At 35.9% G+C, this 135,005-nt stretch overlaps 1 protein-coding gene and 1 long non-coding RNA gene across 4 annotated transcripts; both read left to right on the top strand.

The window, feature by feature from the left end:
* Nucleotides 1-14,410: 14,410 nt before the first annotated feature.
* On the top strand, nucleotides 14,411-134,519 carry LOC129239621 (serine-rich adhesin for platelets-like). Of its 3 annotated transcripts, XM_054875272.1 has the most exons (10): nucleotides 14,411-14,765; nucleotides 15,679-16,078; nucleotides 31,489-31,548; nucleotides 111,686-111,955; nucleotides 125,512-125,777; nucleotides 125,882-125,985; nucleotides 126,117-126,531; nucleotides 126,595-127,055; nucleotides 127,139-127,261; nucleotides 130,405-134,519. In XM_054875272.1, the coding sequence occupies exons 1-10, from the start codon at nucleotides 14,594-14,596 to the stop codon at nucleotides 130,483-130,485; spliced, it is 2,352 nt and encodes a 783-aa protein (XP_054731247.1). In that variant the 5' UTR covers nucleotides 14,411-14,593; the 3' UTR covers nucleotides 130,486-134,519. The 3 variants fall into 3 exon arrangements, with proteins under 3 accessions (XP_054731247.1, XP_054731246.1, XP_054731245.1); XM_054875271.1 differs by lacking the exons at nucleotides 14,411-14,765; nucleotides 15,679-16,078; nucleotides 31,489-31,548 and adding an exon at nucleotides 43,860-45,903 and having other exon boundaries at nucleotides 127,142-127,261; XM_054875270.1 differs by lacking the exons at nucleotides 14,411-14,765; nucleotides 15,679-16,078; nucleotides 31,489-31,548 and adding an exon at nucleotides 43,860-45,903.
* On the top strand, nucleotides 102,189-102,722 carry LOC129239630 (uncharacterized). The gene is made up of 2 exons (XR_008581872.1): nucleotides 102,189-102,373; nucleotides 102,473-102,722. It is a non-coding gene; the product is annotated as an uncharacterized LOC129239630 (long non-coding RNA).
* Nucleotides 134,520-135,005: the final 486 nt, after the last annotated feature.

Genomic DNA, 135,005 nt, shown 5'->3' with positions numbered 1-135,005 from the left:
ACACTAACAATTCTGGGTATATCTACTCCTGAGGTGATTTTCCGCCAGATCATATAGCAGGCTGATGCTAAAATTATAAGGACAATTCCGTCCGTTGCCCAAGAGAGGTGAAAATTCCAGGAAAGCTTCTTAAGTCGATTTATGTTGTCCAGACTAAGTCCATGAATGTAGGATAAGCTAACCTTTAAGCCATCATTTGTGACATTTGACAAAACAGATGGTAGTACTTGTGAAGTTCTAGCAATCGTGCTCGAAAATGTTTGATTGCCCACATGCACCGTCTCGTTATTAATGCGAATGAGGAAGGTGCCGTTTAGCGTTGCCGTTTGGTTTTTGCCCCACACTATTCCTTGAAAATTAGTCAAGAATATTGTATTTTCCTCGAGGAGTTCTATAGTAGTGCCCTTATCGGGCTCGAACTGGCAACGGGCATTGCCTCCTTTGATCAACCTTGGCAAACAACTATTCTCTGGTAGTTTTTCTATTGAACTTCTGTCACAGATGGTGGAATTGTTAATGGAGAAACAGTTTGTCGTCACGCCATAAGTTTCATCTCGGTTGATAAGGACTTTTCTGTACTCAATAACTACGCGCCTGCCATCCAATGCTGTAGGTCTAGCTAACAGAAGCCGGTATTGTTCAGGTTTGACTTTTGGCACCGAAAGTACATAGAGAAGAAGGGTGCCGTTGGAGTAAAAGGATGGGCTTGCGTATTCTGCGGCTTCAACCAGGTTCTGATATGGTAAGGCATTCTCTTCGAAAAGTATTCTTTCTATTTCCTCTCTATCCAATAGGTTTGTATCAACAATTCCGGATTTCGCCATCTGAGCTGCACGTACGATTTCTGATACTTGCTCCTTTAGAAGTAGAACCTTATTGAATATAATTGCGCCCCAACCTTCTGCATTAATATTTCTGCCAAGGGCGTTCGTGTATTCTACCATGTCGTTTGCCATCTGGATTACTTCTTGCGTCGCATTAAATAACTTTTTGTTTATGACGTATTGGTTATTGTCATTCGTCATCAATTCGTTTTGGTTTTTAACGATATAATCCCAATCTGCGGCATCAGGGGATCCCGCAATCCATTTCCATGCGGATCCAATCCAATTGATGGATCGTGTTTTTCTAGTTTTTTCACCTGTCAATTCAATGAGGCGCAGACGTGTTTGGTTTAATTGGAAGTCGATGAGTGATTTGGTTGCTTCTTTTCCGATCCTCTTCTTGGACAGACTTGTTAATTCTGCCAACACGGTGTCGAAGTATTTTAGGTCAATAGCGTGGATTAATTTAAAATGGCCGCTGATGACATAGCCGCTACCGTGCTCCACCGTAACAATTGGGGATTCATATTGAAAAATGCTGAATCCGATTGAGGCGGGGATTAGCATTAACCTATCTTGCAATGAAATTTCAAGTTTAAAGATATTCTTATAATAATTTGTTCTAAAACTATTGTAGTGCATTAAACTTCTAGGCAATTTTAATATGTTCTATTTTTCTTTTAGATTTTAGTTTTACTTTCAAATTAACATTAACCTATCTTGCAATGAAATTTAAAGTTTAAAGATATTCTTAATAACTTCTTCTAAAACTATTGTAGTGTTTTAAACTTCTAAGCAATTTTAAAATGTTCTATTTTTCTTTTAAATTTTAGTTTTACTTTAAAATTTTGTGTATTAATTCTTATTTTAATATTCCAGAGAAAAAAAATTTTTTTAATTATAATTTTTTCTTCTTTAAAGTGCCATTCTTTTTCTTAAATGCTGTCTATAAATTTCATCATTCCCATGAGGAGTCGAACCCCGATATTCAAGAAATATGCACCAATTTTATGGGTTGAGAAAGTTATTTGTATTGCATTTATTTTTTACTTCAACGTGGCAAAAAATATTTGTAAATTTTTTTTTTTTTTTTTTTTTTTTTTTTTTTTTTTTTTTTTTAGAGTGCCATTCTTTTTCTTAAAGGCTTTCTATTCATTTCATCATTCCCATGAGGAGTCGAACCCCGATATTCAAAGAATATCCACCAATTTTATGGATTGGAAGAGAGCTGTTTTTCTTTGTACTGTGCCTCCCCCCGTAAAAAGAATGAAAAATTCTTATCCTTTGGTCTTTAATTGGCATTTGTGAATCTTTCGCCCCTCGCTTGTTTGTATAGTAACTCTATTATCCTTACTCACGGTTGCTTTTTTATACAAGCGTTTTTGTTTCCCTTTTATCTGTTTATCCCTTATGTACACCTTATCCCCTACTCCATATTTCTTGGGTGGTTTCCTGTTTCTGTTCAGTCTGAGATTTCGCTGCTCTTGGTTTTTCTTAATTTGTGCTCGTATCTCTCTGTGAATCCTTTTCCTAAAGTCAGTAAAGCCCTGATAATTAATTCTAGCAGACCGATTGAAGAATATGTCACTAGGTTTTCGCTTAGTGACAGAATGAATTGTGGTGTTATACCGATCTACTGCAATATACAGCAATTCCTTTGGGTTAACATTTTTTAATTCCCGTCGCAGACAGCGGTATATTTCGAGGATCGTTGAGTGCAGCTTTTCTACTTGCCCGTTTACTTCACTTCTCTGAATAGGCGTCTGGTAAACGGTTATACCTAGCCCCTTGATATAATTGGTCACCACCGGACTCATGAATCCTCTTTCATTGTCGGTTACCACCATCCTTGGAGCTGTGAAGTAATGAAGTAATTTCGCAAATTTGGTACGAAGAGTGATAGCCGAACGGTCCTTGATATGGAAAAACTTAGCGAATTTACTGAATTTGTCTATGCATGAAAGGAATTTCTCGCCCTGTAACTCAAAGATATCTACGTGAATTATTTCGCAAGGAAATTTCGGCACTGGAGTCTCTTTTAACGGTGGGACTGGTGGATGCCTGTCGTATTTATTTAATGAGCAGATTTGACACCTAGTAACGTGTGCTCGTAGTAAGCTCGCCATTTTTGGGAAGTAATAATTTTCCAGGATTTGTTCCCTCATTTCCTTGGCATTCCATTTCCTCGGGCGGTTCATATAATTGGCCTGTCGTGTCTGAACCGTGCCATCCACTTCCATTTTAACTACCGGATTTTCTGAGTTATTGACTCCGCCAGCTCTCCATTGCATGTTATTATTATTCACCTGGAAATGACCCGAGCCAAATGGTTTGTTTGCCCAATTGTTATAAAAACGTGTCCTGGGTGGAATTGGGGGTCGCTGATTTGAAGCGGACATGGTATTCCTTGGAACCACTACCTTATTAAAGGTGTTAGCGTGGATAAGGGTATTCCTCATTGTCAAATTTTGTATATCGAGGCAGGCTGAGTATGCCTCTGGCAACGATCGCGGCTTTTGTATAATTAGCATCTTCGAGAGTTCAGGATTCAGGCCACGAATAAATACGTCCAACGCCCGATTCCTATAAGTTCCTATTAGGACATTTACTGTTTCCTCAGAGTACTCGTCCGTTTTAATTTTATTGACTATGAGTGTCAACTGATGGTTAACAGTTGCATAAAACTCGTCAAGTTTCGAACCCTTTTGCGTCAATTGGTTTAATTGATGTTCGAGGGTTCGGATATCCCTCTTGTCAGCGTAATGAAGTGACAGCACTCTTTTTACCTCCAACCAATCGTTATTGAAAATATTGTGTGACACCAGGGCGGCATCGGCCCTACCCCTAATTTTTTGCCTTATATGCTGCACTATTGACCTATACAATGGTTTTCCTTTAATTGTCTCATAATCTCTAAGAATTGACTCTACATTGTTGAGCCAGGAAATGTATTGTGAGGGGTTCCCCTCAAAAACTTGAATTTCCTTTACACAATCGGGGAGTCTGCCTATTTCTCTAAGCTCTTCCTCCGTCATCGGAGCCCTAGCAATAACCGTGGGCCTTACTTCTTCGGCAGGACTCAATTGGGTAAAGTCAAATATCTTCTCTGCCAGTTTTTGCTCTATGAGCGAGATCGACCGCCCCAATTCGCCATTTGAGCCCTCCAATGCTCCTAATCGATTATGGAAATTTTTTAATAGGACTATGAATAAGTTCGTGCGGTTTTACAACAGATGGCGTAACTTGATTATTATTCCATCGATCCACATTTCCAAACATTCATTGGAGAGCTACTGTCGTAAGGCACAAACGTCAGTATAAGTTTTTTATTTGAAGCGTAAACAACAATATTTTTACCACACTTGAAAATGTCGAATTTCGTGCCAAATAATGTGTTTTTGCGGGGAATTCTTCTTCATTATTTTAATATGAAGAAAAAAGCAGCCGAAAGTCATCGTATCTTGGTGGAAGTTTATGGTGAGCATGCTCTAGCTGAGCGAACGTGCCAGAAGTGGTTTGCACGCTTTAAAAGTGGTGATTTTGGCTTGGAAGACGAAGAACGCGAGGGTGCGCCGCCAAAGTTCATGGATACCGAATTGGAGGAATTGCTCGATCAAGATCCGGCTCAAACGCAAGAAGAGGTTGCAAAAACTTTGGGAGTTGATCAATCAACCATTTCCAAACGTTTAAAAGCCATGGGAATGATCCGAAAGGTAGGCCATTGGGTGCCGTATGAATTGCAGCCAAGAGACGTTGAACGCCGTTTTATGGCATGCGAACAACTGCTTCAACGGCACAAAAGAAAGGGTTTTTTGCATCGAATTGTGACTGGCGATGAAAAGTGGGTCCATTACGACAATCCAAAACGTCGGGCAACGTATGGATACCCTGGCCATGCTTCAACATCAACGTCGGCGCAGAATATTCATGGCCTGAAGGTTATGCTGTGTATCTGGTGGGACCAGCTGGGTGTTGTGTATTATGAGCTACTGAAACCGAATGAAACGATTACGGGGGATGTCTACCGACGACAATTGATGCGTTTGAGCCGAGCACTGCGAGAAAAACGGCCGCAATACGCCGATAGACACGACAAAGTTATTTTGCAACATGACAATGCTCGGCCACATGTTGCACAAGTGGTCAAAACATACTTAGAAACGCTCAAATGGGATGTCCTACCCCACCCGCCGTATAGTCCAGACCTTGCGCCATCCGATTACTATCTCTTCCGATCGATGCAACATGGCCTGGCTGACCAGCACTTCCGTAATTACGATGAAGTCAAAAAATGGATCGATTCGTGGATTGCGGCAAAACCGACCGAATTTTTCACAAAGGGAATCCGTGAATTGCCAGAAAGATGGGAAAAAGTAGTAGCAAGCGATGGACAATACTTTGAATATTAAATTTGTAACCATTTTACGTCAATAAAGTTTCAAATTTCGAAAAAAAACCGCACGAACTTATTCATAGTCCTATTAGTTGATCGAGGATAGCGTTAACCGCCCCATTTAATTCAGTAATTGACTTCTTCAGGTCCTCCATTTTTTAATTCTTTACCTAAACCTTAAGGCACAGTACAATAGAAAAAAGAATGAATAAATTTGAGTGTTACCTTGTTTTTCTTTTTTATTTTTTTCTGTTTTATCGGCACGGCACGGCACGGACTTGTTTTTTGCTTAATATCGACTTTGCTTCCTTACAGGATTTTTTCCATTCGGATCCTTTCGGTTCTTTCCTCCGTTTTGGTTTTCCCTTTGTTTTTTGTTTTTTTAGGAAAGCAATGTTTTTGTTTTTTTGTTTTTTGTTTTTAGGAAAGCAATGTCTTATGTTTTTTTTTTTTTTTTTTTTTTTTTTTTTTTTTTTTTTTTATTATTAGGTCACGGAAGGGCTATGTTATCCTCTTTAGTCACCCGCAATCAGATTGCGGACAACTAAGGCACAGCTTGCTTCACCCAGCTTGGCCCCATTGCAATCTCCAATGTGGAAGGTGTAGCATGACTACTATTGCGGGCACACAAGACTGTAACCGATCGACATTATAGTCGCAGGAGTGCGTCCTAGTAGGCGTAGGCATACGGCCTCCTGTGGCAATTCTAATGTCACCGAGTGCAGACGAAAAATCGCTGTGGTGCAGTAACAAGTAATACTTTATTTATTTTCTTTTATCCTCGTGAGTAAATTGCCAGGAGGGTCCCCCCGTAGGTGGTGAATCGCTGAGCAATATACTCCGAGTTTTACATTTATTTATCGCAGTAGTGCAGTTATAAGTAATATTTTCTTTTATTTAATTCACAAATTTTAGCAGTTTCCTTTCATCCTCGTAAGTAAATTGCCAGGAGGGTCCCCCCGTAGGTGGTGAATCGCTGAGCAATATACTTCGAGTTTTATATTTATTTTATAATTATATTATTTTTTTTATTCGAAAGAGAAAGAAACCTACTTTCACCAAGCATTCACCCTTCACTGCACCTCACAAAATTATCGTCGCACTCCGCTCCATTTTGCCGGATATTCCCTTATTAAACAGGGATATCCTTTGTGAAGCCCGCATTGCGGCTGTTATTTTGCACAAGTGCGGCTTCACATTGCGGAAGGGCATTTTCAAGTCTTCGTGATTTTTCGTTTTGCGCCGTGAATCGTCGAGAGTTTTTTTATTTAACACTTAATTTGATTTAATTTGAATTCATTTCAAATTCAGTTTTAATTTCCATTTAGTTATCTTCTATTATTGTTTAATTTTCACTCGAGTTGTTTGCTTTTATTTTTACCATAGTTTTAATTTTAGTTATATTTACTTTATTTGTTTAATTCTATTCAATTCTAATTTTAAATTTATATTTACTTTTTATTTCATATCATTATATTTTATTTTAGTTTATTTTACTTTAATTTCATTTTTTCATTTATTTTAAATTTAATTTCATTTGAACTTAATTTATTTTGTGCTAATTTACATTAAAAAATTTATTTTAGCTAGGATCCCAATTTTAGTTTCCTGACTAATTTCAATTTGGTTTTAATTATAATTTGATTTATTTTATTTTATAAGATTTAATTTTATTTTCCATTCATTTTATTTTATTTCATCACATTTTTTTTATAACACGGCGCACTCACTTTTTCACTTTCACTTTTTGCCACTTCCTTTACACCACAAGGATTCCTTTGCGGAGATCCTTGTTAGGTACCCCATCTTTTTGAAAAAAAGAGGGGTCCCTGCTTGGGCGCCAGTTAAGGTGCTCCCTTCAGGGAGCACCAAAAAATTAAAGTTGGGGGCCAACCACTTGGCCCCTTTTCCATACTTACTCCTGTTTTGCAGCAAGTGAAAATACGTTGCGGTTTTCTTCAGTCCAGAACTAAGAGTGTCTTGATCTTGATTATATACTAACGCTGCTGCGCATGTGTCATCTGATACGCATTGCTAGCGTATTGCAGTCAGGTAGCTGCCTTAACTTGTATGATATATGGATTTGTTTCATTAATTATTTATAAACATTTTCTGAGTTTTACAATATTCTCTGGTTTTACGAAAGCATTGATTGCCGACTATTTATTAATTCTCTCTAGACGGAGCTTGTCATATGTGGGCGTCATTCTAGCTAACTTTGATTTTTTTCTGAATAGATGGGTTTTTAGTACACTCAGCGAGCGTGGGGGATGTCACTGACACTTCTGAATTATGCCCATGGGTAGATCAAAGATATTCGAGGGAGTTTCTAAGGCTAACAAAAACGCAATTTTTGACAGTGACAATGTTTCAAAAACAGGCATATGCTTACATTAGGTTAAAAATTGTACGTGCCACATAAGCAACGAAACCATTGATCTTTTACAATTGGCCACCGAGATCTTGTGATTTAACACCTTGTGACTTTTTTCTTTGGGGCGACGTGAAAGAGAAAGTCTACGCCAACAGCCCAGGGTCGTTTCAAGACCTCAAAGATGGAATTCGTGAGACTATCGAGGGCATAGGGCAGCCACTTTGTAATTCGGTTATGGAAAATTTTATGAAAAGGATATGGTCCTGTAAGCGTGGTCGTGGTGGTTATTTGCCTGATGTTATTTTCCACCACATAAAGCAAAAGGTCAAACAAATAAAAGAAAAGCTTCGACAACTTCATTGGTTAGTCTGCTCTAAATTCAGACTCTCTATACAGAACAAGCTGTTAGTGTACAAAACTATGATTGAACCAATCTGGCTATATGGATTACAGGTGTGGGGAACGGCTAAAAAAATTCATATAGAAAAAATCCAACGACAGCAATCTAAGATTCTTCGAATTTTGACCATGTCTGACAGGTACACGAAAAATGATGACATCCACAGGACTTTTAATATAGCAAAAGTAGACGAAGAAATCAAAAAGATAACAACAAGGCACTTTGAAAAAATACACACACACAGTAATGCAGAAATCAACAAACTTCTTGAAAGGGAAAGAAACGGAAAAAGGCGTTTAAAGAGAACCCGACCAAGCGACCTTATCATATAAATGCTAAAAAACCATAAATATGTAAAAAAAAATTATTTAAAATAGTTAAAATAGTTGTAAAATGTAATCATGTAAAGTGAAACTTGTATTGTATTATTGTATATTATTTAATTGTATATTATTTCGTTTATTTTAATTTTATCGCTTTTGACACTGGCCATTAAGCGATGTATATAAATCCTGACCAAATTGTTAAACAACATACTTAATGTCAATGAACAGATGTATAAAATAAATGGTGGAAAAAAAAGTTTCCACTATAAATGGCAAAGGGGGAGGCCTTTATAATGAAATAAACATCCGATCATTTATATTAAAATATAGCATTTTTCTTTGAATATCAAAATAACACCTCTTATTAGATAACCCTATACTACATTTGCCAGTCGCAACATGTAAATTTGGCCATGTCTCACCCACAACTAAAGTAGCTGCACATATACTACTGTGGACAAAAAGTAAGGTAAATTTGGTTGTAAAATGAAAAATCTTTATTTATTCTTGTAAATCAATTTCATCCCCTTCAAAATAATACCCTCTCGATGAAATACACTTATGCCAACGATTTTTTCAATTCCCGAAACATGCCAAATAGTCAATTTCCGGTATAGCCATCAGCACCTTCTTCGATTCAGCTTTTATCTCCTCAATCGACTCGAAAGTCTCACAAGTCACACGCAGCCAAATCAGGCGAATACGGTGGCTGCGGAACGATATGCGTGGAATTTTTGGCGAAATGGTCACGAAGAACGAGTGCAGTGTGAGACGGTACATTATCGTGATGCAAAAACCAAGAGTTGTTGACCCATAATTCTGGTCTTTTTATACGAATTGCTTCACGTAAACGACGCATAACGCTCAAATAATATTCCGTATTAACAGTTTGGCCAGGTGGAAGGAATTCATAGTGCACCACATCACGAAAATCGAAAAAAAACTGTCATCATGACCTTTATTTTTGAACAACTTTGACGTGCTCTTTTCGGTCTGGCCTCGCCTTTAGCACGATATTCGCTTGATTGGTCGGTTGTTTCAGGGTCGTAAGGATAAATCCAAGTCTCATCTCCCGTAATGATGCATTTGAGCTTGTCCTGATAGTCTGAAAGCATTGTTTCACACACATCAACGCGACGACTTTTTTCCAAGAAATTGAGAGTTTTCGGTACCAAACGAGATTTGACTTTTCGTAGGCCCAAATGGTCTTTCAAAATGGTTTTCACAGACCCTTCTGATATTCCGATCATATCAGTAAGGTCTTTAACAGTCAACCGACGATTTTTGAGCACTAACTTTTTCACTTTATTGACGTGTTGGTCATCTGTTGACGTCGATGGTCGTCCAGAGCGCTCCAAGTCACGTTCTTGACCCTCGTTGAAGTCATTGTACCATTTATAAACATTTTTCTGCCACATGGTCGAATCACCAAATGCCTTCTGCAACATGCTAAACGTTTCCCCAGCCGAAATTTCATTCCGCAAACAAAATTTGATGGCACTTCTCTGCTCAATCAAATCAGACATTGTAAAAATCGAAAAATGCACTCTTGGTAAACACAAGCTTTTGGTAAACACAAGCGTAAATAAAGGGGTTTCCAATCGGCACGGGTCGATTTTGGCGCCCTGTGGCAGCCATTTTGTTTTGGTGACATCTGTCAAATCTTTTGTTTATTATTCAGTTGTTTATGCCAAATCATCATGGCAAGTTACACGATTGAACAGCACGTTCAAATGATAAAACGTTATTATCAAAATGAGTGTTCATTAATGCAAACGTTGCGCGCATTGCGCCCATTTTTCGGTAGACGTGGTGACCCTTCCAATTTCTTATGGCCCATATTGAACCATATGGACCTAGACGACATGTGGTTCCAGCAGGACGGCGCTACGTGCCACACAGCAAACGCCATTTTATTCCATTTCAACATCTACCCGCCCTTATTGAACAACCCTTTATATTACTGATAATGACATTCACATGAAAGTTGGCCCAGGTATTATTAACAGTGCTGCCAACTCATGAAAAAATAACTAGAGCGAAATTTTAATCCCGCGAAGTTTGACAAATAAATTAACCTTACTTTTTGCCCACGGCAGTATTTGTAGTAGTTTACTTAAAGCTGTTTGGCACCACTTTTAGGAGGCAATATTTCTTCAACTGACTACTTTAGTGCGTACACAGTGTCCCGCCGAATTATTGGAAGCACTGTAAAAGGTTTCGTGTTACTTTATTAAGCTGTTCAAAACCATTTTTAATGGTTTAATATGCCATATTATATCTTATAAAAAAGTCTGTTCCTCTACTATTTACTTATGTATACAATTTTCGAACCTTTCAAAAGCGTTTCTTTTATGTGAAAATGATCATTTTTAATCAAATAAAATTTTTTTATGACCATTTGGTAATTCTTTTTTTTTGGCAAGGTTTTGCTCTGCAATTTGTTTACTGTTTGGTGTTTGCTTTGAAATGTTTTCATTTCACATTTTGTGGCATGTGTTCGTGGCTAACAGATGTAGTTTTCTTTAAAGTAAACAAGTCCAATGCATTAAATTTGATAGAACACCTATAACGCCCTGTTATAATATGCTTGTAAATACTAGCACGGGTCTCCATACACATGTGTGCGCATATACATACATACAGTGTCAGAGAAAATATATGGACAGGTGCATATTACTCACACTATCATCTCTTGCATTGACAAACATTATTCTGATTACATTTTTTATTGGATTAAGGTCTGGTCGCCATACCCCTCTGTCATACTTAACTGTGCCATGACAATACAGAGGATCTAAGCGCTTATTTCGTGTTGGGTAAACTTTTTCCATACCGTCCGAAAAATTCAAATTAAATGTGGACGAAACTGCTACCCAGTGTTTCGCTAACCTATTTGAGGTCCCTGGAGCAAATTGGAAACATTTTAATTGGTGGTTTCCGAAAAATAAATAAATGGGTTTTTAGTTCCTCTATAACTTCTTAGTCCACCTACATACGCTCTTCGGCTTATTTTTAAGATTAAGGGTTTAACTATGCTTGCTGCTGATTTATCTCAATGCTTCTTTAATTCTATAAGTATCCATGAGTCTTCTTGTCGTGTTGTAGCTTTAGCATGTCTTCCATCTCCATCTCCATTTACCCTGAACTTTTCAATGACTTACTAAGATAAGTATTTCTTGTAATCATTAATAAATATATTTTTTCAATTGAACTAAACGTTCTCTTATAGCCCTAACCACTTTTACGCTTGATTTTTAAGGAAGTATTATATTAAAAAAATGCAGATGCGTCACATCTTTTAAACTCATTTGAGCTTCATCAAATAAAATCTTATTCAGAATGCTTAAACTATGCCTGAAACCAAAGCGCAATTATTAAAGGTTGTGGCACTACACCAACAACAATGTTGTGTACGTTTGATTGTCAAAGCAAAGTATTGGCAAAGTAGAAAACAAAAAACGAATTCACTTAGTTTCATTCTGGCCTGACAGCCACAGCCAACGAAAGAAAAAGAACAAATCAGCTGATTTACCAACACCACCTTTAATAGATTCGCCTTGCCTGAGACGCACAATCGTGTACAAATAACGGTAGTTTCGTCGCTTCCTATGATAAATTGAGACAAGTCCATATGTTCTGTTTTGGACATTTCTGTCTGTTTGTTTCAAATTTGAAAAAAAAAAATCGATAGTAAATAATTGAAATCTTATTCGATTATGACGAATAATTATTAAACTTACTCTCAAGGGCTTTGTTTAATTTAATTTGCAAATTTTTTCAATTATATGGTAATAAATATATATTAAGACTTAGTTCAACATGTTTTGTCCTACACTGTATGTATTTACGTAGATATGCACATATTTGAAGACAACGGAAAAGGGAGAAATCGTATAAAATAATCGCACAATAGAAAATGCGTCCACTTCCCCACTTTAGCGATTACGAAAATTTCGTGTTGTTAGACGGCTGGTGGTTACAGGTTAAATGAACGAGCTTCGGCAGCCAAAATTCCGTTTATTGTATGTTCTACACATTAGACAAAGCTAGATTAGTTGGACATTTAGATTATAATGCGACAGACAGTGAGAATACGGTGTACATTGAGGCGGGCGATTAGTTTAAAGGCCACCAACGGAAGAGCGCGTGCAAACCGCTTGTCAAACGTGGACGTATCGGATATTACATAGATTTGAGTGGAGAAATCAGTGACATGTTGAATATTCTCGTTGCAGGAAAAGATTAAAAATAGTTTAAGCCAAAAAACAAAAACATTTGGTTTGTGAAAATATAGTTACAAATTTATTTCAACTAAATTTAGGGCGATCAAATTAAGTTATCTAATAAATTAATCAACGAGATTTGTAGAGAAATTATTGAAAAGAAAACAACCGAAAAAGATAACAACAAAGTGCCAGCCCTCTACAAGCGCCATTCTTGCTGTGTGCCCAACCCCCCTTGCTTTTTAATTAAATAAAAATCCCCAAATACGTGTGTGGGTGTGCGTGTGACACTGTTGCCCTTGCAGGAAAAACCTGAACTAGCAACACAAATTCACGCTAGTCAGCTCTCAGCGAATGTGAAGGAGTCAGCTGATTTGCTTACGTAATTATCATATAATAAGTGACTCAGTATCGGTTTGTTTACAAAAGAGGTCGGTAAAAACTGAGATTGTGTTGGTGACATACGAAAAACCAACGCAGCCAAGTTACTTCGTTGCCGTCTGTATAACGACAATGGCATCGAATATAGCCTAGAAAACCCATTTTGGAAATAGAAGGCCCAGCAGCGTATGTTGGTTGTTTGCTTGCTATTGCATTGAATTATAGCCCAGTTCGCCCAATATGACTAGCTAAATCTTTCCTGTGTGCAGTACTGTGACAATCGAGTAAGCACTTTTGCCTATAAGAGCAGCCCGTCTAACCTTTTTTTATTTTTTGTCGGGACAGACTAGCAAGTACAGCACTCAAACACAATGAAATCCATTGTAATGCACTCGGATTCCCTTTTTAATTTTCTTTAAATCTACTCGACCTCCGAAGAAATCGGAGTAGATCTTGTGGTGCCAAGGAGCCAAGGTGGTCGCTTCTTAACACATCAGTGCTAAAGACCTCAAGCCTGATTCAAACGAAGGCGGGGTACTGTCTGAGATGCCCACCTTTTCCATGTGCTTTGCCCATAGAAAGTGGCCCGTCATCAGTCCAACCAGCCTCCTACAGCCCCCTCTGTTTAGTGACAGGAGGAACTGCGACAGTCGCTCGGACATGACAGGTAACATCAGCTTTGTCCATCCAAAAAAGCCTAACCATCTAACCTAATACAATTGAATTTATTTGCTGGGTGAAATAAGTCTTATTTATTATTATTTTATTAGGAAGTTAGACAATTTACTATTTTTCAGACATCCTCGCGATAATCAATGTAGCCATACTTTTGAACAGTCGGTTTTCCCTGCATGGTCACTTCACCCTCATACCACACACACACCTGCTTATATACACATATCGGATAGTTATTGCCATGCCACTATTCCAATTGCGCCATTGAAGGCGAAAGTGGGAGCGTCTCTCAACATGCGGTCACTGTGTGACATCTGTTACTGCATAGGGCCACCAGGGTATCAGCCATAACTAACAACATTATCATTTACTCATTAACATTTAATGGCAGAACGAACATCAATAAACAAAAACACAAAATACCAACAAAATCCGTTGTAAACGTCAAACAGATTGTGAGTGTCGCCACTTACGGACGTTTTCTCATTACAAAACCGCAAAAAGCTGACAATAAAAGTGCTAGAAATTGAACACAAAACAAGCGCATAAATATAATAGCAATAAAACACAACAACACCTGGTAAGAATGGGGGGCGGCAGAGGGATAACTTGAGAAAGCAGATATGCATCGCAGAATAAATGCAAGCCATTTGACCTCGCAGTTCTTCCGCTACACAAATGCCGGCGTTTTGTTTGGTTTTTCCGTTCTTTGTTTTGTTTGTGATTTGCTTTGCAACAAATAAATGTGAAGCCCTCAATAAGACGTCGCCCTCAACAGCAAGTTATTTGCTAATTTTTAATGTCAATTTCAGTGGCAGTGTAACCGTCCACTCGACGGTTTGCGTTCAAAAAAGTGTTGAAAACCTGCAAATTGTAGTGATTTCATTGTGAAATAATATTTTTTCAGTAATAACTATAATAAGCAGATAAAAAAAAATTCTAAAGTGCCTTACAATTTTGGAAAAATCGTATACATTTTTTGAAAGGTAAAACTATGTCACATAAAAATATGCAATATCTCTCCGTCAATACGGAGGATTATTTGCGGCCACTGCATCGGGATCATTGCCGCATTAGTCGTTCAATTTCGCCTGGTCTGGAAGCAATGGACTCGTTGGATGAGTGCGAAAGTAATCATAATTTAAGGAAAACAGCGAGCACTAAATGTGAGTAGTGAAAAAGGGTAGTTGTGCAGAGTGCATCTATGTGGCAATGAAAGTCAAAAGACATATGGATTGAGGTTACGATGAAGAGATGAAGAAGATAGAGAGTTGCCCAATTCAATAGAGTATTTGTTGCTGTTATTGTTGATAATGCATGTTAGATTTTATAAAGTGTGGCATGTGAGTAGACTGGTGTCTCCACCGCAAGCTGAGAAGCCCGCCAGGCGAGAATAGTCGATCAAAATCGATTATTCGCGCAGAAAAAATCCTCGAGACCTTATGACATCTGATTTAAATGCACCATTAGATATGCCAGCTGTAGATCAGCATAGTGTTTATAAAGCTTCATGTGCCACCATGGCATCTAATGTCACATGCGTCCAAAAGTAATCTTGGTCTTAACCAAAAATCGCACTCAAATAAGTTTACTTTGCTTCCATCTTCAGGTTTCACAGTCCTCGTTGGTCCGTCATGATTCTTGTGAAACACAGACAAGCTGTGATCCGCTTTGAATGAAAGGATTATAAATCACCACTTAAGAATAACTTAACCTAAGCTAAACTTAAACCCTTCAGCTTTACTGCTGCACCCTGTCTCGCGATATCCTTGTCTTGCGAGTAGTACTTGTAGATAGTAGTATGTCTTCTTAAACAGCTTGAAACGGTGGTTTTAAACAAAGTCAGAATATCTCATTGGGGGACCATTGTGAGAAACCGTCTTTCAAATTGGGTGTTTTTTTACGCAGAAAATGGTAGATACTTAACCCTGTGAACCCAATCGGGAGCACGTCGATAATATTAACGTACATCTGACGAAGTTTACGCATATCGAATTATGATTAAAGAACTTTATTTCATCCATTCAACCTATCTTTTTCCGTCACTTACTTTTTGCCCTTCTCTTTTCTATGCCACAGCATTGCTACTGGGCCACAAATTCACTTCAAGTGATTCGAATCTCAGCACTACCGGCAGCACGACGAGTAGTCGCAAAGCATTTTACAAGTCTACAGAAAATCTCTGTTTTGGAAGGCCCAAGAAGCGTTTGCATCGACAGGAACAAGTGAGTGAAGTATATCGGCCGCGGTCGCGTTGTAATACCGATCCAGTTAATGTGAAGCAAATAACGGTGCCTATCTTAACCACACCGTCAGCATCGAATTCTGTGTGCAGTTCCTTGGCGTCCTCTATCGCTCCGACTCCATTACTCGGACGAAAGCATCATCAACGTCGATCGAGCGCATTGAGTTCCTTGATTGAACAGGCGTTGAAAGTGACGACGGCATCGGTGGGTTTAAAAGCGAAAGCGGATGAAAGGTAAGTGCGGTGCGGGGACTTGGTTGATGTTTATCACCCAAGGCTTAGTGGTAATGAGAATCTTGACATAGTGCACCATGTCCAACTCTGTACAACATTTATCAGGCTTTACAAATTTATCTTTATCAAGTGACAGAAAAAGTTATAGGGCACTTTAAAGTTACAAATAGTTCATCGGCTTGGCTAATAAAGCTCACCTTAACAGTTAGATGTGGAATTATTTCATAAGTAGTCACATAAATTCAAATACGGATTGTGTCTTCTATGATTTTCAGCTTAAATCGGGGCTTTACCCGGCAATTTATTATTCATATCTGAGTTTGTCTCACTTAGGCTTACATCATTTCATGCGACCTTCAGTTCCTTACTCGTGCTGCCGCCTTAGCTCTGCCACATACCTAGATAAAAATAGCACACAGATTTACAAAATCGTCGTGCTCACCTCACATGACGCAGTCACCATATTCACTTCCTCTTTAATTGATCTGAGAGTCGTTCGCTACCACATTGCGACATGGGATGTCACATCTCATCGTAACCAGTTAGGTGTAATACGTCACTCGTACTACGGCTTGCTACTTTTTATTGTTCGATTCCAGTGATGGCATCAGAATAGGCGCGTCTCTAGTTAATCACGTCATTACCACGCGATCCCTCCGCTAATACTTATGCCATGCGAGTGGCCATATCACTTGATACATTACCGTAGTCACATTTACTTTCAGCTCAAGATGTTCGCTAAATTTAGCCATGACATTCGTGTTTCATATGTGAATATTGTGTTGACCATTCGCCTTACTGGAGAAATATTAATGACGGAATTTCCCATTGTTTCGTGAAACGAATTTCTACAAATTGTGCTTGGATTTTCGTTTATACCCTGCAGGGAAACCCACTGATTCCCAGCTGGTTCTTTCCAAAATAAATGTGAATGACGACTGGTAAACGGATGAATCAAAGGTTGAGAATATGAAAATCGACACTGTTAATTTCGGGATAAGCTTCAAGAAATCGGTACCAGTATTCAATTTTAGAGAAATGTTTGAGAGAAAAATGTGATATCTTCAAAGGTAAAAGACATTATGTTAGGCAGCGCGGAAGCTCCGTGAGCTCTGCAGTCTCTGATAAGTAGGAGTATCGAAGTTCCATAATAAATATCTGACGATTTAGGTTAACAAGAACCAAGACATGAGCACAGCCTAAAATTTTATTTCATGCTGCAGAAATTTTTTCGGGCGCACTAAAAGGCATACATACGGACTAGATACCAAAAGATGAGGCACAGCAGATAACTCGAGGACGCAGGTTCTTGTGAAATGTGGCGTTAAGGTATTATTTGTGATGCAAAACGTTTTTGTAGGTTCCTAGAGCTTATGAAAGGAAAATTATTCACATTCTTGTCATCGCCGTTGGACAGTATACTTGGAACAAATGCTGGTCAAACGGTTGATCCTACTAACGAGAGGAGTATGAAACAAGCTCTTCATTTTAAGTAAACAACTCTCACTCGATACTACAGGACTTTCTGATAATGCATCATGTATTCATCTGATAATGCATCATGTATTCTTAAAAAACAATCATTTGCTTAAAAATTACATTTTACATTGATTTAAGCTTTGCGTTTCGACTTCTTGGTCTTTTGTGTCAAAAACAAAAAAAAATATATTTACATATTGTATAAGTACGAACTGTTTTTAAGGTTACCAAAAAAACAAAAAGTGCGTGTAGCGTAGTACACTTAACAGAAGCGAAACTTTAAAGGCAGACAAAGAAAGAGGGAGAGACCCGAGAGAGAATAAGAGAAAGAGAGTGAGAGAGAGAGAAATAATATACAATAGGTATATCTAAATAAATTCACAACATTTGCAGAGAATAAAAATAGACAAAATTTACAAAAAACGGAGAAGGGTCGACCGGTGTAGGTAAACGCCGGACACAAACCGTGGCAACAACGCGTACTACGCCGAGCGTTTATCACCCGCACAAACGCAGCGATTCCAGGACCGCGGCAACGACACAAATTACCGAAAGGCAATACCAATAAATTCGACGCCGGAATGGATAACACTTTATAGTACGCACAAGTAGTAGCCAGGAAACGGAAATAAGCACCAAAAAGTGGGCACAAAAAAAAACACCAAACCAATTGGAACCAAAAAACGCCCCAAACAGTAGGCACCAAGGAAATATAACGCCAAAAAGAAGGCACCAAAAATATATTTCCTACAAGTTTGCACCAACAAACAAGCGCCAAAAACTAGGCAGTGTTATTTCTCACTAGAAATTAGCAACCACAAAAAAAAACTCAAGAAAAATAGCCTAAATATCCTCTCCTTTTCCTCTACGTTATATCTTTTTTCTCTCTCGCAGAACGAAAACGCCCAAAACGTTGCATGACCTTAAAATTTTACTCTCCATTCTCCCTCGTCCATCGACGCCTAAGAAGTTTCACTTCAAAAATAATAATATAATTAAAAAAAAAAATTAGTTCTGTGTACTTTTGATAAAACAACTTATCTGGCTTTTCAGGTTTTACTTTCAAATCAATGAATCCTGCTGTTAGAGTGGACAATTTTGCACTTTAACTTAAATTTGATTAAAATGGCTTCTTCAACTTAAGTGTTTTTGCAAAAGACCACAGAATGTTTTAAGAAATCTATAAATGGCAAACATTTTTCCAAATAGCAAAAATTCTTCGAATGGCAAAACTGTAGTCAGTACCAGTTCGCCAGTTGCTCATACATGACGAAGTGCGCCCAATTGCGAATTAGAAACTAGTTCACAAGTTGAAATTTCTCTGCAGGTTACTGCAACTATGTAAATATGTGCACAAAAGTTGCTGAGACATACACAGCCATGATGTCAGAGTTCGATGCCAATTAATCGTTGCCAAAGTAAGCAGGCTAAAAAAGCACTTGCGAAAGAAATGTAAAAGATTTAGAAAATATATTTGTGGGTGGGAGATTAATTTCTATCATACTTAAATGCAGATCGATTTATTGTATTTTTCATAAAATAGGAAAATAACACACACTGAGTAAAGACTTGCAAAAAAGTTAAAAAAGTATTGGTAGCGACTTTGAAAGAATCCGCGATTTAAATTTTATTATATTAGATTTAATTTAATTTATTTTCGGAAATGGAGAAGTGACTATTTAAATATTCTCAAAAGTTTTTGGCAGCGTTTTAAACATTCAATTCACCTTATTTATTTGGCACTCAAAGAAATGAGAAGTGGGTGCTAGGCCAATAAAAACATTTTTGACATAAGAACACTTTTCATGTTAAGTTTTTGTTGCGCAAACTACGTATATACATAGTAAAGTTAGTTGTGGCAGCTACTGCAAGTCACGCCATGCCGCCACATTCCTAACCTACCATATCACAGAAGAAAAGGCTAAGCAATGTAAACAACATCGTTGCCAAAATCATAGCCACAAAAAAAGCAAAAAATGAAACATAAAGGCAATTAATTGAAAGAAATCGCGCAACACAATAGAAAAATCGAAGAATCAATATTTCATAGAAGTATGGGTGGCATCCGGTAAATTAGAGGCTCTCAAAATTGTTTGTGTGTAGTGAAACATTTGCCGGTCTCCGCTGGCTCCTTTTGGGTTTAACGAATATTATTTGATCTTCCATAACTAGACTACTTCAGTTAAAGCCACATATCTCCGTAAGTTTTTCTCAGATTTCCATGAAATTTTGGCCCAGCATTTGTGAAGTGTTATGCTTTAGAAGAAAGTAAAATACCAAAATTCTAAAAAGTTTTTAGCTCTCATGGGCTTTTAATATCTGCATGGTTGCAAGTAATATGTACTACCAGCTAAAGCTGTAGATGATTCCAAGATAATGAAATTATAAGTCAAAGTGGAGTTTACTTCCATAAATGAAAGTGGTTGAGTCTTAAGACTCCGCTGCTCTGTGGTTGTAAGAGCGCACAATTTTAAGGTCAAAGGGTTTTATCTCATGGTTTGCTACATCCTAGACCGTTATATAAAACTCGGTCATTTTAATAATGAAGACCCAGCTACCGTGGGGTCGTCTTTTGTCCCTTTAAGATTGAGAGATGAAGAAAATTCTTCATCTGCGTATCTATCCTGTTCGAAGTTACGTTACTTATTTATCTCTAATGTAAACAGCTGCCTCGGAAAATGGTCTTTTTTTTGAGTTCACTTCTTTCAGGGACCACCATCTTCTATTAAGTTACCAGTAAGTACTTTGGCATCCTTTCCTAGATAAACCGCAGCAGTCGTTTTGAAGTCAGCGATACTAATATTATTTCCATATGTCAGTAAATAGATTGTACTTTCATCGTCGTAGGGTTCCAATGGCATGGGAAGTACTATGATTCTTCGTCATCGAATGCGATGAGCGGCTCAGAGCTCAATTTTATTGCAAGTCGATGGCAAAAACGCGAGTCAGGACGTAGGTCGCTCATCACATGTTGGGTTCGAGGTTCGTTTTTAATTCGGGAATTCAGAGTATTTAGAGTTGTTTCGACAGCTCAATGCTGTGTTTACACAACAGCGTCATCCGACGTGACTCTGACGTGTAGGTGAATAAGAATATACTGCTGAAACAATTTTTTTAAGTTTGTATGCGAAATTAGTATCCAATTTTGGATTTTGTACATTGTTATAGCAAGCTTTGAATGTATATTTATCAGATTTTTAATATACTAAATATGTATTTATAAATAGATGTCGGTAAATATATTTGATTTCATTAAACTCTTCAACATTCCTGAGCCACTAATTCAATTGATCGCAAATGGCAAGGCCACTGAACTGCTTGAAAAAAGTTGGACTCCACATCCATTCGAGGCCGGCACATGCCACTAATTGTTTTTAAATTCCAAAAGCAAAATGCAAAACAAAGGTGGAAAATTAAATTTAGTCCGTTTGTCTGAGTATTCGATTCTCCTTTGAACGATTGGTTATGCTTGAAAATTGACGCATACAACGGTACTTGCATATGTATGTACATACATGTGTTTGTCAACTGCAAAGAAATGCCAGCTTCCTGCTTATGACAAATATTAAATAATGGTTACATGATAATAACTCTGCTGTTAACATAAGACAAAAATGATGTCCAAACGGTTCAAGGTAGAGGTATAAACGGTAATTACAGCTGACCGTGGTTGGCATAACAGATTCTCAATAGTCGCACCAAAGTTAAATCAAAATTAACACAAGAAGAACAACACTCATGGAAAGGCATAATGCAAAAGGAAAGCCCACACTGGAAACAACAACAATTCAACAACTAGCGTATCATGCCAACTTTGAGGCAATTGCTGCCCAACCAATACACGCCGCACGTTTTGGTCATTTCTAAAAAGTAATAAATAAATATTATCTGAATATTTGCGTTTGTTATGTATTGAATTTTTGCAAAAAGTACACAACTACAATTTCGAAAATATGCTGGACATGCGCTGTCGGCATACCTTTTGAAAATCGTTCAACATTGACAACAAAGAAACCGCTGTTCTCTAGCAAAAAGCCGGCTGCTGAGAGTGCGACGGCGAGGGCGAGAGAACGCGTACAAAGCTGCCGCATGCTCTGCCTTTTGGCGTTGGGCGTGTTGACGTGTGCGCACGCAAGAGAGCGCGCGAATAATGCAAACAGGACTCACGTGATGCGCACAATTCGTGACGGAAGCTAAAAGCGCGCTTAGGCGATGTGGTAAAGCTGACGGCGACAGAAACTACAGCAGCGAAGGCGACCGCATACACTTCGGCAAGGCCGATGAATTTGACAAAGTTCGGTGTACAAGGAAAGTGAAAAAAGTGCTGCGGCAGATACAGTTGCAGAGGCAGTGGTAACTGACGCACACACACAAATGCATGAATACACGAATGCCCTATGTTTCGTTAATGTGTACATATGCATTTGTTTTCGTTTTCGCACATCTGGACACGGAGTCAAGCGTTTGCTGGCTGTACGCCTCATCACTGTCCGGGTGGGTGGCACTATGGCGACCCCAAATGTGACGATGCCATCATTTAACTGTTGTTGTTGTGACTGCGGTCGATGGCGTTGGCTTCGTGTGCGCATACGATGTGCTTGCCGCCAAGACAGAGGCTGACAAAGGCTTGTAATAGCGCCGAAGGCGTACGCAAGGCATTTTTGACGTTGCCGATGTCTACGAATGTTGTTTGTTGTCGTCGTCTATGGGTGGCTTTTGGCTTTGCGAGATGTCATAATCAGTTGCGGAAATTCAGTGTAGAGAGCATACGCCTGCAGAAACGGTTGCACAGAGTACGCGAGCGCTAGTTGAAAAGTTTCCAAAAACACCAAAATGTTATGAGTATCTGTGTCTATACTGTGTTAGAAGAAAAATAAGTTATTGAAAGTTCTGCACTGTCAAAAACAAAAACAAAAACATCAAAATTGTATACAATTGCAGATTTATGTGAAAAGTACGAAAATCAATTGAAAAGTTGCACTTCGCGCAGCGAACAACGTCCAAAAAGTCTTCCTGCACCCAGTGTATTTAATATTTACGCCGAAAAAATCGAAAATTCTTAAGGTAAAGTGACTTAAATAAGAAGCACACACAAAACAAGCTAATAAATCACTTAACATTTGTGTAATTTCTTCACCATCAAGATACGCGCACACGAAATTCATAAAAAGTGTAAAGCGTTTTGGGAAAATTGCATCAATCTCAGACGCCATGTAAAGCAATTGAATAAATCGCAAAAGCACAAATCACATTTATGCAATACGAAAATAAGGTGAGTGATAATGCAACGAAAAGCAATAGCGGGTTGTTGTTGGCCACGGAGGTGTAGGCGATTGTGGTGGTGGTGTTGAGCCGCACAAGTCGCTGTTTGTTGTCTGGGGGAAGTGGGATATGGTGGATAGGAAGTGCAGGTAGTAGGGAATGTTTCTATCCCGAGATAACTTGATATGAACTCCGAAATGATGTATACAAATTTTCTAGTTCAAATGTTTGGAAGGAAATCATATTCAAAAAGGTGGACATTAATGCAAGTTTCAGAGTGTTACATTTTTGACGTGGAAAAAATAGCGTACGGAGATTCAACTAGCGATTAGAATTTCATTTAATTGAACTAGAAATAAGTACAGTAGTCTCTTCTGTCAATTCCAGCACAATTATTAGCCCCTTTTCATGAGTTTTGGCACTTATACCACCAACAGCAACTTCCATTTCATGTTTCAAATCTTGAATTTTCTCTGTATGACTGGCGGAACATTTATTCTTACTGGAGACCCACTAAAATTATTCTTGTAGAGTCAAATCGCAGATTCTAGATGTCTAATTGTCTCCACCATTTAGTCTAATTATTCGAGTTTCCATGAAGATTGAATGCTTTTAAATTTTTCAGCTTTCAAGCAATAAGCGACCAATTAAAAAAAAAAAACTGTTCATAAAATAAATTTCTGATCCATTCGGATGTCACTTTAACGCTCAAAATAAAAAAATGGTTACTTTAAATTCTGGAACTAGTTATCGACGCTGTCAAACATCTGCAGAATTTACTTGCTATTTGTTGTCTTCGAAGGGCCGGTTTTGTGTGCAATCACTTTAGATTACGGTTAGAAGACTCAACCTCAAATGCTGCGCTATGCTAACAGACGCATTTTAAATCTAATAAACCATAAAACTGTACTTGAACTCAGTTTTAGTATTTGTAACCCAAGCGAAATTTAGAAATAGAAAAATTTTCCAATCTACGAGCTAGATACTGCTTTAAGAATTATTTGTTATGTTGTTTTGAATTTAATAAATAATATTGAAAACCGTTAACTTTAATTTTCGGTAATTTGTTTTTTTTTATTATCGTAATAAAGTATTTTAAAATGTGTCTATTTTTTTTTGCAAAAACTAAAACAATTATTGAAGTTTTACCGAATTCAATAAAGTTATATTCAGTTACATGTATAAGCGGAACCCCGAAGTTCCGGGACTAGGTTAAAAAATGCCGAAGTCCTCACATAAACAATCAGCGCCATTGTTGTTATCCCTTGTTAGTAGGGTAGGTTGGTTATCTGTTTCGCGTGTGCTGCACGAGTGGTTGGCAACCCCACGCAGTCACACGCACACGAAACTGCTGACTGCACAAAACGGAAGGTAGGTAAACAAGCGGAGATGAAATTTTTTGCAAGCAGTGAGGGAAGCGCAAATCGTTTGGGAAGCGTAGACTTTGAAGGTTGTGTAATTTGAAAAATGCAGTAGCTGCGCAGTGGAAAAAATACGCAATTGCAGCAAAAAAGTAGAAATTTATAGAAATAGAAAGTGCTAGCAAGGGTTGGTAGAGCAAACGAAAGCAAAATAGCCAAATGGAAAAACAAATAAAAACAAAATGCGTAACGAGAAGTATCCAGAAAGTATATATGCATACAGTTGTTCGTAATTTTGCATTGATTTTGAGGGGGCGTGCTTACACACACATGCACATAAATATATGTATGCATAATACACATTCTGTCGAAAAGATCGCCCTCAATAGGAGCGATAGTTAAGTTTACAAATAGTAATTAAATACTAATCAAATAAAAAGGTAGCGGAGATAGTTGAATAAAATGCAAAATATTTGTTATTCATTCAATTAAATATTAATAAAAAAAAATTAAATGGAAATTAAATTTATTGCATACCCAATCCAATCATCAAAAGAATTTTCAATCACATTTGCCGAAATCGACTTTAGTTCTCGCCGCAAATGCGCTCTCTTTCTTTAAATGAAAACGGGTGCTGAGGTAATTTGAATTTTCGGAAAGTCAGAAAAGTCGATCCAAGCCATGTTGTTGTTATTGTAGTAGCATAAACATTCCCCATACATGTTTGCGGAATGCTGCTGGGGTGACCGTGCTTGGCCGGATATAAATCCGTTGCATCGCTTACGTAGAACCGACTGCGTGGGAACGATCTATATCATATCATATCAAGTTATGGGCGATCTAAATAAGTCGAGTTTTTGACCAATGGTGACGAACAATACACACAGTTTAAAGCCGGCGCATGATTGTAATTTTTTCAACACATTTTCTTTCTCAAACACAGCATAAGGGCCAGATAATATATTTGATTTACTGTCTGACCTTTTGTTTAGCGCTCGACAGTGAACTTTTTAAATCTTCAATTCACAGTACTATTTTGGCCGAATGCATAAGCGAACATATACACATACGAGCATATATAAAATAAAAATAAATAATTGGCGCGTACACTTCTGTTAGGTGTTTGGCCGAGCTTCTCCTCCTATTTGTGGTGTTCGTCTTGATGTTGTTCCACAAATGGAGGGACCTACAGTTTCAAGCCGACTCCGAACGGCAGATATTTTTATGAGGAGCTTCTTCATGGCAGAAATACACTCGGAGGTTTGCCATTGCCTGCCGAGTGGCGACCGCTATTAGAAAAATGTTTTTATTAATTTTGCTTTCACCGAGATTCGAACCAACGACCTCTCTGAATTCCGAATGGTAATCACGCACCAACCCATTCGGCTACGGCGGCCGCCTACGAGCATATATACATATATAAATTATGTACATATATATTTGAAAAAAAAAAAAATCACATTTATACATTTATATACGTACGTATTTGATTTGTATTGAACACTTTGCATTTTTTGTTATGTTCAATTGGATAAAAGCCGCAAAACTTTTCCTACGGATTTCCGCTTATTCGTGTTACATGCCACAACTTCCTTCCAAAATGAAAGTAGGATACTTAAGGTCCTGTCGTTTACCATAGTCGTATTTTTAGCCCTTCTTCGCACATACGAGTATTATCACGCACCGTGTGGTCACTTCAGTAATTAAGCGGCGGATATTGCCACACCATATCCTCATCCTGTACATTAATTACACTCGTACTCGCTTTATATGAACGCTATTGGTTTACTCTTTGTTTTTTTTATTTTTTACTTTCGCGTGTTTCGACTTTATTTGGCATTCTTCGTTGAACAAAAAACGTAGATGTAAATATACCAGTGAAATATATACCAGCCTTAAGGCGTCAGTGGAACTTAAAACATTGTTAAAATAAAATGTTGGTACAAAAAATTCCTTTTCTAATGGGACGATACAGAATACTCCTTTTACTACTGTGATCAAATTATTATCTAAACTTTCCGGGTATATCGTATGAGAAAAATATTTGTATACCGGCGCCCACTTGTCCACAAAAATGCTATGATTTGGTTAACACAACGGTTGTATGTAACAGCATAAAGGAAACATATACTCGTACTATATATAACAAAATGCTCGGAATGATGAGAGAAGTCGATATGCCATCCATGTCCGCCTATCCATTCGTCGCACAATAGCTCGAGCAAAAATTAATATATTTCTATGAAACTTGGTACACATATTATATTAATATTTATCCTAGGTAGGTGGGTATTGAAAATAGGCGGCATCACTCAATAATCCCGCCACCTTCCATATGACAGACATTTTTAGAAAAGGCAAAGAATGTAATAAAGGGTTTTCCAATAACAGGTGTTATTTTGAATAGCCCGCTATTTCGGTAGATGTCCCTTTAGATGTCATTTTTTTCTACTTGACAAGTAGAAGCTACGCCATTCATAAAAATGGAACGATTCACGCTTAAACAACGCATTGAAATTATTAAAGTTCATTATAAAAATGGTGAAACGGTTCGTAAAACTAGAACATTTTTGGGTCATCCTGAAGCAACTTGTCGGACCGCAATACAGAAATTGGTGAAAAAATTCGAGCTGTTGGGACAAGTTAGTGATGAGCAGAATAAAACCCGTGCACGTCGCTCAAGAACAGCCGAAAATATTGCTGTTGTAGCCGAAAGTGTTGAAGAAAACCCAGGTTTGTCCATTCCTCGTCGTTCTTTGGAATTAGGCATTCCACAAACGTCATTACAGCCTATTTTGCATAAAGATTTGAGTCTTAAGGCTTATAAAGTCCAGTTAACGCAAGAACTCCAGCCGGCCGATCATCAACAACGTCGTGTCTTTGCTGATTGGGTCGTTGAAATGCATGAAAATGATCCGGAATTCCATCGAAAAATCCTCTTGAGTGATGAGGCCCATTTCCACCTCGGTGGCTTCGTAAACAAGCAAAATTGTCAGATCTGGGACTCAGAAAATCCATTATTATTGTTGAAAAGCCTCTATATCCTCAACGTGTGACTGTTTGGTGGGGTTTATGGTCCTGCGGAGTCATTGGATCTTACTTTTTCGAAAATGAAGCTGGAGCAACAGTTACGGTGAATGGATTGCGCTATCGAGATGGTATTGATCTGGACAACGTTTATTTTCAACAAGACGGTGCTACGGCCACACAAGCAACGAAACCATTGATATTTTACGAGAATAACACGTCTTATTGGAAAACCCTTTAACTCCGCTAGGTTAGGTTAGGTAATGCTGGCTGATCTGTAAAAAGATCTCCCTTAGACCTCTAAGGTCCATTGTGTTACCAGTGCAATGTATCTGGAGTCGCAGATATCATTTTATATAATTCATAATGCGCATCTTCGCAAGTTTTAACAAGCCGTTCAACCTTTTGGCAGCGGTATGAAAAATCTGTTGATCCTAGGCACACTGGTCGAGTAATACAAAGAGCAGGGCAATGGTAAAGTTCCAAAGTACCCTTACCATTTGCTTCATTGCAAATGTTACACGCATCGCTTTGGACTGATCTTCCGGTAAAAATGAAGCAATATTACCCAAATATAACTAAAAAATAAAAAAGACGCAAATCAAATTTTGAAAAAATGGCCGGTGTCAGGCCCACGTATGGTCTTTTAAGGGGTTACACGGATTTCGTTGGTTCAAAAAATCGATTTATTGTTTTTTTGCTTATTAATTTCTACAACTTCTCAGGAATATTATCCAAAATTTTAAAGTCGATCCGAATAATAAATTCGGAGATACAGCCCTTGGAATGTGTGCGCTCCAAGCCACTTTTATTGTTACTCAAAACTTTAAACTCGTTTTTTTCGGAACCGTGTTTTCAGAGTCGGTTGTCAAATGTTCTCGAAAACTACTTAACCGATTTTGATGAAATTTTACACAGGTGTCCGAAATACAATTTACTCGTGCTTGACCGAAGAATTTTGTTTTTTTTTTCAATTACAACTATTTAAAAAAAAACAAAATGTCAAGCAAATCTGACCGAAATTTTAATTTTTTTGCAAAAATGTCTGCCAAAATTTATGGTCATAACTAAAGCACTTATTTTTGTTTTTTTTTCATTTTTGATGAGCCTGTCAGGAGTTATGCTGACAACGCGGACGCACCTTTTTTTCGAGGGGTCACCGAAAATGACGTCACAATGGAGGAGTTTAAATTTTGTTTTTTTGAAAATTTCAGAAATTATTCTTTAAATATGTATCTATAAGAGAAAAAAAAGTTTGAATAAAATAAATAATTTTTTACATAGAAAAAAAATATTGAAATTGGCCTTTTTTACCCGACGAAACCCATGTAACCCCTTAATGTGTACGTTTCGATGAGGACATAATTAAGCTCGCCCCAACACATATAGTGCAATATTGTTCCCCACCTCATTTAGATTCGAAACACCATACCATGCTGCGGCCAGGAGAAGTATCCGCGCTTTCTCCACGTCTCCAATAAAGGTAATTTTTGCCGAAGCAGGACTGCCAGCTATTTCGCAAAGAACAATGAGCAACTCAATGATGCTAATCCCAAAAATACTTCACTGCAGAAACAAGTTGCTATTTTCATACGTTGAATCAGAATGGCTTCAAAAAGACAAGTCCAAGTCACCATCAGCAATATCGCGCATTTTAAACTTAGTCAAGAACCTCGACATTGTTTCTGTACCAACGCTCTCAGCAATCGAAACGCATCCGCAGTGGTTGGATCGTAGATCTAGCTTCATCACCACTTTATTAAAATATCCAAAATCCTCTACTAGCCCCAACAAATACAAACAACTCTATAACAAATTTGTTGAACCTCTTAGAGTTACTGGGAGTTTATTTTTACAGACGGATCGAAGTCTGACACCAGCACTACGTTTGCAGTGACAAACGAGCTTGGTGGTTTGATTTCGGCCGCTGCAATGCCAACATATTGCTCGATATTTACAGCTGAAGCAGCTGCAATATTTGAAGCGGTACGGTTTGCCTCCAGTAGTGGAAATAAATATCTGATATGTAGTGATAGCAAATCCACATTCGAAGCCCTTGCTAACCACATCAACAACACCCCACTAATTGAAAAGATTCGCAAAATACTTCTAAAGCATAAGGATACCATAAAAATTATGTGGATACCAGGTCACGCCGGTATTCGCGGGAACGAGAAAGCTGACGAACTTGCCAAAGAAGCTTCCAGACAACCGTTACATCTATCCGAACACTTCATCGATAAAGACATTAAGAAGCTCGTAAAAAAATATATTCAGAAATGTTTCGCTAGCGATTGGTGTAGCTATCATCACTGCTACAAAAATTACAACCCTAATGGGGAAACTCCGATATATCCATCTAATGTATCATGCGGCAAACTCAAAATATTTGTTCGCCTTAAAATTGGACACACACTCACCACACATGCACACCTTTTAAAAGGCTCCACAAAACAAACCTGCTCCTTTTGCGGCTCTACCGACAACACCGTTCTTCACCTTCTGGACGAATGTGCTGGACTCAAACAAATAAGAACCTCCATTTTTAACAATACCAAACCATCATCCTACCTAAAGCTTCGCGATATCGATAGTATTAACATCATTTATAAATTGATTTATCTTTGTAAGATACCTACTTAACCATTATTTTTTCTTGTATATATCATATTACTTTTAATATATGTATGTAAACAATCCTTGTTGGACATGGTACAAATGTTCGTTAATGAATATACGGGCGTACATCTATGCGCTTAATCGTACATACGATGAGCGTATATATGTTACACACACATGTTAGTACGAATGAACATGAGTACCATCAGTCACGCATTTGCCAATAACTTTAAATATTTTTAAATCCTATTAGACTATTTTTTTCCTTTTAGCAATAAGCCGAAGGCCCTGGTAGTCAGCGCTGTAATATTATAAGTGTAATAATTATTAATTAGTTGTTACTCTTTCTAAATAAATAAATAAATAAATAAATAAATAAATTTTTTGGGATCGCATCAAAACCACGCCCACTTTTTACATAATATGTTAACAACATACAATATTTTCATCCGCCAGTCGGATGTTGCACGCTATTGTCTATTAGTTTGTTTGATTTCAAAAATGAACACCCAGCATCCAGCCCAAATTAAATTTTTATTAATTATGCAATTTTGCTAAGGAAGTTCCTAAAACCCATAATTCAATTTGGTATTTCAATAATACAGTTAATTTTACATACAGAATACCATTTCGATCAACACCTATTCCTCGAAAATGGAGAAAAGGCAACTGGAGCTATTTTATGTCGCCTGGTCCTTAGATGAGGAAGTTGCACCATATGTCGCATGATTAAAGCGCCTTTCAAGCGCAACTCTTTGTTATGATGGGTCATATTATTTAAACTACTTAAGTTAATACAGTTCGGACGACAAATATTTGTATCTAAGTTCAAGCCAAAAAGGCTCCAAAGAGGAGAAATCACGAAATGTGAGAAAATTTTGTGTTTCGCTCATGTCACTAGAGTGTCTCAAGATCTCACTTCTCTACCGAGTGGGTCAAAATTACAACATTTAATGCAACTCTGAGCAGATTTATGCGATAATTCATAAAATTATGAATTAGAAAAGCATAAACAAACTCCAGGTTTTTCGAGCCTGTGTCATTTCACTAAAATATTACTATTCTCATCGGGCTTATGAAACAGCTGATAAATCGCGTCTGAGCTCTGCTTGGTAGTGCGCATAACTAACAACTATGCGGAGATCTTGATTTTGTTGCATTGTGTGAAAATATATACATTTTTTAGAACCTAAGCGCTGCCAAAATAAACAATAATTTACACCAAAGCAAAATATTTAACAATTTTATACATCTTTCTCGTTTTAACTCCCACAATGCACGAGTATAGCAAATGACTTATCTAAATCTGGTGTTATTTTCAAACCAAATTGTTCCATATCAAAAACATGTTTTGCTTAGAAATTTCGGTCTGCCAAGTGTTGTTCTATGTCTATTTGAGAAAGTAATCATTTAGTCGTTAACATATCTGCACACATGGCCAAATACAGCCTTCGCCCAATGTATTAGACGCCCCAAATAAATACAAGCCATTTGAAATGTGTGTACTAAGCGAAGTGTTAATGATGAGGTGCCGAATACTTATGGCCAATACTGTATATCTACTATGCATAACTTTATCAATCAATCACAAAATTCGATTTCATTTTGTTTGCTTGAATAATTAATTAGCTTTAAATATTTAAATTTCCTTTCCTCTTGCAGATTAACTCAACAAGCTACAAAGTCAGCAAATGATGATAATGTCAAACGCAGGCTTTCAAGGTAAGTGTGTATGCAAATCGATATCTAACACAAGAACTTCACACAGATTTATGCGTATTATACTTTTTGTGAGCACAAGAGAAAAATACAGTTTTTATGTCACGAAATTCGGGAAATAAAGGGGCTTTCAAAGGACACGCCCAGATGTTGTTTTAAAATAAATAAAAAAAATTTAGACTCTTTCAGGTTTCTCTCTTTTATTCAAAATTCTTCTCTTAGCAATTATATGTATATGTCAACAGACAAAATCCGCGAAACAGTCGCTTCATGAATGGGCCTAGTTGTTGAGAACGTTGAGGTACCGATGCTGAAGGCTGTTCAGCAACGCTTAGCGCAGCAGCAGCAAAATTTTCAAAAGATCGTTCAGCTTTTGGTCTGTCTGTCCTTTTTTTATACTCAACAGAACTAGTTTCTTTTCACCGAAAAAATCACGAAGTTTGCGATTTGCTTTTCTTGAGTGTTTGGCCGAGCTCCTCCTCCTATTTGTGGCGTGCGTCTTGATGTTGTTTCACAAATGGAGAGACCTACTGTGTTAAGCCGACTCCGAACGGCAGATATTTTTTATGAGGAGCTTTTCCATAGCAGAAATACACTCGTAGGTTTGCCATTGTCTGCCGAGGGGCAACCGCTATTAGACATTTTTTTCTTCATTTTGGTGTTTCACCGAGATTCGAACCTACATTCTCTCTGGATTCCGAATGGTAGTAATAATACAATAATTTTAACGCTTTTTTTTCTCGTGTAAAAGTGGGCATTAAAAAAGATGCCGGAAAAGGAATTATTCACTCTGACGTCAGTGATGTTTAGAATAAATACGAAAAGCTACTGCTGCAGGATAAATTCATATTTCATGTAGTTGGCAGCGGTAGTCAGTCAGATGACGCCATGAAATCCATACGCAGACAATAACTTCCAAATGTCAATGAAAAATATGGAATTCTCTAATTTCTATACTTTGTCCGTTTCTTAATGTTTTAAGCGATCAGTGTAGGAACACTGTTACTTCATGTGTACTAAGTACCTTTCCTTGTACTTAGCTCGATACTCATTAATTCAATCAGCAGCAGCCCTATTCTTTGTATTTATTTTTGGCTCCATTGTCATAGGCTTGTCACTGAAGCGTCACAATGAAATTTAAAAAATACGTGCACACATACTTATACATTTGTCTGTGTGTAAGTAGCTATTTAAATATAATATTTGTTAAGCAAACGACTGCTTGGGCTATTCAAAACGCACGTCTAGACTAACTCAGCGCTTACCGCTAGCCATAAATAAACCGAAATAGAAAAAACTGCGGGGGAAAATTAATTTGGCTAAAAAAACAACGGAAAGCAAATTTTTGGTATGAAAAAGCACGTAAGAGTAAAGGTGCGGTGAATGCGAATATTTCAATGAGCGCTCAGCAGCAAAAATATATCTTTACATTTTTTAATTAAACACCTACATACACTTACACATCTTTGTTTTCTCACAGTCGTGGCGCTAGCACGCGCAACGTCATGACTTATGACGTATGTTGCCGTCAAAGTTGGTGCGCGTCAAAGCTTAAAGGGTAATCATAATGTCGGTTCGCTGCTTTTAAGTGAATAAATTCGCTACCACAAAAAATAAAAAAATGGAAAAACAGAGAAACTCAATTTTGTGATTAAATCTCATATTTTCATTATCAATATGTTTACAAAGAGGTTTGTGTATGCATATGCATGCATACTTAATATATATGCTTTATCTTATTTTCTAGTAATACTGTCAATTCAAAGTTGATATTTATTTATACGTTTGACATTTTGCGACAATCAGCCCTTTACCATCAGCCAATGAAAGCACGACATTTTGAAGGCCATGTGAATGAAGTGTGTTGTTTTTGACTGCTGCTGTTGCTGCTGCTGGTCCTCCCTACGCGCCGACAATTATCATTGCTCACTTCATGTTGCGTTGTAATGTTCGAAGCTGCCACTCGGCTTAATCAAGCTACGCACAACTCTCACCTCTGTACACAAACATTCGTACATACATCGACACGCATATTTTAGTAGATGACTAATATTTTTATTACGTTTACTACTTTAGTCGAGGTGTAACATTTTTTGGTTTTGTTACTTATTTGCCGCGGAGTAGTTGTTATGTTGCTTGTAAATAGTTGTGAAGGCATTTAATTTGCTGTCTGTGCTGCTCATATTATTATTCACAGCGATATATAAAAATTTACTTTTTCATAGGTTATTGTTCAGAAATGCGTTTATTGAACGCCCATGTGTATATGCATATGTATGTGTGTAAAATAAAAAGCAACGGGAGGTGTAAATTTTGCAAGGGGAAATAAAAAATGGTGTCGGAAGGGGAAGAAGAGATTCGTTTATAACAAAAAATACTATATTTCAGTTCTTGCTATTGACCTTTAAGATATCGTCAGTCAATAGGGATGAAAACATCAGTTATGCAAAAAACTCGGCATCATGCCTTGCTCAAGCTATTTAATAAGCAAGAAAAATACACAGCTCTTTTTGAAACACATGAGGCGGTTGAGGCGACGTTCTCAGATCTTGTTGTAAATTTCAAAAAAAATGTGCAGGAAGAGTCGAGTTTGAGAAAAATTGAGGTAATGATTAGAGTATCAAATACGACCGTTTGGAATATCCTCCATGACCACCTTCGTATAATTACGGTCAGCGGAAAATGGGTACCAATAATGATCACACCAGTTCAGAAGTAGCAGAAATTGCAAAGCAAGAATTGTAGGATGAATGGACGAGTTTATGGAAAGATACAAAAAAGAAGCAAAACTCCAGAAGAAACAGAATTTTGTAGCGAGAATTTTTAAATTTATGACCGTATTGTTACGAAGGACGAAACTTGGACTCATCACTAAGAACCTGTGTCAAGGTGGGAGTCTAGAAGAATACACACCGCCTGGGAAGGTCCAGATATCAGCATCCGCTCGAAAGATGATCAACTTTTATCAAAACGGTTACTTAGGCTACAGCTGTCAATAATTACTAGCATAAATATTGCATGAAAATCCGGCAATTCAATGCTTGACAGGTGGAAAGTGCTAAGATGATTTAGGTTGTTTTCTTAGAAATCCACAAATACGTAAAACGTGTATGTATGTGTATTGCAAATACAGAATTTTTCGCGCGCCGCATCTTAGCCTTCTCAGTTTTTCAACTATCAGTTCTCACGCAGACATTTTCTCGTCCACTTCGTATAACGGAATATTTTTATAAACATAATATTGAAAAAAAAACAACTAAAAAACACGCAGGCACAGAAAAAAAAAGCAAAGAATTTTACGAAAATTCTGAAAAAGTGTTAAAATACCTATAATAAAGCTATGTGAGTTTTTTTTCGAAATTGTGTGGGTATAATTTATTTAAAAAAAATTAAATTAAATTAAAAATAAATAAAACATTAAGCATTAAGAAAACAACGTTAAAAAAATTTAAATTTCCAACCTAGTCTCCTGTAAATTGACCATCCGCTGCCTCTCTAAACACTGGCATGAATAGCTCTCTTCTCACCTACACTCACACCAGAGCAACAAGTTAACGGCCAAAGGAAATATTCTCCAAGAAAAAAAATTAAATCAATCAACAATCAAAGCGAAACCAAAAACAATTTAATGGCTAAAAGTACATACATTCATAAAATTTTCATGCCATTAAAAATATAAAATTTTCATAGAAAATTGACACACATCAGCTTTTCATAATAAAAATAGATTAGTCATCAATCTAAGTTTCCTCGTTATAGCAGTTTGGGCAACAAATTTTCTTTTCATCTACACCACCAATGATGAATTAACAGCAAAGACAACAACAACTTATTAATTTATTAAGCAATAATACGTGTAAAACTTATCAAAAACTAGAAGAAGAGTAATTGCAAGCGACAAAAAACTAGTAAAGCATAAAATAAGTGAAACGAAAACAAAAAACATCGACAACGGCATTAAGGCGACAATGACGTACAGACATGCTCTGTAAATGCGCACAGTGCGTCGGTGGTGACGAAAAAGTTGGAACATTGTTTTTTTGTTTATTCGAAATAAATTTTAATTTAATATAGAGCTGAACTACAGAGTACTGAAAACACTAGCATGAAAAAATCGGACATTTTTTTATATATTCAACAAAAAAATATGATTTTGCATACATAAAGAGTCACTGAGTAGCGAGATTTTTAGCGTGAAAACCCTTGGTCAAGTGTTACAGTGCACAGTGGGTTGGTGATGATAAAAATGTAAATGATGTAAAAATGTGTTTTTGTATTAATTTTTATGCACGAAAAAAAAATGTGTGCAGAAATTACTTTTGAAAATAATTTTTGTGATGGGGCATTACTGGCAAACAGATGCAACAGAAAATACAAATATAAAAATTGAAAAAGGAATTTGCAAGAAAAATTAAGAGTCGAGTATGAAGTTGACATGTTGAGGAAACGTTATCTATTTCTTAAATTATGTTAAATTAAGTATAGACTAACTGGGCTTTAATCCATGAATATTGTTTGTGAACATTTTTCTGTTGGTGTTTAGACCGTTGCTTTTTAAGCACGTCCAATCTTATTCTTGTTGGTTCTGTCACTCTCTTGCTTTTGCATTTGGCTCGAACCTACATCGAAAGTGGCGTTAAATTCCCCAACTTCAAACACCTTTTGTCTTCAGCACAAAAATTATCTACCTCAAGGCATCGAGATCTATCACTGTAATTATTTCCAGATGATAAACTTTTAACAAAAGAACAACAACTTTCGGCGGCATGAAAAAATAATGAAGCAAAATTTGCGCAAACATTTTTTAGTGCAAAATTTCAATTTCAATACAATAAAAACTAAGTTGGTGTTTTGTAAATAAAGAGCGCAATTTATGGAAGCAAAATAAATAATGTTGACTGATGTCAAACATAAATTTGTAGAAATAAAAATTAATGTAATTATTGCTATTCAAAGTAAAAACAAAAAAAAAAACGTTTTGTGTAGCTATGTAGCCTATTTATCTATTTATCAGTCACATATTTTTTAAATTAAATTAGTAGGAATAAAAGTTTATTTAAAATATCAATTTATTAATTCCACTTTACTTCTTATTAATTAAAATAAAGTAATTGTTTGTCTCATGACAATTGTACTTATACTACCATATTTTGAACACTGTATTTGCTTCTTTCACGCCCACTGTCACAACATTTTAGCGTTACATTTCTCTGTTCGGTGAGCATCAAGCGCCGTACGCAGACGACATTTTTTATTATTTTTAGAATTTGGACATGATTTTCTTTGCTACTTTGGCATTACAGCAGCAACAAGAATAACAGCAACAATAACAATTCAATAGTGTGGATTTTAAAATTTTTGTGTTAGAAAACGGGATTATTCAACTTAGTGAGAATTCTTGGGCAATGCGTTTGAAACAGAAAAAAAAATTTTATGGCGAGCAATCGTCTCGAAAATTGTGAGAAGAAAATGAGATATGGACTAAGGCTGCCAAAAATATTTTACTTGTGTAGAAAAGCGCAAATGTAATGACGTGGAAAGTTTATTTACGAAGTGTTACGAAATACGTTTTTATTTAAGTCAAACATTTTTCAAATACTTTATAAAATCTTTATATGCCCACAAGTTTGCACACACACACACATACATTTCCATTAAATTTGTAACTACTTTCTAATTTAATTTCATTGCGCGCATTATTAGAGACAAACTAATTTGTAAATATTTGTGAAATGTTTTTCACTAAAAACGCAATTTATAGCATGGCGAATCGCAATATTCAGTGGATAAATTGGCTGCCAAATAATAAATATGTAAATACACACATCAAAATTTATTTGTTAACAACAATCAAAAATTTTGAATTTGCGAAGCGAAGAATTCCAATTCTCAAAATATGTTTCTCAATATACGAGGGGGGGCTGGGAAGTAATTGATCTTGTCAGTAAAATGCAGCACCAGTACAAGCTATTTGCTTTCTAATTCAATTTATCAGCCCGACGTATGTAATTCTCAACTGTCTAATGGAAGCACACGCCGTTTGAACATTCTAATCAATCTCTCGTGAATAGCAAGTGAAGTTTCGCGCTTAAGTCAACACACTCTCAACAAATCGCATGACAACTGAACCGACAACCCACTGAACTCAAATTTCCGATTAATAAATGGTAGTGATCGCAAAATGCGCTATCGTTTCATTATTCTGCTCTAATATATATTTACAATTCTAGAATGATTCACCAGGAGTGTGCAAATTAACTTTATACTCAGCTCAGCTATGAGCTCTATCTGGATGGCCGCATATGGAGGTCGCAATCTGGAAGTTGACCATTGATTTTATTTACTATTCAAGTGGTAAACTAATTGCTTCTCATAAGCAGGAGTCCACTTGAGCCATCAAATTCAGTTCAATTCTTTTTAGAATTCTACGAAAAGTAATATTTTTATCAGTACGTTGACACACTCAAATGCCCAGGGGATCAAGTCAATGCGTTGATCAGCGCCTCGAAATACAAAAATTTTCAATACCAATTAGTAGTGCGAACTCAGCACAATAACTACCTTGGTACGACTTGGTTAGAGACTCATCTAGGACTCAATAAAACTCCACATCCAGCTGACATATGAGAATACGAAACTCTACCCACATGTGGGTATTAGACCCCAACGACCACGAACTCCCTAAAGGGCCATTCCAGTGAACAGAGTTCTCCGAGTTCTCAGAATAATTTTTCAGTCTGATCTCTTAGTTGAAATTCCTATTAATTGAGCTTCTTTGCTGTAGCGAAGGTCACACTATTCGCATCAGATAACCTCTCAGAGCAGCTAATCTCTATACCATCGAGATTCCCAATGTAGAAGTTTATCGTTCGTTCACATAGATGCGGCAAATTACCTGTATGGAATTAAAGGAGGATTGTATTCAAAAATCAATGGAGTTTTTCTCAAGTAAATTATATTTTCTACCTACGCCATTTACTTTTCAACCCACCCTCGTAAACATTTGTTTCAAATACAAATTTAGATTGACTGTCAGCGCCTAATTCGCTTTGATGACTTATCAATAAAACTATTTAAAGCCAATTATCACCTACACACCCACACATACACATTTTCCGTTTCTCTGTGACAAAGTAACTGTAAGCCTTAAAATAAACGAACGCTCTCTACTCTGATAACTAAACATTGCATAGTGATAATTGATTGTATTATATTGAAATTTTACCCTCGCTAATAATCACTAAGCATTTGCGTCAACATTTGTTATAATATCATGTGATAATTATTTTTTACAAATATAAATATATCTGATTACTTAGATTAATGCCATTTCCGTTGATGGTTTTTTGATACTCCAAAAATCCGAAGCTCTTTTTGTGACGTACAAGTGAAGTAAAGTGATGAGTTTTGCATAAAGATATAATGAGGCTCAGATAACACCTCGTTGTCCGTCGAGTAATAGCTTTCACTCGCAGCAGTTTTTTTTTCATTTTGTGGATGGAGTCGGTCAACTGAGCATTTTAGTTTGGAAGATATGGATTTTTTTCCTAATGGCGGTCGATCCTAGGCAGGCAATGGCAACGGCAGAAATGCACTCGGAGAATTTCTGCCATAAAAAACTCCTCATAAAAAATATCTGCCGTTCGGAGTCGGCTTAAAACTGTAGACCCCTGCTTATGTGGAACAAAATCAAGACACACACCAAAAATGGGATGAGGAGCTCAGCCAAACAGAGTGTACGCGCCAATTATCTATTTATTCAATTTAGATATAACAAGCCTTGCAGTAAATAGTACGATCGATATTCCTGAATAGTGAATTTCTGCTATGGTAGTGCCTTTCTGTTGCGCGTCGAGAGTTGACTACTGCCTATGGCAACATTGGTAGTATTTATTCGAAAGGCATCCAACGTTGAGGTAACATCATCCCCTACTTATTTTAGGAAATAAAATAAAAATAAGTGAAAATATAATCCTCCCATGTCCGGATATCATTCATGGATCAGAGGTCATCTGATAATTTTTAGAGACAAGCAGAAAAATCGATCATAGTCAAGCAACATTAAAATCCTTGAGAGGTATCATAGCTTTTCTTATCCAATGCAAATTAAATATTCAGCTGTTGTTTCTAAGGAGAAAACGAAAAGGTCGAACATAGTAAAACCAAAAAAAAAAAAAATTACTTAACTCATAACTTTTGTCCTACACTGTACGTATATTATTTTTCCTTGTGAAGACCTGTTCAAATTAAGGTAAACGAAACAGTTAAAATTAAAAAAAAAAATAGTAAAAATTCAGTGGTATTATAACTTTTGTCCTCCATTGTACGAATATTATTCTTGTTTCTGAAGGGATGATGATTTAAGGGAAAGGAAAAATACTAATTATAAAAGGATTCAGTGGTATCATAACTTTTGCCGTCCACTGTACGAATATTATTCTTGTTTCTGAAGGCCTGACGATTTTAAGCAAAATAGAAAAGTTACTTATACAAAAAACAAAAAAATTCACTACTGTAAGTATATTTTATTCTTGCGTGTTAAGGGCTGATAATGTGAATGGGAAAGGAGAAAAGTCGTACATAGTAAAAGTAAAAAATACATCAGTGGTAGCACAACATTTGTTGTCCACCGTACGTATGTTCATATGTATATAATTCACTCGATCATGATAAAACCAACCGAAACAAACTTCAGTGGTACCATAAATTTTGCTACGTTTATTAATTTTGATTTTGCCTCGTACCAACTATTTGTGTATTCACACGCAGGTTGTTTGTATTTTGACTGGCGTTGAACACGTGCGCCAGTTTTATCGAACACTCGATTTTTTACCTAATCATCTCATCAAATACAAATGGAAAATAATTACTTAACATATGATAATATCGCCTTTTTGTAAGTTCATCAAACATAAAAGCCTGTGAGGATGAATAATGGATGGCACGGGCGTTCGTTGGGGAGATTGCGTAATTGTTTGCAAACTCTTTCGTAGTTAAAGTAATCGGTCTTTAAAGTTCGGAAAAAAAGGCAAACACGTAAAATTAAGTCGCTCAAGCTTCCCTTACCCTTACCTCCCCAAAGAGCATAGATATTTCTGCTTTAAGAGGTTTCTAATTTAATTTTCAATTACGGCAACTTAGCTACAGTAGAATTTTATTTTCATATTTATATTGAAACGTTTTGGGGAAATATCAAAATGATATTTCATTGACCATTGACCATTTTCAAGGGGTCTATTTTTATTTGTGGCAATAAAGCACCTTTAAACACACCATTGGCCAGTGAGTCACCAATAAATGAACCATAAGAATTAGCAGCTGATAAGCGGAAGAGAAATTGTCGAGTTTTCGTATCGACGACGTCAATCAAATATTCGAAGCAACAAGATTAAACGCAGTGCGAAGCACATTTAAAAATCACCATTAATTAAAGCGATTAACCTTTGAAAGCAACGCTAATAAATTCCCTTAATTATTTTATGGGAGTATAAAAATGTATATTACACTCATTTTTCGAAGGCCTGTAGGCCAACTGACTCTCTACGTTAGTGCTGACTCCCTTGTCGCTAGATTACAAACATAGTTTAGTTGTCGAATGAGATTCGTACAGAAATTGAGTTCGAGTAAAATATCAATTCATCTTATTAATGCGTCAACCTATTTATGAATCAGTGTTTTTTTTAGTAATCGGCAAATATCGTTTTATTGGGTATTTTCTAGTGAGTCTCCTTCAGTTAGTCAGTTATTAAAATCTTAACTTTGTCAAAATTTATGGCTTTCAAAACTTCAGTGGATTAATTAATTATTTACCAAATATATATTTATAAAAAAAACAGCTAACACATCGTCCTTCATATTGCATTTAGTTTCATTTATAGAAAAAATTTCTCTTATGTACATATGTGGGGGAATAGGCGTTCACGGCATGAAACGCTCACTTTACCCTCCGATCCGAAAAAATTTGACGCGGAACAACATCGATACGGGCTCTTGTTTATATGAAATTCTACGCAACTGAGATCTAAACCTTCCTCTGAAAAACGTTTATTATCGCTGCCATCTGACCCGAAACACTGTAACGAAGGTGACAGCCTTAATGGAATATTCCCTACTCTGGTAGGATCCTGATTTAGTCTTCAACATTTTCAGTTTTATTAATTCTTCTCTAGTACTTTTTTTACTTTTTCATCTTATCTGTTTTTGAGATGTTCCTAGCGCTTATTTTTATATTGTTGGCATGAATGGGATCTAGATGCCCTTTTTTACCCTCTTCACATCTCTTACCCTCAATACCCAATATCTAAATAATGTCCTTTATAGCCGCATTTCTAACAATGAGGGGATTAAACTATGAGCTTCTTAAGAAATATTAATGTATGTCGCCTCAGTCAAGATCTAATATTACATTCATAAAAGGGGAATGGGCGTTTTATACTCCTTCAGATATGTTTGGCACTTTGCCTCATTTATCTCAGTAGACGTACCCATCCGATGCATGTGCCAAAGCAGTCAGTCTTCAGTACTTACTCCGCTCTGAGTATAATTACTAATTTATCAGTCCCTTGCACATACATAAACAATTTTCGAACGAACGCTTACACATTTCGAGGTTTTCCCCTGGTGTTTTAGTTTTTATTGCTTTCAAGGCCCGTAAAAATATATCACAAATATTTATTAATACACAATATACGAGTATGTGCTCCTATGCATATAGATATAAGTATATACCTCCATATATCTTATGTAAAAACTCGAAAATGTCTAGAATTCTTAAAATAATAAAAAAACAGGCATATATCTTTACGTTTCACAAGATATAAGATATAGAGAGAAAGCGATAACAGCTGATAATGAGAAGTAAAATGTGTGAAAAACAACAACAGCAATGCTTATCGTAGAACGCTATATTATTTGTTTTTGCTTACTGCTATTTTTTGCAAGCTCACCTTTTTAATGAACACATTTTGCATGACTGATTCACAACTACAACAAAACTGTACAATTTCTATATACTCTGTACGGGGAAAAATAGCAGTAAAATATGATTTGTATGACCATTTTGAATGAGCACATTTCCCAAAATATTGGGATGCCCGAGAGGAGAGAGAGAAAATTATGTTACCATAGGGAGAATAATGCTCTTCGCATTAATAGTAGGACTCCTTGAAGGCTAATATATTAAAAGTGGTAACAGTAGACCGGATGATTTGTTTTGTAAGCATAAAACAAAAAATTGTGAATGCCTAGTAAATTATTATTATTATTTTTTTTTATTAGCATTTACGTGTAAGCGAAGTTTTTACACAATATCTAAATAAGATTTTCTTAAAACGTTAAGTTCAAACTAAATTTTTTTTTAATTTCTTATTTATTTAATTTTTGCAATCAAATCTTCATATACAAGGTATTTAAATAAAAAAAAATATGTTCGACCCCGGTTTGGCTTGAAAATTGTAGAGTTACTTTGGTGGTGAAATTCACTCAAACCACTTCACTTTTTAAATGACCTTTAATGACCACTAAAATAATACATTTGATAGATAAAAAAAACTTAGTATAAAAAATTTGCTTCAAATTATTAACCTGATAGTGAGTGAAAGCGAGCTGGCAATTTTTTTTTTATAAAATTGAAATTGAATGCTTTGTCAAAAAAAAAAAAAATAATAATAATAACAAGGTACAATAGTAAAAATTCAAAATTTTATTGTACTTATACAATATAAAAGTTTTATAAGGAGTTGACAACTATTTTTATGAACACAGCTGTACATCTAGAAATGGATACACACAATAAGCTTTATTTAATAATAGTAAATCCCTATGTAATCGATGACCTCCCGTTCTGCAATTTGTATGAATTAAAATAATAATCGAGAGGAAAAAAGCTCTATAATTTTATAGCTTGATATCGCTAATAATTATAGAGACTAAGCGCGCTTTTGCATTACTTTTATTCAGCTTGGCTATTTATATTTCAAAGAAACTAAATCATACGCCCTGGCGTCCAAAATTTATGAATCGTCAACGTTTGTTTGCTATCCCGTCGCAGACAATAGGGATTATTTTAAACACTTGCCATACCTTAACCGTCTCGGTTTGGTTAACTGCAAACCACCCGCCGCACCACTACTAACTAACGCTCACCGATGTAGTCAACAGAGACACAACAACAGAGCACAGCGTCGCAACGTCGCGCAAACGCGCCAAACACCGGCATGTGGCGCGCCCGTCACTCGAACCTTTGTGTTAGCTGTGTTTGGGCTTCAGTTCGAATTCGGCGCATGATAGCGACGGTACAGCGAAAAATACTACTGCGAGTCGTAGTAATGGCATATGAAGTTAGGGGCATGACGATTTTACACGCTTGTGCAGTTTTTATAATAGTGCAAAAGTGTTGTTGTAGGGCTGGAAAGGTAGTGTTTTTCTCCAATAGAATGGTAAAAAATGCCAATCATTGCAACTTGCAATGAACTTTGAAACGTGTTTGAAAAAGTGCATACAAATGGTTTGTTCGAGCACTAGCCCAGTATGTTTTGTGAATTTGCCGCTAGCTCTGTGAAATATGACATCACTAAGCCGCCAAAGAGTGTAAAGAAAGTTTGTGATGGTTCAAAAGTCAATAAAAATACGTAGTTCGGTTTTGTTTACTGTAGCGTTGCGGTTGTTGTGTTTGGGTGTGGGCACACGTTATAACCTGTTTCAAATACTGTTAGCAGTCAGCTGACAAAGTGTCAACAATAACAAAGCGAAATACTGAGAAACAAATCAACAACCAAAACGAACTAACTGAAGAAAAGTCGTTATTAACTTGAAATTTCTAAAATAAGTGTGTCTCCAACAATTACAACAGTAATTTTACATTTGCCCATATACAATTAACGCACATATGGACTATAACCATAAAGCAGCGCCAGATGGCAGTTGACATATTGAGCGCGCTGCGGCGGACGTGTATAAATTGAGCAGCGCGCGCATTAGTCAACCTCCAGCGTCAAAGAAACGTCGTGAAAGCGTCAATGATCGAACGACTGATCGCTTACCCGTGCGCGAGTGAGTGAGCGCGTGTGTGATTGTGTAATTCAGGCAGCGCGTACATAAAAGCAAGCAAGCGCTATTTGCTGTAGAATTGGCGCGACTGATCGATCGACCGTGCGGTTGACGCGTGCACGACATACTTAATTAGCCCATAACGCCCCTAAAAAAAATAAAAATTGTGATAAAAAACCAACTTGATAAAAAATAATGTGTACGTAAATAAGATTATAAATACATAAACGTATAAATATTTGCAAACAAAAGGCCATAACAATAAACAACACAATACAGCACAACATTTGGCAGCCAATCAGCTATGACGCATGACAGTTTGCAAGCTCAGGCAACAGCTTTGAATTCCCGTACGCCAGTGAATTACGAAAACTCCACACTAACTATGGCTTCCACTACACCTGCAACGTCGCTTGGCGTAGCTGCGCTGCCGCGTAAGAATTCCGATTCGCATATCGCGCGTCTAAAAGCACAAAAAAATCAGTCAAATCTTTTTCTAATCAAATCGTACAGTTTTATTGACAAATCTTTGAAAAACCATGCGCTGCCACAAAAGTCAAAGAGTACATTAGATAATCTATCTAGTTTACGCCAAACTGGCGCGTTGCTACTCGATGACACACATACCGGTAAGGCGTTCGAAAATGCCAAAGCAGCGAATAATAAGAAAAAAACGAAATCAAAACAATCGAACGATTCAGTGGCGGACTTACGTCCTTTACTGCGCCATCCTTCTGTGATAGCTGAGGGAGTAGTGAGCGAAACGCCCGTTCGCCCCAAATCGTTGCCCATTCCAGCAGCAGCCCACAGCCATACGCAGCCAGACAGTGTGGCGCCACCGCTGCGGCACAACAAATCAGACAAATGCGTACCAAACGTTTTTAAGCGCGAATCGTTTTTACGTCATAGCCTGCAATCGATACGCCGTAGTTTTCGCGCGCACACAAAGTTTACCGGTTTCGGGCATCATGCCACAAATTCTAACGCATCTACAACTTCCACAACGTCCGCATGTTCGAAGGCGTCTAAAACATCTTCAGCCGCATCATCATCGTCGAAATTTTCTGCGTCTTCCTCCACTACCTCGTCAACGTCGGCGACTTCTGCTGATGCGGCCGATGTTTTAAGGCACTCCAACTGCAATGGCGAAATATGCAGCAAACGTGGAAAGGTGGGCATTACTATTAGGTTGAATGGTAAGGCCGCCAATCGGACGGAGGAAGAAGATGAATTCGGCGACTGTACGAGTGAGGATTTTGGTGCCAAACGCAGATTACATTTAGCGGACGACGGTGTGGCTTGCTGTCAAAGGTAAGCTCACTGATGATATGAGGAATTAAATGCAGCATAGAAGTGTGTGAAAAGCTGTGCTTGTGTGTGAAAAGCTGCTATAGACAAGGCCAAGTGGTTTGGCATTCGGCAAGGTTGTATGAATGGGTAAAGCTTGAACTTAAATGGCATTGATATGTTTTTACAATGTGTGGTTGCAGTTAATGAGTATTTGTGTGATTTTGTTCGAATCAAGAGTTAAAAGGTTTTAAGTGGGCTTTTGCTCGACCATCCGTTATAGTATTCAGGGATTGATGCTCCTGAATAAGTACTTTTGTGTAGCGTGTGCTTGGAATACAAAGATACTACATTAAGAAATTGATGTGACCAGTGTAATTCACTTCTACTGACAATCTTTATCGTACCGAGGTATCTTCGAATTGCCTAAGATGCGTTGTGTAGCAACGTCTTCTTGACTTATTCTCTTCAGAAGATTTGTGTTTTAACCTGCATTACATCAAGGATGCTAGATTACCAGGTTTACCTTCGGCTATGGTGAAAAAAGAAATTGAGGGAGTAATTCTGAGAGAATTCTGCCGCTCATTTCAGACGTATTCACACACTCGTCCAATCAGTCGTTAAGCGACACCAATTCTCAGATCTTTCGTAAACAAACCGCTGTCATGACCTCAGTTATGTCAGCCAATCAGCTAATTCTTTCTAATTCGCTGAGAGCCGGTTAACGGTCGGGTATTCGCCACACCTTCGCTACGTAGAACCGGCTTTCATGGGAATGCATCATATATGTAAGTGTATTTTTACTTACCGGTTCCGAAGCCGCACTGAGCACGGCCAGTCCACAGAGAGAAAACTTCTTTCCAAAGACCTTGAAAACATTAAATATTCATGCGATGCATGCAACATCGTTGTCCCTTGTTTGCTCAAGAAAAAAGTAAAGCGTAACCAAACACTTCATGTCCACTTTTACTTTAGCGATACATTCAACCACTGCGACAGATATTGTGAACTATTCACCTTTAACAAGTATGTAAGCTTCTTCAAACCCCAACGGAGAGCGCACATACATTTATACATATGTATCCTGTAAAACCAAGTTGCAGTAAGCAGCTTTTCAAATAGAACGCCCACATTGGCATTTAAAGCAAAATATAAAACTTTTGGCTTCGAGGGAAAAAATACAAAGTATTCAGCTGCCTGCTGCTGGCCAATGGCCAATTCCGAGTGAATCGTGCGCGCCGGAAACAGGATGTGCAGGTTGGCAAACCGAAAACCAAAACGAATGTGAAAAGTTGCTGCATAACAAATTCTACTCTTAGATGCAAACGGCAGTGAAGGCAGACATTTGTCTGGCCGCCAACTATGCGATATGCGAGTATGGTACGTGTGTTGAACAAGATGGCGGAATGCAAACAAATCGCCAACTTCTCGCAGGAAGTTGCAACTTGTATGTTAAACTCCTTGTGGACTGACTGCAGTGCTAATGGCGGCTTGCTTGACTGCGTGCTGCAGATAATTTTTTTCTTTTTATTTTTTCATTTTGTATATAAAATATTTCTTTTTATTGCTCGGGTAATTACTTCAAAGGAAATAAGTTCACATTCTAATAATAGTTGAGATCTGTTTAATTTTGTAAGGTTAGAATAGATTAAGGCAGGCCTAGGTTAGACTTCGTGCGATGCCACATGCAACTAGTCAACCACCATTTGAGCAGTCATCAGATCTTCAATGTTGGCCTTTTCTCGTACATATCATCGCATGATAATGTCGGCTGTTAGTAGCTCCAAAGGCATTGATAAATGTTGCGGTTTGCTCATATCGCAGGTACAAATTTCTATATTTTTTTCTATTTCGTAGCTGCTTATTTACAAAAGTATTCCCCTTAGAAATAGTCTCCTCTATTCTCTTTCCACAAAAAAGCTATCTTCTACTCAGCATCTTCTCCTGTTTCACCATTGCTGTTTAGCTTTTGAGGGGAATTTGGCTGTTATGTCACTCAGGAGATTCTGCACGATCATTTGTATTGTATTCAAACACTCGTCTAAGCAGTCGTTGTTCAGATGGCAACGAATTGTTGTCATTGGTTGTTTTTTTTTCGTATATCACTAACGCAATCTCAGTTTTTTCATAAACAGCCCATCAGCTGATTCTCTCCAATTCGCTCAGAGCCGAATAACGGGCCGCTACGTAGCACACCTCTAAATATGTTTTCCCCATAATGTTTCATTGTGTCGAATTTTGCTGCTCCTTATTTGGGAAATTTAATGTAGAAAGTGAGAGACGCCTCTTCCGCACAAATTCAAGTCAAACGAAAGTAACCCTTAATGTAAGTTCGTTGTTGTTGTTGCTGTAGCAGCATAATCTTTCTCCATACATGCGCGGGGAATGCTGCTAGAGTGACAGTGCCTGACCGAATATAAGTCCGGGTCGCTCCGGCGACGTTGAAGCGACTGTCGTGAGAACGAATAAAAGTTCGTCTGCCGTTTCAGTGACCGGGGTGATCCTATGCTATGGTAGGTTGCAAGTCAATTTTTTATTTCAATGCTATTTATTTTTAACTATTTTTTATTTAAATTTAAAACTGTTTGTACAAATTTCAAATTTTATACCAAATAATAAATTTTTTGATTGATTCATTTACTCTGCTTCTTTGACATTAATTATTTTGTATTGGAATTCTTTAAACATTTTCCAAACGAATTGCCAATTTCTTTCGAAGCACGTAAACATTTCTAACAAATGCGCCGCACGTTTCACGTTCACTTCGTCAATAGCTCAATAAACTTTTCTCTCGCCAATGGCACAAAACAAATATGCAAAAGAAAATACACGAAAGTGTGATACCCTGAAGAAATTTGCATTTCATTTTCAAACTGTATTTCTATACTTTTTATCTTAAGATTTATTTTAGTCATTGGCACGCTACGAGCAACGAATGAATTATAATTATTAAACAGTTCGGTTACAAGATGCTCCACTCGGAGGAGCTACTGCCTCGAGGTTAACTTTACTCGCAAATGAAATTCGCTCACTTATTTTGTAGTTTGCATAAATCAGTTTGAATAATAAATAAATAAACAGAATTCGCACAGAAAGCAAACCACTCTCGACTGCCACTTGCAGGGAAAAAAACTCAAAATGTCATGATTTCATTAGTTTTGTAAAATATCGGTTTATTTACCATGCGCTTGTAGTGCTGCTGCTGTCGGCTAATAGTGAGTGCAGATGCAGCAATTTTTCTGCGCACTTAAATTGTCAAATGTCAAATGCGTGTGAGAATCGCAAATTTACAGTTAAATTGAGCACTTGCATGTACAGTGAAAATTACCGATGCTATCTGGGTCATGTGACAATTACATGCATATTTTGCTATTTGATATTTGAGTTTGAAATGTTGTTGAAGCATGAATTATAATTTGCGGCAATTAGAGCATTGAGAAGGGGTGTGAAATAAAATGAAGAATAATGAGTTTAATTATGATATTTTTCTTTTTTGTGGCCAAGAATAGCGATTATCACTTTTTAGACATTTTTCATGCGACGTAATCTTGTGGTTTTTTCATAGGTTAGGTTAGGTCAGGATATGTCATATGGTTGCCATGCAAGGGCCCACTTGGACAAAAAATCCAAATTCCGCCCAGAAGAAGAATTAAGCTTTTCATCCTGGTACGGCTGGAAAAGTGGCACAGATATTCAGCTCAGCCTAGTACCAACTGAGGTTTATTGAATGAACTGGATCTGGATGAAGTATTATGAAGAAGGGAAAGCAAATAGAGATTGAAGTGATAACCTCTATCCATCCTTCAGTTAAACACTAAATAAATGGTGTAAGTGCCAATTAAAATAATAAATAATTGGCGCGTACACTTCTGTTAGGTGTTTGGCCGAGCTCCTCCTCCTATTTGTGGTGTGCGTCTTGATGATGTTCCACAAATGGAGGGACCTACAGTTTCTAGCCGACTCCGAACGCCAGATATTTTTATGAGGAGCTTTTTCATGGCAGAAATACACTCGGAGGTTTGCCATTGCCTGCCGAGGGGCGACCGCTATTAGAAAAATGTTTTTATTAATTTTGCCTTCACCGAGATTCGAACCAAAATTTGACGTAAGCGCCAATTAGGTATTAGATATACCATAAGTATATCCATCCTTCTATCTATGTACAATATATGTCTAATTAAATGTGTTGGAATTGTCCGTACAGTTTCTCCTCATAACAGATGCTTTCGCAATACTAAGATAAAACTTTCTTTTTTCCCCCTTTTTTAACAATTATTTGTCCAATACCTATTTCTCAATAGAAAAATATCTAAAATCCCATTTTTCTTTGAAAGGGTATTTCCAGCGTAAGTATTGAACAAAAACCAATGAATACTTCGTAATTATGTTTTTCTTTATTATTCAAAAATAGTTTGCATGAGTAAGTGCATGAGTATTCACACAATAAAAGCTTTTTAACAAAAACTAAAGAAAAAAACCAAAAAGTGGAGTTTAAATTGTTCTTTAATTTATTTCTTATTTAATTACATTTTGCTATCAAAATTTTCTGATTCCGTTTGGCTTGGGAGTTGAAGACCTAATGCGCGCGAAATTTGATTTTTAATAAATCTATCACATCGCATTGCACAAGCCTAATCTAACTTAAGCACGTGAGCGGAACTAAATCTGTCACTCCTGCATTAGGACTAGAAGTTATCGATTGTCGCCGATGCCTTTGGCACACTGCACACATTTGTCATCTCTCACTCGCCATTTTTATTTTCGTATATTGTACTTATACAATTTTCGATCACAACTCATCTTTTTGGGTAATTTGGGTGAATTTATTATTCTTTAACCCTTAAATGCATTGCGTTGCCGTTTGGCAACATAGCATTAAACGTTCTATAATTTCGCATATACTACAGATAACGGTTTAATTCGTGATGTAGACTTTTGGCTACATACTGTTCAAACGAAATCGTAAGTTGACTCGTGTGTTTTCATTGATCGTGCTTTTTTTGGCGCAATTTTTTGACATGAGTATACACATTGTCCATAAGTAGTGAAGTGTGAACTTTGAAAAGCGTTGTAAAATAATAAATAAAGCATCAATTGTTATTTAAAATTATTGTTTATACATAAAAAGGTATGTATTTGCAGCAATTGTATATATAAAACTAATTTTGATTGTTATCAAATTACCATTTGGCTACATGTTGCCATTTGGCTACATTGTGCATATAATCATAGTTTGTTCAACTGGTGTGACCACTATTAATTCTCTTGTTCAGTTGTTTCTAAAATGAATAAACCATTCAAATCAGTGGAGGAGCTTACGAAATATTTGCTGGAATATAATAGCGACGAAAGTGAAGATGAGAATGGCTTTGATAACGATATAGAGGACCCAGACTTTGCTCCGACTGATCTGGCACATTCTGATGATGATACAGAAATAGATGCAATCACGCAGCTTCCTTTAGCTCCGAGTCCGTCATTGGAATGTAATTCTGCAGCCCCTTCAACCGAAGATTTTGGACAACGCACCAAAAAAAACATCATTTGGAAAAAAAATCTACAATTAAATGAAGATCAACTCCAATTTCATGGTAACGATGAAATATACGGTGAATTATTAAGTTTAGAGACTCCATACCAGGTTTTTTGTTACTTTTGTACTGATGAACTTATTATGAACACTGCGGAGCAGACAAATTTGTACAGTGTACAAAAGAATCCAAAGAAACATAACAAATATGCTCCGTCCGATATAAAAAAGTACATTGCCATTGTAGTGTACATGTCTGTTGTACATGCGCCGAGTATTAGATCTTATTGGAGTGATAAACTGGGCATTTCTTTTGTAAAAGACATAATGCCAGTCAACGCCTTTGAAAAATTGCGGGCAAGAAGGGCATGATCGGTTATACAAAGGCCTCTAATCAATCATCTTCTTTCCAAATTTAGAAGCATACCATTGGAAAAGCAAATGGCCATCGACGAACAAATGTGCTCAACAAAAGTGAAACACTTCATGAAGCAATATATACCAATGAAACCCCATAAATGGGGTTTCAAATTGTTTGTTTTGGCAGGAATTTCTGGATTTACCTACAATTTTGAAATATACTCTGGTGCTGAAAACAATATGCCCAGACCGCATGACGAACCAGATCTTGGGGCAACATCAAACATTGTTTTGCGTTTGTCGCGTATTATTCCAAGGCAACAAAAATATCGCATATATCATGATAATTTTTATACAGCCATTCCACTGATGGTGTATTTAGCCAAAAAAGGTATTTTCTCGCTTGGAACTGTTCGTAGAAACAGAATTCCAAATTGTAAATTACCAACAGAAGCCGCAATGAAAAAAGAAGAACGCGGAAAAAGCCATGAATATATGACGACTATATATGGAGTCGATATAACTTCAGTTGTTTGGAAGGATAATAAATATGTTAACCTAATATCTTCTTTTGCAGGAACATCTCATGAAATATTAGTAAAACGATTTGATCGGAAAGCTGGCAAAGTAGTTGATGTAAAATGCCCCAATATTATTCACGAATATAATCGTCATATGGGAGGCGTGGACCTCTTAGATAGTTTAATGGGTCGGTATAAAATTGCAATTAAAAGTAGAAAGTGGTACTTGCGAATATTTTATCACTTGATTGACATGACAATGGTCAATGCATGGTTGACCTACAAACGCGTACTGAAGCAGAAGAACAAAACGGAATCTGATCTTTTAAACCAAGCTGATTTTCGTCTTGAAGTAGGTCGTTGTCTCAGGCAAGTGAAAGTGGGAACAAAACGTGGCAGACCAAGTAGCATAGAACCAGCAATTCAAATGAAGAAGAAAAGAGGTCCTGCTCAACATGTTCCTCCCAAGGATATTCGCAGAGATGAAACTGGACACTGGCCCGAGCACACGGAAACTAAAATGCGCTGTAAATATCCTGAATGTAAGGGCTTCAGTCGCGTTAAATGTGAAAAATGTAGCATTCCTCTGTGTTTTAACAACAAAAATAATTGTTTTAAACTTTTTCATATAATTTCAATTTCAATTTCGGACGTTGCTTTTGAACGGACGTGATTTTAACAGCTCTCGAGTATAGCCTATCAAAGTGATAAAACCAAACTCAACAATTTCCAAATTGCGATATAGACGCTTACACGCTGAATATACATTAGCTTATTCGACATTCTACATACTTAAGTAAAAGTGCAAAACAAAAAATAATTTTAATAATAAACAAAAACAGAACAAACTTGAGATGCCTGTGGGGCATTCTCCACCGCAAGAGCGACAAAATTCGTCAAAACTTGCGCCAAAAACAAACTTCAGCGAACCTCGCGATAACGCAGCGAACACATGTGTACATATAAAACAACTTTTAACTCGTACAACAACGCCAAATGTACTCTCACCAAGCGAACCAACTTCATGGAGTGAACAAAACAAAACCCCAACAAGCACGACCTACCAAACAAACTACAAAGACTCAACAACTACATCAGTGGTAGGGGAGGGGGCCCAGTTATGACGCAGGCCCAGTTGTGACGCAGCTAAATATTTTTGACATGCGGTATGAAAATGACAGTTTGAGCCCTGCCAATCATGTTCGTTTGACGTTCAGCAGTTTTTGTGCAGACACCAACGTTAGTAGTCGCATTGTGTATACACGCACCAAACATCGTGTTGAAAATCGTGCGAAAAAGTTATTTTGATTTTTTTCAAAGTACCAAAATTTTGTGAAATTAACAGTGAAAAGGCGAGTGTGATGCATCAAAATATTGTATTTGCCGTATATTTTGTGATTCTATATGGATTTATGTGATTATGTGGTGCCTATAAAAAAACTTGCTTGTCATACACAAAATAGCATCGTGACCCGGTTGTGACTCAGCGGGTGGCCCAGTTATGACGCACCTTTTTTTTGCACTACGATCATATCATCATTTGCTTAAAGCTGTTGCCGCTGAAATTGACCGCTGCCAACTCGATCAATTGCAACGTATGCAAGCGTCCAGTTCATTTGAAGTGCGCCAACATGCAGGCAAGTTATTTCACTTGCAAACACTGCGAAAGTGACGTGGACGACGACTAGGAATATTTAGATGACGATGATGAATAAAAATCGTTGTCATTTATGGCCATTGAAGGACATTTTCTTTTGTATTTTTCATTATTTTTGCCATTGAAAGCCTTCAAAATAAATAAATCATTAAATCACAACAATTGGTGTGACATTCCTTTCATATTTTCTCATTTCCAGTAAATTTCTTGAGGTGCGTCACAACTGGGCCACTTTTTTTTTGTCCTAAAAAAAGTTATCCTGAAAAAATTTGTTCCAAAATTTTTTGAGTAACTCAAATAAACATACTTTCTTTGGAGAAAAGTTGCGTTTGGTTAATAGTTAAATGTTAAACTTCTTCATTTTTCAATTTGCGGAACTGAGGAAAAAATTTTAATTTTTTTCAAAACCCGCGTCACAACTGGGCCCCCTCCCCTATTTACATCAGCGCCGATAATGACAACAAAGAGAAACACCCTGCAAACAGTAAACACAGCTATCCCAGCAATCCAACAACAGCAAACAGAAACAACGAAGGAAATTACACAAGTAAAGCAGTCCAACGAACAAAACAACGAATGTGAAAGCTCCAACAAAAACACGGCAGTCCAAACTACACAAAAACGGTATCACAACTCCCCAAGTAAGCAAAATGATTATATACATAGCACAAAAAAACATAAAAGCAAAGACACAACAACAAACCAAAGAAACCTAACGTCATATTGGCTCAGCCAGCAAACATCGTCAAACATGTTCGAATTGCTTTCAGACGACGAACCAGACAATGACCCAACCGATAACAGTGGAACAAAAAGACCAACCGCTGCAGAAAACTTAAACCCAATAATTAAAAAACGCAAGCCCCCCCCGATTTACATACAAAACGTAGAACGCATTGATAAGTTAATGCAGGCACTGAGTACCATTCCTGATTGCAAATATGAACTTAAGGCTTTGAAAAACAATGAAGTTAAACTACAGCCACTCGAACCACACAATTATACTGCAATCATTAATTTATTAAAGGAGAAGAAAACCCAGTATTATACTTTTAAACTAAAGGAAGAAAGAGGATTCAAAGTATTCCTAAGGGGAATGCATTATTCGGCTGATAAAGATGAAATTAAGCAGGAACTACTAGAATTAGGCCATGAAATATCTAATATTCAAAATATTTTGCAAAAAGGCACAAAGAAACCTCTGCCATTGTTCTCATTGGAGATGAAGCAAGGTGCAAACAATAAAGATATTTATTCAATAAAGAATCTATAACACTGCAAAATAAGTTTTGAGCCGCCTCATCAAAAGAAAACAATTCCACAATGCACAAATTGTCAAAAATACGGACACACTAAAAACTTTTGCACAAAAACCCCAGTTTGTGTAAAATGCGCGGGTAATCACAAAACTATAGAGTGTGTTGTAGAAAATAGCAGCAACATAAAATGCGCCCATTGCGGAGGCAAACACACAGCGAGCTACAGAGGATGCGCGGTGTACAAAGCACCCAAAATAAAACAATACCCAGAGCAACGTAACAAAGAATTGAATACTGATAAACAGCAAAACGCTTTAAATCGGCAAATAGATTCACAATATGTCAAACCGACAATGTCATATGCCCAAGTTATTTTTAACAACCCACAATCGAGTGTGACAAGTTCTGAAACAAATTCTGAAGCAACTTCAAATGACGACATCAAAGAGTTAAAAGAAATGATGAAGCAGGTCTTCCCACAAATGTCAAACATAATGAATATTATAACACTGCTCGTGAACAAAATAGGTGGGCAGCACAAGTAGACTGAAAATAGTCGCTTGGAATGCAAACGGCTTGGGCCAACACTCGAAAGAACTGATAGTGTTTATAAACCATAATTCAATAGACGTATTACGAATTTCTGAAACACACTTCACTGACAAAAGCTTTGCAAGAATACCTAATTATAAAATATTTGTCACAAACCACCCTGACAACAAAGCCCATGGAGGCACAGCGATAATAATTAGGCAAGACATTAAATGCATTGAGTTAGAAAATACGAAAAAGAAAACATACAAGCGACATCGATCCAAATTGAAGATGAGGGCGGCAAACTAACCAAACTAACCATCTCTGCTGTATATTGTCCCCCAAAATACATAAATTCCATACCACAATACTACGACTTTTTGAAAACACTTGGCAAACGATACATAGCTGGCGGGGATTATAATGCTAAAAATGCAATTTGGGGTTCAAGATTGACGAACTTCAAAGGACGTAATTTACTGGACGCCATAAAAAGGAACAACAGCAAGTTCATAAGTAGTGGCGACCCAACATACTGGCCAACTGATCCAAAAAAAAGTCCAGATCTGATCGACTTTTTTATAACAAAAAACGTTAGCCACGAAGATATGTCAATTAAATCGTTAATTGAATTGTCGTCTGACCATTACTCAATAATAATGATATATCAGAGCTCATATACGAAGGAATCCTCGAATAGAAACATATATAACAAAAAAAACCTGCTGGGATACATTTAGAGAAATAGTCATCCGTAATCTTAAAAATAAAATAAGCTTAACTCTCCGATCTTCGGTGCCTTATGATGCGGTAAGTGCGTCATAAGGGTCTGCCCAGACCCATACAAATAATGTAAGAAATACGGTTTTAAAAATAATTTTATTTATTTATTTGAACGGATTAGTATTAATTACGAAGAGCAATTGGGTTTAAAATTATATATTTGCATGGAATGTTCATTAAGACATATGGGACGATTACATTTCCTGCAGTTATAACGAGTTTTACGTCGCTTTTTCGAAGAAGAAGCAGCACAATGGTAGCACGATGACCGTGTTGAAGCAACTTGAGCATATGATTGTTGCTGTGCTGCATCTGATGTCGATGGACAAGATTCCGGTACCTAAAAGTAGCGAAATAATTTATTTTAAATTAGTAAATATGAATACATGCATACACATATCTTTATATAATTCATAATCACCTTGATATTGAAAAGATTCATTGCTTGTCTTATATGAGCAAACCTCCATACTAATGGGTTAGTCGCCCGTTTCGTCATGTGTGGGATAACTAGCTGCCGTGCCAATTCAACGATAAATGAGCGCCTCTTATCACTTTGCTTTGCCGGATTCAGCTCGTCATAGATGAATGAGGCCAAACCGGCAATATCAAGCATATTATAAAACATTGCCAGTGACCAACGGTTTGTCGAGCGTTTGCACGAATAGCCAGTCAACATTTGATCCATTGTATCTACCCCCGCTTCAAATTTATTGTAGTCCAAAATTTGATTTGGCTTGAATCCTTTCAATGGATCGGTGCTTTGATGGTAATGGGCAGTGGATAACATAATTACTGGCTTCTTCGGCTTTGCCATATACGAGCACAGAGCGATATTATTATTGTGATAACAATCTTACGGTACCGACGAAAGCCACTGAACGATCCATCAACATTTCTGCCAAGTTGTATGTTGAAAAAAAAAAATTGTCAGCATAAACAGTCCTACCGCTGTCCACATAATTTTCCATCAATTTCATGACGACCCGTTCACCTTGGTTCGTTTCTCGCTGGCCACCTGGTGGTTTTCCGGTATAAATTATACCTTTCAAAGCGTAGTTTGAAACAGAGTCACAAATCCACCACACTTTCATGCCATATTTTGCCGGCTTACTCGGAATATATTGGGTGAATCGAGTGCGCCCACGATATGGAAATAACTGTTTATCGACGGTTACATGACAATCCGGAGTGTATGCTTGCTCTAAATTGGCCATCAGCATGAGCCATACATCGTCCAGGGCAGCAGATTTGCTTTGCTTCAATCTCTCAGCACGAGTACCACTGTTATCGAAACGGATGAAAGTAGTTAAGCTCTTGAACCGATTCAATGACATAGTGGCCTTATAAATTGGCATCTTATAACTGGCCCACAATTCTTTCGCTGCCTAAGAATTCGAGTGGAATAGACCAGCAATAAGTAGCATCCCAAAAAAAGCATACATTTCGTCTTCGTTACTCATTACCCAAGAACGCTGTTTATTACTGGGATGCTTTTCATTCCATAGACGAAACGCTTCAACGGCTTTTCTGTTGGTTTCCCGCACAATGATACTTACGATTTCAGGAGACAGCAATAGCTTGAAAAGAGCTTTATGACTCGGTGACGCTCCTCGTAGTGGCCCTTTACGAGTAAAAGTTGTAACATTGTGACAACGAGGCCTTCCAGGTGGTGGAGGATTTGAATTCCACATCTTACCATCTTTCGACTTGTATATAAGGCCCTGGGTAATAGATGTGCTGCATGATTCCATTGTGGTTGAAGCCTGAAGGGCGATAGCTTCTCTATCCAAATCCTCAATATCATCATGGTTTTCATCCAGAACAGCCTCTAACTCGATTTCCTGTTCTATATCTGATGCTTCACCGAAGTCATCTTCATCTGGAAAATATTATCATCTTTTACGTCGCCACTTGTTGCAAATGGATCGGACTCCTGTCCCATAATTTCTTCAATTTGTGCCTGAAGTCTCTGACGTTCTTCCGGACTCACATTTGCTGCACTTAGCTTACGAAGCAAACGCGTCATCACATCAACTTCATCCATATTTACTTGTTCCATTTTATTTAAAAAAAACACTTCCCACTAATTAAAAAACACGTGTTCACTTTAATTTTCAAATGTCAACTAAAAAATTATTCCTGCCGCTGCCTCCGCTAACAGTTTAGTTGTTTACACCTAACGGTTAACCAATTTACATGAGAAGCTTATATGGGTCTGCACAGACCCATGTGAGCTTAATTAACGAAATTAGTTTAAAATTATTATTTTTACAACAAATATAGCAAAAATCTTAATTTTGCTACTTCATTGTGTTTAGCACACTACATTTTAGGAAGTCATGGACTAAGAAGCCTCAGATATTAAAAATAAAAGATCTACATACATTTAAAGATCGAATAGGTCTGGCCAGACCCATATGAACATCGGAGGGTTAAAGACCTTTGACGAAATCGACAGTGCGATAGCCTATTTCAATCACACAATAATGAACGCCACTATGAAATCAACTCCACAAGAAACTATCTGTTCCTCGAGCTACAATATACCTGCACACATCCAAGAAAAAATCAAAATCAAAAACCGCTTACGTAAACGCTGGCAAATAACAAGGCTGCCACTTGACAAAAGCAAGCTAAACGCTGCTACAAAGGAAATCAAGCAAATGCTATTCGACCATAAAAATATGAAACTTAAGAGACGCATCGAAAAACTGGTACCCGGTATAACGACAAACTATTCACTATGGAAAGCTACAAACAAAATCGAAAATAAAATTTTATACAAACCACCTATCAGAAAACTTGATGGCAGCTGGACTAGAACAAATCTTGACAAGGCTGAAGTTCTCGCAAAACACTTCAAAAGTACTTTTACGAACAATACGCCTAATGTAAACCTTTTCCCGACCCACGCAAAAAAAAGATGCATGCAAACCAAAAAATGTTATAATACATTAGAAGAAATAAAACAATGCATATGTAAGAGAACTGATCCTAAGAAGTCGCCAGGATACGACCTAATAATTGGAAAAATTTTAAGAGAACTCCCAGAGAAGGGGCTTATCTATATAAGGAACTTGTTCAATCAAATCTTGAACTTGAAATATTTCCCAAAAGTATGGAAAATTTCTCAAATTATCGCAATACCAAAACCATACAAAGATACTACGCAAGTAACTTCGTACAGACCTATAAGCCTACTACCAGTATTATCAAAAATTTTTGAAAAGTTACTTTTTGACAGAATCGATCCCATTATACAAAAGGACAAAATAATACCTTGCCACCAATTCGGATTCAGGCAAAAACATTCCACCATCCAACAAGTTCACAGAGTCACAAACAAAATTTTTGAAGACATCGATAAAAAACGAACGTGTGAAGCAGTATATCTCGACGTAACCAAAGCTTTTGACACAGTATGGCACGCAGGACTTCTACAAAAACTCTTGACTTATTTACCAACAGACTACTACGACCTAATGAAAAGTTATATAACTGGAAGACAATTTTATGTAAAATTCGAAGATAAGTATTCTGATATACTAACAATGGAAGCAGGTGTACCGCAAGGTAGTGTCCTTGGGCCGCTTCTTTACCTTCTTTACACAGCTGATATCCCTACACCGGCAACTAAGAATTCTCTAATAGCAACATTTGCAGACGACACTGTCTTGTTAGCATCAGACAAAGATCCAAGAACGGCTGCTTATAAACTTCAGGAATTACTTGACAACACCACTCAATGGTTCGAGAAATGGGGAATCAAAATAAACGAAGATAAAACTGCCCACGTCACATACACTAACAAGAGAAAAAAACAATACAATCATAAAGAATAAACAAATCCAAATCATAAAGAATAAACAAATCGACCACGACACAAGGGCAAAATACTTGGGTATGATTATAGATAATAAACTTAACTGGAAGTTACACATTGGACAAAAACGACGCGAAATCAAGACTAGGTTTAAACAACTTCATTGGCTTTTGGGAAAAAATTCAACGCTCTCACTAGAAAATAAGATACTAATATACAAAGTAATTATAACACCAATATGGAAATATGGCTCAGAGCTTTGGGGAACTGCGAGCAGAACAAATATAAAAATTATACAACAAACGCAAAATAAGATACTCCGTATAATATCAAAAGCAGAGTGGTATATACAAAATGATAATATCCATCGAGAACTTAAAGTAAAAACAGTCCATGAAGAAATACGCAACAACAGCTTAAGACACACAAACCGACTACTAGAACATTCTAACAGGGAAATTCGGCAACTTCCATTAAAAGAGGAAACCGAGACGAGGAGACTTAAGCGTAAACGACCAACTGACCTGCAGATGTAAATGGTGTTACAATTTTATGAATATATTTATTCATTAAATAATTAAATTAATTAAATAACGAGTAAATTTTTTGTTTTTTCTTAGATAAATGTATATAGTGGTATTGGCTTCTAAATACTGTTGAACCCCAAAAAGAAAGAAAAATTGTAAATATTTTAAGTTGAAATAGAAGCAATAATAAAGAGTAAAAAAAAAAAATGTATATGTTTTTTGAACAATTTAAATTGAATAAAATAAATTTTTCTCCTTGCATTTTCGATTGGTTTCAGTCCTGACAATTTTCACTATATCGCTCTAATAACACATGATGTAGCCATTTGGCAACAAACCCTTCCTTAAGAAAAAAGGACAATTTTGAGCACTAAAATTTTTTTATTATTTTTTCATGACTTTATAAGCAGTTATCTCTCGTTTAAAAAAAAATATTCAAATCGGAGATGTCATGCATTTAAGGGTTAACTTTGTTTCACTGCCTTCATTAGCTTTTCTCGTGTTCAAAGAAACAACATTACATGGCAAAAGTAAACAGTTTCTATTTTCGACTCATTCGCTAATATGGCCTCGGGAGACGGTCCAGCATGCTTGACTGAGCTTTGTGTGTGTTAGTGCAGTCGGGTGTCGTCGTGTCACACATTCTTGTTGTCGGCTTTTGAATGATGAAAATCAAAAATTTTAGATATTAGCGTCAATCAGCCGACACGCACACATATAAAGTTCTTGTCAAACAATGCTTGACCGTCACCCGAGGCCAATACGTATGCATGATGTGCTATAATAATATACAAGAGAAGTCGAAGCCAGCTTGAATTCACCAACTGGGGTAGACTGCCTTAGTTGGTGGCATGAATTTTCAAAATACTAGGAAGGGGAAAAATAAGTGCAAGTTCTCAGTAGTATTACAGGAATATGAAATAATTTCATTTGGTCAGAGTTGAATAAAAATTATTTTAATGGGTATCTATTTACTTCCCATGCGACAAAAATCTTAAAATAAACTTGAGAAATTTAACATTTCTGCAATGTTCTCTGAGTTTAATTTAAGGGGTTAGGTGGGTTACAGAGGTTCAAAAAAAGGGTATTTTTACTATTTTTTTTTAATATATACAATCATATATTTTATTTAAACAATTCAGCATATCAAAGATACATATTTAAACAGTATTTTGTGAAATTTTTATTTAAAAATTCCGAAAACTCAGCCGTTGGTACCTCATCTCCCTTAACGTCTCACAAAAAAATGCTCTTGCCGTGGACAGCATAACTCATTATTGGTTCATTTAAAATCAAAAAACCAAAAATATTTTGTTAGTACATGGATAAATCTCGTTACTGGACGAAGGAAAAAAAAATAAAATTTAATTTGAATTTTTGACAGACTTTGAACAAAAAAACACATTTTTTGGTCAAATTTTCGTCATGTGTTGGCTCGAAAAAATTAGTTGTAATAAAAATAAAAAAAAATCCTTCGTTCAATAACTTGACAATGTTATTCCAAAGATGTGTGCAAAATTTGAACAAAATCGCTTCATAACTTTTCGAGAAATCGTGTCCACCGACTTAAAAAATCGAGTTTTGAGATAAACGCGTATACCTGCGAAACGCTGCACTGACATGGCCTGATGGGCGGAACTTCTGAAGGGTCTATCTCGTAGAATTTTACTCGGATCAATTTGAAATTTTAGGAGAATATTTTAAACATATTATACTATTTAATAAGACAAAAAAAAATCGATTTTTTGAAATTTTCAAACCCACCTAACCCCTTAAGAGAGTTCGTGAAGGATGATTAATCTTCGGCAGTCGGTTTTCTTTAATTCTGGGAAAATTTTTGCCCAGAATTGACTGTTTTAAGTTGCTCTAGTGGTATAGTTGCGACATGACTAGGTTTTCCTAAAAAACAGGCCATTATTTGCTTAGAGGTGCTACTTCCGCCAACCGCTTTTGTTGAATTATGCTCATCTTGGAACTCTCATACTGTCGATTGCTGGTTTATTTCCGGCTCATATTCATAGATCCCAAGATTCTGGAAGAAAAATATTAAGATTTACGTGAGCTAGACCGATTTGAAACTACTTTCAAAATCTCATTGTTTTAATTCTGTTGATAAAATTTGTAAACCTTTTTATGGGGACCTTTTAAGCTAGGCTCTTCTATCATCTGAGGTAACTCTTTTTGATGAGGCACCCTAAAGTATATATGTATGCACATATGTATGTTTTTATGCAAATGTTCATTTTCCTGCACTTTCGACTCTGGGCGAGTTTCTGCATTGCGCAATCACACTTAAAAAACGTGTCACATCAATCATTGCTAACCAGGAATGATCAACATCAATCAAATTAAGGCAAGCACCTTGGTTCGTTTCTCGCTGGCCACCTGGTGGTTTTCCGGTATAAATTATACCTTTCAAAGCGTAGTTTGAAACAGAGTCACAAATCCACCACACTTTCATGCCATATTTTGCCGGCTTACTCGGAATATATTGGGTGAATCGAGTGCGCCCACGATATGGAAATAACTGTTTATCGACGGTTACATGACAATCCGGAGTGTATGCTTTCTCTAAATTGGCCATCAGCATGAGCCATACATCGTCCAGGGCAGCAGATTTGCTTTGCTTCAATCTCTCAGCACGAGTACCACTGTTATCGAAACGGATGAAAGTAGTTAAGCTCTTGAACCGATTCAATGACATAGTGGCCTTATAAATTGGCATCTTATAACTGGCCCACAATTCTTTCGCTGCCTAAGAATTCGAGTGGAATAGACCAGCAATAAGTAGCATCCCAAAAAAAGCATACATTTCGTCTTCGTTACTCATTACCCAAGAACGCTGTTTATTACTGGGATGCTTTTCATTCCATAGACGAAACGCTTCAACGGCTTTTCTGTTGGTTTCCCGCACAATGATACTTACGATTTCAGGAGACAGCAATAGCTTGAAAAGAGCTTTATGACTCGGTGACGCTCCTCGTAGTGGCCCTTTACGAGTAAAAGTTGTAACATTGTGACAACGAGGCCTTCCAGGTGGTGGAGGATTTGAATTCCACATCTTACCATCTTTCGACTTGTATATAAGGCCCTGGGTAATAGATGTGCTGCATGATTCCATTGTGGTTGAAGCCTGAAGGGCGATAGCTTCTCTATCCAAATCCTCAATATCATCATGGTTTTCATCCAGAACAGCCTCTAACTCGATTTCCTGTTCTATATCTGATGCTTCACCGAAGTCATCTTCATCTGGAAAATATTATCATCTTTTACGTCGCCACTTGTTGCAAATGGATCGGACTCCTGTCCCATAATTTCTTCAATTTGTGCCTGAAGTCTCTGACGTTCTTCCGGACTCACATTTGCTGCACTTAGCTTACGAAGCAAACGCGTCATCACATCAACTTCATCCATATTTACTTGTTCCATTTTATTTAAAAAAAACACTTCCCACTAATTAAAAAACACGTGTTCACTTTAATTTTCAAATGTCAACTAAAAAATTATTCCTGCCGCTGCCTCCGCTAACAGTTTAGTTGTTTACACCTAACGGTTAACCAATTTACATGAGAAGCTTATATGGGTCTGCACAGACCCATGTGAGCTTAATTAACGAAATTAGTTTAAAATTATTATTTTTACAACAAATATAGCAAAAATCTTAATTTTGCTACTTCATTGTGTTTAGCACACTACATTTTAGGAAGTCATGGACTAAGAAGCCTCAGATATTAAAAATAAAAGATCTACATACATTTAAAGATCGAATAGGTCTGGCCAGACCCATATGAACATCGGAGGGTTAAAGACCTTTGACGAAATCGACAGTGCGATAGCCTATTTCAATCACACAATAATGAACGCCACTATGAAATCAACTCCACAAGAAACTATCTGTTCCTCGAGCTACAATATACCTGCACACATCCAAGAAAAAATCAAAATCAAAAACCGCTTACGTAAACGCTGGCAAATAACAAGGCTGCCACTTGACAAAAGCAAGCTAAACGCTGCTACAAAGGAAATCAAGCAAATGCTATTCGACCATAAAAATATGAAACTTAAGAGACGCATCGAAAAACTGGTACCCGGTATAACGACAAACTATTCACTATGGAAAGCTACAAACAAAATCGAAAATAAAATTTTATACAAACCACCTATCAGAAAACTTGATGGCAGCTGGACTAGAACAAATCTTGACAAGGCTGAAGTTCTCGCAAAACACTTCCAAAGTACTTTTACGAACAATACGCCTAATGTAAACCTTTTCCCGACCCACGCAAAAAAAAGATGCATGCAAACCAAAAAATGTTATAATACATTAGAAGAAATAAAACAATGCATATGTAAGAGAACTGATCCTAAGAAGTCGCCAGGATACGACCTAATAATTGGAAAAATTTTAAGAGAACTCCCAGAGAAGGGGCTTATCTATATAAGGAACTTGTTCAATCAAATCTTGAACTTGAAATATTTCCCAAAAGTATGGAAAATTTCTCAAATTATCGCAATACCAAAACCATACAAAGATACTACGCAAGTAACTTCGTACAGACCTATAAGCCTACTACCAGTATTATCAAAAATTTTTGAAAAGTTACTTTTTGACAGAATCGATCCCATTATACAAAAGGACAAAATAATACCTTGCCACCAATTCGGATTCAGGCAAAAACATTCCACCATCCAACAAGTTCACAGAGTCACAAACAAAATTTTTGAAGACCTCGATAAAAAACGAACGTGTGAAGCAGTATATCTCGACGTAACCAAAGCTTTTGACACAGTATGGCACGCAGGACTTCTACAAAAACTCTTGACTTATTTACCAACAGACTACTACGACCTAATGAAAAGTTATATAACTGGAAGACAATTTTATGTAAAATTCGAAGATAAGTATTCTGATATACTAACAATGGAAGCAGGTGTACCGCAAGGTAGTGTCCTTGGGCCGCTTCTTTACCTTCTTTACACAGCTGATATCCCTACACCGGCAACTAAGAATTCTCTAATAGCAACATTTGCAGACGACACTGTCTTGTTAGCATCAGACAAAGATCCAAGAACGGCTGCTTATAAACTTCAGGAATTACTTGACAACACCACTCAATGGTTCGAGAAATGGGGAATCAAAATAAACGAAGATAAAACTGCCCACGTCACATACACTAACAAGAGAAAAAAACAATACAATCATAAAGAATAAACAAATCCAAATCATAAAGAATAAACAAATCGACCACGACACAAGGGTATGATTATCTATACTAATATTATAAAGAGGAAAACTTTGTTTGTTTGTTTGTTACGAATAGGCTCAAAAACTACTGGACCGATTTTAAAAATTCTTTCACCATTCGAAAGCTACGTCATCCACGAGTAACATGGATCATATTTTATTTTGGAAATAGGGCTCGAGATATAGGTCAAAACGTGGACCCGGGTAACCTTCGGATGTGTATGTACAATATGGATATCAAATGGAAGCTGTTGGTGAATGCTTTAGTCCAGAGTATCTTTCATGCCGCTCCGTGACTAGGGTCTCGAGATAGAGACCAAAACGTGGACCCTAGAATGTGTTTGTACAATATGGATATCAAATTGAAGCTGTTGGTGAATGCTTTAGTACAGAGTATTTTTCATGCCGCTCCGTGACTGGGGTCTCGAGATATAGGCCAAAACGTGGACCCGGGTAACCTTTGGTTGTGTATGTACAATATGGGTATCAAATGAAAGCTGTTGATAAGTGCTTTAATACGGGGTAATTTTCATACCTATTGATGACTAGGGTCTGGAAATATATGCCAAAACGTGGACCCGCCGTGTCTTTGAACCGAATTAAACCAAACTTACACACATTGTTAAGGAGGTATTGAAGATGGTTTCCGTATAGTATGGATACCTATTGGTAGATAGGGTCTCGCGATATAAGTCAAAACGTGGACCCGGGTAACCTTCGGATGTGTATGTACAATATGGGTATCAAATGGAAGCTGTTGGTGAATGCTTTAGTTCAGAGTATTTCCATCCGCTCCGTGACTAGGGTCTCGAGATAGAGACCAAAACGTGGACCCTAGAATGTGTTTGTACAATATGGATATCAAATGAAAGCTGTTGATAAGTGCTTTAATACGGGATAATTTTCATACCTATTGATGACTAGGGTCTCGAAATATATGCCAAAACGTAGACCCGCCGTGACTTTGCACCGAATTAAACCAAACTTACACACATTGTTAAGTAGGTATTGAAGATGGTTTCCGTATAGTATGGATACCTATTGGTAGATAGGGTCTCGAGATATAGGTCAAAACGTGGACCCGGGTAACCTTCGGATGTGTATGTACAATATGGGTATCAAATGAAAGCTGTTGATAAGTGCTTTAATACGGGGTAATTTTCATACCTATTGATGACTAGGGTCTGGAAATATATGCCAAAACGTGGACCCGCCGTGTCTTTGCACCGAATTAAACCAAACTTACACACATTGTTAAGGAGGTATTGAAGATGGTTTCCGTATAGTATGGATACCTATTGGTAGATAGGGTCTCGAGATATAGGTCAAAACGTGGACCCGGGTAACCTTCGGATGTGTATGTACAATATGGGTATCAAATGGAAGCTGTTGGTGAATGCTTTAGTTCAGAGTATTTCCATCCGCTCCGTGACTAGGGTTTCGAGATAGAGACCAAAACGTAGACCCTAGAATGTGTTTGTACAATATGGATATCAAATGAAAGCTGTTGATAAGTGCTTTAATACGGGGTAATTTTCATACCTATTGATGACTAGGGTCTCGAAATATATGCCAAAACGTGGACCCGCCGTGTCTTTGCACCGAATTAAACCAAACTTACGCACATTGTTAAGTAAGTATTGAAAATGGGTTTCGTAAAGTTTGGTTGTAATTCGGAGCACTGGCAACGGGTACAGCGTTCTTTTGAGCCAGCCATAATGTCGCTTACTTTTTTAACGCTTGGGGCGGAACTGAACTGTCAAATTGACAGTGTGAGTTACAATGTGTCAATATTTCTTTCTGATTTGGATGCCATAAGGAAAAAGCGTAAGTGCAACATGTAAAAATTGTTTGTGAATTTTTTTGGAGTGGATTTTGGAACAGTGAATAATTTCTTACGAAATTTGAGAATTTAATGTGAAATCCGAATGAAATTATGTGTTCGTGGAAAAAACAATTTTTTTCGTTTTTTTTTTTTGAAAAATATAAATGGATAATGGTTAAAAAAGCTCCAATGCTTAATAAAACATATAAATTGAAACGAAAAATTCATGGATGATCAGGAAAAAGACGGTTGTTTCTTAGTTATTCATTTGCGTTGATTTGAAATTTAAAAACAATCTTCTTTTTTCCTGATTTTCAATTTGTATTTTATATTTACTCAAAAACAAATAGAAAAACAAAAAATATTGTTTATGCCAAAGCGATTGAATAAAGAATAAAGAAATAAATAATATGAAAACCATATATTTTCTGTTCTAAACCATATCTATTCTATTTTAGTGTGCCCAGCGAAGGGGGCGGGGTTTGCTAGTAGATAATAAACTTAACTGGAAGTTACACATTGGACAAAAACGACGCGAAATCAAGACTAGGTTTAAACAACTTCATTGGCTTTTGGGAAAAAATTCAACGCTCTCACTAGAAAATAAGATACTAATATACAAAGTAATTATAACACCAATATGGAAATATGGCTCAGAGCTTTGGGGAACTGCGAGCAGAACAAATATAAAAATTATACAACAAACGCAAAATAAGATACTCCGTATAATATCAAAAGCAGAGTGGTATATACAAAATGATAATATCCATCGAGAACTTAAAGTAAAAACAGTCCATGAAGAAATACGCAACAACAGCTTAAGACACACAAACCGACTACTAGAACATTCTAACAGGGAAATTCGGCAACTTCCATTAAAAGAGGAAACCGAGACGAGGAGACTTAAGCGTAAACGACCAACTGACCTGCAGATGTAAATGGTGTTACAATTTTATGAATATATTTATTCATTAAATAATTAAATTAATTAAATAACGAGTAAATTTTTTGTTTTTTCTTAGATAAATGTATATAGTGGTATTGGCTTCTAAATACTGTTGAACCCCAAAAAGAAAGAAAAATTGTAAATATTTTAAGTTGAAATAGAAGCAATAATAAAGAGTAAAAAAAAAATGTATATGTTTTTTGAACAATTTAAATTGAATAAAATAAATTTTTCTCCTTGCATTTTCGATTGGTTTCAGTCCTGACAATTTTCACTATATCGCTCTAATAACACATGATGTAGCCATTTGGCAACAAACCCTTCCTTAAGAAAAAAGGACAATTTTGAGCACTAAAATTTTTTTATTATTTTTTCATGACTTTATAAGCAGTTATCTCTCGTTTAAAAAAAAATATTCAAATCGGAGATGTCATGCATTTAAGGGTTAACTTTGTTTCACTGCCTTCATTAGCTTTTCTCGTGTTCAAAGAAACAACATTACATGGCAAAAGTAAACAGCTTCTATTTTCGACTCATTCGCTAATATGGCCTCGGGAGACGGTCCAGCATGCTTGACTGAGCTTTGTGTGTGTTAGTGCAGTCGGGTGTCGTCGTGTCACACATTCTTGTTGTCGGCTTTTGAATGATGAAAATCAAAAATTTTAGATATTAGCGTCAATCAGCCGACACGCACACATATAAAGTTCTTGTCAAACAATGCTTGACCGTCACCCGAGGCCAATACGTATGCATGATGTGCTATAATAATATACAAGAGAAGTCGAAGCCAGCTTGAATTCACCAACTGGGGTAGACTGCCTTAGTTGGTGGCATGAATTTTCAAAATACTAGGAAGGGGAAAAATAAGTGCAAGTTCTCAGTAGTATTACAGGAATATGAAATAATTTCATTTGGTCAGAGTTGAATAAAAATTATTTTAATGGGTATCTATTTACTTCCCATGCGACAAAAATCTTAAAATAAACTTGAGAAATTTAACATTTCTGCAATGTTCTCTGAGTTTAATTTAAGAGAGTTCGTGAAGGATTATTCATCTTCGGCAGTCGGTTTTCTTTAATTCTGGGAAAATTTTTGCCCAGAATTGACTGTTTTAAGTTGCTCTAGTGGTATAGTTGCGACATGACTAGGTTTTCCTAAAAAACAGGCCATTATTTGCTTAGAGGTGCTACTTCCGCCAACCGCTTTTGTTGAATTATGCTCATCTTGGAACTCTCATACTGTCGATTGCTGGTTTATTTCCGGCTCATATTCATAGATCCCAAGATTCTGGAAGAAAAATATTAAGATTTACGTGAGCTAGACCGATTTGAAACTACTTTCAAAATCTCATTGTTTTAATTCTGTTGATAAAATTTGTAAACCTTTTTATGGGGACCTTTTAAGCTAGGCTCTTCTATCATCTGAGGTAACTCTTTTTGATGAGGCACCCTAAAGTATATATGTATGCACATATGTATGTTTTTATGCAAATGTTCATTTTCCTGCACTTTCGACTCTGGGCGAGTTTCTGCATTGCGCAATCACACTTAAAAAACGTGTCACATCAATCATTGCTAACCAGGAATGATCAACATCAATCAAATTAAGGCAAGCAATAATTTATAAATAAATAGATATGTAAATATTTGTGTAACCTCTCGAGTATATGGTGACATACGATGTACATTTATTGCAAACTTCATAAATTAATTGACCTACTTGGCTGCCATTCCAATTGCAACTGCAACTGCAACAATTGCTGATTATATTTAAATTTGTGGGCATTCAATTGGCTACCACTTGAGCAACTAACAGGCAGACTATTGAATTACAAAAAAAAAAGAAAACAAAAAAACAGTTAACATAAAAATGAAGCGCTGAAATTGATATCAAAAAGTGAGAAATAAAGTGAAATAAACAAATATAATCATACTCGTATGTACTTACATATACATACATACATATATGTATATGTGTGAATGTATTTTCATCATGCGGGATATATGTATGTACCCGCTCTGTAATAGAGTATCTATTGAAATCCATACAATCGTAGGAAGAAGATTACGCCTCTTGAAGGGGATTATGTCCCAGATTTTGGATGCAGACGTTAGGCGCTCACTAAGGTGTATGAGTCTATGGCTTATAACACATGCCCCATCACATAAGTTATGCTGCTCGGGTTATCATCACCAAAAATCGCACTTCGTTTCGTCAGCAAATGTCATCTAACCAACATTTTAATTGGAAGTGTTCGGTCAGGTAACCCCTGAGGGCTCAGTGTTTGAAAAGTCATTATTTATTTTCTTTAAGTCAGAAAGATATTAGTTCTTTTTGACTACTTAATGATATTATTCATCTATAATACATATTATATTATACTGAGTAATCGCAAGGCATCTCAGCACGCCCCATTTTCAATTGCTATATAGAGGTAAAAAGAGAGAGTTCTCCGCTATTTATTGCCTGCATTGACGTTAAGTGCAAGAATTGGGCATGTGTGCACGACTTCTGTAATGGCCATACAAATCAAGCGATGCAGTTTGCTTGTTTAGCTTTTGGTCGTCAGGCTAAAGCCGCAATTATAATAACAAATTTTATCAATGAATGGTCAATACGTCAATGTAAGTGATATATCACAAGTTATAACAAGAAGCTTCGACAAGCAGAAAACTCATCTGGGGTCTTGTTATTCACGAATATGTAAATCCACATTGTGAAATTATGCCAAATTCAAAAACATTTTTGAACAAAAAAATATTAAAATAAGGTTAATTAGCCTTAAATTTATGGTTTGTTTCGAGCCCAAACAAACTCACAGCAAGAAAAACTTTTATTTTCAAAAATTTCCAACATATGCACCAATAAAATTGCAACATTGTCTGCGAGAAATGGGTTGCAATCATTTTTACATGTTTATAAAAACCAAGCGTATTCAATTCCATCTACTTTCCGCTGTTTATGTTGCTGTCATTTACAACAACCGCCCCCAGCTATTCATGTACATATTATATGTAATACGTACATATAAACAAACACAATAGAAATGCAATTGCACTAATTCAGCTGGTGTTGTGCTGCTCCATTGCTTTCCAAAGTGTTTTCATGGAAGGCAACTCATGTCGTTATCACCTGCGGTAGTTTAAGGTACTGACTGCTAAGAACAAAAAAAAAGAAAGAAAAAAATCTGAAAAAAGAAAGAAAAAAATATAAAAAAAGAAAAATTAAAAAATTTGTGTGCACTAAAAAAACTAAGAGGCAAATATTTAAGTATACATATCTTGCTTACATATGTATGTATGTATATAATTTACATACATATAATAGTTCAAAGAGTACAATATAAACAAAAAATTTAGTAGAAATGCTACTAAGTAATTAATCCAGTTGAATACATATTTTACACAAACACATTATGTACATTTACATATGTATGCATACATACATATTTACTTTACATATGTGCACTTAGATTTGCTCATTCAAATACTGTGTCACTTTTATGACAGTGAGAACATCTCATTTTTTAATCAGTTGCACAAAAATGTAAGCGCGTTTGTAAAACTAAAACAATTCATACGAGGCGAGAATACAACTAATGTACATAGTTTCAATTATAGCTAGAGTTGCCAAGTATTAGAAAAAATTCACCGATTTGTTACTAAATTCATACGGACACGGCAGAAAACATATGAAAACATTTTTTCGCTTCGACATTTTTAGTAACTAAGAATAGTAATTAAAAGAATACACCGGCTTTAGCTTGAAACAAATAAAGACTACTGGGGAGCTTTATACACCAGCATATGCGAGATTACGTTGACCCCGAAGATGATAAAATATGAAGTGACGCAAAGTGGCAGCGTCTCACATTGCCTCAAAGCTTCTTGTTTCATTATAAAGAACTTTCATGGGCTTATGGTTCCGCAAATTTACCGTTAGAGCAATATATAATAACTTAAGAGGTCTGTGAAGACTTTTGCCTTCATTAAGCGTATGTTTTTCTCTTAACCTCAATATTTCTACTATTTTTCGTGCATTCATCCCATTAAAAGTTCAAAGGAATATATACATTTCTAAAAAGAAAGGCAGAACTCAAGGTTTCCAAAATAGTCGCCGATGACTCTCCTGCAAAATACTCGTATACGACCGGTCTGCCAACTGTGGGTTTGGAAGAACCACGCCACTATGAAGCAATAATTATAGCGACTTATAATGCCTTTACTCGACCAGAGACACAAAAGCTTTGGCACTGCTTCTTATATGCAGAACTAAATTCATAAGACCAGTCTCTCGAGATAATCAATCCTGTAGCAAGGGTTGTGAAGAGTACAATGCCACTTCAGGGCAAGTCATGGCCACCAAAGACACTTAGTATAAAAACCTGAACAAAACACACACCCATCCAGCAAGCACTCCCAGTGGACAGTTTTGAGAGGCCTTAATTACATCTTAAGTTATCTAAGCAGCAAAGAAGTTTAACCTCGGGAAGATATATCGGTGAATTCTAAAATGTACACACTTTTTTGTTGGGTGTTTGGCTTAGCTTCTTCTCCAATTTGTGGCGTGTGTCTGAATGTTTTTTTCACAAATAGAGCGACCTACAGTTATATGCCACCTCCGAACGATGGACTTTTTCTTTGTATGGTAAGCTTTATCATGGAAGAAATACACACGGAGCTGTGTTATTAGCTGTTGCGGCCTTTATAAGCAAGGTAACGATTTGGCAACTCTGATCACTCTAAAACAACGTGATGCGCAACAACAAAAGATTCAGTCAGCAGCAGTACTTTGCCACAACAGCAGCCAATCTGCGCACAGTTTGGATACCCCCATCAGCACGCAGGCGGACTGCTGTTGTACTGGGATCTTGGAATGTGAATGTTCAGTGAATTTTAATCATCAAATACCCCCGACTCGATTCGAACGCGCCACGTCGCGTATAACGAAAAAGCTGAAGCGGTCGCGAACGTTCTATCCTTCATGGGAAGGAAAACATTTACAGAAGACAGTATTTGATATGCGCGCAGGAAAAAATTTAAAATATTTCACAGAAAATAAATGTCGTTGCACGTAAAATTTTTTTCTTCTGTATTGTGAGGTGATTTTTTTCTTTTTATTTACTTTTATTTCTGTCACGTTGTGACGCTGTTAAAATTGTTACCGGTGCGTGCTTAGTGTTTTGTTGCTGTGACTTCGGCTTTTATGGTGGATTCACAGCTGTGTGCACCTTCGCGAGTTTACCTTGGCAGCGTTGCCAATTTCTTGCGCTAAAAATGACAGAAAAAGTGTAAAGAAATTACGAGTTCTGTGAAATAATATTTATTTACCGAAGAAAAGATGGAAAGGAATCGAATCAATGAAGAGGTCAATGCTATGAAACATTTTCGAAAGGTGTAAAGTGTGAGATTTTTAATTGCACGCAAGAGACAGCGGAAGAGACAAGGCACTCGCTGCATTGATGTCAGCAGACATTTGCGCCGCTCGAATGCTTCCAAACAACGGCAAGAGAAAATTTAACAGATGCCTAAATAATTACGGTGAATCTAAAGCGCGAAGCTAACAACTAAAATATAAAGCAAATTACAAATAAAAGTAAGCAAATAAAAAGCTCACTATAAAATAATGCCTCATCGCTGGATATAAAAAAACTACAGTTTCCGCCTTTATTCAGCGCTAATTGTCAATTGCTTTTATTTTTCTGAGATGTGGGCGTTTGCGGCAATATTTTTGTGTTGTCAATTGTTTATTTTTTGTGTTAATTCGTTAAAAAAATTTGTATGCCTCACTCACTGTTGTCAGCCGCTGTTGTTCGGTGAATCTGAACAAGTTTTCTCCATTTCCGCAAACAAACTGGAAAGAATAAATCTCAGGCAGAAAAAACTCTTGAGCTGATAAGGCACGGGAATGGCAAAAAATTCAAAAAATAAAACAAAAACTGTATAAATATTGCAATGGCAATGGGGAACTGAGAAAGGCCTGCTGGGGGGCTGCATATGTACATATGTAAATAAATATGTATTAAAAAACGCTGTTTTCAATAATTATGTTGGGGAAATAATGAATCAGTTTCTTTTTATTGAGATTCGTGTTATTTAGAAAATCACATTCAGCATAATTCAATTAGTGTGGAATCTTATTGCGATAACATAAAAGTGTTGCGAAATACCGCAAAACCCAGGCGATTATTGGTTGCATAGGTCAGTTGTTTAAAGGTTATCAGGAGAATGATTATAGTAGTTTTTATAATTACTAAAAATAGCAGAAGAAAATAAGAAAAATAATAATTGATGATAATTAAAACACATGCCAACTCTTTGAAGTGGCTAATTTGCTCAGAGGATGCGATTTATATTTTTATAGTTATTGAAAATAGTTAAAAAAATGAATTATACATTTTATTAAAATACTCGTTGCTTTTTGAAACGTCTAATTTACGTAGAATGTTTAGATTTTAATGATTGGAAATCGTTTTTTTTTTGACGTGATAACGTCTTATAATTCGATTTAACAGGCTGCACGCACGAAAAAATGTGTCGTTACCTTGCTCATTACTGTTCATATGTAGTTACCTTGCTCATATTAGTGTTACCTTGCTCATTGCCGTTACCGTGCTCATATTAGTGTTACCTTGCTCATTAGTGTTACCTTGCTCATATTAGTGTTACCTTGCTCATTGCCGTTACCTTGCTCATTGCATTGAATGAACTGCAAGCGAAAGGGCGGAACGAACGACAAAGCAAACAAAGCAAACAAAGCAAACGAACGGCAACGTTCGATATCTTGCTCTCTCCTACTTAAGTGAGCGTATATATGTATGTATGTATATGCGCAAATGTACATATATAAATTCACGTATTTGTATTTGCATATGCCTTCTTATTGATTATTATTAATTTGATTCACTTGAAGAATTTAAAATAAAACCAAGTTTGTTAATAATACCTCTTGTTTTAATGTTATAATTATTAATTTTTTTATTATATATGAAGGAAAAAATGTATGGTAATATTTACCATATACCTTATAAGATATGTTGTCTATACTAATATTATAAAGAGGAAAACTTTGTTTGTTTGTAATGAATAGGCTCAAAACTACTGGACCGATTTTAAAAATTCTTTCACCATTCGAAAGCTACATCATCCACGAGTAACATGGATTATATTTTATTTTGGAAATAGGGCTCGAGATATAGGTCAAAACGTGGACCCGGGTAACCTTCGGATGTGTATATACAATATGGGTATCAAATGGAAGCTGTTGGTGAATGCTTTAGTCCAGAGTATGTTTCATGCTGCTCCGTGACTAGGGTCTCGAGATAGAGACCAAAACGTGGACCCTAGAATGTGTTTGTACAATATGGATATCAAATTGAAGCTGTTGGTGAATGCTTTAGTACAGAGTATTTTTCATGCCGCTCCGTGACTGGGGTCTCGAGATATAGGTCAAAACGTGGACCCGGGTAACCTTTGGTTGTGTATGTACAATATGGGTATCAAATGAAAGCTGTTGATAAGTGCTTTAATACGGGGTAGTTTTCATACCTATTGATGACTAGGGTCTCGAAATATATGCCAAAACGTGGACCCGCCGTGTCTTTGAACCGAATTAAACCAAACTTACACACATTGTTAAGTAGGTATTGAAGATGATTTCCGTATAGTTTGAATACCTGTTGGTAGATAGGGTCTCAAGATATAGGTGAAAACGTGGACCCGGGTAACCTTCGGACGTGTATGTACAATATGGGTATCAAATGAAAGCTGTTGGTGAATGCTTTAGTACAGAGTATTTTTCATGCCGCTCCGTGACTGGGGTCTCGAGATATAGGTCAAAACGTGGACCCGGGTAACCTTTGGTTGTGTATGTACAATATGGGTATCAAATGAAAGCTGTTGATAAGTGCTTTAATACGGGGTAATTTGTTATGTTATGTAATGTAATGTAATGTTATGTTATGGTATGTTATGTTATGTTATGTTATGTTATGTTATGTTATGTTATGTTATGTTATGTTATGTTATGTTATGTTATGTTATGTTATGTTATGTTATGTTATGTTATGTTATGTTATGTTATGTTATGTTATGTTATGTTATGTTATGTTATGTTATGTTATGTTATGTTATGTTATGTTATGTTATGTTATGTTATGTTATGTTATGTTATGTTATGTTATGTTATGTTATGTTATGTTATGTTATGTTATGTTATGTTATGTTATGTTATGTTATGTTATGTTATGTTATGTTATGTTATGTTATGTTATGTTATGTTATGTTATGTTATGTTATGTTATGTTATGTTATGTTATGTTATGTTATGTTATGTTATGTTATGTTATGTTATGTTATGTTATGTTATGTTATGTTATGTTATGTTATGTTATGTTATGTTATGTTATGTTATGTTATGTTATGTTATGTTATGTTGTGTTGTGTTGTGTTATGTTATGTTATGTTATGTTATGTTATGTTAAAGTATATTATGTTATGTTAATGTTAACTCATTCTCTATATCCATACAAAATATCTGTCAAACAAATAAAATTAAAATTTTCTTTTGAAAATGCAACCATTCAATCAGTATTTTCTTATGACGTTATCACGTTAAGCTATCGTCAGTAAACCGACTTTACAGACAACCTCTTTTTTTTGCTTTAAAAGAGAAAAAACCTTTGTTTTGCTTCAAAAGAATAAAATGCATAACAGTTAACTGTAAAAATTTTAATATTATTTTTTTTTTTTTTGTTATTTTTGATTTTTTTCTTTGTGAGAGACTTTTAAAAGATTTTCTGTTCTAGGTTATATTTGGTTAGATTGAGCCAGCAAACAGGCCCAGAAATGATCTTAAACTAGCCACAAAGCATTTGAGACTCTTCAAGATATAAACAAAATATTTTGTATTAGGAGCTGTAGAGATGAGAAAAAGTGAAGTTCTTTCAACATTTTCGGTGTGAAAGCCACGCGCCACAAGGCATGCACTTTAGATTTCTCGATAGTCACTACTTCGAGAATCTGAGCAATTTTGACCTAGTCTCGCTGGAGAGGCTGATTGGATTAATAAAACAAACATACGCAGTTAGAAATAGTCATTTCACCAATCTAATATCTGATCTTACTCTATCCTGCAGGGTAGCCACTGACTGTTCGTAGACCCCGAATAATAAATATCTGAAACCTTTCAAAGCTGCTGCGTTTCTGAGCAAGAACACTCGGCACGATCCTTACTTTGCGAAACAGTCAGCCTCTTAACACGTGGACTTACTATAGTTTTCAAGCTTTATGAGAACGCGGAGCTGTTTTAGAAGAGGTTTGGCATCAGCCCTACTACTCACCATAATTTAGGTACAATTGGTATTTATAGACATAAAATTTCAATAGCAACAGCTTTACTCTGAAATATGATTGGAAGTGTAAACCACACCTGTCCACCATTCAGCTGAATTCCCTCGTCAGTCGTTATTTTTACTATTCACAAATAATTGGAAGCCTTCGGCTGCTCTTGGAAGTTTATATCTGTATAATAATTTCACACTAAAAGTCATTTATTTCTTTAAACCATGTGGAACAATACATAGGCGTTCGCTTAATATCAAAGCTTTGCATGGAAAAGGCGAAAAAACCCATAATGCATTATATAAAAATATTCTGCGGAAATATACAAACATACTCACATTCATTTAATTAAGCGTTTGTTAAAAAATATGGAATTTCCTTACCCGATAATAGCGGTTATTTACCTAATAAAGAATCAAAAACAATTAAAAGTTGACACAATTTCATTTAAAATGTGCATTGCATTTACTTCAATAAAATTTCTTTTATTTTCTACTAAACGTTATATCTATCTTTTCTCTTTACAGGTATGTATTCAACAAACAAAATCTTCTACTCAGTAAGTAAATTTAAAAAGTAAATATTTTAGTCGTTCGAGTTAAATCTATTGCACAGCATCAGCTAATGAAATGAATTGGAGAGAATGCGATGCATTTTACGTGTACCTTGGCAGGTATAGGCCAAGCTTCCGCTAAATTTCTGGCATTCGCCTTGAGATTTATCTAGAAATTGAGAAGTGTTAAGTTCTACGATGCTTTCAAACCTCCAAAAAGCAAATAATTCTTTATGACCAAGTTTTTACTATTTGAAAATAATTTGGCTCTATTCGGATAACTCCAAACTGGAGAATGAAGTTGGTGGGGAGTTTATTCAGAACAAAATTCAATGATCACCAATTTAATGATGACCAAGCAGCGTATCAAGCAACAATCTGATGCTTTAAACAAATTTCTAAAAGTTGCACATCACAATTAGAACACAAGAAAAAATCATTGGCTAACAGGAGTACTCAAGCTGGCACAAAAAAAATACAATCAACATTCATGGTGCTGTTAACTGGCCAGAACCTAATTGTGAGATATCCGGAGAAGCTGAGAGAGTTTCACAGTGTTTTTTGCAGAAGGCACTTGCTTTGCGAATACCCAGGCCTGTAAAGAATGAGGCTGAAAGTTATGGGTTCACAATTGTTTGAGGGTCGAAGTGCTACAACTAAGTTAAGGATGTGGATATTGTTCAGATTCGCTGACTACATAAATTTATGCAAATAATGGGGATATCAGTGTCGGTACAACAAATTGTCCACCCCTTTCAATACAAAAATTCTTATTCTAACTAGTTTTCTTAAGGATAGGTTTTTTTCGTACTTTCTTGGTTTAACAAGGATAGGCATTAATGTGTTGAAAACTTACGCAACTCAAACTCTTAATACATTAAATCATAGCATCGATTTGCATTTTATCGCATTCTTGGTAATTAATATCTCGGTAGCTTTCCATCGTGTTTTACCCCTTCTCTTATCTTCCAATGCAATGCAATTCAATGCATTAAATAGGGGTTGTTTCTGCATCACTCAGGTGATTGCCACTCTATTTGAACGTCCACTTAATTGTCTGAGTGGCTTTCGCAGCGAAGCGTAAATCACACATTGTTAACGGTCGGGTCAAACGGTCAGTCTACATTTGGCCAGGTATTTACTAATACGCTTAAAAAGTCGCGCAGTGTCGCAACTCTTAGGCCGCCATTGCATTTGAGTTGTTTTTTCGTTTTATTACATTGTTTTGATTGCACGATATGGTGGGTAAGATTATACACACGAGCGCTTTGACTTTGGCGTTGTTACCTTTCGTAGTTAGGGGTTAAGGGTGAATGAACCTACGAAGTAGCCAAACATGTGCATACATACACATATGTATGTCTGTAGGCACATTCTGCACGCCAACATAAAACAGCGTTGCACTTCCGTATTGCCTTACCAGAGCGCCAGCTCTTCGTTAGTTCTAATTGCTTTCAGCTGGAGGCCGTCTGTCTGTCGTTGATTGTGCAAATGGCTTCGCTCACCCAACTGTTTGCTATCTACCTACCCACCTTTTCATTGTGATTATAAAAATATTTGTAAAGCACACAATTCGCAGCAGATGTCGCGCCCAAACGGCTCCAACTTGAAGTTTAGGCACAAAAAAACAATAAATAAAATAAGCGAATGAGTGTGAAATATTTGTTTGTTTACCTCAAACGAATTGCAACTAAGGAAATGATTGAAAATGGGGATGTGTTTTCAGCCGCAAACGTCGATAAGCATGTCAACGAGCAATTAGGGTTGGCAGAACGGAAGTGAGAGTTGTGCGCGTGGTGGTGTAGTAGTAGCTAAAAATATTATATGCAAATAGGCAATGAAAAAGGAAGTAGGGGTTTGAGTTGGTCAGGGCAATGTGGCCAGGAAATATGTACAGAGCGGTGTGGAAGTTTTTCCGGCAAGCAAAAGCAAATGGGAAGGCATGTCAGCTGTTCACAGTTGTGCCAATGTATACGTTTATAGCTTGAAAGCAAAAGCAGAAGAACAATTGTAGCGAAATTAGTCGCAAAATGTTTATCTGGGAAGAGTCTTATTGTATTTATTATCAAAAACAAAAGTTTTTGTTTTAATTGTTTAATGTTTTGTATTTTTTCAGAAAAATATTTCGTTTATCATAAACAATGACTTAATGCAATGCTCTTTCTAGAAGGTGTGCTTTAATACATTTAAATTTTATTTGCGCTAGTTAACTCACTTTTAATGGTCTCAAGGGGGTACTTAATTACTTAAAGTAATCACTTGGTATTTGCTCGAAGTCAAAAGAATGTGGGTGTAGGCGTAGATAAGCAAATAAGAAAACTCGTTTGCTTTGAAAATAAATCTCATGAGCCTATATAAAAGTGCCTGCAATAAATTATAAATAAATAAATAAAAAAACATAAAAAAACATAAAAAATAAATAAACTAGTGCTTGCATACAAATATTTATCAAAAATAGATTAAGCAAAGTGAATCTTTGAAGGATTTTTGTACCTATTCATCACGTAGCATACAAATATTCGTCTTCTCCCATATTTTAATTCTCTCTTCTATATATCACTTAAAAGGAGGCGTTATTTCAATAGCATTTGACTGTAAGCAAGGAGATCTAAGACTTTGAAAAGCCATATGAAGAGATAATTGATGTTGGGGTGGCGTAGTCTTTCCCCACCTACTGTAGCTACAGTTTGAAAGGTTGAGTATGAGTTGGGGATTCAAACTCTGAGTATTAAAAATGTTATGGTAGTATAATCATTATAAATGATTTCATGTTGAATGGTACAGGGTAGAAGAGGGCGTATGGTGTTTGGGAATTTACTGGCAAGGGAAGAGTAAAAATCCTCTTTGGGATCATACTCTGATAAAGAAAGGAGAATTGTGGTAAACTCGCAAAAAAAGGAGGAGTACAACTCCGCTTGATGGCAAGTGTGTACCCTCGATCCGGGCAATAGGAAAGCTCTTTATGCACTAAATGGGGTCAATGTACCAAGCTTGAAGCACTCCAAAAGCACTCCAAAGCACTTCTGGATACTTATAACAAAGAGCGCTATACGGATTGCATGAGGATTACATAATCCAAGGAAAACTTAAGAACTGTCACGGAAATTCGGAAGACGCAATTTGTAGGCTGAACTATCAACTGAGTAAACTGAGAATTCTCCCGTGTGAAATCTGCAGGTTCTGAAAAAGCGAAAGCATATTTGCAAGGCAGTTAGTGAGCAAAGTCCTGCACGGATGCACAAACGCCACTTAATACTGGGCGACCATCTAATAACGGATGACGCGATGAGTTCCAACAATTAACAGTTCTTGCACTAAAGTTTCTCTGTGCTTGAATGCGGCACAATATACTTATAATGTCGCAGTGCTCCGTCAACAACAATAATTATAGATAAATTATTCCTAATCTTCAAGTGGATTTTAAGGGGACAGATACCTGTAAACGGCCATATTTTCCCTGATTTTCATTAAAATTATTTAAAATGAAGAAGTCAATATATTTTTTTCAGAATTGGCATACAGTTTATTTATACATTCAAATAATATTCAATTTTTTTTTATTTCAATCATTTAAAATGGCGGATGCACACTCAATTCTTCGAGGTCGCAGCAAAAAACCAAAATTTTTTTTGTTTATTAATGTCATAATTTCTATATTATTTAAACAAAAATGGGCGGAATAAAATGCTTAAAAAAAAAAATGAATTTTGGGCCGAATTTTCCTACTATTTTTGCTTCGAAAAAATTATTGGTTCGAAAAATTTTCGAAAACTTGTAAATTCACATAGAAAGTATATCAAAAAAAAGATGTGGGCAAAATTTCAGGGAGATCGGTCAATAACTTTTCGAGTTATCGTGTACGCCAAATCGAGAAATATAGTTTTGAGAAAAAACGCATCTAAAGTTTCAATACAACGTAACTATACCTCTCTAATATAAGAAATACTTAAATTTGCGTTTTAAAAATTGTTTGACATATTTTTAAAGGATTATATCTTATATATAATAAGGAGTATGCTCTAGGAGTATTTCTAGATATATCAGGAGCCTTTAACAACGTGACAAAAGATGCTATTTTAAACAGCATTGAGTCTCTTAATGTGCAACCCGCGGTTTATCTATGGATAAGGCAGCTATTAGCTAGCAGAAAGATAAAAGCGAGCGTCACCAAATATGCATGTAGAGGTACTCCGCAAGGTGGGGTACTATCACCGCTATTATGGTTACTTGTAGTAAATGAAATTCTTAAGAAACTTGACGGAGGGGCACCTAAACTAGTGGCTTATGCCGATGACATAGCTATAATAGTTACGGGAAAGTACCTGGACACCATCAGTAATGTGATGAACAACACTCTCAAAACGATACACCAATGGACATCTCGCGCAGGGCTAGGGATAAACGCCGGAAAAACGGCGTGGAACCTACCGAAGCTGGGCAATAACGAACTACTTCTCAAAGACTATGCGAGGTACCTCGGAGTAATACTGGACAGCAAATTGCTGTGGAAGCACAACGTTGAGGAGAGGGTGAAGAAGGCCAGTAATGCATTGTACGCATGTAAAAGAATGCTGGGCGTTAATCACCCTCTCTGGTGCATTGGTGCTACACAGCAGTAGTCAGACCGATATTGCTGTATGGAACCTTAGTATGGTGGACTGCGACAAAAAAACGGACATACTTAATGCCGCTAGAAAGGATTCAACGCCTCGCTGCTCTGTGCATAACAGGAGCGATGAAGACCACTCCAACGGCGGCGCTGGAAAAGATACTCAGCATGCCACCTATTGACCTCATGGCGGAAAACCTGGCAGCGAAATCCGCGAGGAGGCTAATGGCTGCGGGGGTATTCACCTGCAGAACCTTCGGTCACAGCTCAATAGGAAAGTGGAGCTCAGGTGGCACGGACTACATGACTCCGTACTTTAATTGGGAGAGAAGGTTTCGCACTACAATTGAAGAGGAGGGATGGCACAAAGGCATGAAGCCTGGCCATAGAACTTTTCACATCTATACAGACGGCTCGAAAACTCCAGACGGAGTGGGAGCAGGTATTTACTGCTCAAAACTAGGAATAAGGCAGCCTATCAAGCTGCCAGACCACAGCAGTATTTTCCAAGCGGAAGTTTTTGCTGTGGGGAAGGCCGCGGAGCTAGCCTACTCTAGAACAAGAAAGAACTCAACAATTAATATATACGTGGATAGTCAAGCAGCAATAAGAGCAATAAGCTCATATTGTATTAAGTCCAAAAATGTTCGACGGAGCAGGGAGGCCATAGAAAGGCTAGCCGGAAACAATAGGCTGCATATCTAATGGGTACCTGGTCACAAAGGCATTATGGGGAACGAAATAGTAGATGAGATAGCAAAAAGTGCTGTGAGGCTACCATTTGATCAAGAGAACGACATACCAAAACCGCTAAACACAATATACAACGAAATGTACGACCACATGAAAAGGCAAGTGGAAGCTAGGTGGACGAACTTGACCACATGCAAAACAGCAAAAGTCATGTGTAAAACTAACGACAAAAAACTGACTCCATTCGTACTTACGCTCTCGCGAAAGGAATGCAGAACTATCATAGGTATGCTAACAGGCCACAATCTACTGGCTGCATATGCGTACAAGATAGGGATTGCTAACACGGACAAATGCAGGAAATGCAGAGAGGATGTTGAGGAGACTTTAGAACACCTTCTGTGCGCTTGTCCGGCATTACTAAAAACGCGACTAAAATGCCTGGGAGCCCCACTGTTTGAGGGTCTGGAAGACGTCTCTAAAGCGGAGCTCCCAGCCCTACTTAGATTCGCTAAAAGCGCTGACATCCTACATGATGTCTACTTCAGGTATTCATAGAGGTCGGTCTCCATCTGGTATCGCTAGGGACCAAAAGGTCTATGCGCGGCTTATTGCCAACCAGGCTAACCTAACCTAACCTATCTTATATATAAAACTAGCAAACCCGGCCCGCTTTGCTGGGCACACTAAAATAGAATGGATATGGCTTAGAACAGAAAAGATATGGTTTTCATATTACTTATTTCTTTATTCTTATATTATTTATTTCTTTATTCAATACCACGTTTTGGTCTCTATCTCGAGACCCTAGTCACGGAGCAGCATGAAAAATACTCTCAACTAAAGCATTCACCAACAGCTTCCATTTGATACCCATATTTTACATACACATCCGAAGGTTACCCGGGTCCACGTTTTGACCTATATCTCGAGACCCTAGTCACGGAGCGGCATGAAAAATACTCTGTACTAAAGCATTCACCCACAGCTTCCAATTGATATCCATATTGTACAAACACATTCTAGGATCCACGTGTTGGTCTCTATCTCGAGACCCTAGTCACGGAGCGGCATGAAAAATACTCTGTACTAAAGCATTCACCAACAGCTTCCATTTGATACCCATATTGTACATACACATCCGAAGGTTACCTGGGTCCACGTTTTGACCTATATCTCGAGACCCCAGTCACGGAGCGGCATGAAAAATACTCTGAACTAAAGCATTCACCAACAGCTTCGATTTGATATCCATATTGTACAAACACATTCTAGGCTCCACGTGTTGGTCTCTATCTCGAGACCCTAGTCACGGAGCGGCCTGAAAAATACTCTGAACTAAAGCATTCACCAACAGCTTCCATTTGATACCCATATTGTACATACACATCCGAAGGTTACCCGGGTCCACGTTTTAACCTATATCTCGAGACCCTAGCCACGGAGCGGCATGAAAAATACTCTGTACTAAAGCATTCACCAACAGCTTCCAATTGATATCCATATTGTACAAACTCGTTCTAGGGTCCACGTGTTGGTCTCTATCTCGAGGCCCTAGTCACGGAGCGGCATGAAAAATACTCTGTACTAAAGCATTCACCAACAGCTTCCATTTGATACCCATATTGTACATACACATCCGAAGGTTACCCGGATCCACGTCTTATATATAAAATAAAGTCAACTTTTTGTGTGTGTTCGCTAACCGACCATGTCTTTGCACGGAATTAAACCAAACTTACACACATTGTTAAGTAGGTATTGAAGATGGTTTACTATAGTTTGGATGCCTATTGGTGGATAGGGCTCGAGATATAGGTCAAAACGTGGATCAGGGTAACCTTCGGATGTGTATGTACAATATGGGTATCAAATGGAAGCTGTGGGTGAATGCTTTAGTTGAGAGTATTTTTCATGCCGCTCCGTGACTAGGGTCTCGAGATAGAGACCAAAACGTGGTATTGAATAAAGAAATAAATAATATGAGAATAAAGAAATAAGTAATATGAAAACCATATCTTTTCTGTTCTAAGCCATATCCATTCTATTTTAGTGTGCCCAGCAAAGCGGGCCGGGTTTGCTAGTTAATTATATATAATATTTATGAAAACAAAAAAAAAAATTTCCGAAATTTTACAGGATTCTCTCCCCTTAACCATTTTGATTTTTGTTCTCTCAACTGCCGATAATAAAGATAAATTTACTTATTCTGAATCTATGCCAAGGAAGGGTGGTTAAGTTAATTAATATCAAATGCTTGAAACGTTTGTCATCCTCACTTCAAAACCGTCAATTACTTCATGGCTCTATTGTAAGTGCAATAGCATTTAATATTGCCGCACTTGGCGGTGTTCTCATCATCTTATCTTCCTCTTTGCCTCGTAAGTACTTTGTCATTCCCCTACAATAGTTTTAATTATTACGAGTATTTATAAAGCGCGTGTGTAATTTTCTAACATTTCGTTTGGCTATAAAAAATTGTAAACTTTGAACCAAGCGCTGAATTTTGCATTCATATTTTTTTCTGCCTTTTCTGCAATTTGTTTACAAATAATTATATTTGCATATCCTTACTTACTTATCTACCGCGTAATTGGCACTGTGCTTTAATAGCATACAGAGAAATGGAAAGCAATGAAATGCGCGATAAATCTTACGTCATTGCGACAGTGAAATTTTTTATTGAGTTAATTATTTTGCCACTGGAGGTATGTAATATTATAATAAAACGCGCTTAAAGCGGAAACATTATTGTTTTTGTTTTATTTTATAGATACAAATGTGCTTGTATATTATATAAGTGCCACTTTATAATTTTATTATACACTTCCATTCGGAAAGATCATCAGGCAGGAACATTGATCGTTGACCGCTTCAATGGCAAAAATGAGCAAAAGTGATATGAACTTTAATTTAGTTAAATAAAATCAGGTTTTGAGAGAAATAAAAAAGAATAACAACAGAATAATTAATTTGATCTGCGTGTAGCTTTTGGAGGTGAAAAGAAAGTATTAATTGGCTTATAAAGGGAACGACTGAAACGCTCCAGAAGCAACGCAGTAAATACTTGGGTTAAGCATATAAATATTTATTTCTTATTTATTTCATTATTGTACAATTACACAATTTGTTTTCGAGTACTTCAAAGATCAATGTTCCTGGAAAATATTATCTCTATATTGCATGTAAAGGTTCTATAGCAAGGGTGTAAAAAAATTTTGTAATATTTCTGAATATTTTTCGGAAAGTTTTCAATTTTATTTTTATTGTAGTAGTATTTTTGAAAAATTTAACAATACATTTGAAAAATGTTCGATTTTTTTATATGTAGGAATATATTTGAAAAATTTAATACATTAAATTTAGTATATTTTTGGAAAAATTTTAGTATTAATTTTAATGTAGTAGTATTTCTGAAACATTTAAGAATGTATTTGCAGAATTTAGGTTTTTTTAATTGTAGGCGTATTTAGAAACAATTTTTAATTTTTTTTAAACTGTAGTTATATTTCTAAAATTAAAAATTTTCATTTTTCAAAATTTTAATATTTTTGAGAAATTCTGCAGTATTTTTGGAAATTTTAGATTACTTTTAAAAATGTAGTAAATCCATAGTTCTGAAAAGGTTTTACACTTTTTTAATGTTTTATTTCTGAAAAACCTAATAATACTTCTGAAAAATTTAGTAATATTTCTGAAAAATTTAGTGATATTTGTGAAAAATTTTGAAAATTTTGTATTTTTTAAATATAGTATTGTAGTATTTTGGGAAAATTGTGAAGTTTTTGCACTGTAGTAATATTGAGCAATAATTAGTTTTTAGAAATTTGAGTTTCTCGAAACTCTAATATTATATTTTGATTGAAGAACCGTTATGTTTTATGAGGTTTATTTCGAAACTCTGATATTATACTTTTCGAAAATTCAGTAATATTTTTAGGAATTTAAGATTTTTTAATTATATTGTAGTAGTACTCCTGAAAAACTCAATAATAATTTTGAAAAATTTAGTACTTAATAATTTTGAAAAATTTAGTAATCCTTCTGAAAAATTTAGTAATAATGTTGAAAAATTTAATACTATTTCTGAAAACTTTAGTAATATTTCTGAACAATATTGTAAGTTTTTGAAAAGTTTTGCAATATTTTTGGAACTTATTTAATGTACATTAAATTGTAGCTTTGCACTATTTTTTTGGTATTCAATTATTGCCAAGGAAATGAAAAAAACTGTTTCAGAAAAAATGTTTAAATTTTTAATTGTAGTAGTACAGAAAAGCCTCAAAGGCAAAGCAGTCGTGGGGAACAGTTCAAGATCGCTTTAAGTTCTCATCAAGTTTCCTAAAGGGGAAGGTTAATATTGAGCGCCAACTCATACATTCCCAAATAACAGAGGACTGTTAGAAAACTTAATTAACGCGCTTAATTTGGTTAATTTAGAAACCTCTCAAACTCATTTTGATCGCCTTTTGACCAGAAAGACCTTGCGACTTAAAATTTGCTGGCTTGCTAAGGTAACTGAACGCCAAATCATTCCGAAGCAAGTAGTCAAAAAATGATATTTGCTCAGAGAAGCCTATTCCTAGTAAATTCATCAGCCTTACATTTTCCTTGAGAATAGAAATTACATATGACATTTTTCACATTCTTCCAATGAACGAAACATCTATTTTTATAATTTTCTATTTTCGTATTTAAATTATTCCTAATACAAATAACTTATAACCCAATGGATACGTAAAGTAAGCTCAGTTCTAATAATCCTATCGAAATAATTAATGAAACTAATTGATTGCCCCGTAAACGTTTAACTACGAATGAGAAATATATTAACCTTCTTTTAATTATACTCGTATTACGCAGTTAAAACTATAATCGTTCCAATAATTCTTGCGATAATAAACATTGGCAAATTTACTAATCGATTACAAACATTTGCTTAGGTTTTATTTAAATTTATATTATCTGTCGGCGAACCGATTGTTTACTGCAACCAGATTAATTTAATGCCCAACTGCCTTTATTTTCCGTTCAGTTTTGGAAAGAGGAACAACATTTACGTATTTGTATTTACGGGCACGTAAAATCAACACACGTTGAGCACAATTTTGTGGCTTTGTTTAGGTTTCGCTTGGAGATTTTCAGTCTATGGGTAGACGCAGTAGCGGTGGCGTATAAGTAATCAAGCATTGCCAGATAGTTCGTTCAAAATGCATGAGAAAAAAGTTTTGAAAAAGAAATTGAAAAGTGTGCTGCAATTAGTGATGATAATTTTATCTAAATATCAATACAAATATATGTACATATGTAACGTCGAACTGCGCAATGCAAATTCCATACAGAATGTGGCCGCGAACGCGAGTGAAATTGAGAAGCGCGTGAGTTGGATAGGAAATGCAAATTACATTTAAAATTTAATGTTTAATTGATGGGAATTGCGGTAATAAATAGTATAGAATGAAGTAAAAAATTTCACTTTTGCTTATTTGAAAATTGAATTCAATAGGACGTAATGGAGAAAGTATGGGAAATTTAAACACCAATGAAATTCTAGCTAAGCAAAAACAAAACAAAAACTTTTCGCATCCGATATTTAGTGAACGACCACCACGTAAACACGTACGAGTATGCATGTGTGGTAGGGCGGGTCGATTTAAAAATCGCTCATTGCTCTGTGAAAATCGTATTCTAGGGATCAAAATAAGAAACGTTGCCGAAGGAACCATACGTCTAAAACGAATTCTGATGTCCCCCAATTAAAAAATATCACCATTTTTGGCCTTTACATGAAAAAATCAGCTAAATGGCTATGTTTTTTCTTTATTTTTATTTATTTATAATAATATTTATTATTTATTTATAATAATATCTATTTTTTCTCTTAAGAAATTTATTTCGTCAGAACATATGTAAATGAAAAAATTAATTTAAGTGAGTTATAGAAAAGAAACTAAAAAGTTTCAGAATTCGTTTTAGAGGTATGGTTCCTTCGGCAAAGTTTCTTATTTTGATCCCTAGAATATGATTTTCACAGAGCAATGGGCCATTTTTTTGCCTCCCCACAGATCGACCCGGCCTAATGTGTGGGGTATACAAATGTGCATATTACTGTTCATCGTATGTGTGTTATTAGTAGGCACAATCGGAGAAGTTTCGGCCTTAAATTAAATATACAGTTTAAACTTTTGAAGTTAATTTGTTCTTGTAGACGTGTAACCAAAATCTTTGAACAAAATTCGCCGCAATGTGAACTGAGAGATTACCAAGAGATTACTGAGAGATTTCTGTTAACTTAGGAGTGGGCGTGGAAACGATTGATTTGGGTCAGCTTAAACTGAAGCTCTTACAACTGGAGTATTTTTCCTGCAATGTCTCACTGTCACAGCAGCATTCGAAAGTGAATATGTTAACTCGAATTAATCCACCATATCGTAGTCTAGGTTGAATAATTCTATTGGTAGATATAAACGGCTTACCTAGAATAACGTTTTGATATTTCCAGATTGGCCCAACATGGGATATGTTTCAACTTGGGACTCTAGGAATTGATGATGATACAAACGCAAAAATGTAGATGTGCGTGGGCGAAAAGTATTGTGCCCCTACTGAAATACATTATAAATATATTATTTTGCTAAGAAGAATAGAAAGTTTTTCTAATGTAGTCCAGTTCTGCTCTATGGTAATTTGATACAGGGCTTTAAGACCTCAAACTATCTTCTTATCAGCTTCTTTAATCTAAAAACCACACATTTTTACTTGACTTTACTACTCGTGATGGAATCGAAGAAAATCAAGTAGAGAAGAAAAAAAAGTATGCTAAAGAAAGTTAGATCAGACCGAACAGCTATCGAAAGCAATCATTTGCGGCCGCCAAAGTTCCTTGTAATGCTCCAACAAGCATTTTTTCGAATCTTGTCTTTATTTGTCGCAATCCACTCAATCCATTCAAGCGAGACCTGCAGCGGTTAAAGTTTGAGGACTTGCATACCTTCAAAATCATACTTTCAAAATATGTACTAATATACGTTTAGCCTGTATATATTCTGTGCTTCGCCAGAGTCTTTCCTTACTCATTTACCTACCCCAGCGTTTCTTGCTCAATCCTACACCTTATTATGAAAAATAGTGTAATCAATTCAAGTCATAAAAATATAAATGAATAGTAAGGAAAGAGTTATTACAGTAAAGGAAGCTAATCGTGGCATTAGTTGATTTCCATCAATTTTGGTGAAAATGATGTATGATTAACTGATTAGTGAGTGGTTCGAGAGTGGTTAGATTAGTATGAGAGCGCTTACTCTCACAATAATACTGAGTTCGTCCATTGTGGTGTTATTTAAAGGGAAAGGAGAAACAGTAAAGAGGGATTGTTAAGCACGAATCACCGAACGCTGACTGTTAACACATTGACCTGCCACATATTGTCGCTCTTTTAATGCAGCGAACTCGACTTTTTAACTGTTTCTCGAATACGCCGCTGCTGCTGAAGTGAATTTAGGAGTACTCGTATATGCAGACTTTTTTCACTTTACAGCTGATATATGTACATATGTTAACTGGGTGGCTTTTGAGTGTGGCACACTTGGGGTGTATTTCCCTATTCAGCTTTAAAGCTAAACTAATTTGGTAACTTAATGATGCACCGTTGGTTTACCTTTACGACGGTCAGCGCAGAAGACCAAGTTGGTTAGTCAGCTGTATCAATGGATATAGTTGTTGTTTTTTTTGTCGTTTGTCTTCCTGCATTATATACAGCTGATTGAGTTATTGAATGTGGAGTTGCTTCTTGTGTTCACATCGCGTGATACTACTGCATTTTTTATATTCTCTCTGCGTTTTCTACTCACTTCTCACCTTTACGAATATTTTGTATCTCTTTGCTCGTGTCATTATTTTATTATTTTTTTATTTATTAGTGTTATATTTATTTTGCTTATTAATTCATTTTATTATGCTTTAAAGCGTTCACACTTGTTCTTTACCTTTGTTGTTCATTCTTCTTTACATTTCATATCATTTAACTCTTGCACAGCTGCGTGACTCTCACCGCATTGTTCAGCCGGCATTACGCTGATACACTATTCAGCTTTGTTTGTACGGCTGGAAAACAGCATTTGCTTTATGCGTCCGTCCTCTCTCACTTACTCGTGTACATGTGTATGTATGTATGTATGTGCATACCTGCAACCGCTTCGGTTAAAAGTGTTTTATTATTCATCTTGTATTTTTAATGCACCCGTATGTATGTAGCTAGCATATTTTCCAAAGAGTGCCGTGTGGTTTTTATCCAACCAGCAAACTATCGTTGCCCCCAAACTGCCGTACGGGAACACAGTTGTGTGTAATAGGTGTATTTATCCTTAATGCTGCGTTGTTGATTTTTTCTTCTTATTTTTTCTTCCTCTTTTACTTGTTTTATTAAACTTAATTCGAATACAGCAATGCGCTTGGCAGTTTGGTCTTAGCGTTCGCGTTCGTCGTAACGTCGTATGTGAGGCGCGTGGATTATTTTTAAGAGCTTGCGATTTTTATTTTGCATTTGCATGCAAATTTACTCGAATTTTGTAATTTATTGCTTGATAAAATATAACTTTTCGACCCCGAAAAGCGCTTATTAAAGCTTTTGACCGTTTGCTGAGCTAGAACGGTGGTTCCATTCAATTGCTGAGAAGCCAAAAAGAGTTGCAAAGTGTGCCAGTTTCTCATGTAGCAAAGTAAACCGAAATAAAATGAATAATACCAGCGGAAGTTCTTAGGTTGTTTCGTTTTTATTTTTATTTTCTACCATAAAAATTATTGCTGTGTAAAGTTATTGCTTGCTAAAAAGTGTGAAAAAATAAGAACAGAATGTACTCCAACAACAATTCGCTGATGTGTCTGATGCAAGGCATTGCAGCAGCAGCCACCTCTACCAACAACAATGCAAACGGCAGCAACACAGCCAATGCTGCCAGCAAAAAGGCAAATTTAAGACGTCGTGGCAGCTACGAAGAAGCCATAATACCACATGAAAAGTTGTTCACAACGACGGTGCGTCGCAGAGGCATACTGTTGAGAAGGTATATACATAAGTTTGTAAGGCACACGCAGAATTAAAATAAGTATTAAGATTTCGTTGAAAAATAAACTAAAAAACTAACTCATTTTTAAACACACACGTGCAATCGGTCATAAATACATATCTACATATTGCATACATACATATGTACATATATACAAATATGCTTGAAATGTATAATAATAGACTCCGTTGATGATTTGGTGGAGCCCTAACCTAACCTAACACATATGTATGTGCACATGTGTATGTATGCCCGTGTGTTTTTATGTGCATGTATGTACCGTAGCCTAATCAATTTAGAGAAACATGTTTCTGGGGCCGTTCTATGGGAATGCATATGTGTAAGTATGTGTGCACAGGGAGACACATAAATAAATGTCTGTAGAATAAATTAAATTAACATTGAATGAGAGGAGAGTTGAGAGAAATTTATTTTACGTACAAAAGTAATAAACGATTTACATACTTTGGGTAGATAAAATATATTTTTCTAGCAAATAATACTAACCGTAATAATAAATAATAAAAAAGAATAAAATATAAATAAATAATAAAAAATTAAGAGCCCCTCTACCCTCCAAAAATTAATTTCCCCGACAAAGCCCAAATATGGCCCAAAAATTTAAATTTTATATACACTTTTAATTTCAAATTGGCACAATAGGAATTCAAAATTGTGGCTCGAATTGGAAAAGTTTTATGAAAGCGTTTAAAATTTGTTATTCGGAAAGTTTTTTGAGCCGCTGAATACAAATCTAACACCAGATTTTCAAAATTTAAAGTAGTGAATCCGATATGAGAAACAAAAATTAGAAATTTTTTTAATTTGCAAGAAACTTTTTACTCGGGTTTCTTTTGTTTAGTCGCGTTCATTCATCTTCTACTATCCTCGTTCGAGTTTAAATTCACCAGGTGTTCAGCGAAATTTGGCCAAAGTAAGGCAGTAGGAGAAAAGGTATTTTCTACAGCTGCTATACAAGTTTTTTAAGATAAAACCACTTCAGTTTCCTTTGAGTCTAGTTAAATACCGCCCTTTGAGTCTATTTTAAATCCAGACCACCCTCACGTGACTTGCTTAATTTAAAGCAATTTTCTTGTTCAGTAAAAGCTGACATAAGCCGTCGATGGAACGAAAGTGATAGGACGCCTGCATTTCGAGCAGAGTTTACTGATGGTAAATAGCCTTATATTTCTGGGATCACCACATCTCCTCATCATATTTTTCTCTCGTCCTCATAGGCCCTCGAATACGCGTCACTTCGCATGTGAAACCAGTGCGGCACACACTGAGCTATGGATGATTTTCTTTCAGTTTATATTTTTCCAAACTGAATTTATTGCAGTTTTTTATTTCATGGTAAGGCTCATAGAGCAGGTAGTATCAGTAGAACAGCTGATATGTTTTTTTTTTTGGCAATTTATTTGGTGCCTAAATAATCAAATTATATTAAATTACTCTAAACTGTCAATTTTTGTTTATAGATTTCGACATTTTAGAGACCAAAAGCAGAAACAAAATACATTGGTCTTGTTGTGTTTGCTCTACTGCTACTACCTGTTCAATGTGCCTTTGTTCATAGCCTTTTTCAGTTTTTCATTTCTAGTTTAAACTTATTCCATTTTATAATCTCTTTTTAATTTATATTTTGTTTAATTGGACTTTATTTTACTTTTAAGTCACTTTCTTCACTTTGGTTTTTAGATTTTTTAAATATTTATTGCATTTGTCAGATATTTATTTTATTTTCGTTAATTTTGTTTTATTTTATGTTTGTTCAATAATTTAACTTGAGCTAATTTGATTTTGTCTTACTTTATTTGGTTTAATTTAATTTTGTGTTTTTTATATTAGTTTATTTCGTTTTTTAATTAAAATTTTTTTTTAATCCTCCCTTAATCGACTGAAGTTTTCAAGCCTTTACCCTTCTTGCCGTGTTTCACCTTCGAGTCATTAACCTTCTACACTATCTCCCACATCCAGTTTTCTTCATATTTTTGTCAGTTTGTATACACACCATAAATCTACTTGTTTGCTTACTTGCCTTCTCATCTTTCCAATTTGGTAACGAATTGGTCATTCTCTTTCCACCATCCTCGAAAAATCATTTACACCCTAACATTGGCCCAGTTTTTTCTATTCTTTTCTCAAAAACTGCCTACGTCCATTTCCTGTATTCTTTTTAATATGACGTCTTTTTCTACGCTCTCTGCTGCTTTTCTCTTGCCATTATTCTTCGAGGTGAATTTCTTCACTTGTTAATTTGAATTTTGTGTTCATACACAAACATTATTTTTAAACTTCCATTTTGTGTAATTACAAACCGGTTTTTTTTTAATTTTGGCTAATTTCAATTTACCATTGTTTTACTGTTTACAAAATTTAGTTCCTCTAAATTCCTTGAATTAGTATGTACTCGTATTACTGCTTAGTGCTTCTCCACGCTATTCACCTTTTCGCGAAACATAAAATATTCAGCTGAATTCTTCTATGTACATACACGAGCAACTACATGTATGTGTGGCTACGAATATTTTATTGTGCCTCCATTTCATCGTATCGCTCTCTTCACCTTCATTTCAGTCACTGCTTTGGTCATTACTGCGGTTTCTTACGGTAATTTCCCTTTAAATTTTTTATTCACCTTAACTGCAATAACATCAGCCAGTCAATTTCTCCTTTCCTTTGTCACAAGCCACTTATTACCCCCAACTTCCACCTCCCAAATCAATAACACGCGTAATGACCTTTAGCGCTGCTTTATTGGCTGATTATTTAATGAAAAGAAGGTATGTGATCGCATCAGCTGCGTTGGTCTCAGTTGAGTATAATTTCTTTTTTGTATTTTTAAACCTTAGTACTACGTAGTGGCAGTGATTGCAAATAATAAAATATTTAATATGTTTAGTACTCGCTGACAGGTTCTTGCCAATTTTCCCAATATACATAAAAAATACTCAGCAAATGTATGCAGCTAAAACTTGATATACATATGTACCTCCAGTGTCTCTGTTTTTCTTGTTGATACTGCATTCGCCAGGAATCGCAGTTTATATGTTTGCAAGGTAACAGCAAAGATCCGCTGATATAGGAGTGGAAAAACATTTATGGGCTCTTTAACCTCTACCACTAAGTCTTTGTAACTCAAAGCCCCTTTGCTGGCAGTCGGGGGGTTTGGCTAATTACTAAAAAAATTATCCTTGCTTGCATAAAAAAAATTGTTCTCTACAAATAAACTTGCCCTGAGAAACGGTCCTCACATTCTGGCGCGCATCAGCTCTCAAACTGTGCCTTCCTTTACTGTGCTCTACACACTACCGCAACGTTTCCCCTAACTGTTTATGCCTACGCTGCATCTTTCTAATAGTTATTTTCAATTTTCAAAGCTTCATTGGGTAAATATAAACAAATGTGAACTCAATTCAATTAACACCAAATGTTGACCAATAAACAACAATTGAATCGGAAATAGATATTTATAATGAACTCGTTGCTATTCGGGATGCAATGAAATCGAAATGTTAAAAAGACCAACATTAACAGAATTGAATAATTCGATTAGCTTTTATTTAATTGACGCTGACATACATACATAACTATCTCATGCGGGCATGTGTGTATTAATGAATTCTTTACAACTCGGCAAACAAGTGAAATATAATATGATTTCAAAGTAGCCGCGGCTGCTCACTCTTATAAATCGAGGCCATCACAGTTTTGAGTCGAAAGAGCTGCTTTGTAAGCTGATTTTTTTTTAGAATTCAAGCTGTAAAGGCAGAGGAAGAGTAAATTTTAAGAAGGCGTGTCTTAAATTATAAACTTCTGCTTGGCAACAAAAAAATGCTGACTTCGTCAGGCAATACAATTTTATTGAGAATCTGCATTAACAAGTTTTAAATACCTTTCATTGATTTATTTTTGTTTTTTCATATGTTTGAACAATTAAAAGCGCCAGCTAAGCGCAAATAAATCCGATTAAATAGCGGAAAAAATTTACAACATGAATTAATTACCGGCGAAAAGTAACGAAAATAAGGAAAATGTAATTATAGAGATAATCAGCAATTAATAAAAAGCAAAAAATATACATACATATACTAAATCAAAGTGTTAATCATGTGTTAGTGTTATAAAATGACAACGGTGCCCAAAAGCACTAGTCCTATACTAGACCATCTCCGAACTAGTACAAAACCACTCTAGAGTAAGACAAATTGTACAAAGGTACAAAGATACAAAGAGGCTTTTAACACATATAACGACAGTAAACTCTATAAACAAACTTAAGTGTCGTGGAACTTTTGAATTTGAACAAATTACAAATTACTAAAAATATATATGTACGTTAAAATTACAAAATGTAATCCAATGTTAACTGTTCAATTCAGTTCAATGAATAGTAGAAAAAGATTAGGTTAGGTCTGGCAGTCGCATCACACATAGAGACAGCGATCAAAGCATCGGCTATTGCAAACGCGGCACCAGCGTTAAGTTAAATTAAATTTTTTTTTAATTTTTTTATTTATTTTTAAATCAGATACTTGATCAGAGGGCCATTTATACAAATTATGCAGATTAAGTTACATTTTTAGTATATCTAAATTTATATATTATATGTGTCGGAACAACCCTAATATTCACACTTGTATGTCTTTCTGTAAAGTAAATAGGTTTTTAACGGTTTATTGAACTGTTACAAATGATGCGCGCCGCTCGAACTCGAAGTTTTTTTCGAATTTTCTGGCATAACATTTTTTTTGTTTTTAATTTACTCCCATTGTTTATTTTTCTTTTTTTCTTGTTTTTGTTTTTGCGATCTTTTATGCGCCACTTTTTCGTGCTTCTCGTTCACTATTGATTTTTATTACAAATTTTTCACAATTTATTTTTTTTGCCTCTTTTCTGACTAATATGTAATGTTTTGTTTTTTTTAGTAAATTTTTTTTTTGTGTTTTGCCGTTTAATTGATTTTTGTGGTTTTGCGCGTTTTGCTCCGATTTGCCTTTTTTTACAACTTTTATTCATTTATATTTGTTCTGCTGCTCCATCCACTTGTATTCCACCATTTCCATGCTTCCAGTTAAATTTCATTTTTCGTTTTTCTTATTTTTGTCATACGTCTTCATTCGTCGTCACTTTTTTGTTTCCTAGGCATGCACAGTGCTTTCAATGTTTTCTATAAAATTTTATTTTATTTCACTATTTTTGCGGTTGTTGTTTCATTTCTATTTCCCATTGTCTTTTGCTGTAGCGTCGTTTGGTTTGGTGCTGTTAGTGGTCAAAGCAAAACTGCCAAAATCAAATGAGTTTAGTTTGAATTCTTTCGCGGCTGCTGCGGATGAAGGGTTCGCTATTCGGTTGAAATTTTAGTATTCATGTTTTTTTGGTTCTTAAGATAATCGAAAATTTTATATAGACTTTAATTCTGCTACATGGAGAATAAAATGTGTAGTGAGTGAAAAGGTTGCAGTGTCATTTACACTTTAAAAAAATTTATATAACTAAATTGCGGGATTAAAAAAATCATCTTCACTAAGTGTGCGCTTAAGGTGTGTGGAAATGTGACGATATGAATAATTGTTTATGGACTCGTGTAAAATGTATTATAAATTACGTCATAAGGATTAAGGCATTTAGATATAAATTACAGATGACTATAATAATGAAGAATAAATTACTTTCAAATTAATTTATTGTTATTTGTTTCTCACATTCGATAACAAATTAATTCCGATTACCCGTTTATATCTACTTTAGTACGAAACGCCTTATCTTTAAATGATTTGCTACTCTAGGAGAATAAACAAAAAACGATTATTAACTGAATACCAATAGTTTACAGCTCCACTGAATCCCAAGCAAACAGAGAAGGCGCACTGCAAGCCTGCTCCGCCGCCTAAGCTACTTTGCTACGTAGAGGAAATTGCTACGGATTTGATTTCTGTCCTCTATTTTAGACAACGCAATTTAAGGTTCGCTCACAAAAACCAAAAATCATGGCGTAGTATACATGTGGGATCAAACTTTGACGAGTTTTTTTGAAAGGAAATTCAAAATAAAGGTTTTTTTACAAAGAAAAAATGCAAATTTTTTTTTCCTTGTTCACTCCACTCGGGAGCATAGGGCCTCAACAAGACTCAGTCTTGCGTTGGTTTCGTTAATCTATTTGATTTCTGAGAGGGTGGGTGATTAGCCTGCCGCTACCAATCCTAAGTAGTGGGAATGCCCACCTGTCGTTGCTTAGGAACAACGCCTTCTTACTGCTTGAAGCGCCATCTGTGTGTCACATTTTTCTGGCAGAAGGATTACACAGCTGGTTGAGGATTGCCGGCTTCCTCTTGCTGGCGCCACTGTTGCAATGTGTAACTGTGTCTTTTTCTTTTGTTGCTTGCTTGTTTTAGCAGCCACAATGTAAGTAATGCGCTGACTTTTTGTGCGGGAGTAAGGATTGGAAGGGTAAGGTTGTTGGAGTTGAGGAATGAAATTATTATTAGTATTATTATTATTATTATTATTACTACAATATTCTTTTTTTTTATGAGAAACTAGGAAATTAGTTAAGTTTGGAAAAGTCCAAGGACCGTGCTTTACGTGGGATTCGAACCCATAACCTCCGGGATGGCAGGCTAGTGCACTTGCCCTAGTCTACTGTTAGCCCATTCATCTAACTTATTTCTGGATTGTCCATAAGATAACCTAAAATATGAATTTTATCAGCTTAGACAACGTCACTAGCCACGAGTGAAACTTCCGAGTATCTTCTTCCATGAGAAATCTTATAAAAATTCATTTAACTATAAGTATCTTCTTTTATAGCACAACATCAAGACACACTTTGCAAATCGGAGAAGAACCACTCGCCAATACATTGTTGAAGATTCCTAAGCGGACTCTTTTTTTATTACTTCGAAAGCCATGTGTGCCTTTACGCAGTTTTCACGCAGTAATGAAAATACACAGGACTGGGATGGGTAGTGTACTCAGCATCTTCCAAGCGGAAGTCTATGCTATCTGTCTATGTGCAATTAAGACAGAATCCTCCAGGATGAGCGAATTACCAAGCTGAGCGACAGTTTAGTTACGCTTAAGACGCTGTTATCCTTTTAATTGAAATCCTCATTGGTGCTTGGTGGCCGCCGTAGCCGAATGGGTTGGTGCGTGATTACCATTCGGAATTCACAGAGAGGTCGTTGGTTCGAATCTCGGTGAAACCAAAATTAATAAAAACATTTTTCTAATAGCGGTCGCCCCTCGGCAGGCAATGGCAAACCTCCGAGTGTATTTCTGCCATGAAAAAACTCCTCATAAAAATATCTGCCGTTCGGAGTCGGCTTGAAACTGTAGGTCCCTCCATTTGTGGAACAGCATGAACACGCACACCACAAATAGGAGGAGGAGCTCTGCCAAACATCCAAAAAGGGTGTACGCGCCAATTATATATATATATAATATATATCGGTGCTTGAGGGGATCGAGAAATAAAATTTGCTAGAATGCACAATCATATCTGGCTCAAATGGGTCGCAGAACACAGGGGTATAACTGGGAACGAAGAAGCGGATGCATTGGCTAGAAAGGCTGCGGCCTCGTTATTAATAGGACGGGTGCCATTCTTTGATTTAGGACAACAAACCATCAAGGAGAAGCTTAGAAGTGAATAGTTAGGGCAAAGAGGCGTGAGCTGCCACCAAACTACGTCTTGTGAAGTCCTTACTAGGAGGGTATAATCCAAGGAGATTCAGGCAATTCATAACCCTCCCTAAGGATAAACTGCGAATGCTCACGAGCATGCTCACCGGTCCCTGCAGATTACGTTGCGATTTGCCCATAATTGGAATATGGTCCACTAACTTCTGTCGTTTCTGCAACCAGTTCCCGTAGACTCCAGCACACCTTCTTCTTGAATGTGACACTATAGCGCGAAGAAGGTTGTGACATCTCGGTCGAATGCGACCTGAAGAAAGGCATTTACGCTCAGCCCAACCCAGCTCTATCTTAGGTTTATTAAGGGAAGTGGATTTGAATGAGGTACTGTGATGAGTAGAGAGAATAACACATGATTCAAATAACAACCGCTAGATTGAGATAAACTTTGAATTGGACGTACATTTGTTTGTATAATATGTAGTCAAAAAAATTTTCGTTTAAATAACTACTATAAAAAATACCCATCACTCACTTCAACAAAAACACATAATTTTTATGTCTAAACAAAAAGTAGATCACCTGCTGTGCAGCTGCCACAATGCATTTCAAAATTTTTCAAACAAATTTCTAGGTGCGCGAATATATTTTTTTACAAATGTGTGTTTGTGTGTAAATAAATATTTTTGGTGTGGGAAAATGTTTTCGTTTTCTTTTCGATAGTTTTTTGTTTTTGGCCTTTGTGAGAATGTAGCAAATGGTCATTTATCATCAAATCGGAACGAAAACAGCTGCAAGGTTTTTGGGGCAAGGTTTCACAATTTTTTTGAATAATACATGACATATTAAATATAATATTTTTTTAAGTACTACTGAACGAAATGTGCGCCATAAAATTATTCGCTATTCACTGAACTCTTAATTGAACTCTTTTTTGTGTACGTTTGTACCATATTTCAGCAGTAAAGTGACCGTTATAAACCTGAAAGCTAACGAACCAAACATAAACAGGAAAATATTCAGCCCATTGCGACAACCCTTCATTAGCTAATGCAATTAACCATTTATCTTTCAATAAGCGGCAAATGTTCCATATAACTCAATATTTATTTTGTTTACATATCTATATACAACATGTTTAGTTGTTGTACAATGTTTTTGAACTGTAATTAAGGTAATGGGTGCAGTGGCATGAAGAAATATTGATTGTTGTGGGTAAATCCCTATATTACCGTGCAGGGCAAATTTGCGCAACAAACTAAAATTTTGTTCCATTTTTAAGTAACTGTAACTGCTTACATTTGGTATAGTTTGAAACTAGTTCAGTTTGAACGGAATACTGAGCAGTTGCGTGTGTGAAGTGCGCGAACTACAAATTTATAGTTCCGAATGTGCACCAGTTTAAATTTTCCTACAGTGATGTGAGCTTTAAGTATGTGCATAATACAAACATACATACATGCATACTTATTATGGGTCAATGCTGTATTTGCCGGTTCAGTAATCTTTGTGACCAAAATAAAGAAAGAGAAAAACAAAAACCATGCAGTTTTCTGTCAGAAGTAATTTATTTACCTAGGTGAGCTGATTTTTCACCACAAACGATTAGCACATTCTTCTATTTAAATAATAATTTTTTTTTTACATTTTTGCGTATTAAAAATTTTAATTATTTCAGAATCAATATGCTTCACAATAATATGTGCGGTCAAGCCAGGATGATTGAGAACGTTAGGGAGGACATTTCCTGGTCCCATCTGCTTCATGCTAGATTTGGTGTTCATCTACATGGGAGCGTCGTTTCGCAACTTCTGGAACTCTTTAACAGTTTCAGCTACTTGTGGCATACTAACATAGTCACATACATTTTCTTTTTGTCACATTCATAAAATAAAAAAAAAACAGTTTGCATATCTATTGCACTTATATTTTTCGGTATTCAGATTAATTATGGTGAAAAGGATTCAGAAGGTGTGGTGAAGATTAGACCGTTAACCAGCGAATTTGAAAGAATCACCTGATTGGCTGATCTCACCGGGATCATGGCAGCGGTTTGTTTACGAAAAATCTGAGATTGTGTTGGTGATATACGACACAAAAATCAACACAACATTCGTTCATATTACTTCATTGCCGTCTGAACAACGACTGATTAGACGTATATGTGAATACGTGTGAAATGAGCAGACAGAATTCGGCTGCCGAGTACCCGTTGACGTGGCAGTCGAAGTTGCTCTCACAATTTTGTTTTTGTTGGCCTGCTAATCTAGCATCCTTGCAGATCTATTGATCGCACGCCGGGACTGTTGTATTATATAAAGCGCACAGAGTTTTTTGTTTAGTACTTTATTTTGACCTTTGCGTACTCCAGCGCTTATCTGTTTGTATACTGAAGCTGTTTAGTTCACATGTGTCAATGATCGATGTACTGATACCATTTGCAAAAATTATATCTTTGCTTAATATTCATGTGCTTCTAACGTTGACTTTATAGTTTCGGATCCACAATTCGGTGGTATATTTTTCCCAAAAATGCACAAAAATTGTTACAGAAACTGCCAACGAAAACAAAAACTCAAGTTTTTTTTATTTTTATTATTTTTATGGATATATAAATAAACAAATGAGTGTTCTTTAAGAAAAATGTGAAGTGGCGTGAAGAACAAATATTTCACTTAAAAAGTGAGGTTATGTCGTAACTAAAGTCTACACAGATGTGGCTTAAAAGTGTAATTAAATAAAAAGTGTAAATAACTACACATAAGACGTCTAAAAATTAAAAACAAAACATCAAAATAATATAAGAAACTCGTTAAAGCTGTTATTTAAATGCTTTCAAAGTACCTGAATAAATTGGATAACATGAAAAACCATTTCTACCCCTAAGGCAAACATGCAAATGTCAATAACTGCTCTAATTTTAAGAATATTTTGATGAATGTTTCTGTAAGCGAAAGGTAATCGCTTGAAAATCGGTAAACCATTTAAGTCAGCATATAAATTTTTACAGAAATTTAGTCAAAAATGTGAAATTACTAAATTAAAAAAACTTCGCTAATTTAATAGCTAATATCATGGAATTTTGTGAGGGGGAAGGTAAGCGTACTTGCTATTAAATTCGAATAAATCTAGTTTTCGGATTTTTTTTAACTTTTCCGTCAATTGAGTATTTGGGATTTTTTTTTGTTGTTTTTTTTTTGGAGACTCTACCTCTTTTCAAGCCTCGTAAACTTAACCCAAAACAACAAAATTCCGGCGCTGTGATACTTCGCTCTGCTATATAGATACTTCGTCGTTGTTCAAATAACTTAAGTGAAAAAAGTGCAAATGACAGCGTAAGTTTTCCTACTCCCGACAGATAATCAGCAATTTTTCAAAAGCGCCTTAAGCGTACACATTCGTGTCTACTTACATAACTTGCATTTCCATATATTTCTATACATACATACATAAAAAAAAATTATAAGTGCATTAGGAGCTGCTTAAGTAGCTAAGAAAGCAACGTAAATGAATCAGCGGGCATTCGTAATGGCTTTACGGCTACTTTGCCACGTTGGTTGGCTGACTTCATAAAAACAAAAGAAAAAACACCTTTGTTTGCAGGAAATTATTTTACTACCTACAGTTTATACTCGTGGAGTAATAACTGCTCACTTTGCCAGTATGTGTGTATGTGTAGATATGTGAGCACGTGTAATAAAAATGTTAGGCAAATAACTCAATAGTAGTCATTACTTTTAATTATGCTCACTGTGCAAATATGACTGATCTTTCTTTTTTGCGCTTTATGTGGCGCTCGTGTGTAAAATATTCATCATTTTATAATGTCTGTGCTGTCGAAGTACCACAAAATAAATGAAAATTAGCTCATACTAAATTGTCAGTACTAAATAAAACTTAACAAATCACCTTCAATGTCTAAAAAAAAATTAATTGCAGCTATTTTCACATTCACTTTTGCATTTTGAATTCGTTTTTGTTGTTTGCAATACATAGGCGCATAACTTTCTTCAAAAATTTTCACTGAAATTATCAACTTCCCATCCGACGAATGCACGTTTCTGCAGCACGGAATACTTGTAGTTATTCAGCAAATTCATTTTGGTGTATTCTGCGCTTATTTCATTGGTTTTGTACTGTTCATAAATGAGATATTTTCAATATTACATTAACAGTGGTACTTTCAGTTAATTGTTTTTTCAACGCCATCAATCAGAAAACTGAAGAAGTTTAGCAATTGACATTGGGTTTGCTTTGTTCGTTCATTCAGTGCTAGATTTACCTTTTGTGTGTTTAACAATGACAAGTAGTATCTATGTAACTTTAGAAAGTAGCAATTATGCATGTGTCGAAATGTTTCAGTCTAGGAGTATGCTATTACAATATTAATACAGTAGATTCTGTTTTTATGCGGTATACCATATACGTTCCGCAAGAAACAGGATAAAAAAGCTACCAGTTCTATAGTAAAACTATAGATACATTTCAAAAGTGCTAATAACTGCATAAATCTGAAATAATGTAATAAAATCGCATAAAAAAAGGGTACTAGTCCCATATTATAACTATAGATACGTTCCGTAGACCGCATGAATCTCAAATAATTAAATAAAATCGCGTAAACAAAAAATTGTATTTTTGAAAATTATATCTTTATTTAAGAAACGTCAGAATCGAAAAATAAATTTACATCGTCAGAAATAGAATCAGACAATACCCGCATGTTGCGCATTCGTTTAGAATTTGGCGTAAAATCACTTTCGTCACTTGAGGAAATGTACACGTCTGATCTAGATGGTGATGCAGGCGGTTCCATACTTGTAGGGTTAGCATTTTTGATGTAATCTGTGATGAGTTTTTGCTTAGCTGGTTTAGAATCTTGTTTATATGTACAATTCCCGATAGGTCCACATGCATTTTTTAATTTTTTTTAAAAACCGCACTATTTCAAAACCGCATAAAAACAGAATCTACTGTATAAATATTTATATATCATAAAAAAACATCTTTGTCTAAGAAATTGTTACAAGCAAAAAATCGGCTGAAAAAATTAAAAGCAAAAGAATTTCAAATTTGCAGACAAATATATTTTTCAAACATACGTTCATAATAAAAAACGTACCGAATTGATTAAAAACGATAACATAGTCCCGATTTACACGAGGAGACATCTGGAAGGGAGACACTCTCTTTTGATGTTTCGTTCGCGTACACATGGGCAAAAATGTTTCCGCGACATTTTGACATTTAATATTTTAGCATCGCCTGGTTCGGATGTATTCTAGCACGCGCTTACATGTAAAGCTGAGAGCGTTCGACAACAGTTTCTTAAATATATGAATGAAAAATGCAAACTGGTTAAATAATAAATAATTTGTTGTTTTTTTTTTATTGAAATATATGTATAAATTCTTATACTTGAATAAAAAAAATTAAATTAAAAATACTTCATATGTAAATAATTAACTTAAAATTAACTTGAGTATCTAGAAATGCAGGGAAAAATTAGAAATCAACATAAACATGTCCCATAACTATTTTAAATTATACCTACTTTACTAGCAAAAATAATCGTGCAATTCCCAAGCAGCGTTCGGATGTTTGTCATCGTTGTTATCTTCCGTTTGATTGAAAGCCAACACATAACTTAGAACTTTCTTCCACAAAAGAAGAAAACGAATGAAGCAACTGTCAAAAATTGCTTTAAGATTGGAAATACGAATAAGAAGAGCAAAGCGTGTCGCCAGTACAAGAGACAAATTCCCTTCTCTCTTCCGCGGCCGTCCTTCACCCCCGAACAAAATGTTTCCCTTCCAGATGTCTCCTCGTGTAAATGGGCACATACTCATCAGCATCATCAATTCCTTTTGTCCCGAATGGAACATAGGGCCTGCACTAGTATGATACTACTATACTAATTTCGCCCGCAAGTATGCTTCCTTCAACACTTATCTACACATTACTTCATGCATAAACATTTCAGATATTTATACAAGTGCACCACACATGCAAATTGAATACGAAATTAAAAAGAATAAAAGAAAACCAAAAGCTTGATAAGACTTATGTTGTTATCAAAAATCGGTTCTAATCTATTCCTTCAACAGCCCAAAAGCAGGCAATAATTTCGCAATGGCGCAATGGCATACAGGTGTAGCGCAAGTCTTCTTCTACAAACAATTTCGCGTTTATAAGAGTCTAAGCAAATAATATTCATAAGCATTTAGCTTTATATATGTACATACATACGAACACTTGTGTTTTCCCATCTAGTTTTTGACATTTCCTACAATTCACGCAATGACGTCAGTTGTGTGCAGCCAGCGAGCGTCATTTATGTCAACTACGCCTCCAAGCAAGAATGAATTAACCCGTCATATTGAATTGAAGCAACATATAATGGGCATAAGTATGTACATATATACTCGTATTTGGATGGATGAATGCACGTACATTAGAGCATTAGAGCAGATCATTCTGTTCACTGGTCAACTGCATAGCATAAAGAGAAATCTGCGTATAGCCAAGCACAGGCAAGCGTTGACAAAAAAAAACTACCTTTCAAAGCCTGGCGCCGTTGGGTATTTCAAACGAGCTTGGAGGGCTTTAGTAAGCATTCGCGCTTTCTTACCGTTTTTGCAAAACTTTTACTATTTTTTCTGCAACATTTCATAACTTCTATGCATTGCTCCATCAAACCTAACCCAAACACTTCCCTCCTGCCAGTTAACAAAAATTTGTAATTTTTAAAATGTAAAGCAATTTAGAGAATAATTTTATAAGCATTTTTTTCTTTTTCACTCCCTTCGGGAGCATAGAGCCTCGACAAGACTCTTCCACGGTTCGTACCCGGTTCTGTGCTGTTGTTTTTGTCTCATGAGATATCGCCATTTGCTAGTTCGCGCAGCAACGACCTTCTCCAAATGTTATTTGGTCGACCGCGACCTCTGCTACCTTACGGGTTCCACTCCAATGCCATTCTCGTGATGCTATCTGGTGGTTTCCTCAATGTGTGACCTATCCATCGCCATTTTCAGCGTTTGATTTGCCTAAGGATGGGTTCTTCGTTGGCTGCTGAATCAAGCAAAAAGCATTTCTTAAGCCTAATTTTTCTTATTTAATTCCTTTATATCAGGTCAGTCCATAAGTTCGTGCGTTTTTTAAAGGTGGTTTTAAAATTAATAAAAAAGATGTTTAAAGTATTTATTAATAAATAATATATTATAGTTTCCTTCATTATTTACAATGTCATCCCAAGGTTTAATTCCCTGCTAAAAAATTGTTTGTCTTTGGAGCCAAAATACGCTTCGGTATCCCTTTTTGAGGAGTAGTTCTTGTTACTAATATGGGATTGAAGTCCACAGAAAAAGTGATAATCACAAGGAGCAATATCCGGAGAGTATGGTGGATGCGAGCTCGTTCAGCTTGCATAATGTTTGCCTTGCGGTATGAGGTCTTGCGTTGTCGTGGTGAAACAAAACTTTGCGTCTATTCACTAAAGTCATTTTTGTTAACTGCCTCATTCAGGTTTGATAGCTGATGGGAATAATAATCAGCAGTTATGCTCTGGTTTGGTTCCAGAAGTTCATAATAAACAATACCGGCCATATCCCACCAAATAGACAGGAGAATTTTCTTGGGGTGAAGGCCATCTCTAGGGGTCGGTTCTGGTGTTTCATCTTTATCTAACCATTGACGTTTGCGAACAGGATTATTGTAAAGGACCCACTTTTCATCATCAGTAACGATACGGTTCAAAAAACTTTCATTTTCAAGCCGCTGCAGCAGCTGAGAACACACATTCACTATCTGCTGAAGGTTGGCGACGGAAAGTCTATGCGGAACCCATTTTCCCAGCTTTGAAACCTTTCCCAACTGAACCAGGTGCCTTTGAACTGTTCCATGCGATGAATTTAACCTCTGAGCTATCATATCGACTGTCAAATTTGACTCAGCTTCCATGAATTCGAGCAATGCCTTGGAGTTAAAGACTTCAGGACGACTAGCGCGCGGGGCATCCTCCACGTCGCAGGTACCACTTCGGAATTTTTCAAACCACTTTTGCGCAGTCCTTACACTCACGGTATCCTCTCCGTGAACAGTGTTTATTTCTGCATCAGCAGTTGTTGCATTTTTAGCACTTTTATAAAAAAATACGAAATATGCCTCTTATACGCGTTCGAAGATTCCATATTATTTTTTAACAACGCGTGCTTCTATCCGCGATTAAAATCACTTGTGGAATGCACAATATATCAAAGAAAATATAAATAGTTCCATTATATTCCGCGAATAATTTTTTGTATGCAAAAATCGTACAGAAGTGAAATTATGGGTAAAATACGCACGAACTTATGGGCTGACCTGATATTTCGAGGCATTGCAAACAAACAACACTTCTTGGCTTTAGTATTACTTGAATTTTTGACACTAGAAATAGCAACAAATGCTCATAGCGGTAGCAGTTGAAGCTGGTGGGTTATTGAAACCACCACAGTTTCTCACCATAAGTCTTTTTTCTGTATTGAGAGAATGTTTTTGTTTTGTTATAAGTTTATAAATAGGTATTAAGCTGTCTCCTAAACCCGCTCTAATGCATATTCCGAGTATGTACAATCTGTGTCAGAAAAAAGGATGCACGATTATCATTGCAGTATAAAAGATATATATTTAAAATTTTTGTACATGAAAGTATGCACAAAACTACGAGTCGCAATTACTCAGTAAGCCGTGTAGTCTTCATCGTTGTCGAGTATAACCTGGTATCTTCTTCATGCTTTGAACCAGCTGTTCTGCATAGCTCGTCAACAAACAGGACTAGATTTTGCGAACTTGACGCACGAGCTGCTTTAAATCATGGACTGGCCTTCCGGCAAGATACGTTGCAATGGGGTTAGCGTCTAGGGACTGGGAAGGCCAGTCCAATACTGTGACGCCATTTGTTTGTTTTGTTGTTTCTCAATGTGATTTTCTGAGAGCAGTAGTTTTGATGATGCGGGACGGTAGGATGTGTACGCTTCCTTCAGTCGACGTCCGATGGTGTTGATACTCACATCTTTTCCCTTTTTAGCAAGAACTGATCGTGCTTGCCGTAGTCACAAAGAAGGTTCCCGCTTAAAAAGTTGGACGATCACTTTATCCTGCTTTTTGTCGTCACTCGCTTCAAACCGCGCTCGGAAAGTTCATCAACATTTTTGTACACCTTATGCCCCTAATTTCACATCACAACAAACCTTTTTGATTTTTAATTACTTTTGCAGCCGCGGTGTAAGACAATTTCGGCCCTTTCTAATGCGTGCATAAAAGTACCGCTTCAAAACGCATCGCGTACTTCTCAATCATTTTTGTTTGGTTGCGTTTACGGGGAAGTTTCAAACGACACTAACCTGAGTTAGCACTGGCGTCGTAGCCCTTGAGAGGGACTATTATGCAGCAAAAAGCAGAACTAAATAAATCTTGAAGTTACAAGAAAAAAACCGGTTATTTTCCTCTGACACAGACTATATATGTTTGTATACTTGCACAAATGTTTTTCGTTTGATTTGTGTAAGTCAGATTACTAGAAATATGTGAAGATAATGTGCGTGTATTTTTTTTATATATTTTTATGTTTTTGTATTTTACTTTTGAATGAATGAATACGTCATTTTTCATAAAACAATAAAAGAACTTTAGTCAACAAATGGATTAAGAAATAAAATCATGTGAAGCAAATTAAAATTATGCAAAAACAAAGTAAAGCTACCTATATACGTATTTATATATGCATTTGTTTGTATGTACTCTGCATGTAGTACATTTAAACACTTGGTTATTTGAATTAACTTCAATTACACAACTAATATATTTTCAAAGGCGAAGAGATAAGCTTTTGTTATAAGCAAAACTATGCTGGAGTCTCCAGCAGAGAATTGGGCATACTAATATACCTATGTAAGTACACACATAGTGATATGCATATGTGTTGTGCAAATGCACAGTTTGACAAAAAAAATTATACTAGAGAAGCTGTAACCAAAAGAGACCTTAAGCGAGTTTTGTGGATTTATTTTTAGAATATCGAATTTTGGTGTTTTACTTTCTGCTAAGGCATAACATTTCCCGAATGCTGTGCCAAAGTTTCATGAAAATCCGAGAAAAACTTACGGAGATATGTGACTTTGACTAAAGTAGTATAATTCGCTATTTTGACACCTTTGTGGTTATATTGAATGCCCCGGTCTACTTAAACTGATATATGCGGTATGTTTCAATGTTCCCAACCGTGACTTTCGTTTTCGAGTTCTTTTTTTATCTGTATTCACAAAAAAAATAATTTTGCATTCGCACTGATTGTTCCACTATACGAGTATTTGCTTTAAAGATGTAGCTTCCTTCTTTTTGTTATCAGACTGTTTGTCCCTTTACAACACTAAAGAGCGAACTTTATCTGCCCTTGAAGGGTCTGTTTGTCAATATTTTCTTTCACACGATCAGTTGTATGAGGAACTGTATATGCCAACACTATTTGAATTCATTACGCGCAATTATCAGTTCAAAGGTTCAATGGGCAATTCAAATGATAATGCCAACCAATCCCCTATAATACGTGCAATATAAATAATAATAGTATTAAGCCATTCCATGTGTGTAAAGAGCGCACAATGTATAGAACTCACTATACTCGCATAATATTATTACCGTTAATGTGCTCAACTTCATGCGCACAACATGTATGAAGTGCCACTCGTGTAAACTATATTTGTATGGCTTCAGCTGTGTAACAGACATTTTTTTCTATAGCGACCACACTACGATTTTCATGCTCACCTTTATTATTGCATTTATAATATTTATTTATTTCATTATATTAACTTCCACTCTTTCCCCTTCCCTTTCCTCGTTTTTCCAGCGTCAGTACATTTGCTGCAACTCCCAACGACTCTACTTCCATGGCACCATTGCAAAGCCACGCTGAAACGCAAAGTGTCACAACGTTAAATTTGCACGAAAAAGACGTCTCGCCGATCGGCAGCAATTCAAGCGGAACGCAACTCTCGCGAAAGCAACTGCGACATCAGCGCAATAACTCCAATCAAAGTGATTACTATACCGCAGCCCATTTGGCGACAACATCGGACAGTTCAACACAGAATTTGAGCAATTGTCGAGGTGAAGGGAGGTAAGTATCGTAATCGAGATTAAAAGAATTTCTATGATTGCTAGTGGTACTGAAAAGGTGTGCTAGCTTAGGCGAGTAAAGTAAAACAAAAATGACACCGAAAGAGGAGAAGGAGCAAAATTTTAACTTGACGTCCACCTCTTGATTGAAGTTAAAATTTACATAATATCAAATTCAATACTGAAGGAATGAAAGATAACTTGGTTTAAAATGAAATTTGGGAGAAATAGTGCCGTGAACTAATTTTAGATTGGTTGGGAGTGAGAACTGAAAGCCAAATCTCAAAATAGGCAACTTTCGTGACAAAAAATAAAAAGTGAGGTTAGTTTAATGTGAGCATGAAATAAAATCGAAAAGCGAATAGAAAGAAAAGTGTTGTTTATAAACAAAAATTGTAGACAACTCTCTAAAATGGCATCAGCTGAACACCTGATTCGGTCAAATTCACTGAGTACATTCATTGGTGTTGCCGCACGGTGAAGAGAATTTAGAAGGTGTGGCCAGCATCAAACCGTTAACCGGCTTTCGGCGATGTTTAAGGAATCAGCTGATTTGTTGACGCTTTGGGCCGTGACAACGGTTTGTTTACGATAAAACATAGTTTATGTTGGTGACAATTGATTTGAACTGCGTAAAACGACGTGTGAAAGAAGTGGACAGAATTCTGCTGCCGAATCCGCAAAGACCTTGCAATTCATCTATCGCCCTTAGTGTTACCGCGTCAGGCGCAACCTTCTGTATTCTTTCAACCATGGAATTCGCTGCAATTAAATTTGCGCTGAAAAGCAGAGTCATAGAAAAGAGAGAAATGAGATTCAGTCCGTTCAAAAGTTTATTGGTCGAAAAGTATTTTCCTTCGCAATGGCTTCTACATCTATCTACTGCATGCGAGTTTTTTTGTTTTTCTCATAACAGTTGGAACAACAGAAATACATCACAAAATACAAAAATAAACAACTCAATGGAATCGTAACAATAAATATGAAGAATCAATGAAAAGTACGAAGTAAAAAGTGAAATGTACAAAGGAAAAAGCGAAAAAGTTAAAAGTTAAAATCGCTACCGACATTATAAGAGAAATCGTAAGGGGAATGTTTTCTAAGAAGCGCAAAAAAATAATTGAGGTCAACAGTGTGTTCTTAAATAGGTGTGCCATTAAGGCGTCTATTGAAATTTGAATATAAGCACATCGTTCAATTGCTTTTTATTGCAAGAAGTGTAAAGAGGGTAGACATGGCGCTTCTGTTCGAAATACAAAACAATTCTACAAGTGCTTGCGGCAGTGTCTGCTGATCATCGGCAGGCAATTTCTTTGGGTTGGTTTAAAAGCCCTAAACGGGCTTTGTGGGTGAAATTAAATTTCCGCTACTTTTTTACGCACAAATTCGAATGCGATAAAATTCACCCAATAAAAAATTTTAAGGTTTGAGATGAGAGCAGGGTTCAAAAATGTAATTTTAATTAGATTATACAAATCTGTATTGCTAACAGCCCCCTAAAAATATTTAATTTCGATCAATATATAATATTTATTGAATTGTTTTCTAGTATTGCTCCCAATCATAATGTACGTATATAAGATACACATGTTGTATTCCCATCATCTGCACAGAGAAGAAAAAATTATGCAAAATCTCATTGTTTATAATTACTTTAAGAAATGACACAATGTAACGCTTATTGTAACATTTTTTGAAACCCCCCCCCTAAATCTGAGGGTCTGCGCACGGGCCTGCTAACAGGTTCAAAACTTTTTTTCATTCACTTCCTCTACAATTTTACTACCTAATACATCAGTTTTCTTCCATTCAGAAGCGAACTCTTCATCCATATTAAGTCGAACTATGATGAAAATCTTCAGCTCATTCGCAGATAGGGTGTCCCTAAAAACTATTTAAATATAAAATAAATTACATTGTAGAAATTGTTACTATAAAAAAAAACAAAAAATGTTTTCTGCTCTCATTTCTTCCGATGTTTTTCAAGTGTCAAAAGCGTCGCTCAATTTCCTTTGATATAAATGATGAGTGACGGCCTTTTGGCATGTCTCATGTAAATATCTGCATGTATGCCCATGATTCGTAATGCGTTTCATGCAGATGGGACTCGTGGAAGCTCTCACTTACTCGTATAATATATGATTACAATTTCTAAAATGTAGATTAGTTTCTGTAAAAAAAATAACTAAAAAGGCTCAAGCACGCAATTCTTCTCATAAAAAAGTGTTCCATACTCACTTGTAATCCAGCATCATGTGACTTGGTAATCTATCCGCAGCCGCATAATGCACACACTGCCGGAGATATACAAAAAAAAATACCGAATAATTAACCCCCTATTAAAAGCATTTGCCCATCCAAATACTTTCATGCCAGTTTAAGATAACTGTCGAGTATTTAATAAGCCATGACACTTCGTCAACGTTGTTGTCTTGTATTTTTATCGAGATTTGTGCGGCTTTATCAGCATCTAAAATATTTACGAAGCGAGTGCTCGACATGCTTGGGACAGTCTCGACAATGTATGTAGACAGTATGTAGACAGTGCATGCAGAAGGCTCAAACAGTGGGTGATTAAGTAGTCATAGAAAGCTATTATGCGATAAATGAATGTAAGAAAGATAACTAATAAAGCATTCGAAATGCCTCTGTGACGAGTGGGCGTCTGCAGAATGTTTGCTGCATTCCTTGTTAATTCAATAAAGTTTTGGAAGGTGGACGACCCCATTTCAACGTGAAAAGTATCCATTGTTACGCTTTATATTATATAATATATAGCAGGTTGCGCAATTTTCCAATTTCGGCCAGAAAACCGATGACTACATCTTTTCTATGAATATTGAACTCGAGAGGTCTTTATTGTCCCTTTATATACAATACCAAATGTGGTAATTGGGCATCAAGCCTCTACGCCGCCATCTAAGAACCAACAAAGCCATTGCGAGTAGCATAATAACCAATGGAGCTGATCATTCACTGCTCAACACTGTAACTCTTCAATTACCTTCCGAAGTAGACAGCTGTTAAAATTAGTTTATAATAATGAAATTCATTGAGCGAACTTCTCTTTTTGGAATATCGATGTATCAAGCAGTAGTAGACATCTTTATTTCGTTCAAGGCTCGATGCTCAGTCGTCTTCTGGATTTAAAAATCTCCCAAGATATAAACATCTCTCATCTTTTTCTTACACTCAACACAAATTATTTAAAACATTTTTGTAGTGTTGTAATTTTGCACCCCGTACAACGGATATGCCAACATATTTTTATCTACATTTGTGTGATTTCTTCGAAACCCCACAATTTTTGGAATGTCGATAGCGTGTCAAAAAATGACAATATCTGTACTTCCGCTTGATCGTAAAAAATATTTTCTATTTGCACACCTGGTTATTTTACAAGCAAGCCGATAAAAAAGTAATCCATATAAACTCAGTTAAGTTAGGGTTTTTCGCTCGTGAACTGATAAGAGCTTACCAAAATCAATAGAAATTTTATGATAAATAAATATACTTACACATATCTATTAGCCAATCGAAAAGTTTGATAGTTGTTGGAGTGAAAAACTATTTATTATATAGTGACGTTGCGTCATTGGCCCATTTGTAGTGAACTTTCGGGGGTTAACCGATGTGAAAACAATTGAGTCAAAGTGAAAAAAATGTTTTTCATTTTTTTTGTTTTTTCTATAGGTTTACATATTTACTACGATAAACTCGGTCGTATAAATTCATAAATTTCTATTAGGCGCATTTTATAGCCCACAGGTGACCACATTTTCCCTAATAAAAGTTGCAGCTGTTTTGAAGTAAACTAATACATATTATATGTACAGACATGTATTGATCAGACGCCCATAGTCAATTGTAATTGGCCAACTAATTTTGATTTTTTTCGTTGTTTGATATAATCCATCGTGATCTTGGTATCCTACCCATCACTGACGGGGCGAAAAAGTACGCCATGGCTCACAGACAACGTTTAAGCGTACGGCTCAAGCGTAAAACAGTTTTAGACCAGATGGGCACCCAGTAGCAGCTGTACCTTATATATTTATACATACGTTAATAAAAAAAAAAAAAAACAAAAAAAAAGTTTGATATAATAAGAAAAGCATTTGATAAGTTTATACTCACATTTCCAATTTTATTGCCAACAATACGGCCCTTATGACTGCGGCACTTCCCAACAGTGTGATATAAGTCCATAAGTAGGGATGGAGGTAATCACAAGTAACATTCCCGGAACACTTGTGCTTCGGTGCGTGGGAAAGAACAAAGAGGATCACTAAGAAGTTTTGGAGCTGCATTTTATATAGACCTACAGTCAGCGTCAAAATAAAGTATACACCTCACTTTGATAAGTTTTTACTATTTAATTATTTATTTTCATCACACTGATTTTTGAGTATTTTTTTCATATATCTCAGAGGCATATCTTGCATATTCTTCATATATTAAATTTCATCTAAATCAAGTTTTGCATATACTTTATAAATATGCATTAGTTTTAACAGAACTCGAAGTAACCTCATCCAACAAACTGAAATGTGGAGTAAATAGCTTTTTTTGCAATTGTTAATGGGTGTCCGTAAAATTTTTTTGTATTTTTGTCTCATGTTTTAAGAGCATTTTTTTCAATCTTGGAAATGCGGCAGTCACATCACGCGCGTGTTATGTAATTAGTTTAACATGCTTGCCTGCAGTTCTCAACAGGCTTACGAAATATTTTACCGTGTCACACTTTATGCTTACAAATTATCAATAAACTCTTACCTCATAGCTACTGAGAACCTTTATTGCTCTATTGCAACAAATTAATGGCGCATTAGCTGCACCATACACCACCACTCTCCCTAAGCTACAAGAAAGGCGTGTTGGAGCCTTTGTCTACAAGAGCCTGCCAGGAAAATTTAAATTTCTATTATCTTATAAGATTGCAATTTCAAAACAATCGATAAGCTTTATTTAGCGCTTATCAAATCATCGATGTAGGTAGTTTGTTTATTGCAAATACATAATTAATCAGCTGGCCTGCATTAAGTAATCAATTCAATAACTTTTCATACTACATTGTATGTTTAAATAATTATTAAAATTGACAAAATCGTATGAGGCTATTGTTTTTTTTTTTACTGCGGTCTCCTTTCGGGAGGCAATAGCAAACGTCCGAGTGTATTTTTGTCATGAAAAAGCATCTCATAAAAAATATCTGAGTCGGAGTCGGCTTAAAACTGTAGATCCCTCCATTTGTGGAACAACATCAAGACGCACATCACAATTAGGAGGGGGAGCTCGGCCAAACACCCAAAAAGGGTGTGAGCGTCAATTATTTATTTATGCGGCTTCTAAAATTTGGTTACCCCTTTCATGCTGAAATTCTTTAGTACTATATTTAATTTTTCCTTTTTTTTATTTTATGTGTTTTTCCCATATTTGAAAGTTGTAGAAGGTTAATTTAAGGTTTTTAAATAAATTACGTTCGCAGTATTCCACCTTAAATGCTTGAACAAATTCAGGGAGTTTGAGGTTGTGTACGTTGCTTTGTTCGAAGAAGGTATAAACCTTCTAACACCTTTTCTAAAACAATTGAAGTGTAGACTATGAAAATGGTGTTTGATAGATATTATTCCTGCGTCGTTGTCGGAATCAGGTTATTTTGAAAACACATGGATTTTTTTGCAGAGTAGGAATGTAAATTTTCGGGATTTTACTAATTACACGAAGTATAGAGTTGGCCTTTTACTTTTTGAAATTAAATTACCATTTGTTTTAATTAAAGTGTGATCATGAAAGAAAGATAAAACATTGATGTGTGACCTAAATGTATGACATACAAAGCCGGAAATGCTTGCTGGAGGTCTCTACCACCACCATTAGAAAAAATAACATTTTCCTTAGGGCCAGTACTAACTTCACAGCCGTGAAATGTTGCTAGCAACGATTGTCAAATGGGAAGAAACGTGAAATTTATGAGCTTCGCCCCAAAATCAATTGGCAAATTTTGTTAAGAAAAGTGTTTTTAAACAAATTAGCACACATTTAACTATACTGACACAAAAAAATATAAAGAATATTTATTCACACTGTCTTCGAAGACGTTTCGCTTAAAAATGCCACGTTTTCAGAATATTTGAACTCAGGCACCTCACTCGCAAACGAACTGTCAGTTTTCGCTCAATTTTAATTGACATGTGCATTTTAAATAGATATGAAAAAATGATGCAGGCATCATGTAGCTGGCATGTTGCCCGGTGTTCTCATGGCGTGAACGGAGTAGATACATACGAAATTCCACGCATATTTCACGGCAATGCAATTTTTGTGGATTTTCACAGCCATTTCACGTGAAATACGAACTTATTACTATGCTTTAGTCAAAACTACTGGAGAACTAGAAACCAATTTACGAACTGCTTGTTAAAGCCCTATATAATTTATTATAAAAGGTGTTTGAACGCTTCTGCTTTTCTTTTCTTGAAAATAGGTATTTTGTGATGAAAATTTTACTAAGCGCATCTGATGAAAAAATGTATACTGAATCGCGGGATTGCGATTGTGTCGAATAATGCGGAATTCAGAAAAAAACATAATTCGAGTTACAAAAACCTGCAAGTGCGAAAGCATCTTATAGTTCCGGAAGAAACTTGTATTTGAACCACCCTGTTCATATTTGCTCATTTCAATTGTTTGGCCACATGTCGTTCGTTCTGCGTTGACTTCTGCGACGCGGCAGTGATAGATAATAACTGCTGATAAGAATAAACAAAACAAACAAATAAGAAATAACAGTAGGGGCAGGTGCACAGATAGCGAGCAAAGCACACTTGTTTCATTCACACACGCGCGCGCACACACACACATGCACATGTCTGCACCTGTTACCCTAAACAGTATTCACACACAAGTCACATTAAAGTGGTTCATGCCTTCCATGCACCATTTTAATGGCATAAATTTGTGTGAAATGCTCCGATCGCGAAGCAAATATTATTCGATAGACGCTTACAAAATTCACTCCCACCATTTGGATTTAGTTTTCCATGTGCAAGAGTGCGGTCAAGTTGCGAATTTATCGCGCGCCACGAAAATGAAGTGATACGCAGAAATATGGAATATGAATTCTCGCGATGCGCGGTGGCTAATGCAATACTTACTATGCCTTCACATACATATGTGTATTCCCGGATTGTGCATTCGTGTGACTCCCGGAGCATATCTCATAATTCTCAAATTTGATATTACCAAGCATTTACAAATTTATATGTTTAACAAATTAAAAGCCAGCGTAGTACCGCAAAGTGCGTCTAACTAACCAAAGGGTGCACAGCTGGTAGATGTGTGTTTGTACGAAAAATTAAATTTCTTAAAACTTCATTTGGTGAAACGAGAGCAGACAAGCGCCAGCGAAAGGGTCTCTATACCCAAATAATATATTTACGTTTTTATGAAAAAAAATTATTGTCAAAAAACGCGATGGTAAACGACACGCTGAGCAATCTAATTGGTAGTGCAAAGAGTGTTTTTCACCCTAAAAATGACAATGATATTCACTCATTTGAAAAGTATATATTCGATAATTATATACCGGATATGGAGGGCGATGGCGCGGCTGTGGCGGAAATTGAGAATTACAAGCGCTTTAAAAGCAAATCCATTTTCGAACTGCCCTGGAAGCAGCAGGACACGCACTTGTATAGCACGGAATTGCGGCGATCCATATCCAAGGAGTGAGTTTTTTCTTTCTTTTTTCCTGCTCATCAAATTTTCAAGCGTTAATACGTGGGACATTATTCACATTGTGAGGCTTGGCAGCTCCAAGTGTTGTTGAGTTTTCACCATTGCCTATAAACACTAAAGGTGAAATTGTTTGCGCCTTCACTTCGAGAACAAAAATAACATAAAAACACGAAATATGTTAAAACAAATATTAAAAAAAGGCAAAACTGTTAATCAATATTATTGGGCTATACAAGGCCTTAGTACGAGTACTTGTTCGAGAGATTGAAGAATGCTTTATGCATTTTTTTTTTTGTAAGGTAGAGGTACTTTGTTTATTTTTATTTGTTATGCATTAATTTTATATACAAGTTGCACAACTGCTTACCTTTTTTATTCCTTTTATATTTAACAACTCATACAATTTTTTTTTTTAGCTCAATGCCACGTTTACACACTCTTATCTCAAAACATACATATTTCCAAAAAGTGTTTTGCGAGTCAGTATGTATGACTAGAGGCTCATATATAAATAAAATGATAGCAGTTTTCCCTGTTATCAAATGACATAAAAACTACTTGAAGGAGTTCGGTTAAATTTTGTAAGTTAATTCCTTTGACATAGACTACCAGCTGTCCCGCTAGGTGTTACTGGAGTCAAAATATATAGAAAAATTGTATTATCGGCGGGATTTGTATTTAGAATATTTAGTATACTTAGTTACATGAAAATTATATACCATATTTTTTTATTTTTGTGTTTATTTTAAGTTTAAATGATGAGAATTTTTGTTATAACTTGTTCACTTTAAATGTATGAAGGCAATCTTTTATTATTAAATTATATGGGTCATTTAATATTGGATTTGTGGATTTGTGCGAGCTATCAAGCCGAGATAAATAATTTCATAGCAAGAACGTAATCTATTCTCGCACTCCGACTCTCACTCTGTTGATCTATCGTAACACGCCTTCACTCAAGGATGATAGATTTACAAGGTTTGGCCATTAACTAAGAAAAAGAAAATGTTGAGGGCAACTTCAGGGGGGTTCGGCAACCGAATTCTGCACGATCATTTCCCTTGTATTTACACACTCGTCCATTCAGTCGGCAATGAAGTGTCATTGGTTGGTTTCTTTCGTATATCACTTACACAGTCTTAGTTTTTTCGTAAGCAAGCCCTTCATGACCGCAGTTTCGTCAGCCTATCAGCAGATTCTGTCACTGAGCCGGATTGCGTCTGTTATTGGCTACATCTTCTCAATTCTTTTGACCATGCCTTCACTGATCTTCGTATTGTTACGGAGTTTCGCCAGGTCACTAGCAAGTGAATCTATAAATAATTTAGGCTTGACAGTGTAACTCTCTGAAGTGTATTGTTGTTTACTGCTCGTTTCCCCAAAGTTTACAAAAGTCTTATTATTGATAGGAAGCTTATTACTTTTTCTTCTGTTAGCTTCCGATCTCCGAAATATTTTTCTTTCATTGATATCTTAAGCCAGGTAAATTAAGTCTTTGGAAGAGGCCTTAAGTGGTTGTCTGCCTCCAGCCACTATACACCTCAGCTTGCATCTAAATAATCTAAGTATGATAATTAAAAAAATAATATTTTAATATTAATCCCCTGAGAGAGCGTGGGAGTGGTTAATATGGGACACTTTCATTCATTTTTAATTATTTATTTACAATTGTTGCAAAGATTACATCCATTATTGGTCGTTTGGCCGAGCTCCCCCTCCTATTTTTAGTGTGCGTCTTGGCGTTGATCCACAAATGGAAGGACCTACACTTTTATGCGGCCTTGGAACAGCAGATATTTTTTAGGAGCTTTTTCATGGCAGAAATGCACTCGGAGGTTTGCTTGCCGAGAGGCGATCGCTGTTAAAACAAATGTTTACCATTTTACTGTTGCGTGCCCACTTTGGATAAATATAATATAAGAATAAAATATTATAACAAACAAATGTATACGTTAAAAGTACACACAAATATATTTATTTATATATGTCTGTGTTATTTTCATTAGCTTAATGGCATTGGCATAATCTATGACGTCATATTCAAACAAAAGTCGAAAACAACAAGCAATGAACAAATAAACGTCACTCTTGCGACAAACGCGACCGAAGCGCTCTGCAATAAAAAAAAAGAAATAAATAAAAAAACTGCTGTGTGAGATACTAATTCTTTGTAAAACCAATCATTACAGTGTATACATAATAAGAGTATCTCAGTTATTAGCAGAAATCTTTGCTTTATTTTGATTTAGGGAGGAATGGTAAATTGAAAACTTTATTAACTTCGAAGCCGGGTTTCTTTAAGCAAAGGCGCGTAGTGTGCGAGTATATCATATAAATATCTTTATATATACATATATCTATGTACATATGTGTGCATATATAGGTAATGTTACCATTTTTTCTTATGAGTGTTCCAAAAAAGTTGAGCCCTTTTCACTAATCCTCCAAATATTCATTAATGAAGCAACATAGCAAACAATTTCTATAGCGGTCAAATATTTTATGACTTTCCATGTATCAGTTGCAAGGACATGCCCACTTTCTGATGAGTGTTTCCAAAAACATTCGTATACGGGTCGTCATGAGAAATATTCTATCTTTCTGCTAAAAAAGAGGTTGTCTGTACATTCGGTTTACTGACGATAGTTTAACGTGACAAGATCATAAGAAAATACTGATGTAATGGTTGCAATTTTCAAAACAAAATTTTAATTTTATTTGTTTGATAGATATTTTGTATTGATATAGAGGAGGAGGTAAATGGAATCGCAATGAAATAGGTCAAGTTACATTTACACAAACGTGAAAAATGACGAAGCATTTATCTAATTCATAAAAGACATGTCCAATTTCGATTGTGCATCAGACGTTAATAAGTCAACAACACTAAGAGGCAACATCATCGATTTGACTTTTTCAAGAAACATTACACTCGAAACACTCCCTTTCATTTCCTATTTTTCCTATCATAGTCCTATTCTCAACAGAGAAATGGTTCATTACCATGCACATAGGAAGAAGGCATATGCAAATACAAGTATGTGAATTTATATACCTACATATGCGCATATACATACATATATATGCTCACTCAAGTAGGAGAGAGCCATATATCGAACGTTGCCGAACGCGGGGGCCGATTGTGCTCTTTGTCGTTCGTTCCGCGCTCTCGCTTGCAGTTCAAGCAAGGTACATTAGCTTACATTTGCTTGCGTACAGAATAGATTCGTACATTTGATATGTCTATATGAGTTGTATGCATCTTTACAAATAGATTTGTTCTTTTGACGTGATAACGTCTTATAATTCGATTTAGCCGGCTGCACGCACGAAAAAATGTGTCGTTACCTTGCTCAATGGTCGTTATCTTGCTCAATCGTCGTTATCTTGCTCATTCGTCGTTACCTTGCTCATGGTCGTTACCTTGCATGAACTGCAAGCGAAAGCGCGGAACGAACGACAAAGAGCACAACGTTCGGCAACGTTCGACATCTTATTATTAATTTGATTTACTTGAAGAATTTAAAATAAAACCAAGTGTATCATCATCATCCTTACCGAATTTATAATTAGTGACGACTAGTTGTTAATAATACCTGTTGTTTTAATGTTATTATTATTCATTTTTTTATTATATATGAAGGAAAAAATGTATGGTAATATTTTCCACATACCTTATAAGATATGTTGTATACTAATATATGTATGTACCTATATAAACATGCATATACATATACAATTTCGCTCAATTTTCAAAAAGAACAAAGCTATATGTAAAGATGCATACAAATCATATGGACATATCAAATGTACGAATCTATTCTGTACGCAAGCAAATGTAAGCTAATGTGCTTGAACGGCAAGTGAGAGCGCGGAACGAACGACAAAGACCACAATCGGCCCCCGCGTTCGGCAACGTTTGACATCTGGCTCTCTCCTACTTGAGTGAGCATATATAGGTATGTATGTATTGCGCGTTTGTATATAAATTCACATACTTGTATTTGCATAAGCCTTCTTCCTGTGTGCATGGTAATGTACCATTTCTCTGTTGAGAATAGGACGATGATAGAAAAAGTAGGAAATGAAAGGGAGTGTTTCGAGTGTAAAGTGTCTTGAAAAAGTCAAATCGATGATGTTGCCTCTCAGTGTTGTTGACTCATTAATACGTTCCCTGTCCGCTGAGCCACATATGGTTCAGTAAACGTGCGCCTGATAAGCACTGATACGTTTCTGAGCCATATGTGCGTCAGGGGATATATGAACCACATGTGTTTCATGAACGTGCAGAAGCAAAAATGTCCCTTTACGCTCATGGACCATATGTGTTTCAGGTAGAAATACCCTACATTCCTTTTGTTTTTTTTTTTTAATTATTATTATTACTAAAGCTATCCCATGACTATAAAAAAACAAATTATTCAAAAAACCCTGTTGGACTTGTCGGTCAATTTTGCATTTTTGTATTGGGACAGGGAACATGTTAACGTCTGATGCACAATCGAAATTGAACATATCTTTCATGAATTTTATAAATGTTTCGTCATTTTTCACGTTTGTGTAAATGTAACTTGACCTATTCCATTGCGATTCCATTTACCTCCTTCTCTATATCCATACAAAATACATATCTATCAAACAAATAAAATTAAAATTTTGTTTTGAAAATTGCAACCATTACATCAGTATTTTCTTATGACGTTGTCACGTTAAACTATCGTCAGTAAACCGACTTTACAGACAACCTCTTTTTCTTGTTTGCAAATTGCGCGAAATTGTATATGTATATGCATGTTTTGGCATAGGACATATCTATATTATATATATATATATTAATTGGCGCGTACATATGTACATATATTAGTCTATGAAAATTACTCCAAAGTATATATAAGTATGCTTGTTTATATACATATATTAGTATACAACATATCTTATAAGTATATGGTAAATATTACCATACATTTTTTCCTTCATATATAATAATAAATTAATAATAAAAACATTAAAAGAACAGGTATTATTAACAACTAGTCGTCACTAATTATAAATTCGGTAAGGATGATGATGATACACCCGGTTTTATTTTAAATTCTTCAAGTAAAACAAATTAGTAATAATCAGTAGTAATCGTTTCCTCGACAGTCGGTTCTACGTTACCGAAACGACCCAGATTTATATCCGGCCAAGGACTGTCACTCCAGCAACATTCTCCATATGTAAGTAAGGGGAATGTTTATGCTGCTACAACAACAACAACAACAGTAATAATCAATAAGAAGGCATATGCAAATACAAATATGTACATTTATATGCATATGCGCATATACATACATATATATGCTCACTCAAGTAGGAGATAGCCAGATGTCGAACGTTGCCGAATGCGGGGGCCGATTATGCTCTTTGTTGTTCCTTCCGCGCTTTCGCTTGCAGTTCAAACAAGGTAACGACGCATGGGCAATATAACGACACATTTTTTCGTGCGTGCAGCCACCTAAATCGAATTATAAGACGTTATCACGTCAAAAATTAAAACGTATTTCTGATATAGCTGCGTGGATAGCCGCAAACTCTTCGAAAGGAGTCGTGGCTGTATCCCTTTGAGCAATACCCGTCCAATGTAGACTGGGAAAATTCAAATAGGAATTTCTATATTTCTCCAAAATTGCTGTCACAATTCATTTACATACTTTATTAATTCTGTAAATAAAATAAAACGAAATCAAATTATTTTGTATTGTTTTTGAGTGATCACTCATTTCCGCTAAATCTACTCAGCATTCACGCAATTCCTATTTTCGCTTTGAATTCTAGATCGTTAAACCCATTAGCACCAAGCGAGTCTAGAACCAGCATACGCAGCATCAGCCCAACGTCGCGTAAAAGTGCCACTAGCAGTAATTGGAGCGGCCACACCACGGCGAAGCATGAACAATCGACAGCGGCAGCAACAGCTGCTGCTGCTGCTTCAACGATGCCGGTCGAAAAGGAGAAGAAGCGTAAAGAGGTCTCCAGTTCGCGTGTGAAGAAATTTCATCGGCACTTTACGCAGGTGTCCAAGGATGAGAAACTCATCAATTGTAAGTAAAAAGTGCAAAAATGACTATATATATATTATATATACCTATATATGACTTCGTATAAAAAATAACTAAATGTTAATTATAATATTGACATTATACAGATTTTTCTTGTGCGCTTGTCAGCGACATTCTGCTCCAAGGACATCTTTATATAACGGATCAGCATTTCGCATTCTATTCAAATGTGTTTGGTTATGTGACCAAGGTGAGTTGAATAGTTGGCTGCTGATTGGTATTTCACACATAGACACACTGTCGCTCACATGCCTAAGTGTACCTCCATTCATTATAATTACCCAAGTTTTCCCTTTTCGCCACCCTCATTCGTCCCAACAGGTTGTCATTCCCACGTCGTCCGTTACAAAAATCTCCAAAGAGAAGACGGCAAAAATCATACCGAATGCCGTGGGTGTCGCCACCGCCGATGAAAGGCATGTGTTCGGTAGCTTTATTAGCCGCGAGGCAGCCTTCCGCCTAATGTGCAGTGTTTGCCCGCCACTAGCACCTGCCGAAATTCTTCCAAAAATACCCGCAGAAATTGAAGTTTCCGAAGAATATTCCATTGAGGATGACAGCAGTTGTTCGATCAGCGGCAATGAGAGTCCACCGCAAGCACTGGCCGCAGTAGCAGCTGCTGCCGCTGGTAGTATGAACGAACTTGGTCAAACGCTAATTCGGCGTAATTTAGCTGGATCCAGTCATAGCATTGCCGAGGGCAAAACAACTGCACATGAAAACCATCGTCATTCCGGTACAACAAAAAACAAATAAAATAAAACAAAACACACAAATAACGAACTTTTGTTAATTGCAGATATTCCAGTAGATGCCAAACAAGCCGGCGCCTTCTCCAACTCCAATTCAGCGCCATCTACGGCAAGTCACAACTCCAACAGCGACAAAAGCGCCACCTGCGTTGGCACAAACGCCAACTGTAACGACGGCATTGTGACCACAGGTATAGCACTGATAGTTGCCGGCACCGCCTCTTCCACCACATCAGCTTCATCGTCACCCACGCCATCAACATCGTCTTCGTTGCCTACTACAGTGATGGCTGGCACACCTAGATCAGCTGCGCACGCAGCTGTGTCAAGCTTTAAGACGCTCAGGCAAAAAGCGCTGCTACGCTTGAAATTCCCCACGGAATTACATGTGGTTTACTTGGGTGTGCTGCTAACCATGGTGTTGGCGTTATTCTCCGTGTTCCTGCTCTATAGAATACTGGATATTGAGGCGAAAACGAGTACCCACACGCCAACGGAATTCAATTGGGTGCGTATGGGCAAATGTGAGGGGAGAACGAGTATAAGCATAATTCAAATGTGTTTTTTATTTTGTTTTGTCACATTTTCCAGCAGCGCTCCGGTAACGATGACGATATATTCGCAGAAGCTTTGCGTTGGCAAAAGGAACTGCAGGCAAAAAGTACTGAAGAAGCTCAGAATATACTTACACACAATTTAGAACAAATTGCCAAGGTTAGTTATCCTTTTATTGGCCATTAAATAATAATTAGTTCCGCAGTTATGAGGTTTTTTTCCTTTTATTTCAATTTATTTGCGCAAAAGAAATTGCAGCTTTTTGTTGTATTTATTTCACTGCACGCAAGGCCGCATTTATTTTATCAAGACTACTTAGCTGTTAAAAATTTTAGCGGCGGCATATTTATCTTTTTTCAACGATTTTGGTTCAGCTTTTTGCTTAAATTTTTTATTTTGCTTTTTTATAATAAGTAACATAAGAATTGTGTAGGTGCGGCCGAATGTAACAGAAAACTATGGGAATATCGAAATTTCTAAAAATTGTGCAAACTAAAAATTTGTTGGTACTATTTTTCAAGTCTCTTAAAATGTATGACTTTTTTATCTTCGATAACCCATAAAGAATATTTAAAAAAAAGCTTATCTGAAATATATTAACCCGCTGTTAGGTTAGGTTAGGTATATAGCTGCCAATAAGAAGGCAGAAACCAAGTTCGCTAATTGTGAGCTAACAATCGGACTACTTTTCACATTGCATGCGAGTGTGAGTGCCATAGCTGAAAACAAGTATCAATCAGACAAAACTAGGTAAGTCGCTGAATAAACCACCAGGGGTTAAAGGGATTGCCAGCAGCCTCTGCAGCGCCTCTATCCTTTCTTACGCGCAACGATTGTGTACCACCTTTTGTCTCCTTCGTTTTTTCGACAGTCTGGTCTTTTTTGAGGAAAACACAAAAATCTATATCCAACCAGTAGGTTCCTATACTTTTGTGATGAGTGTTTTATACTGAGCCACGTCCCTCTGTCACCTAAATTTTGACGTGATAACGTCTTATAATTCGATTTAGCCGGCTGCACGCACGAAAAAATGTGTCGTTACCTTGCTCATTAGTGTTACCTTGCTCATTTGTCGTTACCTTGCTCATTGCCGTTACCTTGAATGAACTGCAAGCGAAAGCGCGGAACGAACGAGAAAGCAAACAAAGCAAACGAACGGCAACGTTCGACATCTTGCTCTCTCCTACTTAAGTGAGCGTATATATGTATGTATATGCGCATTTGTACATATATAAATTCACGTATTTGTATTTGCATATGCCTTCTTATTGATTATTATTAATTTGATTTACTTGAAGAATTTAAAATAAAACCAAGTTTGTTAATAATACCTGTTGTTTTAATGTTATTATTATTAATTTTTTTATTATATATGAAGGAAAAAATGTATGGTAATATTTACCATATACTTATAAGATATGTTGTATACTAATATATGTATGTAAACATGCAGATACATATACAAACCGACTTTACAGACTACCTCTTTTTTTTCATACCGCCGGTATTCTTTATAAGAAATTGCCACTAACTTTTATCTTTGCTGAACCTGCTTGTGAGTCGTTCGAAATTATTTTTAAACACTAAGTGACGTAAAATTTTGCAAGCTAATAGACCCAAAAATTTGATAGTTTCATTAATTTTTTTTTTTTAAGAAGTTCCATTTCTCTAAGAAAAAAACACCCATTATATTTATACAATGTGATCTAAGTGACGTTTGATGATACGTACATACGTTTTTGTTCTTAAATCTCTTTTTTAATTTTCATTATTATTATTACTACCAAAACCACGCGCTATTTATATTTTTTCTTAGATTACCCACTTCATTCGCCTAAACAATAATCGCTGCTGCCTCTAGCTAATCATATTTGTATATTTCAAGGTTCATCAATGAGTCCCATACAGTGAATGTTGTGTGAGCAAAACAAAAACACAATTTCAAAACTAAATATATTTTTTGGTTATTCCATTGTCACCATTTCTTCGACTTTTTGTTGTTTAACCACCTGCCCGGAATCAAATGTAACGCACAAAATGATTGCCTGCCAACAATCAATATCTTTTCAGCTTCAAAACAAAGCTTATTATTGCTGAAAATAAATACAGATAAAACCCGCCTATGTTGATTAATATATTACTGACGCTTGAAAAACCATGGCGTATACAAACAATTTTTAAATACACCTGCCAAAATTCACATTCAAGTGATAAATTGCGCCCTACAGAGGTGCCACAGGTGTTTCTCAATGTTGTTTCATTGCACCAATGAAGCAAAGGGCGCATATTCCTGGGATCCCCGCAAGTCCGTATCAGCTGATGGAAAATGTATATGGAAAATTACGTAATAAATTAGATTTATTTTAACAAAACCAAAAGGCTACGGAGGCTTTAGAGAATGCTTCCTTTTTTCGCCAATATCCTGCAAACATGGCTACGCATTTTTTTATTTGTATATAGGTTTCTTTGCCAACAATTCTGTAAACGGCCATATTTTCCCTGATTTTCATTAAAATTATTTAAAATGAAGAAGTCAATATATTTTTTTCAAAATTGGCATACAGTTTATTTATACATTAAAATAAAATAACAATTTTTTAATTTAATAATTTTTTATTTTAATAATTTAAAATGGCGGATATACACTCAATTCTTCCAGGAATGTCGCAGCGGTGCTTCTCAATCGGCGGGCCAAAGCCAAAAAATTTTTGTTTATTAATGTCATAATTTCTATGTGAATTAAAAACAAATGGGGGAAAAAAATCACGGAATAAAATGCTTCAAAAAAAAACAATGAATTTTGGGGCGAATTTTCCTACTATTTTTGCTTCGAAAAAATTATTTTTTCGAAAAATTTTCGAATTGTAAATTCACATAGAAAAAAAGGTGTGTGCAAAATTAATAATAACTTTTAGAGTTATTGTGTACGACAATTCGAAAAATATAGTTTTGAGAAAAACGCGTCTAAAGTTTGAATACGTAACTATACCTCTCTCTCCCAGCGCTCGAACGCAAAGAATAGAGTCGTCACGGTTGACGATCTATAATATAAGAAATACTTAAATTTACGTTCTAAAAATTTTTTGGCATATTTTTAAAGGATTATATTATTAACAATAACATTTTATGAAAACAATTTTTTTTCCTTTTACGAAATTTTGCAGGATGCTATACTTTCTTCCCTTAAACATATGTTAACACATTTTTTATTGTACATTTATTAATAGACTACATTTTGTAAATTAATATAAATGGCATTGCAGTCTTTATATTACTGTCTCTCCTCTCCCTACTCTTTGCAGGTGCGGCGCAGTCTAGAAACACTCTCAATGCTAATCCATGACCGAAGTTCAGCTTATGCAAATCGCGATGATAGTGACTGAATTTATATTTTAAATTAAAATATGTTTATAACCACTAAATATTGAAGAAAAAATTTAACGCCTACACATTCATACATAATACATAGGTACACAATGATTTTTAAGGAAATGAACTACTATTATATTAAAAAAATATATATAATCCAAAAAACATGGAATAACCAGATTGAAGGCAGAAGGGAAACGAAAAGCTCAGCTAGAAAGTAAATGGAAGAAGTTAAAAATCTTAATTAAGCATTAAACAATAAAATTATAAAAAACTCTTGGGCAGCAGAAACAAAGCAGCAGCTAATCCTTAGCTTAGAAACAATTGAAACATTAGTATTTGAAAAGCACATTGAAAGTGGAAATACATACATACATATTACGAAAAAATTGCGCAGTCAACAAAAAAAGAAAAAACCAAATCAAAAACCTTTCTCAAGGCCTCATACGTACGCATATTTTGAAATGAGTCTTTGCCAGCTTTAGACATTTTAAAATATTAAAATATTTTGTAAACCATTTCTTTACACGCGGCTGTGCTTTCAAGTCAATTCTTATGGTTCCTATTAACGGTTAAAGTATTATTTTGGTGTTACATATAGTCATGCTTATGTGCCAAAGGTATTTTAAAAACGTACGAAGCGAAGAACCGCGACTCAAGGTGGGAATCCAGTATTTTAGGCATTTTGCTTATTTCAAAATATGTGCACATGCATGTGTATGTATGTATGTATGTAAGGTCAATAATTTCTATATACAAATTATAGCAGGTAATGCAAGTATGTATTTAAATATATCGAAAAGCAGCATGGAAAAAATATTAAGAAAAAGTTTTGCAAAACTTAAATTAATTAATTAAAAACTACGGGAAAAAGTACGTAGATAAATTGCGCTGAAAATTACAGAAACGTCGCTCTTATTTTCTTGGCAACATCGTTGAATTATAAACATGCAGATAAAAGTGAAATTTGGCAACATCGTAAAATTTGATTGATTTAACTGAAAGCATAACGGAAAGTAATGAAAATTGGCAACGTAGTTCATTAAACCCATATGAATGATAGGAATAATTGTAAAAGTCACATAGCTTCACTGATCTACGCATAAAATGCAGGATTTTAATACTAATATAAAGGTAAATACATTTCCGGCTGCGTACAAGTAAAATAGTGCGCAGAGTTGGCAATTTTCAATGGAAATATTTCACATTATAAGAATTCTAACAAATTTATATACTAAAGTAAAGAATGTGTGGTTATAATTTATTTCCATTGAACTATTTTTATTATGAAGTAGCAAAAAGTTGCTCGTTTTCAATACACAAAAGGTTGCTGAGCATAAAATGTATGCAGATTTTTTTCTAGGCTTCTGCGGAAGTCTCATGTCACTCAGAATGCGCCAAGCGAGCTGACTTTGGCGTTCAATAAAAAAAAGTAGAAAGCCACACGGTTGGTTGTGTTTCAGTAAAGTGCTTGCCGTATTTATTATATTTAGAAGCTTTTGAAGGCAAAAGAACTATGTTGACAGTTTCTAGTAAAGTAAAAGTTATAGGAATAAACTTTTGTGTGCTGCGGATTGTATTTTGGTATTATTTCTATTCTTATTTTGAAGCCTTTGTATGTAAAGTAGCAAACAATGTTGCCAATTTTTAGTAAATAAAAAATTAGAAAAAATAACTTCTATGTCCTCTGGAATGCATTTTAGTTAGCTTTCTGTTGCATTTTTCGTGATTTGCTACTTTGCTAGTAAAATAAGAAGGTTGCCAATTTTCAGCACAAAAAAAAATTAGAAAATTCAACATCTTCATTTTTCCGTGTTTTCGTTTAAACTTTTTCACTCAACTTCCATGCGAGTTTTAGAAAAATCACTAATAAAAACAAAAATAATAGAAATAAAAAACTTAGGTAGCATGTTTTGCAGCGCTGCTCAACTAATGGCAAATAAAACACACCATTTTTAACTATGGTAATAAAATATCAAATAGTTTCTTATTCAAGTGTTAAAAGCATCTAAATGTTCTACTCTTATAGTAAGAAAATGTAAAGTGCTAAAAAAACAAATGCCACTAACCGCAAATCAAAAAGTTCACAAATTATTAAAAAAACTAAAAATAAAAAAATTTACTACGAAAGCAAGTAGAAAACTTTCAGTGACAAAAACAAAGCTGGGACTTGGTGCAATGTTGGAAACGTTTGCAGGTCACGGCAAGCCGGCGCACACACAAGCGCCGACCTTGCGCGATGGCGCACGTTATTCAAAATTATTACGTATAAAATAAGAAGAAGAAAAATCATAAAAATATAAATATTATGAAAATACACCCTTTGGCTCATTAAAGTACATTTTATCCAAATTAAAAAGAGTTCTAATAATAGAACTTAAAATAAAAATTCACCAATTTTTTGAAAATAGCTTCCCATTTCCCTGCCCGTCATCATTGTGTAATTTGTTGTAGACATACATACATATGTATATATTTAAGATTTCTTTCGATTTTTACGCTGAGCGCTTCAGCGTTTTCTGTATACAAAAAAAGTAACGAAAAATTTGCATGAAACTGGCTTTCTAAGTTACTGCATTTTGCAAATTTTCCATATTTTTTTATAGAAATTCAGAAACGAAAGATTCCCCCTGTGATACAATTAAACATGCATATATATTTTTAATTATATAAGAAAATATAAAAACAAAAAACATTATTGCTGCAAAAATTTGCGCTATAAAAAATTTTTAATTGTGTAGCCGTAGATGCGTATTTATAATTTATTAAGCAATAAGTTCGAGCGATTTTAGTTACATTTTTTATAAGTGCAAAACAAATATATAAACATTTGTTGTTTAAACTTTGTGTGTAAGCTACTAACTGCATAAGCGCTTAATAACTAAGAATTTTTTTAGTTTGTATTTAAATAATTTTAGTTGTAAACAAATTTGTCTATTAACCCATTCATATGAATCTATGAATTTTGTATATATTTTTTATTTGTGTTTTTCTCAACTTTCAACCTCCTTTCAACGATCCTTCTCTGTGCTGTGTCACTAAATATTTAAAGATTTCTATTAAAATTGTTTACTATATTAGTATTTTAGTAGTTGTATGTACTTTTTTGTGAGTACAATGTTAGCATTAAACGATCACACACACACATACATATTTATATTTAATATAAAAAATTGCTAAGTGTGAACTTATTTAAAGAAAAAATTAATTAAAATGCGAATTAATTATGTGTTTTTGTATGATTATTAACAAAGGAAAGTATGAAAAAATTGTATATCTGTAGCTTTGGAATAACGCAGCCAACGGCAATTCCAATACAATCTACACTTCCATTGGGAAAAGATATATAATATACAAAAAATAATAAATAATACATGGAAAAATGTTGAAAACCACATACATACATACATACCAGCACTCGAGTAAGTAGCAGTGCATACATCTCCAGCTGTACATATGTACATATGTATGAGAATATAGTATGCAAGCACAGCAATAATTTCTAGTTGACCGCTCAGTTCCCAGTGCCAGAGAGTTTAAAAAATCAATTTTTAGTCCAAGGCGTTTCTTGAGTAACAAATACGTTCTATATTCCTATGTTCAAAATTTATTTTTTAATTGAAGAATGTCCATTAATCTTGGCCGTTCATGTTTAATTAAAAATTGGTGCCTAAATTTCTTTGAAGGAGTAAATTTCTTTGTTTGTAATTATTAAACAAAAAAATGGTAAATACACAGCAAAAAATGTGCGTTTGTTTTTTATTATTTAAAAAATGATGTTTACGTATAAAAATATTTACACAAAATTAAGAAAATAACAAGTTTAAACAATTTTTTTTTTTTTAATTTTTTATGTTTCCACATTTTGCAATGAAATGTACTTTGTATAAAGGGATTTAACAAAAACAATTTTGTTTTTTTACCTTTTAGTTAACATTTTGTACTGACATGTAACTTGTATAGAAGGAATTTAGCAAAAAAATTGTTTTAACTCAGTTGGAACTGGGAATTAGAGAGTTAAACGGAATTATTTCAAGCAAAACGAAATTTGAAAAAAAAATTTTTTGCACCCCCGTTTGGCTTTTACATTGAGACAGGGAAAAATTCCATACAAAAACTATTTTTTGCAAAGAAAATAAGAAAAAAAACATTAACGCCAAGAAACATTAAGAGTTACCAGCAATGATTGATATGAAAAATTAAATATTAAGCTGCAACAAAAACAACAAAATGAAAAGGGTATTTATGAAATTTAAATAATAAAACAATGTTAGCCTACAAAAATAAAATAGTAGATATTAAAACAAATACACAATAAATAATGCAGTTCAGTGCAAACCTAAAAATTAAAAACCAAAACGAATTTTTTTTATTAAAAAAGCAACTACTAGTACAAATTATCGTGAATTCCTTGTGAAAAAGCATACACAAAACATGCAATACCAAAAAAAAAATAAACAACTTGACACACACGGAATTCACGAAAATTCTAAATTTGTTTGTTGAATGGAAGCAGTGGAATTCTGATTAAACG

The sequence above is a fragment of the Anastrepha obliqua genome, chromosome 2 (assembly GCF_027943255.1).
Source record: "Anastrepha obliqua isolate idAnaObli1 chromosome 2, idAnaObli1_1.0, whole genome shotgun sequence".
NCBI lineage: Eukaryota > Metazoa > Arthropoda > Insecta > Diptera > Tephritidae > Anastrepha > Anastrepha obliqua.
The sequence above is the reverse complement of the archived record's forward strand: the minus strand, read 5'-3'. Positions and strand labels throughout refer to the sequence as shown.

What these genes read in the sequence shown, in the direction of transcription:
- LOC129239621 (XM_054875270.1), top strand. Translation starts at nt 44,897, where the DNA reads ATGACGCATGACAGTTTGCAAGCTCAGGCAACAGCTTTGAATTCCCGT. An exon ending in TGTTTGGTTATGTGACCAAG is followed by an intron (nt 125,986 to 126,116) that starts GTGAGTTGAATA and finishes TCGTCCCAACAG; the next exon opens with GTTGTCATTCCCACGTCGTC. An exon ending in CGCCAACGGAATTCAATTGG is followed by an intron (nt 127,056 to 127,138) that starts GTGCGTATGGGC and finishes CACATTTTCCAG; the next exon opens with CAGCGCTCCGGTAACGATGA.